The 144,179-nt window shown below is 38.2% G+C and overlaps 1 protein-coding gene across 3 annotated transcripts; it reads left to right on the forward strand.

Annotated features, from left to right (window-relative positions):
• The first annotated feature begins 5,211 nt into the window (after window positions 1–5,211).
• Window positions 5,212–90,679, forward strand: LOC150089362 (protein KRTCAP2 homolog). 3 transcript variants are annotated; one of them, XM_090368544.1, is made up of 5 exons: window positions 5,212–5,329; window positions 31,619–31,773; window positions 41,586–41,649; window positions 55,979–56,045; window positions 90,479–90,679. In XM_090368544.1, exons 1-5 carry the CDS (start codon window positions 5,326–5,328, stop codon window positions 90,600–90,602), a joined length of 414 nt encoding a protein of 137 aa, XP_090224670.1. In that variant the 5' UTR covers window positions 5,212–5,325; the 3' UTR covers window positions 90,603–90,679. The 3 variants fall into 3 exon arrangements, with proteins under 3 accessions (XP_090224670.1, XP_090224671.1, XP_090224672.1); XM_090368545.1 differs by having other exon boundaries at window positions 5,216–5,319; XM_090368546.1 differs by lacking the exon at window positions 5,212–5,329 and adding an exon at window positions 5,826–5,975.
• Window positions 90,680–144,179: the final 53,500 nt, after the last annotated feature.

Consider the following 144,179-nt stretch of genomic DNA (forward strand, 5'->3'; position numbering starts at 1 on the left):
TTTCTGAATTACCATGAGAGAGAGAGAGAGAGAGAGAGAGAGAGAGAGAGAGAGAGAGAGAGAGAGAGAGAGAGAGAGAGAGAGAGAGAGAGAGAGAAAGGGAATCACCAAGAAAAAGAAGAATGATGATATCCAGCTCGGGACCCAGGGTGTGCCAAGCCCATACTCACCAGATGTGAGCCCTTGGGGTTGCCGCTGTTGTAGGCTTCATGTTTTTCATTGCCTGAGTGGGACGAGTTCGCATCCCACCCCATCACATGTTAAAATAGCATTAGTTGAGGCATATGATGCAAGAAAGCAAGCTTATAGAGCAACAGCTAAAATAATAAAAATAATACATTAATTAAAACCCTTCCCATTTCACATATCCGGTCACTCTAAATGTTTGTCTAGTTCAACTTTAAATTTATTTAAGCTATCAACTTCCACAACAACAACAGATGGGAGTCTGTTCCAGCAATTAACTAACCACTGGCTAAAGGCAAACTTCCGCACATCTATTCTATAACTGTCTTTCCTCAATTTGAATCTATTCTCCCTCCCCCCTCAGGTTCTTAATCTGAGCAAGCGGAAGTATCCCATCAGCACTGAGCCTGCTCAAACCATTCAAGGCCTTGTACACATCAATCAGTGCATATGTTGTTTCAAATATGCACTCACATTACGGATGAAACAATAAAAATATTGGCACAGGTAAGGATATCATATTGTTCAATATGGCCTAAGTAGCCATTGCACTGGAAAAATCACAGACAAGATATCATGTTTCCCGGTCGATGCAGAAAATATATCCCCAGGGGCTCACATCTGGTGAGTATGGGCTTGGCACACCTAGGGTCCTGAGCTGGATATCGTCATTCTTCCCTTTCCTTGGTGATTCCTTTCTACTTCTCTCTCTCTCTCTCTCTCTCTCTCTCTCTCTCTCAGGGTAATAGGGAATTTTTTTTTTTTTTTTTGGCCGGTTCCGCATATGATATCTTTCAGACTTTCTAATAATAATAATAATAATAATCGGATCACCTCGCAGATGCCTAGTTTCCAGATGCTGCTTCTTATAGAATTTAAGCCTCTCCTGCTAAGAGAACCCTTTTGTTCCTCTTATGAATATTGCTGCCCTTCTCTGTATTCGTTCTAGCAACTCTACATCCTTTTTTAAAATGAGGCCTCCAGACCTGTATGCAGTACTCAAGACGTGGCCTGGCCATTGCCTAATACAAATGTATAATCACCTCCTTGTCTCTGCTGGCAAAATTCGTATATATCATCAACAAAACTCCATGACCAGCTGTGGCAGTCCGTCTGCACTGCTCAGAGAACTTTATATCCGACTGTACAATTATCTCCAGGTCTTTTTCGTTCTCCACATTCTTGAGTGTAGTACCACACAGTTGGTACGTTTCTCGTGGATTATTGCTACCTGTATGCAATACTTTGCATTTGTCATTATTAAACTTCACTAACTTTTATAGATCCCGTTGTAGTAGCATACTGTCTTTACTATCATTAACAACCCTGCCAACCCTTGTACCACCTGCAAATTTGGACATTAAGCCTGATATACCTTTATCGATATCATTAAGAAATACACAAAACAATAATGGGCTCAGCACCGAACCCTGGGGACTACACTAATAACATTAGTCCACATAGAGCAGTGTTCACTTATTACCACTCTCTGCCGTCTCCCACTCAACCATCCCTTTATCCATTGCAGCAACTTGCCCTTAGTGCCATACTACTCCAATTTGTACAGCAGTCTTTCATGTTCAACAGTATAAAAAGCTTTGCTGAAATCCAATAATATGATATTAAAATTACTTTTTGCATCCAGTTCTTTTGTGGCCACTTCCTAGTATCCAATTAAATTGGTCAGACAGGACTTCCCATTAACAAACCCATGCTGCGTCTGAACTGCAGTCTATCATCCTGCATCACTTCTTTAACCATTGATTCCAATATTTTCCCCGTAACAGAAGTTAAACTGACAGGTCTATATTGGGGATACATTTGCACATCTCCAGTCCATGGGGACTCCCCTGAATCTAAGGATGCTCTCATAATTATGGCTAGGGGTTTGCTTACTTCCCTTGCTGCGTCCTTCAATATAACTCGATAGATTCCATCTGCCCCAGGTGCCTTTTTTATGTTTACCTTCAACAATTTCCCTTCCACTTTGTTCTCCGTTACTACAAAATCATTTAGCTTCCTGTTAGAATTTAGTAAACTTAGTCCTCCCCTTTCTTTCAGAATTCCTCAAATTTATAAGGCGCTGTGAATGTAGATGCAAAATACTCATTCAGTTTGTCAGCTATCTGAGCAGGATCATTAACAGTCGAACCACCAAAATCAAGTGGACCAAACTAATTACCCCCTGTAGTTTACATAAGGAAAGAAATCTTTGTTGTTTTCCTTTGCACCCTTTGCCAATGATTTCCCGCCTTAACTTGCCTAACCTCCTTTTAATAGTTCCAATCCCAACAGATACTAGCTGCTGATTTACTGTTGTAGTGGCAGACTCAAGATTTATATTAGTTTACTCGTATGTAGTACAGTTGGTATAATTACCATCCTCCGTATACAGGGTGAAAAGATCAGTTCGAATCCGTTATTGATGAAGACACAAGTTCAGCTAGTCTATCTCAGGCGAAATGTAGTTTTTCCTCCCGGAAACTCACATTTTTTCGACGAGAAAATTGCAAATTGACCACAGATTGCACTCCATTTACAGTATATTGCATATGGCACAAAATGACATAAATAGCTGATCCGCTTAAAATAAGCATGCAGTGGGGTTCTGACACAGCATTATTCATGGAGGGGGTTCAAGTACTTTTGGTCATAGTATCGCAAAGTGTTTTTTACACTTTATCATACCAAAATGTTTTGAGACACCATTATGTTTCTTAAAAAAAGTCAAGTTTTAATGAAGCAAATTTATCAGGTGTAGGTCCGCATTTGGCCCCAGTGACAATACTTGTGTATCAAAGAATACTTTTGAGGTGATTCTAGTGCAGGAATTTGTATTTATTTTTATTCAGTGCAGTCGTTCAGCTATTGAAGACTATGCTTGTGCCCTGATCCGACATTCAAAATTGGCCCCAGAGGGGTTTAGCTAGAATTATATCTGGATTCTGAGATACCCATAGGGAAAACTCGCTAGGAATCTGCAGCCATGCTGCCTGCAAGGCTTTCCACTCTGTCGGAATAGATGGCCGTTGCGCATCCCTACACATAAATTCCCGTTCCAATTATCCCACAGGTGTTCAACTGAATCGACGTCAGGCGAATTTGGATCCCTTCCAAGCTCATCTCAAATACATCAGAACCAAAGTAAGAAACTATACTGCCATGGTTGCTAGGATCTCCCGTCGGGACTGGGGGTCTCAGCAAGCGAACCCGCTCGTTGTATTATAAGGCTATCTTCATTCCTGTGATTACGTATGCAGCCGGAGTTTGGTTTGGCAAGGCTACGATTGCAGTAAACAGACGAATCCTGGATTCCACTCAATGCACGGTCCTGCTCTCCATCTCTCATGCCTGCTGCGCTGTGAGTACTCACACCCTCCAGGTCCTGGTGGGGGCCCTCCCCCTCGACCTGGAGGTGGTGAGAACTGGAATGTTGTATCATCTTTCTGAGGGCGTGTCTCAGACCTGCTTGGGATTCGAGCCGAATCTTACCAACAGCCAAAAAATAGAGAAGAGGAGACTTCAAGCACAGATGCAGCAGGTGTGGCAGGACTGCTGGATAAATTCAACCAAGGGGGAAATCACCAGGAGATTCATCCCAGATATTAGCAGAGTCTCTCCAAAATCCCCAATATGGTTTTCTCCAGGCCTGTATGCCACGTATTTACTTACTGGCCATGGTTCAGTAAAGGCAAAACTAACAACCTTTGGCCTAGAAGAGGACCCAACAAGCTTATGTGGAGGAAATGAGGACTGGGATCACCTGATGCACGAGTTCCCTCTCTACGATGACCTCCACTGCCAGTTTATCACAAAGCTGACTTTTATACCAAAAGGCAAAGAAAACCACTTACTGGTTACTAAGGAAGAGTATCAAGCTCTCACCAACTATGCACAGCAGCTTTTCTTGAGGAGAAGACAACTAATCGCAGCAATGTGATAACCCTCTACTAAATGAACCCAGGGACCCTGTTGGTACCCAAAGGTTCTTCACTTGGTAGTTATCTTTGGTGGGTGATATCTTTGGAGAATGTATGGTAGTTCACACCCACCAAAGATAACTACCAAGTGAAGAACCTTTGAAAGAAACAACCCACAAATGAAGACAATCTAAGATAGACAAAAGGTTCGTATACTACTCTCACGGATGTGACTAATAAGACAATCTCCTAGATGAAGACTGATAACGCCACCAGCGTGCCATTAGATGTCAGCTGCTTTTCTTGGCCAACTAGCATTCTGAACTGGGTACCCTTACTTGGTTCGCTTTAACCCCCCCTCCCCTGGTAGGAGAGGAAGGGTACTTTAACCCCTCCTCCCTGCCACCTCCTTTTTCTCCTGGTGGGGCCAGTCCCCACTGGCCTTTCTGGGGTTGCCTTCCCTATCATCCCCATATTTCTATCTATTCCGTCTTTTCAGTCTTCACCCCTACTCTAACTGAATATGCATTTTATTTATTTATTTATTTATTATTTATTTTTTTTTTTTTAAGGCCGTTGCCACTGAAATCTTAGGAAATTAGGTGGCAGGGCCTGCCAGAGTACTTCTAATGCGATCCTTCTATACCTAACCTTCCTCCTGGGGGATAAGTGTGGGCAACGGGGGATCCCACTAGGGGCCCAACGGCTAAAAGGTCAGAGGAACAACACAACATAAACATGTACCTTACACTTTTTAAAATCTCTGGCCTTCACAGTGTTCTATGTTTCACAAACAGAGTACACAACACGGAGATGGGGGAAACCCCTGGGGCCGTTAGACGATGAACACTTTACACCCACACCACTACAGACTTATTTTTATCACTTTTTTTTTTTTTTTTTTAATTTCGCACAACCAAATTGAAGAATTATATTGCAACATTTGCTTTGTCATCCACTCCCTTACCTATCCTCTATTATATGATATACTGAATATCACTGAATTGTAATTTGTTTTTTATTTTATTATATTATATTATTTATTATTATTATTTTTTTTTATTTTAGTTTTTTTGTAGTTATATTATGTAGGAGCCAAATAACAGCGTGTTAAGTGCCACTTGGAAGGTCGTCGTTCTTTCCTGTGACACGCTGAATGTTTGGAGTTAAAGTAACAAGTGGTATCATCATTACCAATAATCTTGAGCGCTAAGTATAAATGGGTACCGTATTTTCTTATTTATGTTGATGATAGTATTTTTTTTTTTTTGCTTTATTGTCGTCTTCTTTTCAAACATAGAAAAAAATTAGTGTTGCGGTTTTCATTTAATCCTATAATCAAATACCTATACTCATATAGGTATTTGCTTGGTAATCTAATAATGCTGGTTTGGTATTTTGTAGTCTTAAATAAATCAACCCAACTAATAAAGCTGCACCTTTTCTCGAATTTGGTAAAGAGGGATTTGAAAAGTATGTTTGATTGTAGTCGGAATTTGCTTAATATCTGAATTTGCTACGTATTCACCGGCGCCTACATTTGATTTTTAAGCGTGGCAAATAAAGGGGGGGGGGTGAGAAAATAGAAAAAAATGTTATCAGAACCACCTTGAGGTGGGCGAGGTGAGAAACAGAAAAAAAAATCTGTGATCAGAATCACCCGGGGGGGGGGGAAGTAAAAATATAGTGCATTCACCAACCATCTTTACATAACTTCTGGGTTAAGTTTGTAAACATCGATGCAGTAAAACTTTGTATGCAATAAAGAGTTCTTACGTAAAAGATATATTTGGAACCAATGGAGTGGGGAGCACAAACTACCTACTGTACCAAAATGACTGCATAGCTACTGGAGGTTTCATTTAAAAGGCAATTGAAATCCATCTTGCCCTTTTTTTTTTAGGTTTAGGTTATTTTGTCTTCTGGCATAATTATTTTGTCATTCTTTTTTTTGTGCTATTCTTGAATTTAATATTAAAATTTGACTAAATATTACCATTTAGATTTTATGATTTCTAAATTTAAATTTTGCCTCATCAATGTGTTTTTTTTTTACTCAGTGGCGATGTTGTTCAGCATCCATGGTTTATTCATCCATTTACATCTTAAATGAATGTAAAATGATTTATTTGTAGTTAAAAAAAATTAGTGGTTGTAGTGATGCTTGCACTTCATCATGTGCATTTAATTGATTGTAGAACACATAGGCTGTGTGAAGGCAGTTTGAGTTTCATATCCTCATGCTATGATGCTATTAGTATTAATGGTGGCAAAATGTTGGAAGAAAGTAAACTTTTATAACATCAGCTATGGGGAAAAAACCTACCTACATCATCTGTCCATGCACTCTGATAGTGTAATCCTTAATTAAATTTATTCAGTGGCCACTGTATATAGTACTCAAGATGTGGCGTAACTATTACCTTATACAACACAATAATCACCTCCTTGTGCCTGTTGTCAAAATTCCTTTACATTACGGGCAGAACACCACGAGCTGGCCTAGCAGAATCTCTGCACTGAACAGAGCACCACTACCTTCAGTGTGGTACAACCCAATGGGTATGTATTATTTTGCATTTATCAGTGTTACACCTCAGTTGTCACTTCTAAACTCACCTGGCCAACCAACCAACCTTTGTATCACCTGTAAACTTAGACTAAGATTTTGATGACAATGAGATGTCTTCATCAACATATTTAATAAATATTGAAAAAAGTAATGGAAGGGCTGAGTACTGAATTCTGAGAGACTTCACTATTGAAATTATATAGTAATAATTATATATATAGTAAGCCCAGTAATTATGTAGTAAATTATAATTAATTTACTGTAAATTATATAGTAAGCCCAGTAATAAACATTGTTTTCTGCCACTCACTGAGTGGAGTACTTGCTTCAGTTTATACAATAGCTTTTCATGTAGAACAGTATCAAAAGTTTTATCGAAATCTGAGTGCAAGATATCAAAAATACTTTTTGGTTCCATTTCCTTTTGTGACTGTGTCATAGTAGCTAATCAGATTTGTCAGACACTATATCCCCTTAATAGTTCCTTTCTTTTATTGCTCTATGACTGCATTTTTGTTCAACTTGATCCAGTAATACTTCTCTTCAACCGCTGAGTCTATTACTTTTCCTGGCACCTCCATAGCCAGGTGGGAAGGAGAAGTAGTGCGTAGCACACACTTCTTGATTAGACCGGGGTTCGAGCCCATCACCACCAAATACGGAGAATACGGAAAGGTCAGGGAATGACCACCGCATATCCCGGAGCAATATGGTCTTAGTTGCTAATGCTCCTAAAAACCAAATAACAAACAAACATTACTTTTCCTGGAACAGAAGTCAAGCTTACAGGTCTGTAATTACTCACTTTGATCACTCTTTTTAAATAGGGGAGATATTTGCACATCTTCAGTCTAGGACCACCCTTGAATCCACAAGTCATCAAATAAGACCAAAACCCTGGCGGAACTACAAATGCAACCAAGCCGAACAAGAGAAAAATAATGCCTGGAATAGCTTTTGCAAAAACCCTACTGCCATAAATCTAGTGCAGTTTAAAAAAGCCAGAGGCAATGCCGGATGCATTCGACGAACAAGCAAAAGAGAGTCATGGAAATGTTTTGCTTCATCGATTGCAAGGTCCAACAAAACACAAACCATCTGGAAAAATGTCCTCCTCCTGAATGTAAATGGGAATGATGATTTGCTGGCTCGAGAACGGTTAACACTCTCAGAAAGTCTTTCTTAAACTTCTGCTGTATCCTCATACTCACCAGGCTCCCAAAAATTAAAATCCCTTGCTGTAAAACAGACCTTAAATTTTGACAATGACTACCATCAACCATACAACTGTCCCATTACCATACTTGAACTGTAGCTTGCTCTTAACAGCTCAAAATCTGGTGCTGATGGAGTTCACTATTCCATGTTAAAAGAGCTGAGCTAAGAGTCACTTCATATCTTACCACTGTATACATGGATTTTTTCAGAAAATGCTTTCCCTGATAATTGGTGACATTGATATATCATAGCATTATTAAAACCTGGCAAAGACTCAATGAATCCACATCCCTATTGGCCTATTGCATTCATCAGCTGTATGGGCAGAATAATGGAAGAAATGGTGAACTCTTGTCTTGCCTGGTTGCCAAGCAAGTACAGCCTTATCAGCTCATCGCATATAAGTAAACCAAATTTAGACCTCTTGATTCAAATAGAAACCCAGATTCACAGTGCTTTCATAAGAAAGGAACATTTTACTAGAGTTTATTTAGACATCAAGAAAGCTTTTGACACAGCTTGGCGATATGAAATTCGTTCCACAATCTACACATTAGGCTTCAGAGGCAATTTGCTAAAGTTTATACAGAACTTTCCGAAGCACCTGTCTCCAGATCCGCATTCAATCCACCCTCTCTTATAACTTCATCCAAGGAGTTCCACAGGGCTCAGTTTTAAATGCCACCCTATTCATTATAAAAATGATCTCGGTAACTAAGATCATTCCAAACACTGTTTTTACTACTTTGTATGCAGATGATTTCAGCCTATCTTGCCAATCCCAAAACATGAGAATGATTGAGAGGGAACTTCAAAGTACTCTTAACATGATTACAGTGTGGGCTGTAGATAATGATTTTCACATATTACTTGAAAAAACTGTCACAGTTCATATCTGTAGAAGACAGTTTTCATCCTGATCCAGTTCTAAAGCTGGGCGACTCTGACATATCTCTTGAGGCTTCTATCCAATTTCTTGATCTAACCTTAGATAAAAAATTGACCTTTCTTGACCATATCAAACAGCTTAGAGCTACCTGTTTCAAGAAATTACACATTTTGAGAGTGTTAACATCTAAATCATGGGGTGCTGATCATTATTATAATTCACTTATATCGTGCTATCATAAGAACAAGGTTAGATTATGAGATTATTACCTCGAGATTTTGGGCCTTGTTCATCACGGTGGCCTAAGCATTACTCATGGAGCCTATTGCACATCTGTGCAGAGCTTTTACGCTGAAGCTCATGACCCTCAGCTCTCTCTACAGTGATAAATTTTACTACTACATTATGCTATCAAAATCAAAAATTAACCTGTGCATCCAGCTTGGAAACATGTTTACTCCAGATTGGGAGAAATTGTATGCTATTTATCCATCAATAAATTGACCTGCTGGCATGTGTATTCACTCATTACTTGATAACTGGCAGCTAAAATAGCCACTAGTAGTTCTACTGTTTTTCTGCCCTGTAGCATGTGATCTGTCCCTTCAAGAATGTGGAAAACTACTCTTTCTTTACCTTTACCTATAAAACAGCTTCATAAATCGCTAAGGTCAAATCTTGTTAATATTAAGTTCAAGGGACCTAAATTTTCATGTTTTGAAGTTTGTAGTAATGAGGTCCCCCAAAAATGTCAAAATTTTACTGTTTTTTTTTTTTTTTTTTGTACATATTATATATCCAAGAATAATAATATCAAAAATAAATTAAATAAATTAATTTAAATTAATAAAATAAAATAAAAACAAAAGCCTTGTCTAACAACACAGTAACAGAAATAACACATTTTTTAAAGTTTTATTTTATTTGTAAGATAAACTAAGAGAAAAGCAATTAACAGAAAAGAAAATATTGTACACTATATATTTCGAAATATACAATATTTTAGTCATCATCATCATCATCATCAGCCATTTTCAATCCACTGCAGGATGAAGGCCTCTCCAGCAACTTTCCAGTTGCTTCTGTTTTGAGCACTGGACATCCATTTACTACCCACAAACTCATGAATTTCATCTATCCATCTCCGCCTTTGTCTTCCAGGTTTTCTTCTAGCTCCTCTTGGATACCATTCTGTTATTTTCTTAGTCCATCTGTCATCATGTCTTCGAGCTATGTGTCCTGCCCAAGACCATTTTAGTTCTTTAGTTTTGATAAGAATGTCCTTTACTTGAGTTTGTTGCCTAATCTATGTGTTTCTCTTCTTATCTAACAGTCTTATTCCCAATATGATTCGTTCCATTCTTCGCTGTGTGGTTCTCAGCTTCTCTTCCATTCTTTTGGTGAGTGCCCAAGTTTCACTTCCATAAGTCATGGTAGGGAGTATACATTGGTCCATTATTTTACGTTTCAGACAAACTGGGATATTGCTCTTCAGTATGTGACTATATTTCCTGAATGCTATCCATCCAAAATTTATTCTTCTCTTGACTTCCAGCCATTTATCATTATTACAGCTAATAACTTGTCCCAGATAAGTATATGACTCCACCTTTTCAATTACTGCTCCTTCAATCATTATTTCCCTTTCTGTGGCATACTTGTTCATCATTACTTTTGTTTTAGCCATATTCATCTTTAGTCCAAAATCCTTACTAGCTGTGCATAACTGATTAAGATTTTCCTCTAATTCTTTGGGATCATGGCTTATGACCACAATGTCATCTGCAAATCGCAAATGGTTTAGGTACTCTCCATTCACATTGACTCCTTTCTGCGACCAGTCTAATCTTCTGAAAGCTTCCTCAAGGGCAGCAGTAAACAGCTTCGGAGATATTGTGTCTCCTTGTCTAACTCCTTTCTCAATTTTAAATTTCCTACTGTCTTTGTCTAGACTAATAAAGGAGGTAGCACTCTCATATATTTTCTTCAAAATCATAATATATGGGGTATCAATGCCTTGTCTTTCCAGTGCCCGAAACATTGCCTTATGCTGTATGGAGTCAAATGCCTTTTCATAATCCACAAATGCCAGGCATAATGGTGTTTTATATTCATTTGCTTTCTCCATTAGCTGTGATATTACATGAAGGTGATCCATAGTTGAGAATCCTGTCCTAAAGCCAGCTTGCTCTTTCGGTTGATTCTCATCCAGTATTCTTTCTAATCTGTTAGTAATGACCCTTGTGAACAACTTGTAGATGTGGGATAACAAGCTAATTGGTCTATAATTTCCAATTTCTGATTTATCTCCTTTCTTATGCAGCAAAACTATGATTGCATTATTCCACTGCTTAGGCGTCACACCTTTTCTAATGCACTTTGTGAAGAGCCTTGCCAGTTTTTGTGTTATGTCTCTTCCTCCCAATTTTAACAACTCTACAGTAACTTCATCTTCCCCCGGGGCTTTCTGATTCTTCATTTTCTTCAATGCATGTTCTACCTCATCAGGAAGAATATTGGGTATGTCGTATGTGTTGCTACTTTGCAATCCATCTTCCCCACTGCTGGCATCATTCCCCTGCTCCTTGTATAATTCTCTATAGTAGTCTTCTGCTATTTGAATTATGCCTTCTCTGCTGTTTATAAGTACACCATCGCTATTCTTCAGTTTCAGTATCATTTGTCTTTCTGTATTACTGCTCATGGCTGCTGATTTAAATCCTTTGTTTTCCCTTAATGCTTGTTCTACTTTTCTTGTGTTAAATCTTCTTATGTCCTCTCTGAGTCTCTTTCTAATGGCTTTGCATAACTCAGTATACTCAATTTTCTCCCTGTCAGTGTTTTTCTTACTTTTCATTTGTCGTCTTCGGTTCATCATGACAAGTGTTTCTTGACTAATTTTTTCTTCTTTGGATTTCTTTTTCCCTATAGGTTTCTTGGGCTTTATCACTTTCAAAAAGTTGTAATATTCCTCGTCGATATCTTGGTCCTCAGCAGTCTGCAGAAGCTCAAACTTGTTCTTAAGTTCCAGTACATACTGCTTTTTCTCCTCTTCTGTTATCTCAAAGACCTTTGTATTATTTACTCGAGTCAGTTTTTTCCTTTCCTTTCCTACATCTATATCAAGTGTACATCTTACCATTCTGTGATCACTTCCAACATTTACCTTATTCAGGACGGTGACATCTTTCACAATATATCTTCTATTAGTGAGGATGAAGTCGATTTCATTAGTAGTTAATCCATTTGGACTCTTCCATGTCCACTTTCTGTTCACCCTTTTCTTGAAAAAAGTGTTCATTACTGACAGTCCTTGAGATTCTGCAAATTCCACAAGTCTTTCACCTCTTTCATTTCTTTCACCAATTCCAAAATTTCCTATAGTTCCCCTTTCTGTGCTGTTTTGTCTTTTTCCAACCTTAGCATTGAAGTCTCCCATAATAATAGTGTAGTGGGTTTTCTGCTCATCTAGAAGACTCTCAGTTTCAGTGTACATTTCTTCAACCTCTTCATCATCATGGCTCGATGTTGGTGCATAAATCATTATAATCTTTAGCTTGTATCTCTTAGAAATCTTGAGTATTAGTCTTGACACTCTTGGTGATGTACTTTTGAATTCCAAAATGTTGTTTTTAAAATCTTTATGGACCAGAAACCCAATTCCACCTTCACTCCTTTCACTGTTTCCATTGGTGTACAGCAGATTTCCACTTGATAAACTTATAAGTGATTCATTTCTTCTTCTTGTTTCAGCCAAACCGATGATATTCCAATTCACATTTTCTAATTCCTTTTCCAGCTCTAATATCCTGTCTTCACCGATGAGTGTTCTTACGTTATAACAGGCCAAGTTCAGTTTCCGTGCATGGCAGCCTGGTCGTACCCAGAGATTCTTAGCACCCTCTGCTTCCACTCTAATCCTCTCGCTGCCGTAAGAGGGAGAGTGAAAGCTGCTGGGGACTGAGGGCCATTTGTTTCGTCGTGCTTTCATATTGCTGGAGGGGTTGGTCTTTTCCTCTTCATGCTGACCAGGCATCTTGAAGAGAACCACTCTACACGTTCGTTGCCACCTAAGTGACGTAACAGGGCTTACCATCGAGAAGGTGTGCATGAGTGGATTTTAGGAAGGCAGGCCAACCGGACTTCTCCTAAATCTTCTGTAATAGAGAGATATTGGATCCATCAGTGTTTTAGGCTGAGTGTCTGATAACACACAGGATACCTGTTCCCCTCTAAGCCCCCTTAGAGGGGAACAGGTATCCTGTGAACAGGTATAACAATATTTTAGTATCACGCTAAAAAGAATTACAATCTTAATATAAAAGGAGACATACAAACCATTAACTTTTTAATAAATTAATCTAATTTAAAGAAAGAATCCAGTGTTGTTTATGCAGTGTTTGTCCTGTATGCATTTTTAACTACAGCACAGACATTATCAAATGCAATGTTGTTTCTTTATCAACATTACTGCAGGCCAACACATTCTCTATTATGCTCAATGCATTTTGGACATATTTTTTTGATGGCAGTTTGTGTGTGCTGCTTCACTTTGCTGTTGCCGGTAACAAAATCAACATCATTGTTTTGCCTTGTGCTCAGCAACTCTTCTGGTGTTGGCATTGCATGGTAGCAACTTCATCATTCACCTTCACAAACTCTTCAAATTTGCCAACAAAATTCATATACGTTTTCAAATTACCCCATTCTTTAGTGTTGCTATCACATTCATCTGCTGGACCATGTTTTTTGATGATATTCTTTCCAAACCTACTCTTTCTGAAGCAGTTGATTATTACATTTGATGCAATACTGTCCCAAGCAATAACAAGATTACGGATAGCATCCAAGACATTCCAGTTGGCTGCAAATTGTTCCCTGCTTCTATGTTGCTGATAAATTACCTTATCAGGCTGGCTCTGTATGATCTCTTGAGGTTATAAATAATGCATTGTTCCAATGGCTGCTTAAAACTGGTGTTATGGAGTGGTAAAAACAACAGCTGTATATTTGTCAACTTAAGTGTCTCGGAAGAATCTGCTGTACAGCGATCTAGAATCATCAAAATTTTCCTTTTTTCTGAAGCCATTCTTCTGTCCACTTTTGATAACCAAGACTAAAAAATTTTGACGGTAAGCCAAGCACTTCTATTGGCCTTATAATCACAGGGAAGTTGGTTAACTTCTTTAAAATGTCTTGGCTTGGAGAACTTACCAATCACAAGTGGGTGCAGTTTTGTACTGCCATCTGAATTACAGAACAGTGAGTTTTGTTTACTAATTTTACACTCTGACAAGACTCTCTTTGAACAGCAATTTTTTTTTTATTTTGGCAGCAAATTATAAAATAAACCTATCTCGTCAAGATTAGAAATATTCTTTGCCTCATATTTTTCGAGAATGGACTGTACAGAACACAACTAGTCTGTAGCCTTTTCTTTTTCTACTAATCCAGAATCCCCTCTAGCATTTTGCAAAACCAAGTTATTCCCGTTTTTAAATCTTTGGAGCCAGCCACTATTGCTTTTGAAGTTGCTAATTCCATGATTCTGAGCTAGATAATTTGCCTTTTATTTCAAAATCGGATCTGATATTGACAAATTAGATGCACGATTTGTTGGTACCACTCAAAGTTTTATTTCCAGCTTCTCGTGTTTTGCACCACAAATTTGTTACCTGTTTTTTATCGCTGCTCCAGTGGCGCACACTCCAAGTTTTTCGTATTTTCAGTATTGTAGATAAAGTAGGTGAAGGGATGTTGTATTCCTTTGCAATGTCTTTTACTTCGATCCATCCTATCAGGGATAGGGTGCTGCTCTTCTGTTGTATGGCTATGTGTCTTTGTAGCTCCGGTTAATCAGTTAAATTAACAGATGTTTATATCACGATTTTGATGTTGGTGTATTCCTAAATTGACACTGAACAAGAGGATGTCCATTGTGTGGGGACTTGGACATCCAGGTATTTATTATTTATAGTTTTCTCATACTGCAAAATTTGCTGTTTTGCTACTTACGGCTGACCAGAGCTACTACCGCTACAGGTCAAGGTCAGGCAAATGCGCTATGGGTTTGTACTTGCAGTCAGGTGACCATGGCGACACATGTCATTTACTGTCTCTTAGCAGTTAGCTATGCCTCGTACAAGCGGATTTACTACATTCAACAGAGACAAGTCTAGCCAACTAAAATAAGTTGTAATTTTTGACTTATTTTGTATGTGTTAAGTAACTTTTCACTTGCACAGACAGCACTGGGTGAAATGGTAAGCATGAGCTCAAGCGATAGTCCCAGCTCCTCCTCCTCTAGTGATTCTACTGAGGATGAATTGGAAGAATTTTCTCCCCTTCCGCAGAAAACACCACTGAAGAGTAGTGCAGCTCTTGCAAAAACCGCTCTGTTAATGAAAGAATCGATCCCCTCCCCCACCCTCTCCAGGTACCCAAGGGAAGAGTGCGTTAAGGGAAAAGAAATCAGTTAAATTAAAATGAAGGAGAAAAAGAAACAGAAAGGCAAAAGTGTCACCACCTAGCTCTGAAATCCCGAATTGCGACGATGTGAGACCGGAGGCCTTCTCTGAAGAGTCTGATGAGACTAACGATCACTCTGCATCTAAAGCAGAAGATACCACACTTTCACTAAAGAAACCACTAAAAATAAAAGTTCTCCTGGCCACAGTGGGAATAGGGGTTTTAATGGCCTTCATGGCTCACTTCTACTTTCGGACTAAAATGATAACCTTTGTCCCGCACTAATTTATGCAGAAATGACTAATCTGAAAATGACACTGCTTGACTACATGGAAATTGAAACAAACAAAAATGCAAACTCGAACAACAACTTCATCCAGGGACTTTGGGCTGAATTGGAGTCCATAACCACAGCACTCATTATCAGGAATGAAAAGTTAAAAGTGAAGACAGCAGAACTGCAAATCAGGGCTGATCATTTTGACAACCTTATGGCAGGAAGGGTGAAAGGACCCATAACATATGCAGACACTGTAAAGAAGTAGGCAAATAGGTACCACAGTACCAAATAGGTACTGTGGTACCTATTTGGTACCACAGTACCAAATAGGGTTACTAAGGATCAGGCCCAGGGCATTGCTCCATGTGCAAAACTATTGCATGCAACTTCAGATCCCCCAGGCTCACAAAAAGAATCGCAGCACATTGTAATCTTTTGTCCCACAGAAAAATCACAGCTTGAATCCAGCCAGGAAGTCAGGAAAATAGTGGAAGAAACCTTGTGAACTGAACACAAAGAAGTTAAAATAAAGAGCATCGGAACAGTCAGAAATAAAGGAGTCCTTGTTGAGGCCATCAATGGAGAGGATTTGAGCAGGATTACTAATACAACAACTCTTAACTTAGTAGGATTAACCCACGAGAAACCAAAACTTTCGAATCCTATACTAATCTACAATGTGCCAAAGGAGTACACGAAAGAGGAAATACCGGAAGACATCTACAAAAACCTGCAGGAGTTTGAATTTCCCCGGATGAAATCAGACAGAAGCTAACATTTAGATTTAGCACAGGGTCCAAGAACCAACTGACAAACTGGGTCATAGGCTTCCCCCCCAATATCCTAAAGCACATCTTAGGTAATGACAGAATATTCTTAGGGGTATCCTCACACAAATTTAGAAGATTCACAGTGGTGTCTAAATGCTTCAAGTGCTTGTCCTATGGCCACTCATTTCAATACTGCACACACAAGGTTGTGTCTTGCAGACATTGCGCAGAAGGTGGGCACGTTTTTGCAGACTGTCCAAACAAAGCGGACTCCCCCAAATGTGTAAATTGCAAACGCAGAAATAAGGATCACAACCACTCTGTCCGAGACTCCAAATGCCCCGAGTATCTCCCGTGCAGTTGAATTAGTCAGTACGAAAATCCTCCATGAATAACAACAAATTGCAGCACAAACCAGAGAAACCACAACCAAGGGCCCAGAATCAAAATCCTTCAGGTGGATGCACATCGTTCAAGAATGGTGGCGGATGAGATCAGGCTTGCTGCCCTGGAGAGGAAATGCGATATTATCTGTCTGCAGGAGCCATATTGCACCTCCAAAGCTGGTGGAAACTCTTTCAAAATCACGGGATATCCTATTGCATCCAGGATGTTTTACACTGTGGCAGTTTATCCAAAGGCCGCTATTATCGTCCTGAACAATCAGATTGTCACCACATCGATACCCAGCCTGTGTACCCAGAACTCCTCCTGTATTCATTTTGCTACCCAAGAACTATCCTTCTACCTTGTTTCTCTCTACTGCCCACTAACAGGTGATATTCAAGAAGCCCTAAACCTGATTGAGGACTTCCAAAGCAGAATGGGACATGCCAACCTTGTCTTAACAACAAATTCTAATGCCAAATCCCATCTTTGGCACAGTAACCAAACTGATTCTCGTGGCGCCCTCCTTGAGGACTGCATTCTTGCCCCCAACTGGACGATACACAATGAAGGTGGTAAACCTTACACTTTCTCCAACGTGCATGGGGAGTCCAACATCGACCTCACCCCCAGTTTCGAATCACATTGCAGAGTGGGACGTTCTAACAGTGACCACCGTGCCATCTCATTCACTATCACAGCTGCAGCACCAAAGAACAATGGCAACAATCTGGAGGACCTTAGAAGATTCTCAATACGAAACATTAATTGGGCTAAATTTAGAGCATCTCTGAACCTTGACTTTAAAGCGACAGCTCCAAATCTTAACATCCTCTCTGCAGCTGAATATGCTTTTTATGTACAGTCATCCCTCTTCAGAGCCACTAAATATGCTGCCAAGTGAAAGAAAGTGCACACTCTTCATACTCCTTGGTGTACACAGGAACTTACCGATCTCAGAAAACAAATGCATGTGGCACAGAGAGCCTTTCAACGACGCAGGCTCTGGCCTGATCCCGAAGTTAATGCTCTCAAGCAAGAGTACACTGAGAAGCGAAAAATCTACCATAAAGCCATCGTAGAGAACAAATTAAAGTCTTGGAGACAATTTGTTTCCCAAGCAGGGAGCACTGACCCCTGGGGGCTCATATACAAGATCTGTAGGAACAAAATTATCTGCCCAAATATATACAACACAGTGCAATATCAAAACAGTGAAACATGACTGGAACTCAACAGTTGAGAAAATCATTGAACACATCTTTCCTGAAGATGATCCTAATCTTGACAATATGCACCAAATTCAGATTTGAGCAGTCAATGCCACTTACGAAGGTACCCTGACATTGATCTTTTCACTGCTGTTGAACTTGGTGCTGCGGTGGCCAAGTTGAATCCCAAAAAGTGTCCAGGCCTTGATCTGGTAGAAAATGCAGTCATCACCAGATTTCATGAGCTCTACCCTAATATTTTGTTAAATCTTTACAAGTGCCTCTTCGAAGGCACATTTCCCAATTTATGGAAGCAGGCACTGCTTAAAATTATTCAAAAACCAGGAAAACCTAATACCGACCCAAGAGCGTACCGCCCAATCTCTCTGTTAGCCAACCTGGAAAAGCTGTTTGAAAGAATGATTGGTCCCAGAATCCAAACTGTTCTAAACTCACAAAACCTTTCATCCAATTCGCAGTATGGCTTCAAGAAAGGATCCTCCGCAGAAGATGCCATAGCAGCCCTTGTAAAACACTACACATTCCATAGCACTCTATGAGATGGCCATCTTTGTGGATTTTGAGGGTGCCTTTGGTGGGAGAATTCCCTCAGGTCCCTTAGACCGGCAAACTGCAATCAATATATTTACAACGTCATAAGATCCTACTTCAGTAACAGATCAATTCAGGTCACTGCCCAACACCTGTCATATTCAAAATTTATAAACAGAGGTTGCCCACAGGGGTCAGTGCTAGGACCCCTCCTTTGGAACTCCGTACTTGACCAGTGGCTCACCAGAAGCTTTGACAACTGCATCAGTTTTGCCTATGCAGACGACTTGGTTATTTGCATTGCAGGAAGATCCAGGAGAACCCTTGAGAACCGTGTAAAGATTGTCCTGGATGGCATGGTAAACTGGACTCTCACAAATAAGTTAAAAATATCAAACACAAAAACAAAGCTAATGATCTTCAAAAACAGGTTGGATTACTGCAGACCCCCTAAAGTGCTTATTCACGGGAAGCAAATTCCATATGTTGCACAAACTAAACACCTTGGCATAATATTGGACGACAGGCTCAGTTTCCAACCACACGTGAACAGTTTAGCAAACAAAACCAAAGCCTTCACTGCAGCCGTCATCAGGATCTCCCGTTCGGACTGACCAAAATAACCCTGTCTCTCTACTATAAAGCTGTGTTCTTGCCAATTGCCTCCTATGCTGCTGGTGTCTGGTTCCATAGGGTCATTGACAGTAAAATCCGGGCCAAACTTTCCATGCAAAGAACTATGCTGCTTGCGACACACCGAGTAACGAGAACAACATCAACTAATGCACTGCAGGTTCTATCTGGAGCCTTTCCTCTGGACCTGTATATAGCTTATAGAGGTTTCATCTACAAACACAAAAAAAGGCCTACCAACCTTGGGATAGACTGCAATCCTGCTACAAATATCAAACCTATAAAAAATAAACCTGTGGAGTAAACTCCTCCTTCGGCAGGTTAGATGGGATGAAAGTCCCACTGGAGTGGTCACCAGACTTTTTATCCCGGATGTCACCTTTGCAATGAATAAGCCACATTGTAATTGGTTCTACCCATCCATGACTACATCCTAACAGGACATGGCACTCTTAAAGCAGCGAAACTGTTCCAATTCGGACTGGCAACAAATCCTCATTGCTCCTGTGGGGAAGAGGAATCCTGGAACCACATCCTATTCTCCTGTCCCAACTACGAAGAACAATGGACAACACTTAAAAATAAGGTTCAGAACATCTCAGAAGTCAATCTTAAAGCCTTAATTGAAAATGAGACTAACTTTCAAGCCCTTGAAATCTTCACCAATGACATCTTCAGCAGAAGAATGCAGATGCTTTACCACACTGGTTAATTCAACAAATTCTTGCTGAGCTGTTCCCTGTGTCACCTACCAGTCATCCTGGACTTGATTTCTTTTAATGTCTGAGGTTGTTCAGTGATGTCAACCACTGGTGTTTTTTTGTTTTTTTTTTATATTTATTTATTATTATTAATTGATATATTTTATTAATTTTTTTATTTATTATTAATTTTTTTTATTTATTATTATTATTATTATTATTATTATTATATATACAGTGAAACTTCTAACGGACACCTCTCGTTAACGGACATCTCTCTCTCTACAACGGACATTTTCAAATTCCCCAACTCACCTCCATTGGTTTTAACGTGTTTGCAGCTTCTGCCTAGCGGGCATTCTCTGTAACGGACGCGGACAGGCAATCTGCACTGTTTCGTTTAGATTAGCACTTAATTTGATCTCCCCATAACGGACAGCGGGCGAGCTCACGGCCCTTTTTCTAGGAACGTTTCTTCCTCGTATTGCCTCAATCGTGTGTTTATTTTCTATTTCCGATTCTCTGAATTTTATCACGGTTTGCGTGGCGGTTCTAAACCCTTTTTCAAGAATTTTAAGGCACCTGTAAAACTTCTGATGAATTTGGTGTGTGCAGGGGGGGAAATATGGTCGGCCTTTCGTCTTTTGAGTTTCAGTTTTCAGTTTTGTTCAGTGTCGTGTGAAGTGCACAATGTCTTCTCGTAAACATTTAACTCTAAAAGATAAAGTCGAACTCATTAATGCGTATGATCGGCAAAAAAATAGTGTTCGCAATCTCGCTGCAAAATTCAAAATCGGGAAGACGCAGGTAAGCAACATCCTAAAGAAAAAAAAAATGAACTGCTCAAACAATTTTGGCAACACGGAAATGATCAGGTTCAAAAATCATTCCCGAAAACTGTTGGACTTCAAATTGACAATGTTACGTATGAGTGGTTTTGTCGCGAACATGCTAAAAAAATTTCCATTAATGGGCCTATTAAAAGGCTTTGGAGGTTGCGAAATCTATGGGAGTAAATGAGTTCAAAGCTTCTGTGGGATGGCTAGACAAAAAAGTTCAAAACCCGGCATAAAATTTCTTGGAAAACCGTAAGTGGGGAAGGTGGATCTGTTGATACTTGGGTTGTAACAGAGTGGACCATCAAATTGGAAGATTTATGTCGTGATTTTGAAGCTAAGGATATTTACAACTGTGACAAAACAGGGTTGTTTATTTAAAGCTCTTCCTGAAAAAAAAAATGAGTCTAAAAAACGAAAAGTGCCAGGGCGGAAAAATTTCTAAGGAACGTTTGACTGTACTATTGTGTACAAATATGCTGGGAGACTTTGAACAACCTCTTGTTATAGGAAAACCACAAAATCCTCGTTGTTTCAAGGGCATAAAGTTGAATCTTTTGAATGTTGACTGGAAGTCTAATAAAAAAGCGTGGATGACACGAGATATCATGAGCGAATGGATAAGTCACTTTAACCAAAACATGATTCGTCAAAACAGAAAAATTATTCTTTTCATGGATAATGCTGCATCTCACCCGCACATTGAATTGTCCAACATTCAAATCGTTTTTCTGCCACCAAACACATCTGCAGAGTGTCAGCCGTTGGATCAAGGGATAATAAAACATTTTAAACTTCACTACAGAAAACGTGTTTTAAGCATTGCAAACATGAACGATGTAACATGTGCGAGTGACCTTGCAAAGAAAACAGCATCCTAGATGCGATTCAATGGATTTCCTCTTCAGTAAATGCAATTAGAAAACAAACTGTCGTGAACTGTTTTGTAAAGTCTGGCTTCTCAAACGCAAAAATTGAAGTTGTGAACAGCAATGTGGAGCATTGCTGTTCACAACTTCATCGATACCAAGAAGAACAAGAACTTCAACATCTATTGATAATGTACGATACTTCTAATATCAACGACATTATCATCGATATTTTTCAAGAAGTTCCTCATGAGGATGAAGAAATGGAAGGAGGTCATTCTGTCGAAGAACATATTAACGATGAACCACCGATGAAAATAGAAGAAGCGCTCATACAAATCGATCGTTTAAAAATGTTTTTCGCCGCTGAAGAAGATACTGAAGGACTTTCGATGGTTTCTTCACTCCAAACAAATGTTGAAAACAAAATTATCAGCCGGAAGAAGGTGCAGAAGAAAATAAGTGATTACTGTATGTATTTTTCTTAAGATAAAGTCATAATATGCATAGCACAATTGTATGTATATTATTTACAAAAATATTGTGCAAAATCTGTATATAATTTAATTTTACATTAAACGTTTAAGGATTTTTCTTTATCTCTTGTGTATGTAATTGTATATTATTTACAAAAATATTGTTCAAAATCTGTATATATTTTAATTTAATTTTACAATAAACGTTTAACGATTTTTCTTTCTTTCTTTTTTTTTTCTCCCTCAGACTTCTTGTTAGCAGACACTTCTCTCTAACGGACACATTTTCTTTCCCCATGGCTGTCCGTTAAAGGGAAGTTTCACTGTATATATTTTTCCCTGCTGGTACTCAGGACTGGGCATCCTGAGTACGAGATTGCTGGCATCCACTGGTATTGCACTCACCTACCAGTCACCCTGTACTTGATTTCTTTTAATCTCTGAGGTTGTTCAGTGATGTCAACCACTGGTGTTTTTTTTTTTTTTTTTTTTTTATATTTATTTATTATTATTAATTGATATTTTATTTATTATTTTATTTTTATTATTATTAATTTTTTTATTTATTATTATTATTATTATAATACAGGGTGATTCACTACCAATGCGACAAACTTGCAGGAGGTGTAGGCGGCACAAAGACGAATCGGAATCACATAGCATTGCAGGGTCCGAAATGCCTTCGTCATGCGGTAGAGGACGTTGAACAGGAGGTCGCGTGAACAGCGATTCTGCTGGAAGTCAGCATTTGCAAACCGTTTCTGTTGAAGAAACCAAGTAGCAAAAGTCCTCCTGAGTGGATAATCCGCAGGCTCCAATGATTGGATGTGTTGCAGATGGTATGAACTCATTTGGTTTGTTGACAGTATCCTCCATACAATGGATTGGGAAATACACTATCGTTGGTCTATCGCTCGAGTACTCGTACTTGGATTGCCTTCTGCAAGACGTAGGACATTCTCCTCAGTGTCTGGCGTCCTCGTCGTTCGATCTCGATTCATGGTACCTCTCTTGAAACAACCAGTCTCACGTAACGTTCTGTGCACACGTGCGAAAATCGTATGATGAGGAGCACACCTGTGCAGGAAACGTTCCTGGTACAAGCGCAGAGCAATGCGCCCATTACAGTCCGCAGCTCCATATGCGAGTTGCATGTTGGCCAGTTCAACGTTTGAATACTTGTCCATCCTACTGCCTCGGGAACCGGTTCGCAAATGCTGACTTCCAGCGGGATCGCTGTTCACGCGACCTCCTGTTCAACGTCCTCTACCGCATGACGAAGGCATTTCGGACCCTGCAATGCTATGTGATTCCAATTCGTCTTTGTGCCTCCTACACCTCCTGCAAGTTTGTCGCACTGGTAGTGAATCACCCTGTATATATATTTTTTTTCCCTGCTGGTACTCAGGACTGGGCATCCTGAGTACGGGATTGCTGGCATCCACTGGTATTGCACTACCTCTAGTGGATGCAGGATTTTAGCGCACTACTGAAGCGCAGATAGTTGTTTGTCTGGCTCCATGTGCCTTGGCACATGGAGCCAGACAAACACTTGGGACAGGCATCAGGCAGCAGTTGCTCAGGTGTTGGCTGCTCACATTTCAAGCCCTGATTACACAGATTCTGTAATCAAGATAGAGACAATTTGCGGAGATGGACCCAGGTCCTGGAGCGGCTACAAACAGACCACCTACATACACGAATACATAAATGTTGTTGAGTGTGCATACATGCATTTCTTTTACTTGAGTCTTGAGAGTTTTGTTGTGTTTTACAATTTTGTAAGAGAAGCTCCACTTTCTGCTGGAGTTTCTTACACAGGTTCAAATGATTGTAAATAGAGTTTTATATATTTTTGTATTTATGTAAATAAATAAAAAAATAAAAAGATCCATCCTATCAGCCTCTTGTATAATTTTCAGTTTCATTTCCAGGCTTAATTTCCATCTGTTTACATTTTGTTGCCATAACACTGCTAGATGAGATTTAATATAAACAAACTTTAAATTAATTTAAAGACAAGTTCTAAAAAAAAAAAAAAATAAAGAAAGACATCCATCAGCTCAGATAAAATGGCACTAAAAATATATTATACTGTACTGTAGCAAAAGACTCTTTGAACTGGTGTAACAGTTGTAACTGACCTTAATCCTGTGGAGAGTGAGGGAGTGTATGTAAACAACTTAGAAAAGTGGTTTTTATTCTTTGTTAATTTAACAGCTCATTCTTCAAAATGAACTTTTTCAGAGTGCATTTAAGTTGTAGCTACATAAACTGGTATTGTTTACACAAAAGTAAACCCTAACAAATCAGTGTCATCCTGGGAAGAAGGGAATAGGTGGCCAGAAGCAATAATCAGACAGCTGTGCCAAAATTTGTATTAAACATACAAAATAACATTTATTTCTCAATGGGTGAAAACGAAATTTGTAATACGTAATAAACAAATATATTTACATAGAAAAGCCTATCCTTTTGCAGGAGAATGGTATGTGTTTCATATAAACGAGTACAGTAAACCCCCGCTATTCGCGGGGGTTACGTTCCTGAGAAATGTCGCGAATACCGAAAACGCGAATACTGAGTTATGGCTCCCATAGTAATAAAGGGGTTCTGTTCCAAAGTATGAAATATATAAGAAAAACTAGTCTAAAATTTTGTCTATGTATTATATGTACCTTCATAATATAACTATGTACATAGACAGTAGTGAAATGCAAGCATATGGCATCGAAATGAAAATAAGAAACAATTTAATATTAAATGTAATATTTATTAGAAATTTCAAACAAATCTTTCAAACCAGCACCTTTGCTGGCTAAAAAACTTATCCCGCCAGAGCTATCACCAGTTTCGCTAAAGTGTTGATAAAGGAGTTTTGCCTTTTCACGAATGATGAGTGAACTTAACGGAATTTTATTTTGAGTTCGGTCTTCTATCCACAGATTTAAAGCCTTTTCCATATTTCCTAATTTAACATCACGAGTTACAGAGCAAATTTTTGAAGCAATTAGCGCGTTTTCACGGACACTACGGCGGATTTTTCTTCCGATTTTTTGATTGATCGTAACGTTGACTCATTGATTTTATAATGTTTTGCCACTGAGGAGACGCTTTGACCATTAGAAATTTTGTGTAATAACTCAATTTTATTCGCTAATGTCATCACCTTCTTTGATATTTAGCCGACCGGGCTAGCCGAGTGGGTAAAGTACCTGCCCGGCAACCCAAAGGTCGCGGGTTCGATTCCCGCCTCGGGCTTGGATCAGAGTACTGCAAAAACCTTGGGAGGTGCAATATGGCCACAGAAGCCGATGCGCCAACAACTACCAAATCAAAAAAAAAAAAAAAATCAAAAATCTTTGATATTTTCACATTTCTCTTGTTATTCGTAGCCATATTTTTGTACGGGTTAGAAAGAACTTGTCCACAATAAAGTCACTTTCGTCTGTTAACACACTCGAAAAAGTCTGTTTTACACTGCAAAACGGTAGATTTATCACTTTTGTAAGCATATCAATTTATAAATTGATAAATTTATTTAATTTATAAGCATATAAATTAAAAGCAAACGACAAAAACTTCCATTACAAGCGCATAACACATACTGAACAAGGATTAGGTATGTTCGTGTCAGACGGCACCTGGGATTTCTCCCATCTCCGCACTGAACAAGGATTAGCGAGAAACATCCATGCTCGCGATTTTGTCACCCCTCTCCCCCCACCCACTGAGCGCTGTTTTGACCGGGAAAGATAATTGTAGCCACGCCCATGTTTTTTTATGGCGGATAATATTCACGGCGCTTTAAAATTCACATTTTTTTAGGTTTCATTTTATATTAAATCAGCGATCGCGAAACCGCGAATACAGATACCGTGAATAGCGGGGGTTTACTGTACTTTGTATAAACTGAGTTCGTATTAACGAGGTTTTACTGTAATTTAAAAATATGAATCTTGTACCAAGATGTTCAAGATGGCTCTAAAACTGACCAACATGTCATTGCTGCTATTGTTCTCCCATCCTCCTTAATCTCCAGTAAATTACTTTAGTGTGCAGCATCTTTACTGCTGAACTACTTGCCATACAAATGGCCTTAGAAACTGTAAAATTGCACCAGTTTATTCATAGTGTTATTTTCACCGACTCTCTCAATGCTATTCTTTCTTTACAGCAATCAGAGAAACATCACAAATGCCTACTTGGTCATATTCATAACTTGCCGACTGATCTAGCTAAGGATGTGAAAGTAGTAAAATTTTGTTGGGTCCCTAACCATATTGCCATACTTGGCAATGAGAGTGCTGACCATGTAGCATGTACTAGGTATAAGGTATATTCGTGTCAGACGGCACCTGGGATTTCTCCCATCTCCGCGTGTGTTTCGCTGTATCGAGGACAGTACACTGTCAAGCCAGAGACTTGAAAGTGTGTGGGTCGTGTCTGTGCAGTGTGATATGTTGTGCCCATTGTGTATCCGGCTTATTGGCCGCCAGGCCCCTAGTGGGGCCAGACGTTGCCCATACCCTGCCACGTGGAGGCTAGCCGGGTGTATCCAGTATCACAACAATTTGCTCTGGCAGGTCCTGCCACCTAGTTTCCTGGGATTTCAGTGGCTAGGGCCTATTTAAAAAAAAATAAAAAAAAAAATAAAATAAAATAAAATAAAAGTTTATGCATTTGACATTAATGCTTAATGGGATTGCTGTTAGGAAATCGCTGGTTAGGGTTGAACACTTAAGAGATGTGTTAAAGGCCAAATAGGTCGGGCAAAATTTTGATGTTATTAAATTTAGACATGTAACGCTAGATAAAAGCTGATAGTGTTAGATATCTTAGAGATTTGCACAAAACCGGTAGAATTTAGACGTTGGTTATAATTTGGCGGCATTGTTAAGGGGTGTACTCGGTCGATTTAGTGAGAGAGAGGGGGGGGAGATTGAAGACTGGGGAGGAAACAGATAGAAGAATAGGGACGGATAGAGTAGGCATCCCCAAAGAGGTCAGTGGAGACGAGCCCTACCAGGCGAAATATGGGGGGTAGGCAGGGAGGAGAGGAGACAGAGGTCCGTCCCCTCCATTCCCTGCCTGGGGATGGGGTTTTAAAGGGAACCAGGTTAGAGTACCCAGGTCGGATCGCCAATGGCGTGTTGGCAGCAAAGCCGCAGAATGTCTTCGTCGGTGTCTTGTCCAAGGAGTGTCGAATCCGGTATGAAGGTCCAGCTGCCCATCCCGCTCTGGGGTGGGATATGTTAGCTGGCAGTGGGGAACCTACCAGGTGAAGGGGGGGAGACGCATACATTTACTTCATTCGGAATGTGCATTCTCACTCTACTTGCATTCTTTTTTTTTTTTATTATTTTTTATTATTTTTTTTTTTATACTTTTTTCTTATTTTATAATTTTTTTTTTTTTTTTTTTTTTCTTTTTCACTCAACTCATTCATCTTTTTCTCACACACCAGGAGGGGATGCAATGATGGGTAGCGTAAATTTAAATACTAATTAAAACCAGGGTTAGTGTGTACTTAGCATTTGTGTTCTTTTCTCTCATGCTTGCACTTTTATTCATTCTTCTAGTTCTCATCTCATTTATTCGACTCTTTCTTTCTGCACTGCACTCTCTGGGCACCGCAACTTACTGTTATTCTTCAGTTGTGGTGCAGGCCTAGCTGCAAGGTTTTTTTTTTTTTTGCAGGCCAGGGGAGAATGCAGTGATAGTGTTTATGTGGTTTGTAAATGTTTGTTGGTACATGTACTGTGGGACCAGTTGATGCTTCTTTCAAAATCCCTTCCACTGACTGCAAAAACCAAGAAGGCAACAAATTCCTTCAGATTAAACCGAACCTCCAGTCTTGGCCATCCAGCTTCTGCTCAGATTGAAAGGAAGTCATGCTTGCAAGACTGAGAATAGGACATACACACCTTACTCACATTTATCTTCTCTCTTCCTCAGATCCCCCTTTCCGGCCGAACTATCATGCTCAAGTCACATTCCAGTATACCATAGTTGACTGCCCCCCCCCCCTATAATGGAGTATGGCAAACCACCTTATCAAGGCGTGCAGCCAAATCTCTCCCACTTTACAACAAATTTTAGACAACAGATCTGACATTAATGCAGTTTTCACTTTCGTAAAAAAAGATACAATGCTATGACCGAATATAATGCTTAAATCCCACATGCTGACCGGGCTAGCCGGGTGGGTAAAGTACCTGCCTGGCAACCCAAAGGTTGCAGGTTCGTATCCCACCTTGGGCTTAGATCAGAGTAAATGCAAAAACTTTGGGAGGTGCGTTATGGCCACAGAAGCCGATGTGCCAACAACTAACAAAAGAAAAAAAATAATCCCACATGATACACAGCTCACTTTTAATAACACCTGTTATTTCTTACTACTGTTTGGTGCATAATGGCCTTTAGCTGCCTGTGCACCATAAAACCTCCACTAACAGTAAGAACCTTGAATCCAAGGATGCTTTTGTAATTGTGGCTAAAGTTTTGTTTACTTCTTTTACTTTTTTTTTTTTTATATAATTGAATAGATTCCTTCTGCCCCAGGTGCCTTATTTACTTTTAGCCTAAACAATTTCATTTCTGCTTTTCTCATATATTACAAAATTGTTTCATTATCAGCCATTTTCAATCCACTGCAGGATGTAAAGGCCTATCCAGCAACTTTCCAGTTCCTTCTGTTTTGTGCAATGGCCATCCATTTACTACCCACAAACTCATGAATTTCATCTATCCATCTCTGTTGCTGTCTTCTAGGTTTCATCTAGCACCTCTTGGGTATTTTCTTAGTCCATCTGTCATATCTTCGAGCTATGTGTCCTGCCCAAGACCATTTTAGTTCTTTAGTTTTGTTAAGACGTCCCTTACTTGAGTTTGCTGCCTAATCCATATGTTTCTCTTATCTAGCAGTCTGATTCCCAATATAATTCGTTCCATTCTTCACTGTGTTGTTCTCAGCTTCTCTTCTATTCTTTTGGTCAGTGCCCAAGTTTCACTTCTTTAAGTCTTGGTGGGGAGTATACATTGTGTTCATTATTTTACGTTTCAGACAAATTGAGATATTGCTCCTCAGTATGTGACTATATTTCCTGAATGCTATCCATCCAAAATTTATCCTTCTCCTGACTTCCAGCCATTTATCATTATTACAGCTAATGACGTGTCCCAGATGAGTGGCTCAATGCACTGGCACTTCTTATGGGGAAGGTACAAAAATTACGTACTGTGTTATGTCCCTAAAATCAGAACTTTTTATAGGGAATTGCTCGTTAAAATTTTGACAGCTAATCACTGGATGGTATATTTTGTGGTATCCACATCCCTAAAAACATCTTTATGTGTGAATGTAGATGCAAATTAAAACAAATAGATATTTATATTTTCATTCCTTAACTAAAGTGATTATTTCTGTACTAGGGAAAGTATTGGAGTCAATAGTTGAAGGAATTCTAGACCATTTTGCTAAGAATGGGACTAGAAGACAATCACAGCATAGATTTGCTAAAGGGAGAGCATGTCTGATTAATCACTCTGAGGCTAATCAGGCAAGAACTAGATACAAAATAATTTTGAAATTTTATACAATAGATGCCACTTACTGTGATTACTTTGGGACACAGCTTAATTGATAACAGTAACCAATAAAAGAGAATGCAGCTGTTCAGCATTGTTTATTGATACAGGGTGAAAATGTGTGCATAAAAAGGCAGGTGGACAGAAAGAAAGAATTAAAATTAATATGAAATATTTGACTGTCTAGAAATATTTGACTGGCTAAAGAAACAACTACTGTTTCTTTGAGAAAGTTTTCAAAAATGAAACTGTAATAATGTTTCTGGAAATCCATGCACACCATTAAAAACAAAAATAATATTAAAATCAAGAATTAGAAAAGGGTTAATGCTCTGTAAAATAGTCAGATTAGGAATACAGATGCAGTACTTTTGTTCACAGACTAACAATTGATAACTATTAGCATTAGTAGAGGCACATGATGCAAGAAATCAAGCTTATACAGCATCAGCCAAAAAAAAAAAAAAAAACCTTCCCATTTGTTCCAAATGTTTTTCTAGTTCTGCCTTGAATTAATTGAAGCTATCAACTTCCACCACAATGAATGGAAGTTTGTTCCAGCTACCTGCTGGCTAAAGGCAAACTTCCACACATCTATTCTACAACTGCCTTTCCTCAGTTTGAATCTATGCCCACTCAGGTTTGTAATCTGAGCAAGAGGAAGAATCCCATTAGCATTGAGCCTGCTCAATCCATTCAAGGCCTTATACACCTCGATCAGATCGCCTCACAGGTGCCTAGTCTCCAGAAGCTGCAATTTGCAAAACTTAAGCCTTTCTTCAAAAGAGCATCCCTTTGTTCCATTCACTACTTTTGTTGCCCTTCTCTGTACTTGTTCTAGACTCTACATCCATCCTAAAATGAGGCTTCCAGACCTGTATGCAGTATTCAAGGTGTGGCCTGACCATTGCCTTATTACAAGGGGATAATCACCTCCTTATCCCTGCTTACAAAATTTCTGTATGTTTTTGATAAGACCCCATGACTTTCTCTGGCAGCCTGTCTGCACTACTTAGAAAACTTCATATCTGACTGCACAATAACCCCCAGGTCTCTTTCATTTTCCACTAACAAATGTAACACCACCCAGTTGGTACATTTCTCTGCGTTTACTGCTACCCATATGCAGTACTTTGCATTTGTCAATGTTAAACTTCAGTTGCCACTTCTCAGCCCAACTTTTCCAGATCCTGTTGCAACAGCATGCTGTCATTACTGTTATTAACAACCCTGCCAACTGTAAATAGCAATAGTAGTAGTTAGACATTGCAATGTGTAAGAGTTCAAGAACAAATTGGGACATTACATAATCAATTCTTCTGCACATGCATAAACTGCAATAAGGGGGGAAAGTGATAACATAAACTGAAGTGTCAATTACAATAATTACCATTTTTTTTTTTTTATGTTTTTACCTGATCGGGACTTCATAAAAGTGATAAGGTTATCCATGACCACAGTAAGTTGCATATGTTTCTACTTACGTTTCAATAAAGCTTTTATACTATACCATGTGAATGCTGGTATGAATTGAAGCAGTATGGCATTAGAGACAAGTTACTACCTATATATAAAGAGATGGTCAAATGGTAGGAAACAGTAGTTATAAATGCTCACAGCTCTTCGTGGGCAGAGTTAGGCTCCTAACTGTTTTTAATATTTATTAAAGATATTGATTTAAGTATTTCAAAATTGATGCCCAAGTTTGCTGTTGACGCAGAGGTAGGCATGGTAGTTAATGACCATTAACCAGAGTATATTACTTCAAACTAGGCAGATAAGCTAGAAAATGTCAATTGAGGTTTCACATTTAGTATGGTTTTATGTTATAGTTCTGTTAAAAGATTTATACATTTTTTCAAATTTTTTTTATTTATTCCAATGTTAAAATTTGTTAAAACTCAAAGGCCCTCTGTTGGATGAATAAGTAACATAACAGAATAATTGCTAATTGAATAACATATTTGCCTCTTTTTTAATGTTATTCATTTAAAAACAGTATTAATTTTAGTTTTGCTCACGGATAAGTCTTTCATTGAAATATCTGTGTATCATTTTAGCAATGTCAAGTAGCACATCCTGCCTCTTATCTGTATGCCTGTTTGTGTTGCTGTTTGCTGCCATGCAAGTATATAAGACCCAGTTGGCCTCAACACAGTTAATGACAATTCTTGGAGGATATCTTGGATCACTGCTCTTCATTTTAATTCTTACTGTATCCTTTATAAAGGATTTATTATATTTATCTGTTAAGTTTAATTGCATCTGATAATTTCTTAAAAGGAAAGTTCCGTTTTGTGGGAGATTCTATATAACAATAATTAATTCTTACTGAATAAGATGTCTAACTTTGCCTTGTTAAAACTGCTTTATTAATCCCAGTAGACTACTGAGCATGTTTTTGACTTTATTGTCCATGATCATATGGGTATATTGCCAAAACTATAAAACAATAATAGAAAGTATTTTATGATTAATAGAGAACTTTTAGTTTTATTCAGTGTATAATTGCATTATGTTGTACACATGACTGCATCATGTATTTAAATGGACAATTTAAACAATTTAGCATAACCTAGGCCACCTGAGTTTCTTTAGTAATTTTTTTTCGATTCTGGTTTAATTTAGATTGTAACTAAATTAGACTTGAATATCATTTGTAACCTAAGGAAGTGAAATTTTACTTAGATAATAAATTCATTTCAGTACTATATTTATCTGTACCTTGCTGTTGGGGACACTGTTTCCTCCATTAACAGGCTTAGGTTTATGCTCGCTTTAGAAATGACATTATCAATAAGTGAAACTTAAATTACAATTATTTTTAATTGAATAAACTCACCAGAGAGGTGAATCCATTATTTGTTAAAACTCAAAGACACTCTGTTGAATTAATAAGTAACATAACAGAATAATTGCTAATTGAATAAAACATTTGCCTCTTTTTTATTGTTGTTCATTTAAAAACAATATTAATTTTAGTTTTGCTCACAGATAAGTCATTTATAAATTGATCATAAACCAAAGCCAGTCACTCGGGGTAGTGGGAAAAAAGTACCCCAAATATAACAAGACTTAAAAATATGACTGTAAAATATTTAATTATTAATCCAATTAATTGATTAATAAATATTATTAATATTTATATATTCTAGGAGAAATGAAGTTAAACATAAGAAAGCCACCTGGGATGGATGGGATCTATCCAGTTATATTAAAGGAGGCAGCAAAGGAAGTAAGCAAAGCCTTAGCCATAATTATGAGAGCTTCCTTTGACTCAGGGGAGGTCCACCTGGACTGGAAATGTGCAACTATGACCCCAATTCACAAAGAAGGATCAAATGATGACACAAGTAATTACAAACCTGTTAGTTTAACTTCTGTTCTGGGGAAATTAATGGAGGCACTGGTTAAACAAGCACTGCGGGATCATCTAGACAAGACTGCAGTTATAGTTCAGACACAGCCATGGGTTTGTTAAGGGGCAGTCTTGTCTGACCAATTTGATTGGATACTATGATGTGGTCACAAAGGAACTGGATGCAAAAAATAATTTTGACTGTACAAATTGGAGCATTATGACATTAAGGGCAAATTGCTGCCATGGATAAAGGGGTAGTTGAGTGGGAGAAAGCAGAGAGTGGTAATCAATGGACACTGCTCTTCGTGGACTAAGGTTGTTAGTGGAGTCCCCCATAGTTCTGTGTTGGATCCATTGTTGTTTTCCGTATTTGTTAATGATATTCATGAAGGTATATCAGGCTTAATGTCCAAGTTTGCAGACAATACAAAGGTTGGCAAGGTTAATTACAGTAATGACGGTACACTACTGCAACAGGAGCTAGAAAAGTTGAGCAGATGGGCTGAGAGGTGGCGACTGAAGTTTAACATTGACAAATCTAAAGTACTGCATATGGGTAGCAGTAACCCCAGAGTAACATGCCAACTGAGGGGTACTACGCTCAGGGTAGTGGAGAATGAAAAGGACCTTGAGAGTAATTGTGCAATCAGATATGAAGTTTTCTGATCAGTGCAGACAGTCTGCAAGAGTAGCTCATGGTCTTGTCAATGATATACAGGAATTTTTCTAGCAGGGATAAGCATTAGCATTAGTAGAGGCATATGATGCAAGAAAGCAAGCTTATTCAGCATCAGCCAAAAAAAAAAAAAAAAAACAACCACTACTCCCATTTCACCCCTCAATTCGTTCGAAATACCTGTCCAGCTGAGCCTTAAATTTGTTTAGGCTATCAACTTCAACAACAAGCGATGGAAGTCTATTCCACAAACCAACTGCCCGCTGGCTAAAGGCGAATTTCCGCACATCTATCACATCCGTCCTTCCTCAATTTGAATTTATGCCCTCTCAGGTGATTATTCTGAGCAAGAGGAAGAATCCCATCGGCATTGAGCATGCTCAAGCCATTCAAAGCCTTGTACACCTCTATCAGATCACCTCGGCGATGCCTAGTCTCCAGGCTCTGTAATTTGCAAAACTTAAGCCTTTCTTCGTAAGAGCAACCCTTTGTTCCATTCACTAATCTTGTTGCCCTTCTCTGTACTCGTTCCATCAGCTCTACATCCTTCTTGAAATGAGGCCTCCAGACCTGTATACAGTACTCAAGGTGTGGCCTGACCAATGCCTTATACAAGGGAATAATCACATCCCTGTCCCTGCTAGAAAAATTCCTGTATATCATTGACAAGACACCATGAGCTACCCTTGCAGCTCGTCTGCACTGCTCAGAGAACTTCATATCTGCCGGCACAATTACCCCCAGGTCCTTTTCATTCTCTACCACTGTCAGCGTAGTACCACAGAGTTGATACGTTGATCTGGGGTTACTGTTTCCCATATGTAGTACTTTACATTTGTCAATGTTAAACTTCATTTGCCACCTCTCAGCCCATCTGCTCAACCTTTCCAGATCCTGTTGCAGCAGCATAGTATCAGTAGTGTCCTTAACAACCCTGCCAACCTTTGTATCGTCTGCAAACTTGGACATTAAGCCTGATACACCATCATCAATATCATTTATAAATACAGAAAACAACAATGGACCCAACACTGAACCCTGAGGAACTCCACTAATAACATTAGTCCACGTTGAGCAGTGTCCATTGATTACCACTCTCTGTCTTCTGCCACTCAACCATCCCTTTATCCATAGCAGCAATTTGCCTCGAATGCCACACTTCTCCAATTTGTGCAGCAGTCTTCCATGCGCAACAGTATCAAAAGCCTTTCTAAGATCCAAATATATAATATCAAAGTTATTCCCTGCATCCAGTTCTTTTGTGACTACATCATAGTATCCAATCAAATTGGTCAGACAAGACCTGCCCTTAACAAACCCATGCTGTGTCTGAGCTATAACTGAATTCTTGTCCAGATGATCCTGCAGTGCTTCTTTAACCAGTGCCTCCATTAATTTTCCTGGAACCGAAGTTAAACTAACAGGTCTATAATTACTTGTGTCAGCCTTTGATCCTCCTTTGTGAATTGGGGTTACATTTGCACATCTCCAGTCCATGGGTACCTCCCCTGAGTCCAAAGAAGCTCTCATAATTATGGCTAGGGGTTTGCTTACTTCCTTTGCTGCCTCCTTTAATATAACTGGATAGATCCCATCCACCCCGGGTGCCTTTTTTATGTTTATCCTCAACAATTTTTCCTCCACTTTCCTCTCAGTTATTAGAAAATCATCTAGCTCACTGCCAATGTTTACTTCACCTACGACATTCCCCTTCCTGAATAACTCCTCATGTGTGAATGTAGATGCAAAATACTCGTTTAGATTGTTAGCCACCTGAGCTGGATCCTCAACTGTTGAACCATCAACATCCAGTGGACCAATCTGATTCATCCCTTTCCTTCTTGAGTTTAAATAGGTAAAGAACTCTTTTCTGTTTTTCTTTGCATCCTTTGCCAAGGATTTCTCATAATCTGCCTTTGCCTGCCTAATCTCCTTTGTGACTTGGTTACAGACCAACTTATATCTATCATAGGCTTCCACGTCACCCATTAATTTGTATGTATCCCATGCATTTTTCTTCTCTGCCATATGTCTCATTAGTTCATCTGACAACCATTTAGGCCTGAACCTTGAACAATATTTCTTGGTTGGTATGTAAAGCCTGGTAGCTTCCAAGATTAGTTCCTTGAATGCTTCCCATTTTGAATTTGCTGTTGGTAACATCATCAGTTGGTCCCACTGTATAGAATTTAAATACTGTCTCAGACCATCATAATCGCCTTTACGAAAGCAAAAACCCTTCCCTTTACCTCTGATGGTAGTTACCTCCTTGAGTAAATCCCACTTCAGCACACTGTGATCACTACCACCCAGTGGTTCATTTATCTGCAGATTCCTAATGCATGAAGAATCACTACTGATAATCAGATCAAGAGTATTGCTCCCTCTTGTTGCCTCACGAACATGCTGGTGTAGAAAACAATCATCCAATAAATCCACAAAAGCCTTGCTAGTGTGTGAGTGACCAACCCACAAATTCCAGTCAATATCTGGGAAATTAAAATCCCCCATTATAAGACTCTCTGATTTACTGGCCCATTCTATTTCCCTGTACAGTGTCTTATTATACTCATCAGAGTCATTAGGCCTATAGCACACTCCTACTCTCAATTTTGATTTACCTATGCTTATGTCACACCAAACTGACTCAACACTGCACTGTCCAGCGATATCAACTGGCTTCACTTCCTTGGATTTTATGTGTTTTTTAACTAATAGCATAACCCCTCCTCCCTTCCTATCCTGTCTATCCTTTCTGTAGACGTTGTACTCCCCAAATTCCAGTTCTGCATTCCTTATATCTGTGTGACACCACGTCTCTGATATCCCAACAATATCTGCCTTTGATGTTTTGAGTAATACCTCAAATTCATCAAATTTATTTACTAAACTCCTAACATTAGTGTACACGCAAGTATACATGCACCTGTTTCTATTCTTAGCTACCCTAACACAACCCATGTGTTTACTTGTACCGCAATGACTTCCAGCAGTCTCTGAAATATCCTGCATCTTGTTTTTCAGGCTTCTGCTCATTCCAATAGAAGCAGTGCAAGAATCTCTTTCACCTCTGCCAGTGGCTACTGTTAATCCATTAGTCTTTGTCTCCCCCCAAGCTAGCAGTTTTCCGACCCACCTAACACTGCCTCGATAGCATCAGCAAATATTCTTGCACCCTTTCTATTTAAGTGTATCCCATCCCTGTAGAAGCAATCTCTCCTGTTAACAAGTACAGTCCAGGCTGAAAAAAATTCTACCCCTTGAGCCTTGCACAATCTTTCCAGGGCCGAATTGATCGACAAGGCTCTCATCATATACTCCCTCCTATCGTGTCTGGGCAGAATTGCAGACACTTTCAAATTCAACCCTACTTCACGGCTTTTTTTTCAACAGTGACCTGTACTTGTTAAGTAATTCCGCTGGTCTCCTACTCTTAATATCATTAGTGCCAACGTGTACAACTATATCACCTTTTGTGCCCTTAAAAGATGATATCTGCTCTACAACGTCATCAACCTTTGCCCCTGGCAGACATACCCTGGTCCTGTTCCACCTATCCTTTTTACAAAGCATGTTCCCCGTTTCCCTGACAATTGAGTCACCAACAACTACTAGTTCCTGTTGGACCAGCGCATTCTGCCTTGGGGGCTGCCTCTGTGTTGCAAGATGACCAAGTCCAAGCTCTGGTGTTGATGTGGGCAGCTGAGAGCTTGATGGGCCCCTCAATTTATTTCCTTCGAGGGCATCCACCCTGTCCTTCAAGGTCTCATATAGGCCCATAACAACGCCGAGTTGTCGCCTAATTTCCTTTCACTCCTTGCATCGTGCACACACAAAGACATCCCCCATGGCAGTATCATGTCCCGTACCCGATTGCTCCGCAAACATCAAGCAAACAGTGCATCTTAAAAGGCCGTGATTCAGGGGGCAACCGCCCCCCTCAGTTCTCCCCTGAATCACAGCACTCCCATTAGCTTGAGCCTTTTGCTTTGCTGCTCTGGTCAGAGTCATGATTTCGATTTAAATGTCAATAAAATTACAATTTCAGAACAAAATTAAAACCTTAAACTTGTATCTTAACACAGTTATAACGCTATATTTATTTTTCGGTATCGAGTGTTATCTACGAGTTCCCTTTATATAACTTCCGTATCAAGTATGTATTAATTATTTGTTACGTTTGTACTCTAAGTCGTTATATATATATAGTTAAAAGTACAATTTAATTGACAATGAAGTTTAACAAGATTAATAGATGTACTGATTAATTGACAATATTATATTATGCACTATACTATACAAAGCTAATGCTATCGAATTCCGGATATGCTGTATCGCGCTTCAGTAACGAGTGTTATCTACGAAATCCCTTTATATAACTTCTGTATCAAGTTATGTATTAATTATTTATTTTTACTAATTATTTATGTTCCGTAACCTAAGTGGTTATATGTATAGTTAAAATTACAATTTAATTGCCAATGAAGTTCGACAAGATTAATAGATTTTACTGATTAATTTTCACGTAACAATGGCGGCCGTTTATGAACGATAAACACGTGGATTTGATACCCTTTCCGATACTAAGTAATACCTACAAAATCTCTATCTAAGTTATTTTAACTTTAAGTACCGTAAATAGGAATATAAAGCTACTCTAGAAATAAGTTAATATGTCAATTTAAACTAATAAAGCAGAAAATAAATCAGAAAAAACTTCTCTATTCCAAGAGCGGCAGAAAGGCACGTCCGCACAGGAAACCCTCGACCTCAGACCAAAGGAGGTGATTATCCCCTTGTATAAGGCAATGGTTAGACCACACTTGAGTTGTGTATACAGGTCTAGAGGCTTTATTTTAGGAAGAATGTAGAGCTGCTGGAATGAGTAAGAGAAGGGCAATGAGATTGGTGAATGGAACAAAGGGTTGCTCTTACAAAAAAAGTCTTAAGTTCTGCAAATTGCTGTGCCAGGAGACTAGGCACCTGTGCAGTGATCTGATTGAAGCGTCTAAGACCTTGAATGGTTTGAGCAAACTTAATGATGATGGGATTCTTCCTCTTGCCCAGATTAGTCTCTTGAGGTGACATAAATTCAAAGTGAGGAAAGACAGTTGTAGAATAGATGTGGGGAAATTTGCCTTTTGCCAGCAGGTGGTTGATTGCTGGAACAAACTTCCATCTGTCATTGTAGAAGTTGACTGCTTAAAGAAATTCAAGGCAGAACTATACAAAAATTTGGAGTGAATGGATGGGTGAATTGCAGGGCTCAGTTATTTTTCACCTGGCCCTGAAAACCTTAGAGTTACTCTAAATAGGACATTACAACAGATGAACAGTTTTAAATATTTAGGCTACACATTAACTTTAGAAGATAAAGGCATGAATTATGACATACAAAAATTATGTTTTAATTAAAATACACCAGGGTCTATCTTGCTTATTTTTAGGCTAAGAATATTGTCTGTATTTTTTTTTTGTCATACATGGGCTGAAATTTTTGAATTTGATGTTAGTATTGCAGTACAGACAACAAGTCCACTACACGAATTCAGTCGTACACGATTTGTAAATAGGGGAATTCGGTTTGTATATGACACAAACCGAATTCGCTTATGCACACCTTTGTGTTTACAAGAAATGGCAGTTGAAACTGGGAAATACCCCAAATGAACACAACACAGTAGGAATGAAGAGAAGATTCTGAAAATGTATTTATGTTTTTTATATGATCGAAGATTTCGGTGAAGGGGAAACTCATTTCACCATAACATAAAAACCCACAGAATTGCAGCTATCAGTATTATTGCAAATGCAATTAGATCGAGTTTACTACCCGTTTATAACAGATTCCATTAGCAGGAATGCAACTGGAAATTGTTCTTATTGTTTTATGGTTAGTGACCTCCAGAAATGTGCTTTAGTAAAATGTGAACTAGTGTGAGGTGATAATAGTGTTTCTGCCTTTACGGTGTTGTTTATTCAGTTGCTACATGTACGCTGCTTTGTTTATGTGTGTATCAACCGTGCCTACTAATTTTTGTCCTTTTTATATTGTAATTGTGTTTATTCCCTAAAAATGAGTAAAATACTTGAAAAAAGTGTGAAAAGGAAGCATCCTGGTGAAGATAATACAGATTCGGATATGAAAAAAAAAAAAAAATGCAGAGAAAATAAAAGCAACTTTCATAGCAGGAACAACTCAGTGTAACAAAATCCATTAGATCAAGACACAAAAGAATTGGAAGAGATTGAACATCTGCTATCTGTTTGGATAGAAGACCAAACAAAGAACAAGTTTGCTTACAATAGAAGCAAAAGCATTAGCAGTATTTTGTTACGTAATAATTGTAATAAAATACTTAAGTACTGTATTTTATTACAATTATTTATTGTGTTTGGTAATGTTTTGGTTACAAATGTGCATTTAGTCTTCGGTGGTCGGCACCTAACCCAATTTTGTCATAAGGCCTCTTATTTATATTGCACAAGGGTTTCTAGGAACACAACTATCATGTTCTACAAGGACTGACTGTACACTCAGTGTACGCTGAAAGAACAGAATTCATGCGATACCTGGTTCCTGGGCAACACAACGCTGTTGCCCCTCTCGCTAGTGGACAAACGCGCCCCTTGGCGAGTATATAGGTACACTGCATTCACGTAGATGGTAATTCAATGTTGGTATGGATAAACGTTGTGAGTTAACTGACTTTGAAGGAGGGATGGTAGTGGGTGCCCGACGCATGGTCACTCTATCGCCGAGGTAGTACTGAAATTGCACTATCCCCATTTGACAGCATCAAGAGTGTTTCGGGAATGTGGAATTTCTGGAGCAACATCTCATCATGGACAGTGCTATGGGCGGGGAGAGGTGGTGGATGAACTTGACTGCCGATGTCTGTCTCACGTTGTTTCAGCTAGCCTGAGAGTGACAGTGGCAGAAATCACCGCCGACTTCGAGGGAGGTGCCAGAAAGTCTCCACTAAGACCATCAGATGATCATTAGCTGCAATAGGTCATGGGAGCTGGCCACCCACCAGGGTCCCATTGTTAACACCATGACACAGGACTCTACGCCTCAACTGGATTAAAGAATATTGGCACTGGACCTTGGATGATTGGAGACGTCTCCTAGTCCGATGAGTTTTGTTTCCAGTTATTTCGAGTGGACTAGAGGGTGCATAGCAGAAACCGCACAAAGCTCCTTGTCATGTCAACAAGGAACTGTTCAGGTGGGTGGACGGTCAGTAATGGTCTGGGTATGTTCAACTGGCACACATTGGAACCTCTGGTATGTCTAGATGCATCTCTGAATGGTCCAGGTTACATGTCCATCCTTGCAGACCATCTGCATTCCTTCATGGTCATCGTGCACCCACAGGGCAACGGACTCTTCCAGCAGGACAGTGTGCCTCCCCACAGAGCCATGGTGATTAGAACATGGTTCAAAAGAGCATTCCACAGATTTTACCACCATGCAATGGCCTCCCTGTTCACTGGACATGAACCCAGTGGAGCATCTTGGTGGGATGCTGTGGAAAGGTCCTTTTGAGCTTTGGATCCACCACCGAGGAATGCGATGGAATTATGGACAGCAGTGCAGCAGGCATGGATGGAAATACCTGTGGAATGCTTTTGTGAACTAGTGGACTTAGCGCCTCACTGCATGACTGCCCTTATCCGGGCGAAAGGTGGGCCTACTCGTTACTAGGTTGGTATCCCATGATTTCTGTCCACTCAGTGTACAACTTGTGGATTTGTAGTATGAGCAAATTTGGTTTAACTGTGGTTGTAATAGTGAGTACGTCCATTAAGCCATATTAACAGCTTCTGGTTTGAGTGGACCGCCAGGCACATATATACATTATTCTAAAACCTTGGTTGCATTATTCTAAAAACACTAACTTTAATATTATAGTTTCATTTTAGTTATTTGTTTTCATTTTAATGTCTTGCTTGCATAAAATTGATTTCCTTAAAAATAACCCAGGCAGTTGGTAATTTAGAAACCAGTCTTTTTGGGAAAGGATTTCATACAAAGCTCTTCCCAGAAGGTATTTTTTATTGACTTTTATGAATTATTATAATTAAGATAATTTTGAAAGATAATTTTTTATTAAAAAAAGTTTCTGATGTTTCATTATTGCCGTTTAAGTGCAAATTGAGTTAAAAATATACACTATTAGTAATTATGATTGGTATTGTTTAACTTGACCATTAGCTTTATTTGGTCACATTTTTATAAAGCTTTCAGAAACCTTTTAATTTATACTTGGTGATTTAACCATCTAAAATTATATAGATTGGTAATCCTGAATACCCAGCTTGTAAAATTCTGAGATCAGAGTTGGGGTGAATGTATGTTCTGCAGGGGAATTGAATTCCAGCATCCAGTAATACCCATACACTATTAATCATCCTCCTCATTATGCCCTCTTGGGTAGCACTGTTGGTAGAATCACCATCTTTCCCACACTGGTGGAAAAGACCTGGGTTCAAATCTCAATGATGATGAGGAATTTCTATAGGCCTTTTTCACAGCGTGGCTGAGTTAGTTGATCTCAGGTGAGGGTGGCATGGTTTTTAGTTGACGGATTGAGTTCGTTTATTGGTTGAAGTTGTAAGAAAATTGATATTGCTGAATTAAGAGAGATTACATGGAATTGTTAGCATTAAGTTAGCAACTTATGGATTGCTGTTGTGAAGAGAATTGATATTAGTGATTAAGAGAAATACGAGGAAGTGATTAAGTTTGAATTAGTTTAGTGTTTGAAGCTGTAGAGAGAGAGAGTTGAGATTGTTAATTGAAAGAAATTTTAGGAAAATGAAAATGATATTGGTATTAACAGATTAAATGAGAAAAATGAAAGATTAGATGTAAATGAACACCAGTTATGTATTGTAAGTAGATTTGTATGATAAATGACTTGTTTTATATTTGTGTCATTGCTCTTGAGAAACTGACAGCTCACGTATAATATATATTCAATATACAGGTAGTTCTTGACTTTACGAGTTAATTCGTTCCTAGTGCGCGCTCGTAAAGCGGAAATTTATTTCCCATAGACATAAGGTTAAAAATAAGGGTTACGTTCTCAACAATGAAATTAGCTAGCTAATTAGTTTGCTTAAACAATGATTGATTTATCAAAAGAAATAAAAAGGTAGTCTGTAAAATCAAGCAAATTATAATAATAGAGAAATTATTTACGACTTACAAATGTTAAAGAATATTTATTCTTCATCATCGTCAACTAAATGCGCACTCATTGGTTTGTTGCACAAGGAGTCGTCTTCTTCAGAAATGTTTCACGAGGTGTTTGTTTCCAAGATAATCTTCTCTTTTAATTATGAATTTCACGATTGCATGCATGAGCATTTTTTAACGGCACATAAATTGCAACTAACACGATTCGCATGGAGTAACAAGTTTACAAAGCTTTAAAAAAAAAAAAAAAAAAAAAAGCAATGAAGAGAAGATTCTGAAAATTTGTTTTTTATACGATTGAAGATTTCAGTAAAGGAGAAACACATTTAAGCATAATAACACAAAAAAACCACACAATTCCAGCTATCAGTATTTTCGCAAATACCAGAAGATCAAGTTTACTACCCGTTCATAATTGCTTGCGGTAACAGAAAAGCCAAATAAACCAGAAATGTGCAAATTGTTTTTATTGTTTTATGGTCGTGACCTCAAGAAACGTGCTTTAGAAAAATATCACAAAGGCATTTAAAATTGATTCTTATAACGGAACATATGATAACGATGAAAGTGTAGTGCATTTTAATGATTTGAATTGGTAACTAATAACAATTTATAAACCATGCTCATGACCTTTTATATGGCCTTAAGGTCACGCTCGTTACCTTAAAAATGACATTTTAGAGAGATAAATAGCTTAGTTATACAGCGAAAATTTCAACTTCTGAGATCTTGAAGCGAATTACCAAAACAATTTGTTATTGGGTTCATATTACGATATTTTAACGATATGATGGTGTCTCTGGAACTGATTAATATCATAAAGGGGTACACTGTATTGTATAGCTACGCACGTGGTTTGGAATGTGGTATTTATGAATGTTTAACATTCATTTTTTTGCAATTAATGTGCATATTTTTGATTTTGTTGATACTTGATACTTGTGTAAAAAAAAAACTCGTAAACCCTGGAACTCGTAAAGCGAGAACTTCCTGTACAATATATATATTTGTGGGGGGGGGGTGGAATATCCCTCAGCTCCTGGAAATTCTAATTTTTTTAACACAAGTCAGGTAGCTTGTGGGGCTTAGTGCTTGAGGGGAGCTGCTGTACGAAAATCATAACAATGGCCACTGACGGCGATACTAAAGTACAGGGAAATAAAAATTAATAAACAAATAACCCCCCCCCCACAACTTAGATTTGGTTTCCTCACAAAACTTAACCGTCAGTCCCTTTCTTTTGTTAATACGGATATAGTGCCATAAAAAGTCAAACAGAAAATATTTAATTTTTGATAAAAAGGAAATAAGATTTTTTGAAGATTAGGGAATAATCATCATCATCAGCCATTTTCAATCCACTGCAGGATGAAGGCCTCTCCAGCAACTTTCCAGTTCCTTCTGTTTTGAGCACTGGCCATCCATTTACTACCCACAAACTCATGAATTTCATCTATCCATCTCCGCCTTTGTCTTCCAGGTTTTCTTCTAGCTCCTCTTGGATACCATTCTGTTATTTTCTTAGTCCATCTGTCATCATGTCTTCGAGCTATGTGTCCTGCCCAAGACCATTTTAGTTCTTTAGTTTTGATAAGAATGTCCTTTACTTGAGTTTGCTGCCTAATCTGTGTTTCTCTTCTTATCTAACAGTCTGATTCCCAATATGATTCGTTCCATTCTTTGCTGTGTAGTTCTCAGCTTCTCTTCCATTCTTTTGGTGAGTGCCCAAGTTTCACTTCCATAAGTCATGGTGGAGAGTATACATTGGTCCATTATTTTACGTTTCAGACAAACTGGGATATTGCTCTTCAGTATGTGACTATATTTCCTGAATGCTATCCATCCAAAATTTATTCTTCTCTTGACTTCCAGCCATTTATCATTATTACAGCTAATAACTTGTCCCAGATAAGTATATGACTCCACCTTTTCAATTACTGCTCCTTCAATCATTATTTCCCTTTCTGTGGCATACTTGTTCATCATTACTTTTGTTTTAGCCATATTCATCTTTAGTCCAAAATCCTTACTAGCTGTGCATAACTGATTAAGATTTTCCTCTACTTCTTTGGGATCGTGGCGTATGACCACAATGTCATCTGCAAATCGTAAATGGTTTAGGTACTCTCCGTTCACATTGACTCCTTTCTGCGACCAGTCTAATCTTCTGAAAGCTTCCTCAAGGGCAGCAGTAAACAGCTTCGGAGATATTGTGTCTCCTTGTCGAACTCCTTTCTCAATTTTAAATTTCCTACTGTCTTTGTCTAGTCTAATAAAGGAGGTAGCACTCTCATATATTTTCTTCAAAATCAGGGAATAAGGGGGGTGGGTTAAATTGCAACTTGTCTATGACTATCTCAGTACAAAGCACCAACCAGCACAGAATCCAAAGGACGTTTTCTGCCACTAATTAAATATGTACCAAAATTAGATCCAGTTTAAATGATAACAGTATTGAGTTTCTTGAGAGCTTTATTCGAACAGGTAGTGTGGATGCTTATTTTTTTGTTTTTAGAATAAATGTATGTTTAATAATTTTTGCTAGAATATTTATTATTGTAATAAAAGTTTGATTTAAAATGCGAATTCAAGTAATTACTTGTTTTTTCCTTACCTTATTGCACTTAATTGTCATCAAAATTTATTGCGATAAATGGTATTTTTTTGGAATTCCGGTATTCTGGTTTCATGAATTAAAAATACAGAAATACCAGTATTAAGATTTTGACTGGTATTGTTGAGCCCTACATAGCATGAATTTCAATATTAGTGAATGTGCTGCATCCAGGATGCAAACTCACTTGTATGGTAGTATTTTACATGCATCCCATCAGTTCCTTAGTTAACTTGTATAGCATTTATAAATGTGAGCAGGCGTGCTATGTATAAAGTGCATCAGCATTAAAAAATGACAGTCAGACATTTCTGACCTTAACTTCTCTCCAGTTTCTTACATCTAGTGTAAAGAAAGTAGAGAAAATAATCATTCACAATTGCTTTACATTTTCCTGCTTTCCAACCTTTATTGCATATTTTATTTTTGTAGTATGGACTAGAAATTGGGGGGGGGGTTCCATTTGCCCATACTGATGCTTTTGGGAGTTGAGCCTATCTTCCTGGAACTACATAAATAAAACAGCCATTTAGTTCTGGAAAGTGTTCAGGTAGTTGAGAAAACGCATTTCTTTCCCTGCAAAAAAGAAAATTCAAATCATATTGGCAACCCAAAGGTCGCGGGTTCGAATCCTGCCTCAGGCTTGGATCAAAGTACTGCAAAAACCTTGGGAGGTGCATTATGGCCACAGAAGCCGATGCGCCAGCAACTACCAAAAAAAAAAAAAAAAAAAAAAAAAAGAACCTATAGTACTTAAGTTAAAGGTTGATGGGATGAAAGAGAAGATACTTGTTGCCAATAGACTTGAATTTCTGTAGACTAATTTTTGTGAAATATATACGAAGGGCCATTGTTGCAGGAAACCAAAGTCGTGAATGAATAAATGAGGCAAAAAGAAAAGTTGGTTCCACAAGTGTGAAGTTGAACAGTTAAAGGATGCTGACTGGTTGCTGTACATGTTTCGACTGGTTTGGAAAAGAGAGAGAGAGGGAATTATAGAAGACAATTCAGAAGAACAGTGCCCATGGAAGTATCTGTTGAAAAGGCATGAAGCACAAACAGAAGAACTACGGAGATACTTTGTTAGAGATGGGTCATTAATTAACCTGATTGCCCACTTTTGAATGGAATCTGGAAGTCAGAGGGGTTTTAGGGCCCACCCAGATGTGGGAACAGCATTCCACAGTAGGGTTGATTTGAAATTTGTACAGAGTGAAGAGCTGTTTGTATGAAAGGTAGTAGTAGTAATGGCAAATGATGCAAGAAAGCAAGCTTATATAGCATCAGCCAAAAAAAACAAAAAAAAAAAAAAAAAAAAATATATATATACAGTTCAACCATCTGTACCTTTCAAGAATTTGTCTAGTTCTTCCTTGAATTTATTCAACTCATGTGCTTCCACAAAAACAGATGGAAACTTGTTCCAATAATCAACCACCTGCTGGCTGCATTTATCCTACAACGAACCAACCTTCCTCAACTTGAATTTATGTCCCATCATGTGTGAGGTCTCAGCAAGTGGAAAAATGCCATTAACATTCAGCTTACTCAGTCCATTCAAGACTAAACACTTATATGCTGCAATCTGCTGAACTGAAACTCTTTCTAGGTAAGAGCACTCATTTGTTCCCTTCACCAGTCTGGCTGCCCTTCTCTGCACCTGTGGCCCCGAGTGTCAAGCATTAGTGTCCAAGCGATTTTTCCTGAGCGATATATTAGTGATTTTCCCAGTGATTTTGTTCTGTTTAATTTCTAGTGCTTTTAAAATTCTCAGTTTATTATAAGTGGTTCTGTACTTTACAGATTTTGAGTAAGAACCCAGAAAGGAAAATTACCTTTCTTTCTCTTAGTATATATATATAGTAATTTTTCACTAACAAACTAATTTCTCTAGCTGCTTGGTCACTAGGTGGCACCGCTCCTGCGTACACATGGTGGGGCCGGTAACCTGGGGGAAAGCTATCCTCTGGGGCAAAAAGGAGCAACCATGGATATAAATAACTATCCACCTCTAGAGCTTTTACGTTCAAGGCCAGTAACATCCAATGATAATGAGTTGAATCAACCCAAAAGACTTCGAAGAGCACAGTGTCCTACCCTACCTAAATTTCTGGTGATACACTCTCTGTCTACTCAGCCTGTGGGAAAGTTATCACCATTTATGATACAAAAATACCTGGAATCAATTGTGGGATCACCAAAAATGGTGAAGAGACTTCAATCCGGAGACCTACTTGTTGAAACAGCCACCTCCAAACATTCTGAGTGGCTATTAAAGACAACTACATTTGGTGGGCTGCCAGTATCTGTTACTCCCCACAATACCTTAAATTCATCGAAAGACATCATCACTGATTGGGACCTACTTGCAGTATCTGAGGAGGAATTAGTCCAAGAACTTAATAATCAGAAGGTAGTCAGTGCAAAGTGCACAATGATTAAAATAGATGGAAATCTCGTCCCAACTTGATCCATCATTTTAACCTTCGGCACTCCTGATTTGCCATCCTCTGTAAATGCTGGCTATTTAAACTGCCAAATTCGGCCATACATCCTGAGTCCTCTTTGCTGTTTTAAATCCCAGAAATACGGCCACTCCCAGCAGGCATGCATATGTGACGCAGTCTGTCCTATATGTGGATCAAAGGATCATACACAAGCAGATTGCTCAGCTGCAACTCTGGTTTGTCCCAACTGTGAAGGAAGCCATCCTGCCTTTTCTAAATCATGCGATATGTGGAAAACTGGAAAGAAAATTCAAAAGTACAAAATTGAACATAAAGTGACATCCTGAGACACGCAGACAAATTTTGTTGACCATGCCTAGTCTGTCTTATGCATCTCACACCCGAAACCATCTTTCAGCTGCAGTTCAAACTGATGTATCAATACTACTGAACACCTCTCTGGCAAACTGGGTTAAAGCAACCTTATCAGCCTCTGCAAAAGATTCTCCTAAAACTAACAGCAGCGAAGCAACTAACACCCAGATTAGTATCCCAACTGATACTCTAACCGAATCACATGACAGCAAAAACTCAGAAACTACCAAAAAAGAGTAAGAAAATCGAATTGCCAACCAACAATATGGAAGTAGGTGTACACTCTGATCATGAGGAACCTATATTAGAGCTTCATGCAAATGACACTATGGATACTGCACACCCCTCCTTTCCAAAAAGAGAATGGAAAAAATGCCCAGCACACAAAAAGCAGTCTGATGAATCACCCTCAGCCAAACCTAAATAATGCATAACATCATACAATGGAACTGCAGAGAACTAAGCAGTCATTCCGATGACTTAAGGGATTTATTAGCTCAATTCAATCCTATAAGCTTATGCCTCCAGGAGACATTCTTGTCATCCAAAATTTTGCTAAAATTCTCAAATTATACAAACTACAGACAAGATAGGAACTCAGTCTTCAGCACGTGGGGGAGTAGCCATTCTTGTTAATTCTAACGTACCATCCAGACCAGTCCAATTAAGAACCAATCTAGAAGCTGTGGCTGCTTGCATTGCAATGGGTATTTCAGTTACCATTGTTTCCATTTATATTCCACCATCTCTACCACTTCTGCAATCAGAACATGACAACCTCATTACTCAGCTCCAATTTGTCTTTTCGGTGACTTTAATGGACACCATCCACTGTGGGAGTCCACTACAATGGACAGAAAAGGCAAATTGATTGAGGAATTTATAAATAACAATGATCTTAATTTACTCAACTCTGGATCTCCTACCTATATATACCTACCTACAGGATCTACTTCTGCAGTTGACTTGTCAATTTGTTCACCACCCATCTTTCCAATTATGACATCAGTATTATCTGATCCCTTTAATAGTGATCACTTTCCAATCATTTACTCAATACAAACAGTGGTAACTCAAAATCCTGATCAACGATCCAATTGGAAATTTAATAAAGCGAATTGGGTGGCTATTCTTCCAAAATCTGTTTAGATAGAATTTATATTGAACAGAAACCAATTGATGATGTAACCACTTGCATAACCAACCACATTCTGACTCCGGCTAATGCTTCCATTGTAAAATCCAAGACATATCACACCCATCGAAATCACTGGTGGAATACAGAGTGCTTTAATGCCAAACAAGAGCAAAATCGTGCTTGGGATAATTTCCGCATATATCCTACGTAACTTAATTGCTTATAAGAGATTTAAAGGAAAAGCAAGACAAATTAGACATAAAGCGAAACATAACTCATGGATTGCCTTTGCCTCAACCACAACAAGAGAGACCAACATATGGCTCATTTGGAGAAGGATACAGGCCCTAAATGGCAAATTTGTTGGGCTGCCATCTCCAATACTTCATTGGAAAGGGAAAGACTTGTCAACCCCTGAAGAAGTTGCTGATGCACTAGCAGAATCTTTCTCCACAATCTCTGCTTCTGCTTCTGATGCATCCTCTTCCCAAAACATTAAAGCAAGTGTAGAACGGTGTAAAATCAACTTCATGTGCCACTCCTTCCCATACAACCAACCCTTTACGTTAACAGAACTCAAAGAATCATTAAATAGATTATCCAATAGTGCTGGAGGCCCGGATGGTATTCATTACATGCTGAAGCATTTATCTGAAAAGAACTTGTATGCCTTGTTGATCTTCTACAATCGGATGTTCTGTGAAAGTGCCTATCCTTCCTGGCGACATTCTTTCATTATTGCCATACCAAAACCAGGAAAAGATCCTTCCCTAGTTCAAAATTATAGGCCCATATCTCTCATAAGTTGCTTGGGTAAAGTTTTCGAAAGGATGGTCCACACAAGACTCACTTATATCAAGGAGTCACAGAATCTGCTGTCAGATCATCAGTACAGCTTTTGAAAAAACAGATCAACATTAGATGTGCTCATCAAAGCCGAATCTCACATCCACAATGCCTTTGTCAGGAAACATCTAGTTATGGTCAACTTAGCCATGAAAAGGCATTTGACACTACCTGGTGTCATGGTATTATGGATATTTGCCATCTGGGACTTGGGGACCATTTGCCTGAAATAATTCAAATGCATTCTTTTCAGGACCGATATAAAAACACTCTCTGCTTCTCAAATTCAGGAAGGAGTCCCGCAGGGATTGATACTTAGTCCAACACTATTTTCAGTCCGAGTTAGAAGCATGACAGACGATATCTCAAAAACTGTTGAAATATATATGTATGAAGACGACCTTACCATTTCCTGTCAGTCTCAAAGTATCAATACCATCGAACGGCAGCTCCAACTTGCCATAAACAAAATAGAATCCTGGTCTTCACTGAACGGTTATCAACTATCAGAAAAGAAATGCACCGCCACTCACTTTTGCAAGAAACGAGCTCTCCACCCTGAACCTGAACTACAAATAAACAATACTCCAATCCAGCTTGTTAATTCCATTAAATTTCTTGGACTACTATTAGACAGCAAACTAAATTTCCAAGCTCACATCACTCATTTAAGAACTATGTGTCTAAAGCATTTGAATATACTTCGATCAGTCTTATCTATGTCATGGGGAGCTCATCGCTACACTTTACTGCATCTTTATAGAAGTTTAATCTGTTCACAGCTAGATTATGGTTGTCCAATGTATGAGTCTGCCAGGAGCACTACTTTAAAACAGCTAAATGTGATCCATCACAGTGCTCTGAGGACTGCACTGGGAGTGTTCAAGACTTCTCTGATCCAAAGTCTTTATATTGAAGTGCATGATCCCCCATTACACCTGTGCACAAAAACACTACTGCTCCACTATGCTGCTAAGATCCAGAGTTTACCATCGCACCCCAGTTGGGAGTATCTTTATAATACTTGATGGGAATCCTTCTATGAGAGCAAGTCAAAAGAAAATAGACCTGCTTCACTCAGGATTAAAGAGCTTGTTCAGAGTTGAAATGTCAATTTAAAGGGAATTTTTCAGGGCACAACTACACCTGTTCCACCTTGGACTTGTGTCTGTCTCTCAAGATATACACTTTCTCCAGTGGGGAAAAATATACCACCCTGCAATATCAGACAGTTACACTCAGCTCATGCAACTATGAACAACCATGCCTATAAAATTTATACAGATGGTTCCAAAACTGATAAAATGGGAGGTACTGCTGCAGTTTTTTACTTCATGTAAGACTTCAGCCACATTACCTCTAGCTTGCAGCGTCTTCACAGCTGAATTATATGCTATTAAGTTAGTGCTTAGTAAGCTTATTGAGCTTTCCATCTCACCTGCCATAATTTACACTGACTCCCTCGGTGCTGTCTCTGCCATAAGGAAGAATTTCTCTTCTCATCATATCTTGAAACATTCATTCCCAGGTATTCTCCTGCAGTGTGTCAAATCAGTTTTTGCTGGATCCCTGGCCATTCTGGCATTCCTGGAATTGAAAGTGACTCTGCTGCTAAACATCCACAACCCGCTCTCTCACAACATCCTCAGGTTCCTTACACTGACTATAAGTTTGTCATATGTAAAGCATGCTATGATAAATGGTCACAGATCTGGAAAGGTAACATCAGCAATAAACTTTACCAGATAAAAGAAGATCCAAAGCTGTGGCTCTCTAGCTTCCAACGAAACAGACAAGAGGAAGTGGTATTGGCAAGGCTCAGAATTGGACATACTCATCTTGCCCATCTCTTCCTGCTGCTGAGAGAAAACCCACCTCAATGCTCATCCTGTCAGATGCAACTAACAGTCCGTCATTTTCGGTTGAGTGTCCCTTACATTCATGATCAAACACTTTCCGGTCAAACACTTGATCAAATACTTTCCGGTCACTCTTAACGTTGAACATCTCATATAATTTATCTCATATCTTAGGAAATGAAGCCAATATACAAGAACCTTTCATGTATTTAAAACATATTGGCCTGTACAGGAGCTTATATGGCCCTGAGTGCCAAGCGATAGTGACAAACGATTTTCTTCCTGCAAATATATAGTGCTCTCCCAAAGTGTTATAGTTTTGTTTCTTTTCTAGCGTCACCTGTTCTTTTGTTTACTTGAAGTTGTTCTGTACTTTAAAGGACAAAAGTAAGAACCGAGAGAGGAAATCTACCTTTCTTTTTTATTCTATGTATTCATTACTAACCCTTTACTTACTTCAACAACCGCTTGGTCACTGGTGGCACCGCTCCTGCCTCCACATGACGGGGGCCGGTAACCTGGGGGATAAGACAACCCCCTGGGCTAAAAGGAGCAGAGATGGAAATAAGTGATTTTCCACGCTTAGAGCCGAAGAGCGCTCAAGCAAATGACATTCACGACACTGACCATGACTTCTCTCTCTCGAAGAGAATGAAGAAAGACATTGGCAGACAGGAATTACCAACATTCCTGATAATACATTCTCTGTCAACACAACCTGTGGGCAAGCTCCCCCTTTATCATTCAGAGATACCTCGAACATGCCGCAAGTTCACCAAAAATGGTGAAACGTCTCCAATCTGGAGATTTATTAATAGAGACCACCAGTTCTCGACACTCTGAACTATTATTAAGTCTGACATCCTTGAGTGGAATCCCAGTTCAAATCACACCACATACCACCCTCAATTCTTCAAAGGGAGTGATCACTGAATGGGATCTATTGAACGTTTCTGAAGATGAAATAGCCCAGGAACTTAAAGAACAAAAATTCACTCAGGCAAAGAGGATCATGATCTGAAAAGATGGCAGTTTAGTTCTTACCCGGAGTATAATTTTAACTTTCAGTTCTCCAAACCTACCAGCTTCAGTCAAGGCAGGATATTTAAACTGTCGCATTCGGCCATATATTCCGAACCCCCTAAGATGTTTTAAATGCCAGAAATTTGGCCATTCCCAGACAGCATGCTGTGGAGACGCAATATGTGCAAACTGTGGGTGTAAAACACACACACAGAGTGTAAGGCACCAACCGCACAGTGTCCAAATTGCAAGGGAAGCCATCCAGCATACTCCAAAGACTGCGACCTCTGGAAGTCAGGGAAAAAACATACAAAAGTATAAAGTTTCCTACCAAGAGGCAAGAAAACAAGTAAGATTTAAATAATCCAAAATGCACTTATGCCTCTGCTACTTATAGTCACCAATCAGTAGCATATCAGACAGAAGTGTCCATCCCTCCAGATACATTGATCTCAGACTGGGCTTGATCAGTCCTCTCGGTCCAACATCCATCAAAGGCAGTCGATCAGTGCAGTAATACGCCACTGACAGTTCCATCCCAGAGACTTCCCCATTGTCAAGCAGCAGAAAATTTGCAAAAATTAGATCCAGTTGAGGTGAAGCAATCTCGCCCCTCAAGCATGGACACTGATACCACCAACTCAGAAGTTCTGCTTGAAATACATGCAGATGATGATATGGAAGAAGGCAATGATTCCCAAATTTTTCTTCGTTGGTATGAAAAGCTTAGTAGCTTCTTTATTTCCCTGAATACTTTGCATTTAAAATTTGCTGTTGGTAACATCATCAGTTGGTCCCACTGCACAGAATTTCAGAACTTCCTGAGACCATTGTAGTCACTCTTATGAAAGCAAAAGCTTTACCCTTGACTGTAGTTATGCCTTTAATTAAATTCCACATTAGTTCACTGTGATTGTTACCACCCAGTGGATCTTTTACCTGCAGATTCTTAATGCATAAAGAATCACTGCTGATAACCAGATGAAGATATAAAAATTGCTTGCTCTTGTTGCTTCTCTAACATGCTGCTGCTGTAGAAAACATTCATCCAAGAAATCCACCAAAGTCTTGCTAATGTGTGAGTGACCAATCCACAAATTCCAGTCAACACGTGGAAAGTTAAAATCTCCCATAATGAGACATTCAGATTTACTGGCCCACTCTCTCTCTGAGTATAGCTGTTTGGTATACTGATCGCAATCATTAGGCCTGTAACCCACTCTTACTCTCAAATTTGTTTTCCCGGTGCTTATATCACCCCAATTTCTTTTTTTTTCTTTTTTTTTTTTTTTTTATGAAAACCCCAAAGACGAAAGGTATCAAAACCTATAGTACTTAGTACCATTCATGGGTTGAAGGAGAGGTATGGGGGAGGGGGATGCCAGAAACTTTGCTCTAGAGACTAAACATTTTGACTCAACATTACGTTTGCTACCCATATAGGTCAACTGGTTGCACTGCCTTAGATGACTAGGAAAGCAAAACCAAGAGAGGTGCATTATGGCCACAGAAGCCGATGTGCCAACAACTAATAAACAACAACTGCCTTAGATTTAATATGCATCTTAACTAACAATTTGACATTGTTACTTTAATGCTATGTGATATACTGAAACTTGTTTGCATTACACATTTTTTGTTTGTCTCAAATTTATATAGTATTGTGTTATCTCTTTGTATCACACATGTTATGCATTAAGTTTGCAGGTGATACATTGCACTTACATATTAATACAAAGGTTGGCAGAATGGTTAATGACAAGAATGAAGGCAACATACTACTATAGCAAGATTTAGAAAAATTAGGCAGTTGGGCTGAGAAGTGACAATTGAGGTGTAACATTGGTAAATTCAAGGTACTGCATATAGGTAGCAATAATTCTAGATAACATACCAATTATGTGGTACTACACTCCCCATGATGAAGAACAAAATAAACCTAGGTAGGAGAAATTGTAGAGAAATTTTGTTGGTGAATGATGTTGTCTGACTAGAGCAGACTGGCTGCTTGAACAGCTCACAGGGGCTCTGTCAATGATATGCAGGAACTTTGCCAGCATGGAAAATGAGATGATTATCCCATTGTATAAGGCAGTAGTTAGATCACATTTTGAGTACTGCACATAGGTCTGGAAGTCTCATTTTAAGATGTGAATCTCTTGGAATGGTTGCACAGAAGACCAACCAGATTGGTCAAGGACACAGTCTTACCACTAAAGACTTCGGTGCTACAAATTTCAGGGCTTGGAAACTGGAGTGCTTAAGACCTTAAATGAATTGAGTAATTCTTACCCCTTCTTGGACAACAGACAGAGGGGGACATAAACTGAAAAAGGATGGCTGCAGAACAGATGTATGCAAATTTATTTTCAGGCAGAGAGTAACTGATTTTTGGAACAAAGCGTTATCAGATGTTGTGGAAGTGGGTAGTTTGAATAAATTTTAGGAAGAATGAGACATTACTTATTATTAGAGGGAATGGACAGGTGAGGCTGGTTTTTTTTTTTTGCTGATGTATAAGCTTGCATAATTTTCCAACACTAATTTTAATAATAACCTTCACTGGCATTCCATTAATCACACAACTGCAGAAACTTGGGCCTAAATCAAATACCAATGCATTAATTATAGAAGTATTCCTTTATAATAATTCATTCCAGTTTGAAAATTTAAAGATGCTGTATCTTTGCATGCCTCCAGTATACCCATTATGCTGATATTTAATAACATCCGGTTTTGAAATACAAATTCTATATTGATTCTTGACTGTATATGCTATAACTTTAGAATTTTGCGTGTTGGCCCCTTCAGTAAACCACATTCAAATTAGAAAATCTGTGTATTTGTAAATATATATATATTTTTTATTACAGTTGCAGTAAGTCTTGTACTAGCTATGTTAGCTTCTGGTTTGGTTCATAGAGTTTGTATAACTACATGGTAAGTATTTTCACTACGAATATGTATGTTAAAACAACGAAATGCTATTTTTATTGAATAGAGTAAGTTAAATTATCCATTTTTTGTTGTTGAAATATATTATAAAATCTCTTATCTGGAATGGCTGGGAAACATGATCTTAAGATTGTTCAGATATGATGATTGTCTAAATTTTGTATAATACTATATAATATGAGGTATGATCAAAAAGTTTGGGGACAACTAATATTTGAGAAATGATGAACCTTACCAACTATTTGGATGAATCTTCTATGTAGTTTCCTTGACACTATACATTGATTCCATCACTTCTATAACTTCTGGAAGCATTTCTGATAAGCTTCTTTTGGAATTGCTAACTAATAGTTGTTGGCCTGTTATAATGTACGATCACTCATCGGTGAAGACAGGATATTAGAGCTGGAAAAGGAATTAGAAAATGTGAATTGGAATATCATCGGTTTGGCTGAAACAAGAAGAAGAAATGAATCATTTATAAGTTTATCAAGTGGAAATCTGCCTGTACACCAATGGAAACAGTGAAAGGAGTGAAAGTGGAGTTGGGTTTCTGGTCCATAAAGATTTTAAAAACAACATTTTGGAATTCAAAGGTACATCACCAAGGGTGTCAAGACTAATACTCAAGATTTCTAAGAGGTACAAGCTAAAGATTATAATGATTTATGCACCAACATCGAGCCATGATGATGAAGAGGTTGAAGAAATGTACACCGAAATTGAGAGTCTTCTAGATGAGCAGAAAACCCACTACACTATTATTATGGGGGACTTAATGCTAAGGTTGGAAAAAGGCAAAACAGCGCAGAAAGAGGAACTATAGGAAATTTTGGAATTGGTGAAAGAAGTGAAAGAGGTGAAAGACTTGTGGAATTTGCAGAATCTCGAGGACTGTCAGTAATGAACACTTTTTTCAAGAAAAGGGTGAACAGAAAGTCGACATGGAAGATTCCAAATGGATTAACTAATGAAATCAACTTCATCCTCACTAACAGAAGATATATCGTGAATGATGTTACCGTCCTGAATAAGGTAAATGTTGGAAGTGATCACAGAATGGTAAGATGCACACTTGATATAGATGTAGGAAAAGAAAGGAAAAAACTGACTTCAGTAAATAATATGATGGTCTTTGAGATAACAGAAGAGGAGAAAAAGCAGTATGTACTGGAACTTAAGAACAAGTTTGAGCTTCTGAAGACTGCTTAGGACCAAGATATCGACGAGGAATATTACAACTTTCTGAAAGTGATAAAGCCCAAGAAACCTATAGGGAAAAAGAAATCCAAAGAAGAAAAAATTAGTCAAGAAACACTTGTCATGATGAACCGAAGACGACAAATGAAGAGCAAGAAAAACACTGACAGGGAGAAAATTGAGTATACTGAGTTATGCAAAGCCATTAGAAAGAGACTCAGAGAGGACATAAGAAGATTTAACACAAGAAAAGTAGAACAAGCATTAAGGAAAAACAAAGGATTTAAATCAGCAGCCATGAGCAGTAATACAGAAAGACAAATGATACTGAAACTGAAGAATAGTGATGGTGTACTTATAAACAGCAGAGAAGGCATAATTCAAATAGCAGAAGACTACTATAGAGAATTATACAAGGAGCGAGGGAATGATACCAGCATTGGGGAAGATGGATTGCAAAGTAGCAACACATACGACATATCCGATATTCTTCCTGATGAGGTAGAACATGCATTGAAGAAAATGAAGAATCGGAAAGCCCCAGGGGAAGATGAAGTTACTGTAGAGTTGTTAAAATTGGGAGGAAGAGACATAACACAAAAACTGGCAAGGCTCTTCACAAAGTGCATTAGAAAAGGTGTGACGCCTGAGCAGTGGAATAATGCAATCATAGTTTTGCTGCATAAGAAAGGAGATAAATCGGAAATTATAGACCAATTAGCTTGTTATCCCACATCTACAAGTTGTTCACAAGGGTCATTACTAACAGATTAGAAAGAATACTTGATGAGAATCAACCGAAAGAGCAAGCTTGCTTTAGGACAGGATTCTCAACTATGGATCACCTTCATGTAATATCACAGCTAATGGAGAAAGCAAATGAATATAAAACACCATTATGCCTGGCATTTGTGGATTATGAAAAGGCATTTGACTCTATACAGCATAAGGCAATGTTTTGGGCACTGGAAAGACAAGGCATAGATACCCCATATATTATGATTTTGAAGAAAATATATGAGAGTACTACCTCCTTTATTAGACTAGACAAAGACAGTAGGAAATTTAAAATCGAGAAAGGAGTTCGACAAGGAGACACAATATCTCCGAAGCTGTTCACTTCTGCCCTTGAGGAAGCTTTCAGAAGATTAGACTGGTCCCAGAAAGGATCAATGTGAACGGAGAGTACCTAAACCATTTACGATTTGCAGATGACATTGTGGTCATACGCCACGATCCCAAAGAATTAGAGGAAAATCTTAATCAGTTATGCACAGTTAGTAAGGATTTTGGACTAAAGATGAATATGGCTAAAACAAAAGTAATGATGAACAAGTATGCCACGGAAAGGGAAATAATGATTGAAGGAGCAGTAATTGAAAAGGTGGAGTCATATACTTATCTGGGACAAGTTATTAGCTGTATGTAATAATGATAAATGGCTGTAAGTCAAGAGAAGAATAAATTTTGGATGGATAGCATTCAGGAAATATAGTCACATACTGAAGAGCAATATCCCAGTTTGTCTGAAACGTAAAATAATGAACCAATGTATACTCCCCACCATGACTTATGGAAGTGAAACTTGGGCACTCACCAAAAGAATGGAAGAGAAGCTGAGAACTATACAGCGAAGAATGGAACGAATTATACTGGGAATCAGACTGTTAGATAAGAAGAGAAACACGTGGATTAGGCAGCAAACTCAAGTAAAGGACATTCTTATCAAAACTAAAGAACTAAAATGGTCTTGGGCAGGACACATAGCTCGAAGACATGATGACAGATGGACTAAGAAAATAACAGAATGGTACTCAAGAGGAGCTAGAAGAAAACCTGGAAGACAAAGGTGGAGATGGATAGATGAAATTCATGAGTTTTTGGGTAAATGGATGGCCAGTGCTCAAAACAGAAGGAACTGGAAAGTTGCTGGAGAGGCCTTCATCCTGCAGTGGATTGAAAATGCCTGATGATGATGATGATGAACTAATAGTTCCTGTGTCATGTTCTGAATAATTTCCTTAGTCATTGCAAATCTGTGACATTTCAAAGGGGCTTGTGATTTACCGCATTTCTTGTGATTTACCGCATAAGACACCATCGATTGTAAGATGCACCTTAATTTCAGAAAAAAAGCTTTGATTCTAAGAAACAAAAATAAATAAAATAAAACACTAAAATAAATCTAGCAAATATTTTTATTATAATTGAATTCAATTTACTAACAACAATAATATCGGTATTTATCAGTAAGTATGTTATTCATCACTTCCTTCTGAATCTTTTGGGCCGTCGATATCTGCATCTGAATAAATATCAGAGTCTACTTCACATTCAGAGTTAGATTCTTCTGAGCCATCGAGAGCATTGGTGATGCAGCATTTTTTAAATGAGTGCTTGACTATTCTTTCTGGGATCAGCTTCCAAACTGTTGATATCCATTCTGCTAATTTTGATGCCGGTGCTTTCTTAATTTTTCTGGAAGGTGTCAGTGGAAGGTTGTCGGTCAACAGCCGGAATTCATGTTCCTTTCTCAAGTAATCTTTAAATGGTTTGTTGACTGAAATGTTGAGTGGCTGCAGTTGGCTAGTCATGCCACCAGGAATCACAACCAAGTCACCACATTTTTGCACGATTTTATTTTTGACCCGTTCGGACAAATGTCCACGAAATGCATCAAGTACTACCATGCTGGGTGGGTTGCGAAGACTTCCGAGACGTTTATTCCACACAACATTTAGCCAACATAAGTTCTGCTGACATCCATCCATTTTTTTGTGCACGCACAATAACATCTTTGGGGAAAATTTCATTCTTCGGTATGGTTTTTCGATTTAAAATTAAATATGGTGGCAACTTTCAACCATCAGCGGTGATAAGCTGCTTTTCATAGCCCATGCTTATAATCTTGATTTCTTTAGCACCTTTAGCGTTGACGGTGTAATTTCGAGGCATATCAAAGAAGACCGGGGTTTCATCAGCATTTCCAATTTGACTAAACTCATAGTTTCTTTTTTTTTTTCTTAATTTCATCACCTGTCGCTGAAAGTTAATCAGCTTCTTATCAAAATCTTAATCATATTAATCAGCTTCTGTTGAAAGTCTGCAGGAATTTTTTGACAGATAGGTGTTCGGCGCCTTAACGATAATCCACTACGATGCATGAATCTCGCACCAGCCGCAACTGTCTTTAAAAATTATTTTCTCTATTCCGAGGGACTTGGCAATTTCACCAGCTTTCAATTGCGTGGATTGTTGAGTGATGGGTAATCCTTTTGCACGTGTCTCCATTACAAAACGTATCACAGCTTCATCGACTTGTGGAAATTCCTTTCTTAGGCTCTGTAAAGCACTTGGTTGTTTCTTTGCATGAAAATATTGAATTGCGATCATTTCTTCAACAACGAACATGTAGCATTAGCATTAGTAGAGGCATATGATGCAAGAAAGCAAGCTTATGCAGCATCAGCCAAAAAAAAAAACATTTCCACTTCACCCCTCCATACGTTCGAAATACCTGTCCAGCTGAGCCTTAAATTTATTTAGGCTATCAACTTCCACAACAAGGGATGGAAGTCTGTTCCACCAACCAACTACCCGTTGGCTAAAGGCAAATTTCCACACATCTATCCTACATCTGTCTTTCCTCAATTTGAAATTTACTTCACTAATGTCAAAATGTCGACCCGCAGCTCTATTTCCATGTTCTCTTGTATACACAATAACTTTTCGTTTCAATGCGGCTTCGTAGTGCAATCTTTTTGACATTTTAATGTGCAATAAGGGATCAAAATTAACAAAATACAGTAACTCCACTTATGTACTTTCGAAGATACAAACAAAACTTCCTAGTTTTCGCTGAGTGAGCTCTACTATAACGAAATAATGGTGACTTCACATTTCGAAAGCACGTGAAATCACCCACGCCACTTTATTCTCCATTGGAATTGGAGAATGCGATAATGGTCAAACTTGGAGATGGAGTTTCCACGTAAAAACAAAATGTGTGGTGCTGTGCAAAGCGCGGAAAAATTCAAAAAAAAAAACTGCGATTGTAAGATGCCATCGATTCTAAGATGCATCCCATTTTTAGCGATGTTTATAGGGGGAGAAAAGTGCATCTTAGAATCGAAGAAATACAGTATTACCTTTAATGATAAGAGAAAAAAATGTTGGTCAGGAGCAGCATGTTGATGAAGAACCTGAAATGCAAGATCTCTCCATGCTCTGTAATTAGTGAGGATGTAAAGAACAAACTCGGCTGAAACAGATCGCATTCCCAAATCTTGTAGTAAAATTGATTGTCTCATAAGAAGTACCAATTTCACTAGCAGCTTTGTTGGCAGTTAAACTTTAGTCACTCCTGATTATACCATGAACACAAGTAGTTGAATCATTGATGTTTGAAGTTGAACGGCAGTCAGAGCAATGATCATCTTCAATGGACAAGCAGCTCTCTTTAAACTTTGTAGACCACTGAAAACTCTCTGAATGACAAATAGCATCCCCAAAAGCCATTTTTAACAATTTGTTGGTTTATATTGCATTTTTTCCTAATTTTAAAAATTTTGTGTGAATTTGCTACTCAGTAAAATCACTTGTTTTAAAATGCATCAAGGCACATAAAATGCCTTCTTTCAACGTGCATTAATTCAGACTGACTGCAGATAAAAGGGTGATTCGTGCATTACTGTATCTAGGTGAGTCACCAAGCGTGTTGAAACAATTTGTAACTTCTACAACACTGCAATTTCAAGTTGCAAATTCAGTCCTGAACTTTTTGATAACATCTTGCAATGCTTAATAAAATATTCCATAGCAAAAGTATAAACCACTTAATGGTTTCTAATACATAATGTATTTTATGGTTTCATACATACATATGCCTTTTTCTTTTCTTTTTTTTTTTTTTGTCAGGACACTGGATTCTCCAGTGATATAAGGCTTGGACTTATGCTTGCTTCAGAGACAACAGCATTATCCAGAAGCATTGTCAACCTAATAGCTGACCAAATGCAAACGCTATTCAGCATTATCAACATAATATCACCACCAAAATAGATGAATCTACTAAATTTTAAAATTCAAGGCACCACAGTAATAGCTTTTTTGAGATTTGGTGGTTTCTTGCCAGACAGTGGTTGGCCTTTATTAGCACTTATACTGAATGGTGACTTATTTGCTGTTTGACACGTGCTAATAGAGACTACCATCTCTGAAGAGAAAGCAGTAAATCTTAAAACAGTTGTCTCTGATGTCTTGAGTTTTAAGAGAATAACAAATTCACCTATTTTTTAAAATGCTATTCAATTTAAAATAATGATATTGTCAACTCCTGGATAGTGCACTCGTCATTTCTAAAATAATCATAAGCTCAAGCCATATCACCAGAGGAACCTGGGTATCCCAAATAGAATACAATGATGTGTGCTATTTCATTCTTTTTTTTTTTTTTTTTTTTTCTTGAATGAAATAGCACACATCACTGTTTTCTATTTGGGATACCCAAGTTCCTCTAGTGATGTGTGCTATTATCAAATGAATGGCTTATATATCTAGACTATATTAATGTTACAGTATGGCCTAAGGGTGCTAATCTGCCATGAAACCAGTAATAACCTCATCAGTAAACTACAATAAGATAATGCTACATATAACATTCATATGGAAAAGACCATTCTAATTTTGGTTTATGAATGCTTTACTTTGCTTGTGCTCGATTCCTTCACTGGGCTCAGAAGTTGCAAATTTTGGAAGATGAGCTTTCTGTGCCTTGATGTCATTCAGTAAATAGTTAACAAACTGATATCAAATTCTTTAATCAATTCATACTATTCAGACAAAAAAAGTTTTAAAGAAGTTGTTTGCTGTGAGCTGCCATACAGTATATGATTATCGGATTTTCAAAACTATAAAATAATTTCTCAAATTATTAATGTAGATGAATTTGTTATAAATTATATTTTATAAAATTAAATTATATTAGTAAAATTCATAATATTATTAAATTTTATGTTATTAAAATAGCCAATTTTATTTTTACTTTGACACTAGTTAGCATTAGTATAGGCATATGATGCAAGAAAGCAAGCTTATACAGCATCAGCAAAAAAAAAAAAAAAAAAACCAACACCCTTCCCATTTCACTGATCCATTCATTACAAATGTTTGTCTAGTTCTGCCTTGAATTTATTTAAACTATCAACTTTCACAACAACAGATGGAAGTTTGTTCCAGCAATCAAGTACCTGCTGGCTAAAGGCAAACTTCTGCACATCTATTCTACAACTGTCTTTCCTCAGTTTTAATCTATGCCCCCTCAGGTTTATAATCTGAACAAGAGGAAGAATCCCATCAGCATTAAGCCTGCTCAATCCATTCAAGGCCTTATATACCTCAATCAGATCACCTCACAGGTGCCTACTCTCCAGAAGCTGCAATTTTCAGAACTTAAGCCTTTCTTCATAAGAGCACCCCTTTGTTCCCTTCACCAGTCTTGTTGCCCTTCTCTGTTCTCGTTCTAGCAACTCTACATCCTTCCTAAAATGAGACTTCGAGACCTGTACACAGTACTCAAGATGTGGCCTGACCATTGCCTTAAACAAGAGGATAATCGCCTCCTTATCCCTGCTTGCAAAATTCCTGTATATCATTGACAAGACCCCATGACCTACTCTGGCAACCTGTCTGCATTTCTCAGAAAACTTCATATCTGACTGCACAATTGTTACACTCATATCTGACTGCACAGATGTTACACTCAGGGTAGTGGAGAATGAAAGAGATCCCAAGGTCTCTTTCATTCTCCACTACCCTGAGTGTAACACCACATAGTTGGTACATTTCTCTAGGGTTACTGCTACCCATATGCAGTACTTTACATTAGTGAATGTTAAACTTCATTTGCCACTTCTCAGCCCATCTACCCAACTTTTCCAAATCCTGTTGCAGCAGCATACTGTCATTACTGTTATTAACAATCCTGCCAACCTTTGTATCATCTGCAAACTTTGACATTAAGCTTGATATACCTTCATCAATATTATTGATTAATATACAAAACAACAATGGGCCCAACACCGAACCCTGAGGGACACCACTAATAACATTGGTCTGCATAGAGCAGTACCCATTGACCACCACTCTCTGTCTTCTCCCACTCAACCATGCTTTTATCCATTGTAGCAACTTGCCCTTAATGCCATACTGCTCCAATTTGTACAGTAGTCTTCCATGTGCAACAGTATCAAAAGCTTTCCTGAAATCCAAGTATATGATATCAAAATTATTTTTTTGCATCCAGTTCCTTTGTGACTACATTGTAGTATCCAATTAAATTGGTCACACAAGATTTCCCCTTAACAAACCCATGCTGTGTCTGAATTATTGCTGCAGTCTTGTCTAAATGATCCTGCAATGCTTCTTTAACCAGTGACTCCATTATTTTCCCTGGAACAGTGTTGTTATATTATTTTCACAATATCATTAAATGTGAACTACCGTCCATTCCGCTTATTTGGGACATATCTGGACTAGTGCATTTTGGCCCGATAAAGCGGCTGCCCCAATTATCTGAAGTTTCACGTAAATAGTTAAAAATACAATGTACCCCCTCCCCCTTTTTACAATTGGTTCACTGTACAATCAAATCACGTTACAACGAACTCAACATAGTAAAGTACAATTCACTATACGATGTGCAGTAAGCGCCAGTCACTGTGATCACGTTTGTGAATTGAATTTTAATTCTATTAAACAGCAATTCTAATTAGCGAAAATAGGAGGAATATTATCCACAGGCTATAAAAGCAAAGATATATTAAGCACAAATTTACCCTTTATTACCTTGCCAATTAAAAAATTAACTGATACGTGAAAATCGGAATAATTAATACGTACTGTAATATGTACATATGAACTAGTTGACATTTCTGTTCACTGACATTTGTGGGCGGGGGAGGTTAAAATTTAAAACAGTAAACAGATAAGCAATCAATAACAAAGAACACGGCACACACAAATTGCAAGTAACACAATACGCGCAAGTGAGAACTGAGTAACGAGTTACAAAGCTTTAAAAATAGGAATGAAGACTAGATCTGAAAATTAATTTTTTTATATGATTGAAGATTTCGTGGAAGTGTAAACACATTTCACCATAATAACCCACAGAATTCCATCTGTCGGTATTATCGCAAATTCAGTAAGATCGAGTTTACTGTACGTTTATGATAGATTTCACTAACAGAAAAGCCCAATAAACAGGTGACTGCTAATTGTTTTTATTGTTTTATGGTTGTGACCTCCAGAATTTTGACTGAACCACATGGTACTGTCGGAGACAATCGTAGGGTAATCTCCAGTGCTGCGGTTTCCTGCTCCGATTAAACGGCATGCTGTCCCAATTAAGCGAAGTAAACCCTGGCTGTTTTCTCGATTGGTTTCTGTTTTTTAAGATTTGCCCCAAATAATCGGAATCCACTGTATATTCATTTTATTAAAACAATTTATTTCTTGGTGGTTTATTTTGGGCCTTGGTCATGTAAAATTTCTGCTATTGCTTTATAAAATAAGCTATCTCAATTGTACTGGAAATTTGAACAAAAATTTTTGAGATCTTGCATAAAAACAAAGCTTTCATTGAGCTTATAAGCAGTTACATAAAAGTTAAAAATCGAATTAATCTGCTAATTGGGAGAGGGGAAAATAAACCACATTGAAGCATTGTGTGTATGCACATATACAGCCACTCCCTGATTAATGTAAGAGTTACATTCTGCGGAACGCTATGTAAGTCGGATTTTACCTAAATAAGCATTTAGGGAAATTCTGCACTCGCAACTATGCGCGCTGAATTTGATAGAAGCAAAAAAGAAATGTTCGACCAACATGTAAATAGAATTATTCAATTTTTTATCTCATGCGCAGGAAAAATTACAAAATTTTGAAAATTATAAAATTACAAAAAGAGAGAGGGGCATAACGTCAGCAAGTTTTACCTTTCGAGAATTGTTGCCAGAATTAACTCTCCAGCTGATAAGCATGCTGCTGCGGAAGTTGAGGGCTGTGGAGATTTAGAAGGGGTTTTTTCCAACATATCACAAAATTTCGCTGCAGCTGCAGAATCGGCACTGGTGACTTCACTGCATACTTTAATGTTTTGGAAACCAGCACGATGCTTGAACCTATTAAACCACCCGTTGCTTGCCATGAACTTGGCTTGAAATTTGCCATACTTATCGTTATATTCGTAAATACTTCTTGCTTGAATGGCCATTAGATTCAGGGCCACTTGCTTCTGAATCTGATTTTCCATCCACATTATTAATAGCTTTTCCATCTTCTATATAGCATCTGAATGCTGTTTTGTGATCACTGTTGGGCGGACTGACCCCAGTGTGAAATACATTGATCCTTTAACATGTTCTTTTATACACGCACTGTCCCTTAAAATAGTATTCACTGTTGAAGCGGCAAGACCTAATTCCGTGCTATAGATGACAGACTTTGTCTTGCTTCATACTTCTTAATTAATCATCTTCATATCTAAATGAATTTTGTTTCGTTTCATTTCCTAGCACTGCCAGCACTTGCACTTTTCATTATTCGCTTTCTCTTCATCATTGTAATAAGTAAATAGGAATAAAGAGAAGATTCTGAAAATTTATTTGTTTTTTATATGATTGAAGATTTCAGTGAAGGGAGAACACATTTTGCCATAATAACGTAAAAACCCACACAATTCCAGTTATTGGGATTATTGCAAATGCGATAGGATCGAGTTTACTACCCGTTTATAATTAGATGCACTAACAGAAAAGACCAGTAAACTGGAAAGTGCAAATTGTTTTTATTGTTTTATGTTTGTTTGTTTGTTTGTTTTTTTGGTTTTTAGGAGCATTAGCAAGTAAGGCCATATTGCTCCGGGAATATGCGGTGGTCATTCCCTTGACCTTTCCGCATCCTCCGTATTTGGTGGTGATGGGCTCGAACCCCGGTCTAATCAAGAAGCGTGTGCTACGCACTGCTGCTCCTTCCCACCTGGCTACGGAGACGCCTTGTTTTATGTTAGTGACCTCCAGAAATGTGTTTTAGAAAAATCTCACAAAGGTGTTCAAAGTTGATTCTTATAACGGAACATATGATAACGATGAAAGTGTAGTGCAATTTCCATTATAGAAATGACCTTTTAGAGAGATAATATAGCTTAGTATGTTATTGGGTTTGCATTACAATATTTTCACGATACCTCCATTTATTCCTAAGGGATGCAAAATACGTTTCCATGATTTTTATAAGTTTGCACTGGCCGGCAAAAACTTACGTAAAGTCGAAGTTCCGTAAGTAGAGTATTACGTAAGTTGGAGAGTTCCTGTATACACTTAGTGATCACTGAATTATGACCACCCCATCCATAATGGACTGTACCACATAGCTTGCAGTATAAAAGGCTGAACAGCTTCCTACACTACAGTAGTGCAGTGGTAATTTGCATCCAGTCGTGCAAGTCAAAGTGGCGCCTCCGTAGCCAGGTGGGAAGGAGCAGCAGTGCGTAGCACATGCTTCTTGATTAGACCGGGGTTCGAGCCCGTCACCACCAAATACGGAGGATGCGGAAAGGTCAGGGAATGACCACCGCATATCCCGGAGCAATATGGCGTTAGTTGCTAATGCTCCTAAAAACCAAATAACAACAACAACAGCAAGTCAAAGTGATAAAGTAGCAGTTATGGGACATAAAGTAAAGTGCAGCCATTATCAACCCACTGCAGGGTGGAAGCCTCCTCAACAATTCATGCTGAGGGAAATGGACCATAATCTGCCACGCTGGTCCAGTGCAGGTTGGCAGATCGACCGTATTCAGCAGTCAGGGGCTTGAACCCCGGTCTACTCAAAGAGCGTGTGCTACTGCACTCCCGCTCCTGCCCACTCGGCTACGGAAGGGTTATAGTAGTAAAGACAATGGCATGTCTTGTCATTGCCCACAGCTCACTGTGGTTAAAGTGTACAAAGAATGGTGTTGAACAGGTCAAACAGTCTTGCACTGACAGAACTGTAAAGGATTATGCATGGTGGATATTTATGGTAAGCAAAGGGTGCAGCACATTGTACGGACTGAATGGCAGGTCACTGTGCAACAGTTAACATCATAGTACAATATGGGGAATGTGAATGTAAGGATAACCTAAATGATGATGTGCCACATGCTCAGAATGGGGTTCCACTGCAGACTACCCAAGAGACACCCATTTCTCCCCATATTGTCAGTGGCAAATGCTTTCGTTGGACACTGGAGGAGGGAAATGAGTGTACTGGTTGGAGAGGTCCAAATACCTGGTGCAACATGCTGACAGTACCTTTTGTGTGTAGCACAATTAACACAAGTACACGAGCCCATCAAGCACAATGCCCACTATCCAGGCAGGTGGCAGTGGTTGCTTAATAAGAGGCATGTTTTGCTGGCAAGAACTAGGATCCCTGGTGTATATGGACCAACATTTCACTTGTGAAGCCTACCTGTAGCTCTTAAGAGACCATGTGCACTTCGCCACATTGCATATTTTCCTGAAGAGAAATGGGATCTTCCAAGACAATAATATGTTGCATCATTGAGCCCACACTGTGCACAAGTGGTTTGAGGAACACAGCAAAGATATCATTCATCTTGATTGGCCTCCAAATTCACCTGACCTTAGTCCAGACATGTGGGATGTATGGAACAGGAAGTGAGGCATATATACACAACTGTCATCTATTCTGGCACTGTGGAAAGCCTTCAGGCAGCATGGCTGAAGATCCCTACAGATATCTTCGGGTATCACCAGGTAGGTGGTCATAATTCAGTGATCACTCAGTGTATATACTTTTTTCTTTCACTTGTGTGCCCAAAGGAGCACGAACACATGTGCTTTCCCCCCCCCCCTTCTTCTGAAGGTTATTTCAATATAGTATTGACATATGTCTGTATACACACTTTGCCTTGAAATTATACAGGAACATACAGCTATCTATTAATTATTGTTAGTCAGTAACTTTTTATATTTATTATAGTTTTAAAAATTGCACTTATTGCTGCTAGAAACTAATAAAACTAAAGACTTTTCACTTTTACAAGATTTTTCCCAGTCCTACTAGAAGCCACGTGGTGCAGCAGTAGGTGCATCACAGCAACAGGAGTTGTTTGAAGTCACTCAAAAAGGGAAGACAAACCGTATATACAATGCTTTACTTTCTCTATCACCAAATTATGAAGCTGCCTCCGTAGCCAGGTGGGAAGGAGCAGCAGTGCATTGCACACGCTTCTTGATTAGACCGGGGTTCGAGCCCGTCACCACCAAATACGGACGATGCAGAAAGGTCAGGGAATGACCACCGCATATTCTCAGAGCAATATGGCCTTAGTTGCTAATGCTCCTAAAAACCAAACAACAACAACCAAATTATGACAGAGTGTGGTATAGAATCTTGTAAAAGTGTAAATTGTCTTTTGTACTATTAGTTAATAGCAGCAAATAAATGCATCCATTTTTCTGCTGCTTTCTCTTTTCTTTTGAATATCTGAATGAAATGGTTCTTACTTTTACTTGGACCACTGCCACATGCTGTTTTGCTGTCAGTCACTAGACTTCCAAGTCCACTTGTTGTTAATGTTATTTCAGCTTTAGAACAATCAAATCAAAAGTGTGAATTTCATCTTACTGTTCAGCTTTACTTTTAAATTTTTATGTGAATTCACAGTGTGTGAGAGTTGTTTATGTTAAAATAAACAAAATTGATAATAACAGCTTCATTTTCTGGTAAGAAGATAAAATTTGCTGAACGGAGAGAGTTTCAGTTGAATTGGACTGATCAGTACTTTTTCATTGAAATGAAAAACAGGCCTGTTTTTTGGTATGTATTAAGTCATTTCTGTTCTGTAAGAGTTTAATGTTAAAAGATATGCTGCTAAACATGCATCTACATTTGCCAGTATTCAAGTACAATTTTGTAAAGATAAACTGTCTGCATTGAAAAGTAAGCTTCTGGATCAGCAGTCATCATTCATAATTATGAATTCCCAAGCAGAATTTGTTGTCAAAGCCAACAATGTAGTAGCAGAAATCACCATTAAAAATCCAAGCCCTCTTCTGATGGCAAATTTATCAGTATTTTGATCATGTTGCTGAGATTGTGCCCAAAGACAGAGCTCGATTTTCCAAAATCAATTTATCTTGGCAAACTGTGGCTAGACGTATTGATGAGTTAGCATCTAGTGTTGAGCACTCCCTAAAATTGAAAGCCTCTAATTTAAAGTTTTATTCATTACCACTTGACAAAAGTATGGATGCCACTGATACAGCCCAATAAGTTTTTATGTGGTGTTGAAGATTTTAGGACAACAGATGAAATGCCTGCCCTAGACCCACTGAAAGACGCAACCAAATCTGATGATTTTTATGCAGGTTTCACACCTGTGTAAAAATTAGGCTGCATTAACTCCATTGGGTCTGAACCTCAACATAAGTGGGATTACCAGTGGAGCTCCTGCTATTGAAGCTGATGCCATCAGTTGGGAATAACTCACTAATCAGGTATCACTGCATCATCCACCAGGAACCTACATGTTAAGTCACTGAAGATTGAAAGTGTCATGTCTGCTTTGTAATGAAAATAGTCAATTTCATACGATCTAAAGATCTACATGCAGATAGTGTCAAAAAATTCCCAATGCCACGGACACAGAATTTTGTGACACTGTTTACCATTCTGAGAGTCAGTGGTTAAGCCATGGAAAAGTGTTGAAGTGGTGTTTGATCTCGAAGCCAAAATTCAAACTTTCGTGAAACTGAAAGGAAAACCCATTGATTCAGTTTGAAGATGACGAATTGAATGTGTGACTTTGCCTTCTTAGTTAATGTAACTCTACATATAAATGAGTTGAATACACATCTCCAAGGGAAAGACCTGCCTGTAAATACAATGTTTGATCATATTTTTTTTTTTTTTTTTTTTATGTAAACCCCAAACACAAGAAGTATTAGAACCTATAGTACTCAGTACAGTGGTGCCTTGCAATTCGACTATAATCCGTCGCCGAATTAGAGTCGAATTGCGAATTTGTCAAATTGCGGGTCAATATTTTCCATATAAGTATATGGAAAATTGATTAATTTGTTGTCGGAGAGAAATACACAGTATTATTGACTTTACTATATTCTACCATATAACAAACGAAATTACCAAATACATAATGAGTACATACATTTCATTGAGCCTTAGATGTTGGAAGGATGTTTTATTTATCTTGTTCTACCCTTTCTCTTCTCCTCTTCGCTTGAATGGGGATGAGGAATTGATCAAGGGTGGACTGTCTCTCCCCTCCCTCTTTTTCAAGATAGCCTTGAAGTGATGCATAGTAGTGTTGTTAAACAAGTCTGTTATTCTAGTTACAACAGCAGTGCTGGGGTGCCATTTTAAACAAGCAGACTGCACCTTCTCCCAGTGGAATAAAATTTCTTTAATGGCAGCTGTTGGCATCGGCCCTTTTTCCCTGTCTTCTTCAAGTGAAATTTCCTTTTCTCTCTCTTTTGCTTCCTGTTCGCTGAGTGTTTTGAGTTCTTCCACGGTTGGTTCGTCATTGTGATCCTCCACAAGCTCTTCCACATCAGCCTCATCAACTTCTCCTATGTCGAGGTTCTCTGCTGTCGAAATGATTTCTCGCATGGCTGCAGTTGCTTCTGATTCTTCAGCGGCTTGGACTGCATTGTTGTCATCCCGAAAAAAGGAAGGAACGAGTTTCTTCCATGATGCACGAAGGGTCCTCTGTGTCACTCCCTCCCAGGCAGTTTTAATAAAGGAAATGGCGTGAAGAATATTGCACTCAGTCTTCCAGAACTCCTTCAGTGTCTTATCAGAAGAATGAGTCATGTCAAAAAGCTGTGAAAACAAAGCCTTGGTGTAAAGTTTTTTAAAACAGGCAATTACTTCTTGATCCATGGGTTGGATCAGTGATGTGATGTTTGGAGGCAAAAACTGGACTTTTATGAAATCAAAATCAATTTCAAGAATGTTTGCCAAGTCTTGGGGTGGGCACTAGCATTGTCAAGAATCAGCAGTGCTTTCAAAGGTAAATTGTTGTCAATGAGGAATTTTTTTACGCTCGGGGCAAACTCCTCAAAAATCCAATCTTTGAAGACTTTCTGGTCTACCCAGGCTTTTGCATTGGATCTCCACATCACTGGCAGTTTGGACTTGATGATTTTCTTCCCAAAGCAGCGAGGATTTTTAGAGTGGTAAATGAGAAGTGGCTTTACTTTAAAGTCTCTGCTTGCATTTGCTGCCAATAACAAGGTAAGCCTATCTTTCATAGGCTTATGTCCTGGGAGCATCACTTCTTCTTGCGTGATGTATGTTCGATTTGGTAAGCGCTTCCAAAATAACCCAGTTTCATCCCCGTTAAAAATTTGCTGTGGCAGTAGCCTTCCTTCATGATTAAATCTTCAAATTTTTTCACAAACTCTTCTGCAGCATTTTTATCTGCACTAGCTGCTTCCCCATGTCTGAGAACACTATGGATACCTGTTCTACCTTTGAATCTGCGAAACCACCCACGACTTGCCTTGAATTCATCAGTTTGATCTGAGATACGTCCTGGAATTTTCTTCTGCAATTCTTCAAAAATTAACCTAGCCTTCTCACAGATCATTGCCTGAGTTACTGGATCTCCTTTCATATATCTTTCTCTAATCCAGGTAAGAAGCAGCTTTTCCAATTCTTCATTGATTAAAGATCTGTTTCTGTCAGAAATTTTCATTGCTCCAGTGAACACCCTAGCACCCATAACCTTGTCTCTTTGTTGCCAAAAGGTTGCCACGGTTGACCTAGGGACGCCATACTCTTGAGCTCATCTGTAATTGTTCTACCTTTCTGCACTTTTTCTATAATTTCTTTCTTCTTTTCTATGCTCAACCAAGTGTTTCTTTCCTGAATTATTCTACTGTTCACTTCTCTTTGGACCCATTATCAAATTTCACTCAAAAAATAAATAACTGCCAAAGCACAAAATTTTTTACTTTATGCGAAATGCAGAATTATAAATTAGCACAAACAACTAGAGCTAACGTGAACTCAGACTATGATTATTAACGAAATAATGTTGTATCATAACTGAGGAAGAACTGACGGCATACCTGTAGCTATCTTTGAGGGCGGCTAACGTAGCTGAACGATTGAGGGATCTATTCCCGCTTTATCTATCATTGGTTAAATGTTACTCTCGCTCTTTAATACCATTGGTTAAAATGTACGAAGCAGCCGTAACTATTTAGTGCTATTTAGCAACGTTAAACACAGTTACGTAGTCCAGCAAAGAATTCTATCGTGCAATATCATGTAGCGTTTTCACTGGCCCGCGAAATCCGACTGTCAAATAGTGGTACGTTGAATTGCGAGACTGTCGAATTGTGGTACATCGAATTGCGAGGCACCACCTGTACCGTGCTTGGGCTGGAAGTTGAGAAGACGAAAGAAGATATTTGTTGACATTGGACTTGAACTTCTGTAGATTGCAATTTTCAGGAAATACGTATGAAGGAAGGTTGTTCCAGAAAACGGCAGTTGAATGAATAAATGAGGAATATGAATTGGTTCTGTGAGTTTGGAGTTGGACAGTAAATGGATGTTGGGTGGTAGCGGCACATGTTCGGACTGTTTTGAAAGAGAGAGAGCAGGAATTATAGAAGCCAATTCAGAAGAACAGTGCCCATGGAAGTATCTGGAGAAGAGGCATGCAGCAGAAACAGTACGTCTATGAGACAGCGAGTGGAGAGACTCTGTTAGAGATGAATCATTAATTAATCTAACTGCCCTCTTCTGAATGGAATCAAGAAGCCTGAGAGAGGTTTTGGGGGCACCACCCCAGATGTGGGAACAATATTCCATGGCAGGACGGATTTGCAATTTATACAGAGTGAGCAGCTGTTTGGAAGAAAAGTAATGCTGAGAGCGAACGAGAAAACCAAGTTTTTAGATGCAGAGGAAGCAATATTTGTAATATGCTTGTGCCAAGAGAGATTAGAAGTCAGGGTAATTCCCAAAAGAGATATATCATTTTGCCTAGAAATCGGAGTGTCACTAAAGATAAGCATAGGAGCAGAAGAATCCTTTTTGCGAGATATAAGACAAGACTGAGTTTTAGAAGGGTTGAAATCAACTAAGTTGTCTTTGCCCCTCTGGAGAATTACCTGAAGATCGGCATTTAAGGAATTGGTAGCAGATTTTCGAGAAGTTGAAGCTGATTGAGCAGGACAAGGTCTCTCAAAATGGGAAGTGGAATGCAATGTGCTATCATCGGCAAAACTATGGATAGGATTTCCAGTCAATGGAAGAAGGTCATTAATATACAAGAGGAAAAGAGTGGGGGAAAGAACTGAACCTTGGGGGACACCGGCTTTTCTTTTTTTTTTTTTTTTTGTTAATTGTTGGCGCATCGGCTTCTGTGGCCATAATGCACCTCCCAAAGTTTTTTGCACTACCCTGATCCAAGCCCGAGGCAGGATTCGAACCCGCGACCTTTGGGTTGCCAGGCAGGTACTTTACCCACCCGGCTAGCCCGATCGGCAACACCAGCATTAGTGCAGAAGTTACAAGACAGAGAGCCATCTACCATCACCCTCAGTGAGCGATCAGAGAGAAAACTGGATAACCAATTACTAAAAACAGTCGGAAACCATAAGATGGAAGCTTGTTTAGAAGACCTTTAGGCCAAACATGATCGAAAGCATTTTAGATATCAAGAGCAACTACTTGTGTTTCACTGAACCTTTCCATTGAATTAGTCCATAAATGGGTAACATAAGCCAGAATATCACCAGTGGATCGACACTGACGGAATCCATACTGGCGATCGTTGATCAGATGGAAGGTTTCTAGGTAGTTTAAGAGTTGGCGGTTAATTGATTTCTCCATTACTTTAGAAAGAGTAGAAGTAATTGCAATCGGACGATAATTGGATGGGAGGGATTTGTCACCCTTTTTAGGAACTGGCTGGATATGAGCAAATTTCCAAGCAGAAGGAAAAACACCTTTGGAATAAGAAAGTGAAAAAAAGGCGGCAAAGAATAGGAGTAAGTTCAGGAGCACAGGTTTTGTGAGAATAAGTGGAGAAATACCATCGGGACCTGGAGCTTTCTTAGCATCAAGATTCATCAAAATCCTTCTGACATCCTTTTGATGGAAGACCACAGGGGGGCATTGAATGGAGCATGTTGGGAATGGTGGGAGGTGTTTTACCAAGATCATTAATACATGAGTTGGAAGAAAAATGGGATGCTAGCAGGTCAACTTTATCCTTGGCTGAAGTGACAACAGAACCATTTGGTTTGGACAGAGGTGGGAGCAGAGATGGGCAAAAGTTGCGGCCAATAGCTTTGGCAAGAGACCAAAATGCTCGGTTACCATTAGGGCAAGAAGCAAGTTTTCTAATCTTAGCCTGTTCAAACTCTAGTTTGGACTGATTAACAACTACTTTACAATTGTTGCGAGCTTTGGTGAACGCAGAAAATGAAACTGAAGAATTAGAAACAAGCCAATTACGATATGCAACATTCTTTTCTTGAACAGCCTTTGCACATTTATTAGAAAACCAAGGTTTAGATAAAAGACGAGATTTTAAAGTGGAGTGTGGGATAAAGGATTCCATTCCTGCAAAAATAATTTCACTGACACGATCTGAGCAAATGTTGACATCAGAAGTTTTGAAGCAATAATGCGACCAAGGAAAAGAAGAAAAGAAGTCTCGCAGGTCATCCCATTTTGCATTCTTGTAATGCCAAACAACACGAGGTTGGGAATAGCCATGAGATAAAGGTTCCATTGGAGAAGAGACAGTCACCAAGTTGTGATCTGAAGTGCCTAAAGGACCTCTCACTTCGACCGTGTACTTAGAAGGGTTGTTTGTGAGAAAAAGATCAAGCGTATTGGCTGTATGATTGGGATTGTCCGGTATTCTTGTAGGTAAATGAACAGTCTGTGCAAGGTCATTAGTAATTGCAAAAGCCTCAGCATCTCGACCAGCTGGGTCAGTGTGACTAGAAAATGGAAGCCAGCTGGAGTTGTGAACATTAAAATCACCAAGGAAAATTACCTCACTGTTAGGAAAGTTGGACTGGAGAAAGGAAGTCAAAGAGCTCCAAGTGATTAGTGGAGTTGGGAGAACGGTAGAGACAACAGATGAATTTGACACAATGAGGTAGAGAGATTTTAAGCCAGAGAAGATCAAAGAGAGGAGATTCCAAATTGCCAACTCTCTGACAGGGAATATCAGAACGGACATATGCACAAGTACCACCTTTGAGGCAAAAGGAATCATACAGCGAATAATTTGGGCATCTGAGATGAGCAGTAGTTGAATCAACCGATAACTGAGATTCTGTCAGAAAAAGTACATGGGGTTTGGCAGACTACAAGTGGAAATGACATCGTTGCAATTAGAATTGAGACCACATATAATTGTGAAATGAATTAAGAAGTTCTTGGGAGGTTTAGATCTTTTTGCAGGTAAGCTTGCTCTATTAGTTTGACAATTCATGGTGTATTCAATAGTAAGAAAAAGTGGGTGGGACATGCTGTATGAAGTAATGAAATTTTTGGATATGGCGTACACACATGGTAAGAATATACCCAGATCCTTGACATAACGTGGCGTCGAAAATGCTCACCGCATACACACTACTCGGACTCCCTCCAGTCACTATCTGGCAGAGTAGAGGTAGCAAGATTATACACTAGCTGATCCGAAAGCCTCCTAGAGAGTTACCAATAGGTTCGGTCCGGTGTACTAACTAGCGGCCGGCCTGTGAACACGTTTTAGAGCTGTACCCTCGAAATGTAAGGAATATTGGATCTTGCCACGATGTTTATCATAACCTCAAAAATCATCAATCATACTGCATGATGGAAGAGATAGGGAAGAGTTGACCGGAACTTAGCTCTAGAGACTAAACATGGGTTCCACCACTTCAAGACTCCATTAAGCAAAGTGGTGGTATTTCACCGATTGATGAGAGTCATCTACCACCTAGTACTGCCTGGTAACATAGAGGGGCGGCATTCCTCCATGTGGTGTGGGCACCACACCTTGACCCCTGCTTACGTTGGTTCACACCTGGGTTGTCACCCACCATGTACTTGTGCATGGAGGTTATACCCAGGATTACTAACAGTCCCACCATCATGAAGGTGCAAGCAGAGGATTTGGCTGTCACAGACCGTCCGGACTTCACCGAAATTGGGTCCACTTGACTTGAGCGTTTTAGACTCCCAGGTAGCAAGTACAGCTTGTCTGGCATATCTGAGAGAATGTCTGTGACAACCTCAAAGACCATGCCTTTTTTGGTGCATCATATCATGGCTTTTGAAATTAAACTTCATTTGTGGGGGTCTCAGTTAAGAGCCTGAAATTATTCTCAGTTTCTAGCACCAGCAAACTGAAACATACATGAATCTGCTAAATTCATCAGCATGATTTCAGCATTAAAGGAATAATTACATTCAATATTTCATGACAAAAACAGGCTGATTTTGGTGCCTCATTTTTTCTGCTCCATTTTGAGTTGAAGTCCAAGTACCTGAGAAATGGAGTGTATTGACATTCAATGTGATTTAAGATTGAAAGAAAAGTTTCAAGTTATTTTGACAGCCTTTTATAAGAAGTATGTATTAGAAGAAAGATGTCGCAGTAACAATATTATTAACAATATATAATAGTTCTGAAAGATTTTTAATTTGATTATTAAATATACAATGTTTAAACTATAGATAAAAATGATCAATAAAAATAAAAACCTATTTTGAAAAGTGCATACATTAGTAATAGGGAACTTGATTTATTTTTTTTATTTTCTTTTTTGCTTTTGTAGCACTTGATCATTTTATCTGTTTTGGCTCCTAGCCAAAAACGGTTTCTCGTCCCTGATTTACAGTATGTAATGTGTAAATTATAAATACAAATTACTGTAATTTTCTCTTGTGTACTTGGAATGATACAGGACTTCATGATGAAAGACATGAAGAAATTAACAAAGTAACTCAGGTTCATCTAAAAAGGATGTATGCTCCTTGAGCAGTTATTGGTTGGGTAGTACCTGTGGTCAGCATTGGCAACATGATACAAGGAAGCAAAACTCATGCATCATCAAAAAAAAAAAAAAAAAAGAATTATCCATCTCATTTTGCCATAACAGGTTAGTTGATTGAATTTCTGAGCACGAGGAGGGACTATACTACAAGCTGATTTTGATGCCTCAGCTGTTGCTGATCACTATTGGAGTGAGCAGCATTTGCACTTCCACTATGACCCATGGTCCAGTATTGACATTCTGGATTATGCTTGTAGTACACACCATCTCCCATGGTTAGAGGCTTTCCATATAGCAATGGCACGCCACACCATTAATCGTTAATGCTGGGACCTGCATTCACCCTATTATGAAGGTCACTGTTTTTCATCACGATGGGAGGTGGCAAGTTAACAATAGAGTTACTAGGCATTACAACAGCAATACAGAGTCAGTGATTAACATCATCAGTTTCTCTTACTTCTCCCTCTTCCTGTCCCAGCGCCTCCATAGCCAGGTGGGCAGGAGCAGCAGTGCGTAGCACACACTTCTTGATTAGACCGGGGTTCGTGACCACCAAATACGGAGAATGCGGAAAGGTCAGGGAATGACCACCGCATATCCCCAGAGCAATATGACCTTAGTTGCTAATGCTCCTAAAAACCAAATAACAAACAAACATCTTCCTGTCCCTCTTTTTTCTTTTCCTTTTGTCCCACTACACTTGATGCACAGGAATTGATTGTTTGAGCATGCGTGGAATTTTCCTTTACAATATATATCTGGTTCGCTGTCATTGAGCTTATCAAGCTGAAGAAGAGGCCCACTGCCTCAATCTTCTTGTTGTGTTATATATACAATGCATGTATGTTTTAGCCCTTTTATTTGGTTGTCTTATTTTATATTTTAATTGCATATTTTATATGCATTAAATATAAAATTATATTTAAATTCTTGTATATATCTATACTTTTAATTTCTAATTTTGTATCATTGTTTATTTTAATAAACCATTTGAAGTCAGTCAAGATAATATTTCATTATCATGTCTAATCCTGATGCCTGAGGACTATATTCTAATAGCCAAAATTGTGGCAGCCTGGTTTGATGCCTAGTCTGAAGTAATTATTAATATATATATTTTTTTCTGAAGGATTAAAACATTTTGCAGATTAAATACAATAAGCATCGAGCTTTGGAGTGAATATGTTAAAATATAAAAAACAGAATTCTGTACCTATATCGTTTATACTCAGTTTACAGAACTCTACCCCCTCATAGGTTTTGTTTCATTGGTGAGAGATTGTATAGCCTCCAACACTAACTTAATGTGGTGTAAGGAGGAGCTGTAGAATCTGTTTAATCTTCCTGTTGTTCAGGAATACAGTGGATCCAGTTATTTGGGCCACCGGTTAATCGGGGGAAAGTTTATTTGGGACAAATCTTAAAAACCAGAACCCAATCGAGAAAATAGCCAGGGCTTACTTCGCTTAATTGGGACAAAATGCTGTTTAATCAGGGCAGGAGACTACAGCACTGGAGATTACCATACGATTGTCTCCGACCGTACCACGTAGTTCGGTCGGATTTATGGAGGTCACAACCATAAAACAATAAAAACAATTAGCAGTCACCTGTTTATTGGGTGCTTTTCTGTTAGTGAAATCTATCATAAACGGATAGTAAACTCGATCTTATTGAATTTGCAATAATACTGACAGCTGGAATTATGCCGGTTATTATGGTAAAATGTGTTTACACTTCCATGGAATCTTCAATCATATAAAAAAAATAATTTTCAGAATCTTCATTCCTATTTTTAAAGCTTTGTAACTCGTTACTCTGTTCCCACTTTTGCGTATTGCGTTACTTGCAATTTGTGTGCCATGTTTTTTGTTAATGATTGCTTATCTTTTTACTGTTTTAAATTTTAACCCCCACCCACAAATGTCAACTAGTTTAGTTAGTATGTATTAATTATTCCGATTATCACGTATATTCTTCCGGATTTCACGTATCATTTAATTTTTTAATTGTTAAGGTAATAAAGGGTAAATTTGTGCTTAATATATCTTTACTTTTATAGCCTGTGGATAATATTCCTCCTATTTTCACTAATTAGGATCACTTTAATAGAATTAAAATTGAATTCACAAACGTGATCACAATGACCAACGCTTACTACACATCGTATATATTGTTGAACGGTACTTTACTATGGTGAGTTTGTCGTAACGTGATTTGATTGTACAGTGAACTAATTGTAAAGGGGGGGTACATTGTATTTTTAACTATTTACGTGAAACTTCGGATATTTGGGGCAGCCGCTTAATCGGGTCAAAATGCACTTGTTCCGATGTGTCCCAAATAACCGGAATCGACTGTATTATATAATTGTACTCTTCTATTATTTGTTTGCTCATCTCATGCATTTCTTTCCCATTTTCTCTTTTAGCATTAGTGCCATATGATACAACAAAGCAAGCTTGTACAGCGTTAGCCAAAAAAAAAAAAAAAAAAAAATTTCCAATTTCACCTATCTTTCACCTTTCCCATTTCACCTATATTCATTCCAAAAGTTTGTCCAGTTCATAATTGAATCTATTTAAGCTATCAACTTCCACAGATGAAAGTTTGTTCCAGCAATCAACCACTTGCTGGCTAAAGTCAAATTTCTGCAATTTGAATTTATGCTCCCTCAAGTGCGTATCTGAGAAAGTGGAAGAATCCCATCAGCATTAAGCTTGCTCAAAACCATTCAAAGCCTTGTACATCTCAATCAGATCACCTCGCAGGTGCCTAGCCTCTACATGCTGCAATTTGCAGAACTTAAGATCTTTTTTGTAAGAGCACCCTTTGTTCCTCTCAACAATATCCCTGCCCTTCTCTGTACTCGTAGCAGCAGTTCTACCTCCTTCCTTAAATCAGAGCTGTAGACCTGTGTGCGTTAGTCAAGGTGTAGTCTGACCACTTCCTTATACAAAGGGGCCGACCGGGCTAGCCGGGTGGGTAAAGTGCCTGCCTGGCAACTCAAAGGTCGCGGGTTCGATTCCCGCCTCGGGCTTGGATCAAAGTACTACAAAAAACCTTGGGAGGTGCATTATGGCCACAGAAGCCTATGCGCCAACAACTACCTTATACAAAGGGATAATCACCTCCTTATCCCTGCTAGCAAAGTTCCTATATATCATTGACCTTGTGAGCTGCTCTGCCAGCCTTTCTGCACAACTATGAAAACTTCAAATCTGACTGCACAATTACTCCCAGGTCTTTTGTATTCTTTACCCTGAGTGAAGTACCATACAACTGATATGTTACTCTGGAATTGCTGTACTCTTCTATTATTTATTATACTACCCACATGCAGTAGTTTGCATTTGTGAATGTTAAACTTTAGTTACCACCTCTCAGCCCATCTACAAAACATTTCTAGATCCTGTTGCAGCAGTGTACCATCATTAATGTATTAACAACCTTGCCAACCTTGGTGTATCATCTGCAAATTTGGACATTAAGTCTGATATACCTTCATCAGTATCATTGATAAATATAGAAAACAGCAATGGTCCCAACACTGAACCTTGGGGAACTCCACTTATAACATTAGTCCATGAAGAGCAGTGTCCATTGATTGCCATTCTGTGTCGTCTCCCACTCAACCATCCCTTTATGCATAGCAGCAACTTGCCTTAATGCCATACTGCTCCAATTTGTACAGCAGTGTTTTATCTTCTCTGTATTCAAGTATATGATATCAAAATTATTTTTTGCATCCAGTTAATTTGTGACTACATCGTAGTATCCAGTCAGATTGGTCTGGCAAGATTTCCCCATAACAAACCCGTGCTGTGTCTGAACTATAACTGTAGTCTTGTCTAGATGACCTTGCACTGCTTCTATAACCAGTGATTACTCTTGTCACTCTTGTTGAATTGGGAATACATTTGCACATCTCCAGTCCATGGGGACCTCCCCTGAATCCAAGGATGCTCTCATAATTATAGCTAAGGGTTTGCTTACTTTCTTTGCTGCCACCTTTAATATAACTGGATAGATCCTACCCACCCCAGGTGCCTTTGTTATGTTTAACTCCCACAATTTCTCCTCCACTTTGCTCTCAGTTATTACAAAATCATTTAGCTGACTGTAGAGTTTGTTAAACTTCTTGCTTCCACTTCCCTACAGAAATCCTCAAGTGTGAATGTAATTGCAAATTCTCATTCAGTTTGTCAGCTACCTGAGTTTACATAAGTAAAGAAGTCTGCTGTTTTTCTTTTTTGTATCCTTTGCCAAAGATTTCTTTTAATCTGCCTTTGCTTGCCTAACTTTCTTTGTGACTTGATTACAGACTAGATGATATCTACTATAGGCTTCTGTGTCGCCTGATAAATTATATGCATTTCATGCATTTTTTTTTGCCACGAGTCTCATTAGTTCATCTGACATCCATTTAGGCCTAAACCTTGAACAGTATTTCTTAGTTGGTATGAAAAGCCTAGTAGCTTCCAAGATTAATTCCTTGAATGCTTGCTATTTAGAATTTGCAGTTGGTTTCACTGTATAGAATATAAAAATTATCTGAGACCACTGTAGTCACCTTTACAAAAGCAAAAATTCTTTCCTTTACCCATAATGCTAGTTACAACTTTAAATAAATTCAACATCAGTACATTGTGATGATCACTGCCACTTAGTGGTTGCTTTATCTGCAGATTCTTAATGCATGAATAATCACTGCTGATAATCAGATCATGAGTATTTTTCCCTTTGGATTGCCTCTTGAACATGTTGCTGTAGAAAACAGCAACATGTTCAATTAAATATTATTCAATGAATACCCAAAAGTGTTGCTAGTGTGTGAGTGACTAACCCACAAGTTCCAGTCAATATCTGGAAACTTAAAATCCCTCATTATAAGACATTCTGATTTACTGGCTCATTCTCTCACTCTGTACAGTTCATTGTACTCCTCAATCATTTTTGCTTTCCTAATGCTTAATCACACCAAACTGACTCAACATTGTACTTGGCCACACATGTCAGCTGGATGCACTTTCTTTGATTTTATGTGTTTCCTGACTAATAGTATAACCTCTTCTCCCTTCCAGTCTGTCTGTCCTTTTTGTAATAACAGGAAAATTGCTTATTAAGTATGAGATGATCTTTAATTATTTACAATATCACATAAGAAAGGAATTACCTGTTGCATTTCATCATTATTCTGTAAACTTTGAATACATACATACTTAGAATAGGAATCCAGTTCATAAATGACTGGCAGGACAAATGGGACGTTATAACAGGTAGGAGTACGAGTAAGTTTTTAACTTGAGTGGCAGAATTTAATAAATATCATTTGGGCTGGTTTAACCCTGACTTACATATTACCTTTTTGATATCAGGACATGGTAGTTTAAACTCCAAATTCTTAATGTTAGGATTGGTTGCTTCTCCATTGCGTAGTCGTGGCATACTGGAGATGGTGCAACATCTGATATTCATATGTCATTGTTTCAGTGACTATAGATCTGAACTGCAAATGTTAACAAATATGTATGATGAATGTGACTTGTACAAATTTCTTGAAAACAAGGATAACTACCTTGCTCTAGCAAAGTATGCAGAGACAAGGTTTTCAAGTGAAGGAAAAGGTTTATTGGAAGTGACATATAGGTTTGTGGGAGACTTCATCTTGTGCCTTGAAGTTTTCATGTCCTAGTGGCATTTCTGAATTGTGATAGAATTAATTAATTCTATCACAATTCAGTGATAGAATTAATTAATTCTTCACTGAATTTTTACATAAGAGTTATTTTCTGGAGTTTGTGTCATGGAATATTGACATTGGACCTGAACTTTCGTTTGTTCTTAGTACTTGTTTTGAAACACCTGATTTTGTTTTGTTCAGACAAACTGCTGTTTTGAATATGTTATAAACTGTAAATATGTATATTCTTACAGACTGTTGTTTTGAACATGTATAAATTGTAAATATTGATAACCAGCTTCAGAGCTTTGCTCTTTGTTTTAATGCAGTTGGATCTAGATCAGTTTACTTTCCTGATGATTAATTGTTAATGAAATTTGTTTGTGATTTTGCCATGAGCTCAGTTATTTAATTGCTTGGAATTAACAAATTATACTCTATATGCTGTTTTATGATAATATGGAATTGTTATCATGCAGATTTAATCTGCATTTATCTGCATGTGTGGCAGATTGTTGTAGTCTAATTTAAACTTTGAGATCTTATAATTCTCCTACCCATCCCTTTATCCATAGACGTAACTTGCCCTTAATGCCAGACTGCTGCAATTTGTAAAGCAGTCTTTTATGTGTAACAGTATCAAAAGCATTTCCTGAAATGCAAGTATCTCAAATCAAAATTATTTTTTGATCCAGTTTGTCACTGCATCATATTATCTAATCAGATTGGTAATACAAGGTCTCCCTTTAATGAACCCATACTGTTGCTGAAGTATAACTGCACTCCTGTCTAGATTATCCTGCATAATTTCTTTAACCAGTGATTCCATTATTTTCCCAGGAACAGCTGTTTAGCTAGCAGGTCTGTAATTACTCATGTCACCCTTTGTGAATTGGGAATATTTGCACATCTTCAGTCCACAGGGACCTGCCCTGGATCCAAAGATGCTCTTATAATATCTAGTATCTAATCAGATTGGTAATACAAGGTCTCCCCTTAATGAACCCATACTGTTGCTGAAGTATAACTGCACTCCTGTCTAGATTATCCTGCATAATTTCTTTAACCAGTGATTCCATTATTTTTCCAGGAACAGCTGTTTAGCTAGCAGGTCTGTAATTACTCATGTCACCCTTTGTGAATTGGGGATATTTGCACATCTTCAGTCCTGCCCTGAATCCAAAGATGCTCTCATAATTATGACTTAGGGTTTGCTGCCTACCTTAATATAATTGGATAGGTCCCATACACCCCCAGGTACCTTTTTTTTTTTTTGTTTAACTTCAACAGTTTCTCTTCCATTTTCCTCTCAGTTACAAAATCATTTAGCTCCCTCTTAGAATTTTATAAACTTCTGGTATGCACTTCCCTAAAGAATTCCTCACGTGTGAATATAAATGAAACATTCTTCTTCAGTTTTTCGGCAACCTGAGCAGGATTATCAACAATTAAACCAAGGATATCATTGAGTGGGCCAACGTGATTTATCCTCTTCCTTCTAGTGTTTCTTGGCAAAGGATGCAAAGAAATCTTTGCATCCTTTGCCAAATATTTCTTGAAATTTGTTTTGGCCTGCCTAACCTGTGACTTGATTACAGTCTAGTTTATATCTATTCTGATATAAATTGCCAAGATGCATATCATGATTGATATCCTGATAATTTATGTTTCCCATGCATTTTTCTTCTCTGCCACATGTCTCATTTATAAATTCAGTTATCATAATATTATAAAATAATCCATTGAATGCATACAATATAACTTCATAACACATTATGGTGACTCCGTAGCCAGGTGGGAAGGAGCAGCAGTGCATAGCACACGTTTCTTGATTAGACCGGGGTTCGAGCCCGTCACCACCAAATGCGGAGGATGCGGAAAGGTCAGGGAATGACCACCGCATATCCCGGAGCAATATGGCCTTAGTTGCTAATGCTCCTAAAAACCAAATAACAAACAAACATAACACATTATGAAATGTTTTCTTCAAGTGATTTTATACTTGTGTATAATCATTCCCTTTTCAGACTGCAATTTTATATGCATTTTCAAATATGGGCCTGCCAAATACATTGGCATAAACTTCAAATCTGCTATAAGTATCCTACAAATCTTTAGCACAAAGTAGAGAATATGATCTAATGGTATGGTTTAGATTTAGTGTATTGATGCCCCCTGCTTTCTGTGATTTGTACAAATGTATGCATGCCCAATTTTTCTGAAATTATTTTAGAAAATTAGCTTTTTAATTACTTTAATTTTTAGTTTAATTCTTAGTTAAAAAAAATACTAATTGGATTGGGTAGTTTTGAAAATTGATTTGTTTTCTGCAAATATATCATGTGTTGGCCTTTATTTCCTCTTTGCCTCTAGGTAAGCGACGAAGATACAGATCTTTTCACCTGACCCACCCTTACCTTTTTTTTTGTTTCCCCATTGCCATATTATATCCATCCTCAACTTCATTCTAGCCATTTTCTCTTACCTTCCAAATTAATATCCTTTTTCACTACTCAGTCCATTTTGACACATTCATCTTGATTCTTTCTAAATCACTAAGAAAGAAAATCATTGTTTAATAGCTTTTTCCATGTACTTACTATTTATTAATCTGCTAATTGTGTAAACACTGACATATGATGCATAATTATTTTCCAAAAGTATGTCAATTGATTACAAGGGATAGCTTGAGCATTATTCACTTAATAATTCACTTTACTTCATTCAAACTTGCAGCCCAGTTGCAAATAGCAGTTTTTGTTATAATTTTTAATTTAGTGCCACTGTATTTTCCCTGCTGCCTCTCAGAAATAAAAAAATAAATAAAAAAAACACTACTTGTTATTTTCCTTTGATACATACATTTACAACTGAGTATGACTTGACTCTGTGAACTAAGTCGTGCTGAGGGTAATGAGGGTATTTGGCAGTAAGAAAAAGCACCTGGCTCCAGCAGAAGGATGTGGAGGTTCATTTTCTAACAATAACAGTGCCAAAGCCCATAACGATTTTATTTGTACTTAATTTTCCTTTTGAATGATTTTAGTTCTTTTAAAAAGAGTTTGCAATTTTAATTTTCATTTAGGAAAACTACATAAATAAAATGTTTTACATAAAAAGATTATTCAAAAAAGTAAGGTTTACTCTACTAAAAAAAAAAAAAAAATAATCTATATAAATCTATCATGCTGTACAATTACAAATATATGTACACATGTTAAATTTAAATCCATCCTAACACTCTTTCATGTCTTAAGTAGGGCTGCTATTTCATGTAGAGATGAATGAATGTTTCCAAAACTGTCATATAAATGATGTAACTATATTTGGTGTAATATAAATATTCATAATTTTAGGTAATTTGTCTGTTAATTACTTGATTTCTGGTGCCGCCCAAAATCTCGACATACCGATTGTATTTTTAAAAAAAAAAGTTAGTCTATATTTCAGAAACTATTTTTGCAATAAAAAATGTTTTTCATGTAATCAAAATGGCCACGAAAACATTAAAATTGTATTTGAATACATTGCAGTTATGCTATTTATTTGGTTTTTTTTTAGGAGCATTAGCAACTAAGGCCATATTGCTCCGGGGATATGCAGTGGTCATTCCCTGACCTTTCCACATCCTCCGTATTTGGTGGTCACGGGCTTGAACCCCGGTTTAATCAAGAAGCGTGTGCTACACACTGCTGCTCCTGCCCACCGGGCTATGGAGGTGCCACCAGTTATGCAAACAGTATATGATAATGTTAATGTTTTATGTCATAACAATAAATAAACAACACACACATACACACACATATATATATATGCACACACACACACACTAATAGTATACAATCAGTTCATAAAAACCATATTACTGACAATAATTACAGTTTAATGATATTAAAATTTGCAAAAAATCAACATTTAAGTATTATAATAATATTAATATAATTCAGTAAACTTAATAATAATAATACTTAAATAATCTTAAGTATTATAATAATAAGAAAATTAGGTATTTTTTCCAGGGGATATTGATATTAATCAGGGAAATAATCTTAAGTATTATAATAATAAGAAGAAAATGGGATATTTTTTCCTATTACTCCTTTCAAAATATCCTACAGGTGCCATGATCATGCCTAATGTACTTGTCGAAGAAATTTGTGAAAGTGCAGCTAATAACAAATACCCGTATAATTACAGTTTTGGTTATGCTAATGATTTTTACGACAAATGTTATTCACCTGCCAAAATACATTCCTCTAAATATTCCAAAGTATTCTTATTTCAAGTTTTTTATCTTTAGCATTTCAATGCTATACCTATAATTATTGCTCAAACGCCCTATACAAATACTAAAATTTGACTTGAAAAATTAACAATTAAATGCAATATAATAAAGTAAAATTAAGTTGTTTTATTAGCTGATCGTATTTTAAAACTGTTTGTTTCTGTAACAGTAAACATCTTCAAATTGAGAGAGGTATTTGTCATTAAAAAAATTTTTTTTTTTTTATCTTTCTACAAAATTAATCTAATAAGGTAAATTTTTACTTACTAAAAAATTAATAAATATATAGAATTATATTAATATATTTTTACAATATAGTAGATACTGTTGGGATTTTGGGCCAGACCCTTGATTTCAATAGGGTTTTGGATCGTAAATTAGTTTGAAAACTGAGTAGTGTACATGGATCACTTTCTTGTTGTTATTCCTGAAATTTTGCATTTTTAAGGTGAATATAAATCCTAATTGAAATGTATTAAATATGTAACCAGATAAAATTCCAATTTACTTGACCTCTCTTGGTTAACACTGTGTCAGTCTCTAGTTGTATGTTTTTGGACCTCAGTTCATGTCAGTTTTTTTTTTTTTATTACTTTCTCTGAAAAGCTCATAACTTACGTTCTTCCTCCATTTTTGCTGTTACTTTACGGTAGAAATCTGCGCGGGCTCAGCTTTGATCTGACTCTCAGGCCGTGTAACAAGAACGATGTTTCAAGCATGGATCGGGTACAAATAATCATAATGTATTTAGAATTTTAAAGGTTTTTTAGAAAAAATGTGTATTATTTGTCTGTTGACACTTTTAATTGACCAGTAAAGATCTCCAAAATTCACCGAAATTTGTACTCTTTCGTGGTAATGACCTGCCAGCAGTGCAAGCTTTGAAAGAAATTTTAGTGCAGCCAGATTAGCAGTGCAAGAACGTTGAACCAATTTAATTAGCGACAGTGTTGATTCTATATTATTTCTGCACAACAGTTTGCAATAAAACGCATGCGAAGAGAAGGTGGCTGGTACAGGTGGACATCGATATTCGTTTTGGAATTATATTAATATGGTAAATTGAAAATTAAATTTTTTTATAATTAATATGGATAATTATTATTGTTAATTATTAATATTGAACTTGGAATCTGAAAGTTTATTTTTTTATTATTATGAAACTTCAGAAACTAATGCTAATGACTTTATTTATATAAAAAGTTTCAGTGAGCTGAGATAAAAATCTGATCGGGTGTGGATAATGAATTTGAAAAACAAATTCGGGCTCAGGTTGGGCCGGGTAAAAATAAAAAATGTAAGCCTGTGCAGACCTCTACTTTATAGTCTCTGTAATTAGAAAGAGAACAAATAAACTTATTTATTACAGAATAATGATTTATTGCAATGAATGGACTTTCTAGCTGATTACCTGGGAAGGGGAGAAAGAAAGTTTTCTACTTTTCAAAAGTGTTCCAAAACACTGAATGAAGAAACATCTCATATTTTCCATATTTTTACAGACATGTAACATTAATTATTTTGACCTTTTTTTGTAATGATTTTTTCCTCCTCCCTCATTAGGGAGGGGAAAAGGGGAAAAAAGTTCTGGAACAGAAAAGTTTTCATAATTACATACTATATAATTGAACAAATGGGAAATAACTTAAAAAATATAGTTTATTTCATAATGACAGAATTTGTGTTATGTTGTATGATACTCATTAATTACTTATTAATTTAGAAGAAGTACAATGCTGTTCCAGCTGAGAAACAGATGTACTCTAAAGGTTCTGGATTCTGATTTCTAAAGTTGATAGGTATGCTTCCTCAGCTACAAAATGTATTCTCTAGACTGAGTAGATTCCTAATTAGAGGGAGCAGTTTTACACACACACACGGATAGTCTTAAACTCAATTCATTATTTAAATTACACACAAAATAGATTCTGCTTCAGAATTCAGACATTTGAATAATTTGCTGTATATAAAATTTGTGGTAATAAAAAGTGATATGGTAATTTGATAGAATTTAATTAGCTGTATAGATGTTTTTATAAACATCAGTATCAATATTAACATTACATAATAATATTTGTAGTTCCATTAAATTATTCATATAATTTAATTAGTAAAGAATTTTTTTTCCTAGTTTTTTGTTTTCGGTGGTGGCACTCTACTATGTTAATAAGATATCTGCAAGGATTCATGGGCAGGCAGTATCTGTAGCAGTAACAGTTGCAGCTCCTGGAGAAAAGAGAGGAAAAAGAAAGTGACCATTAAAGATTAGTAATTAGGTGCACAAAATATATTCAATTTACATTTTGTTTAATAAAATGGTTACAATATCTGATGGAGTATTGCCTGTATTTTTGTACACACACTAAATAATTGATACATTTTTCACATTATTTTTGCTTGTTTGTAAAAGTTTAAGCTAAAATCCTTTTAAAAACTGAAGGAATTGCTTAAAAGCCTTTTCGTCCAGGGTTTTTTATCATGTAGAATTTGAACATACTGATCAGTATTTAAACTTGTATCATTGTTTTTGAATGTATAATTAATAATAATGGGTTGAGCACGCTGAAATCTGATGGGATCCTTCCACTTGTTCAGATTACGAACCTAAGGGGACATAAATTCAAATTAAGAAAGGACAGATGTAGAATAGATGTGCGGAAATTTGCCTTTAGCCAGCGGGTGGTTAATTGCTGGAAAAACTTCCATCTGTAATTGTGGATGTTGATAGGTTGAATAAATTTAAGGAGGAACTGGACAGGCATTTGGAGGGAATGGTGTGATTTTTTTTTTTTTTTTTTTGGCTGATGCTGCATAAGCTCATACACTTGCTTTCTTGCATCACATGCCACTACTACTACTATAACCATAAGTATAATCAATTAAAACAACTTTTAAGCAAAACTAAATGATTTAGGGTAAGACTCTAAATAAAATTAGATTACGTCCTAATTTTTAAATAAAAATTTATTATTAATTAGTTTTTCACTATTTTGACTCTGCAATTCTCAAATTTTAATTCCTTTATATCAGCAGAATTTAATGTAGGCTGCAGTGAACAGTTAAAAAAATTCATTTAACTCACTAGCAGTTATTTTGATTGCTGTTCAGTAGTCTTTCTCAGATTTATAGCAGAGAAACTGTGCCAACATATTACCTTAGATAGCACTGTGAGTTACTCCTGAATGAACGGAATGGCTGAATTGTGTTACCAATGGCAAAAAACGTGTATTAAACAACAATAGGTTAAATTTATTTCATGAAGGAAAAAAAAAAAATGTATTATTGTGTTTCCTTAAAGCTTCTTGTCTGCAAAAGATGGCCTTATAGATTTTATTCATTAACATTCATGTTTGTATGCATTCCTGGAGCATATGCATCATTAAAATAAAATGCACCTGTTGGTGGAATTCTTATTTTCTTAAAGAAGGTAGAATTAGTTGCCATAATTTTGTTTTTGGTGCTTCCAGATTGTTGCTATAGGGATTGTATCTCAGATCATTGAAATATGAGCCTACAACTACCAGTATAGTGGAAAATGAACTTTCCAAATGAGCTGAGTCACTTGTGAACTAGTAATTATACAAAACTTGGAAATCTCTCTCTCTGCTGATTAGATATTGACTGACAAACTGGCAGCAAAACAACTATTCATGATTGTGGCAAAACACTTAAAGTGGCTGTATATGGTGGAAGAGAAATAACAATATTATCAAAAGAATATACAACTTCATTAGGCCCATAAATAACATGTGTGGACATGTGTTTTTGTAAAGGATGGCTCCTGGAACTTCGGTTCAGCTCTGCCTCGTATCTCTGAAGAAGAGTATCACTACCAATGGGCCAGTTATGTGTGTGATGTAGGTTTGTGTGTTCTGTTCTTGTCTGGCCACTTGGCTACTCAGAAGCATCAGTCACCTGGACAGATGATTCTGGGTACTTATCTACACCACAGGAAGGTGGGCCAGTCCCAATTGTACTCGTAGTGTCAGTTCGAGACTCTGACCCACCTGATGTTGCCAAAAGGTGGGCAGATTCCTCCGGGGGCCCACTCCAGAGGAAGAAAAAATAAAAAATTAAAAAAAAAAAAAAAAAAAAAAGTTCCCATGCTGTATTTATAATAAATAAATAAATAAAATAAAAATTTTGGAAAAAAAAGGAAGAGGAAAAAATAAAATAATGAAGAGAAAAAAAAAAGAAGGGAAAAAAATTATCTATATTATAATATATAAATAAGAAAAGAGGGAAAAACTTTCCCATAGTGCATTTATATATATATAAAAGAAAGAGGTTTAGTTGCAGTTAGTTTGTTGATGGTTTGCAATCAAAGACGACTGCAGCGAAGGCTTGGAAGGCAGTGAGGTTAGCTGAAGTGCTGATAAGTTGATGGACCTGGTCTTGGGAGAAATCAGGGTTCTTGCTCTTGAGGTGGACTCTATTCTTGATACTGGACATGTTAAAATATTAAGTGGTGCTTTTTTTCTGTCTACAGTAGCATAAGTTAGTATTTATAAGCCCAAATTGATGAAGTTTTTCATTAACTGATCCATGCCCAGTTATAAGGAACAAGGATTCAAGACTGAGGGAGAACCAGATCCTATTCTTTTTGGGCATCACAAAGGTCACATCTGGTAGAAAATTTCTGGTCACCACCCCCACAGCTGAGGTGTCCCATCTAGTCTGCCACACGCTAATAAGCTCATTTAAGCATCACGCTTTCTCTCTTTTAACATCTGTATTTAAGGAGAGTTCTCTGTCAAGGATAAAGGCAGGAAAGCCTTTTCTGAGTCGGTAGCAAAGACCTCTATAGATTATGTATAAGTCTAATGAAAGGGTGCCTGTTATTACTTGAATTGCAGCTGTGGGAGGCGCCTCCGTAGCTAGGTGGGAAGGAGCAGCAGTGCGTAGCACAGGCTTCTTGATTAGACCGGGGTTCGAGCCCATGACCACCGCATATCCCAGAGCAATGTGGCTTTAGTTGTTAATGCTCCTAAAAACCAAACAACGAACAAACAAACAGCAGCTGTGGAGACTGTACGGCAGACCCGATGGGCTGCCAAAAGCATTCCTCTCTGAATTGAGTTTCTCTCTCATTTTGACGATAGGAACTCGATGAAACCAAGTTCCGGCTGCAAAGGAGACAATTGGGAGAAAAATGGCCTTGTAGTAGAGCAGCAGGGTACACCTTGATAGTCCCCACTCTCACCTGGATATTCTTACAATGGAGGCTGTGAACTTCTTGGTCTTTGTACTGAGATGCCGGAGATGTGGGAGGAATGATAGCCAGTGGTCGATTACCACTCCAAGGACTTTGGTTTGGTCAACAAAAGGTATTTGAATTCTGTTGATTTTGACCTGAGGGAGCCTTCGCAGATCAAGCCTGGTTTTAAAAAACATTTTGGATTTATCTGAAGTTTGTTAAGCACTGTCCAGGAGGTGAGTTTATTGAGAACCTGCTGTGCTGTTGATTCTAGTGCTCAGTGTCCAGTGACGACGATAGTAAAATCGTCAGCGAATGCAATGATTTTAGTTTTTTCAAAGGTGTTGTTAAGCCAGCTTTGCAATACCATATTCCAAACCAGGGGCCCCAAAAATGAGCCCCGGGGGCAACCCCAGTGGATTGGTCTTTGGACTTGGAGGTACTTTGATTTTACTAGTATAGATTGTTCAGAAAAATAATTCCTGAAGAACCAGTAGAGGTAATGTGGACATTCAGCTGCTCGAAGGCGTTCCAAGGCACTTTCCCACCAAACGTCAAAGGCCTCCTCAAAGTCGATGAAAAGGGCTAGTTCATACTTTGATTGTGATGTTTCCAGGTGCAGGATCAGGTCAGTGAGGGCATCTTCACATGACCTTCCCTGGGTAAAGCCATATAAGAGATCAGATTATTAGAAAGAAATAGATTGATGATACGGAGGGCCATAAGTTGCTCCAAAGTTTTCCCCAGGTTTGCCAACAGGGCAATAGGCCTGTAAGATCTAGGATCAGTTGTTGGTTTGTTAGGCTTGGAAATGAGGCGTAGAAGTGCTACCTTCCAAGGTTGAGGGAACCTCGACTGGTGTAGGCATTTGTTGTATAGTAAGAGCAGATGTTCAGGCTTTAGCTTGTGGTACAAAGGCATACTCAATCAGGTCCAATCCAGGGCATTTTTTGACATTTACCTTTTTAAGGGCAGCACCCAGTTGACTTGTAAATGGTTCAGCTTGCATACACAGCTGAATATACATTCTCTTTACAAATGTTTTTGTGTGCAGGGAGATCATCTAGGGGGTTGTCATCAGGGAAAAGCTTATTCATTATTGCATTTACTGATTCAGTCCAATTAGTAGTTTCGATCTGATCCATCTGTATAGTTCCAAAGACGTCTGATGTAAAGGTTTTATCCCATGCAATTTTATATAAAGTAGTCCCCATGAGTTTGAGTTACCCGTTTCAAGCACAAAACTGACCAAGTTTCCCTTTTCCTGGTGGCGATTGCCTTAATATTTATATTTTTCTTATGTACTCTATGGAGCTGGGCTACATCTCGGGCAGCGCAGGCCAGGCCAGTCTTGGTGGTTGTGGCAGTTTTTATGTGCTTGGTGAACTTCCTTTCTGAGCTTTAAGAGATCAGCAGACGACCATGCACAAGTTCTGTGACAAGGAACTTTCTTGCGGATCTATAGGAAGCTTTAATGATTGATCTTTGGATGATATTGCAATATTCTTCTAAGGTTGTGACATCATATTGGGAGTGGTCCTGGGTAGGAAAGTCATTTGATGAACTCATCAAATGTTTCATGACAAATGACAGTCCTCAGGGAAAACCTCACCAACTCTGGCACTCGGAAATCAGGCACTGCTAGAGTCCATTTGTGTGCAGTTTGAAAGTGAATAACCCGATGGTCGCTGAGAGTCCAGTCTGGTATTGTAGTCCAATTCAGAATGTGTCTGGAGGTCATTGGGGGTTATGGTAACATCGACATTCAATTGTCCGATGGTGCTGCAGTAGGTAGGAAGTTGATTGGGAAGATTATGGATAGCCAGATTTCTGCTGAGGATGTCTTCGAGAAGCTGTCCTCGTGTATCCGTAGCTGAGGAGTGCCAAAGGTGGGATTTTGCATTAACATCTGCCGAGATGAGGATGTTACTCGAACCCAGGAAGTCTATTGCAAACTCTAAATAATTAAAGAAGAAGTCAATATCCCTTGCAGGTGGGCAGTAAAGGGATATTAAATAAAACGACATGGAGAAGTACCTGACCGGTATGCAAGTTGCGAATTTCGTACAGAATCCATGGACGATTAGTGCATTGATATGTCTGTTTAGAATCACAATACAAGACTTTGGTTCAGTGCTGCTGGGCTGTATAAGTCTTGTCTGGATAGAATAGCCCAATATTTTGTGTGTGTTACCCATTGGAACCTTGATGGCGTAGGGCTCCTGGATTGCTATAATATTGGTCCGATGGGTTTCAGCTGCTTGTCTGATTTCATCTGCCAGTGTTCGGGAGCATTGACCATTAATCTGCATGATGCTGAGGCTTAGGATGGGGTTATTGCTGTCGTAATTGTCCTGTGTATGAGATGTAGCTGCTGGAGCTTGACTGGTGCAATACTGATATGGAGATGTTGAAGGCTTAGCCATTGGCAGTCCTCAGTCATACCATATCTAGTGCATGTTGATATTCTGGGCAAGTAACCTCTCTAACTGAATGTTGGTCTTCTTCCTATGCCTGCAATTTATACAGCTGGGAGATTCATCTCGGTTCGGGCACTCTGCATGCACGTGCCCACTCCGGGCACAGTGGCTGCACGTCGGTGAAGTGTGGGTGCAGTGGAGCGATGTATGCCCGTATCCCAGGCAAAGAAAAACACTTTGTGATGACTGTAAAGGGCCCAGAAAGATTCTGTCCAGAGCCATAACTTTTTTAAACAGGCTAGGACTGAGTGTTATTACTCAGTGTGCTGTTGTGTTGCTTTTTGCCTTTATGGAAAATCTAAATGTAACTTCCTTCTTGACATCGTTTATGGTAACTCCATAGTCTTAAGTTCTTGTGGAACAAATCTTCTAGGAGATTGTCATTGGATGCAGAGTTGGGGACATCGTAAATAAGAACTGAGGGGTTATTAAGCTTAGGAGGGCCGACCGATACCCCATCTGAGTGAAGGGAGCTGGCTGTAGAAATATATCTAGGTCCTGTTTGGAGGCAGCTTTTAGTAAAACCCCTTTATTACATATGGGGTGCAGTGATTTCACTTTAGATTTGAACTCATTTTTAAGGGTACTCTGAACAAATTCCTTGACTGCATTGCTAGTTTTCAGCTTGGCGTCATCAGTGGCTCTAAGGATGAGAATATGTTGAGGTCTCTGAAGCTCTGGCTTGTTGGTTAGGAGGCTAGGAATAGGATCTGGATTTGTTGAGAGTGAATTGGGTCTTGCAACATTGGCGTATGAGCGAGCTGGAGGAACACAAGAGACAGTTTTGGTCCTGATCTGAATTCTCCAGTGGGTTGAGTGAGAACTTGGAGAAAGTATCAGTGATTTTTTTCTAGAAGCATGGCTTTTGACCTAAGTTCTCCACTGACTGCCTTCAGCTTCTCGTTGTCCATGATGAATGCTGTGGAGATGGTTCCCAGGCTGTTCTTGTACATAGTTACCAGCTGACTTCATAAATCTTTTAGCATCATGGTTTAAGAACGCGACCGGGTTTTTATGGAGTATTGCAGCAACCTGATGCAGGAGTATAGAGGCGTCAACATTAACTCTTCCAGCAAGGGCACAGGGATCTGGGATAGCAAGTCTACCAGAAGGCTGGATATCAGAGGCAATAGCTTGGTCAAGGGCTGATTGGGAAAGTAGGGTGGTTGGAGTAGCAGGAGCTGAAGAGATAGTACGAAAAGTGCTGGATGGTGTTGAAGAAGCTGCTGGAGCAGAGGCAGTGATGCTAGCTGAAGGAACTGGGGTGGCAGAGGTTTCTGAAGCTTCCTGTGCCAGAAGTGATGCAGGAAGCAGTGGAGCAGCTGGGGAAGACATGGGAGCTTCTGTGGCCAGCTTAGAGAGCGATGATGAGGGAGAGCAAGGAGCAGTTGGATCTCGAGAGAGGCTGAGGCAGGGGATTTGGAGGCAGCTGCAGTAACCAGAGGCGATATGTTGAATTCAAATTTGGATGACAAAAGTGGGTCCAGATCAGAATCTTGGACATCGACACATGATAATTTATTTTTCTCACCCATCAGGGATGGCCCAGGAGAACGGAGTTGTTGACTTCTTTCTGCTTTTCTTTTTTATTTTTTTTTGCCCAATAACAAAGCTTGGTAATTAAAATTCACAAAGAGAATGGGCACCTCCGTAGCCAGGTGAGAAGGAGCAGCAGTGCGTAGCACATGCTTCTTGATTAGACCGGAGTTCGAGCCCGTCATCCACCAAATACGGAGGATGCGGAAAGGTCAGGGAATGACCACCGCATATTCCCGGAGCAATATGGCCTTAGTTGCTAATGCTCCTAAAAAAAAAACCAAATAACCAAAATAACAAAGAGGATAAAGCCCATTGTAGGTAGTAAATTTGGCACAACGTAGAATTCAGCCATATGACGTAAAAATTTATCTCCACTTCAGAACATAATCATTAATTCAGAGAAATTCAAAGTTATTAAACAGGAATGCATAAAAAAAGGAGGGTTACTTTAGCAAGTCTCATTGTTAGTAATGTTTACTACTATCCGAGTTGATCAAGCTATTGAAATCATAAAGAAAATTGCAGGTTGGGAAATAAAAGTTCCACAAAACTAATTAGATATTACCTATTAGAACCCTTATATGTTTAATCATATTAGCCTTAGAACCAAGTTATTTTAAGTTTTAAGATAAAATATGCATAAAAAGCACAGTCTCATTATGGGAAACCCATTATCACTGATTATTGCAGATCTGTTCATGGAGAACTTTGAGCAGGCAGCCATCCAACATGCCAATTTAAGGCCTTCCCTATGGGTCTATTTCATGGATGATGAATTTTGTGGAATATACATACAAAAGACAGGGGGTCTCACTATGGGAAACCCATTATCACTAATTGCTATAGACTTGGAACTTTGAACGGGCACTCATCCAATGTATCAGTTTAAATAACAAGTACATAAGTAATTTAATGAAAAAGACCATAGAAAAACATCTGAACATCATAACCAATAATGCAATATGGACTACAAAAAGCAGTAGGAATTCCATACATAAAAGGTTTGCAGAGGAAATCAGCACTATTACAGGAGAACTATTAAATAACAAGTACATAAGTAATTTAATGAAAAAGACCATAGAAAAATCTCTAAACATCATAAACAATAACACAATATGGACTACAAAAGGTGTAATAATTCCATACAAAAAAGGTATTGGCAAAAAAACAAATTCTAAAAAATAGGCTTGAAGTGATCCAATTAATTAAGCCAATTAATAAGATGGAAAGCTGGTTTAAAGATTCAACATCAGAGCATAACAAAATACTCCTCCAGGAACTAGTAGTTGTTGGTGACTATTATCAGGGAAACAGGGAACATGCTATGTAAAAAGGATAGGTGGAACAGGACCGGGGTATGTCTGCCAGGGGCAAAGGTTGATGACGTTGTAGAGCGGATATCTTTTAAGGGCACAAAAGCTGATATTGTTGTACATGTTGGCACTAATGATATTAAGAGTAGGAGACCGGCTGATTACTTAACAAGTACAGGTCACTGTTGAAAAAAAAAGCCATGAATTAGGGTTGAATTTGAAAGTGTCTGCGATTCTGCCCAGACACAGGAGGGAGTATATGATGAGAGCCTTGTCAATCAATTCGACCCTGGAAAGACTGTGCAAGGTTCAAGGGGTAGAATGTTTTTCAGCCTGGTCTACTTGTTCACAGGAGAGACTGCTTCTACAGGGATGGGATACACTTAAATAGAAAGGGTGCAAGAATATTTGCTGATGCTATCGAGGCAGTGTTAGGTGGGTTGGAAAACTGCTAGTTTGGGGGGATACAAGGACTAACAGAAGCCACTGGCAGAGGTGAAAGTGGTGATTCTTCCACTGCTTCTATTGGAATGAGCAGCAGCCTGGAAAACAAGATGCAGCATATTTCAGAGACTGCTGGGAGTCATTGTGGTACAAGTAAACACATAGGTTGTGTTAGGATAGCTAAGAATAGGAACATGTACACCAATGCTAGGAGTTTGGTAAATAAATTTGATGAATTTGAGGTATTGCTCAAAACATCAAAGGCAGATATTGTTGGGATATCAGAGACGTGTCACACATAAGGAATGTAGAACTGGAATTTCTGTACATGCACATACAGAAAGCATAGGAAGGGAGGAAGAGTTGTCATATTAGTTAAGCACATAAAATCCAAGGAAGTGAAGCCAGTTGACATCGCTGGACAATGTAGTGTGGAGTCAGTTTGGTGTGACATAAGCATTGGGAGATCAAAATTGAGAGTAGGAGTGTATTATAGGCCTAATGAGTATAATAATAATTAATAGACTGGGCCAGTAAATCAGAGAGACTTATAATGGGGGATTTTAATTTCCCAGATATTGAATGGAATTTGTAGGTTGGTCACTCACACACTAGCAAGGCTTTTGTGGATTTATTATTATTATTTTATTATTAATATCCATATGATGCAAGGAAGCCTGAGGCTTATGCTGCACCAGTAAAGAAAAAGTTCCCCAGTAACCAGCCCCCGGGGTTAGATGATTGTTTTCTACAGCAGCATGTTCGAGAGGCAACTAGAGGGAGTAATTCTCTCGATGTGATTATTAGTAGTGATTCTTCGTGCATCAAGAATCTGCAGATAAAAGAACAACTAGGTGGAAGTGATCACAGTGTGCTGATGTGGGATTTACTCCAAGAGGTAACTACCATCAAGGGTAAAGGGAACAGTTTTTGTTTTCGTAAAGGTGACTATGGTGGTCTGAGACAGTATTTAGATTCTGTACAGTGGAACCAACTGATGATGTTACCAACAACAAATTCAAAATGGGAAGCATTCGTGGTCCTTGAGGTTGTCGCTCTCTCAGATATGCCAGACAATCTGTACTTGCTACCTGGGAGTCTAAACCGCTGATGGAACTGATATTCAGGTGACACTCAAGTCAAGTGGACCCAATTTCGGCGAAGTCCGGATGGTCTGTGACAACCAGATCCTCTGCTTGCACCTTCACGATGGTGTGACTGTTAGTAATCCTGGGTATAACCTCCATGCACAAGTACATGGTGGGTGACAACCCAGTTACAAACCAACGTAAGCAGGGGTCAAGGTGTGGCACCCACACTACATGGAGGAACGCCGCCCCTCTATGTTACCAGGCAGTACTAGGTGGTAGATGACTCTCATCAACCAGTGAAATACCACCACTTTGCTTATTGGAGGCTTGAAGTGGTGGAACCCATGTTTAGTCTCTAGAGCTAAGTTCCAGTCAACCCTTCCCTATCTCTTCCATCATGCAGTATGATTGATGACTTTTGAGGTTATGATGAACGTCGTGGCGAGATCCAATATTCCTTACATTTCGAGGGTACAGCTCTAAAACGGTGTTTGCAGGCCTGCTGCTAGTTAGTACACCGGACCGAACCTATTGGTAACTCTCTAGGAGGCTTCCGGATCAGCTAGTGTATAATCTTGCTACCTCTACTCTGCCAGATAGTGACTGGAGGGAGTCCGAGTAGTGTGTATGCAGAGAGCATTGCCGAGGCCACGTTATGTCAAGGATCTGGGTATATTCTTACCATGTGTACGCTATATCCAAAAATTTCATTACTTCATACAGCATGTCCCACCCACTTTTTGTTACTATTGAATATACCATGAATTGTCAAACTAATAGAGCAAGCTTATCTGCAAAAAGATCTAAACCTCCCAAGCACTTCCTAATTCATTTCACAAATATACGTGGTCTCAATTCTAATCTCAACGATGTCAATTTCCACTTGCAGTCTGCCAAACCACATGTACTTTTTCTGACAGTCTCAGTTATCGGTTGATTCAACTACTGCCCATCTCAGATGCCCAGATTATTCGCTGTATGATTCCTTTTGCCTCAAAGGTGGTACTTGTGCATATGTCCGTTCTGATATTCCCCGTCAGAGAGTTGGCAATTTGGAATCTCCTCTCTTTGATCTTCTCTGGCTTAAAATCTCTCTACCTCATTGTGTCAAATTCATCTGTTGTCTCTACTGTTCTCTCAACTCCACTAATCACTTGGAGCTCTTTGACTTCCTCTCTTTGCAACTTGACTTTCTCCAGTCCAACTTTCCTAACAGTGAGGTAATTTTCCTTGGTGATTTTAATGTTCACAACTCCAGCTGGCTTCCGTTTTCTAGTCACGCCGACCCAGCAGGTCGAGATTCCGAGGATTTTGCAATTACTAATGAACTAGCACAGATTGTTCATTTACCTACAAGAATACCGGACAATCCTAATCATACAGCCAATACGCTTGATCTTTTTCTCACAAACAACCCTTCTAAGTACACAGTCGAAGTGAGAGGTCCTTTAGGCACTTCAGATCACAACTTGATGATTGTCTCTTCTCCAATGGAACCTTTATCTCATAGCTATTCCCAACCTCGTGCTGTTTGGCATTACAAGAATGCAAAATGGGATGACCTGCGAGACTTCTTTTCCTTGGTCGGATTACTGTTTCAACACTTCTGATGTCAACATTTGCTCAGATCGTGTCAGTGAAATTATTCTTGCAGGAATGGAATCCGTATCCCACACTCCACTTTAAAATCTCGTCCTTTATCTAAACCTTGGTTTTCCAATAAATGTGCTAAGGCTGTTCAAGAGAAGAATGTTGCATATCGTAATTGGCTTGTTTCTATTTCTTCAGTTTCATTTTCTGCCTACACCAAAGCTCGCAACAATTGTAAAGCAGTTATTAATCAGTCCAAACTAGAGTTTGAACAGGCTAAGAGTAGAAAACTTGCTTCTTGCCCTAATGGTAGCCGAGCATTCTGGTCTCTTGCCAAAGCTATTGGCCGCAACTTTTGCCCATCTCTGCTCCCACCCCTGTCCAAATCAGATGGTTCTGTTGTCACTTCAGCCAAGGATAAAGCTGACCTGCTAGCATCCCATTTTTCTTCCAGCTCTGTATTAATCATCTTGGTAAAACACCTCCCACCATTCCCAACACGCTCCATTCAATGCCTCCTGTGGTCTTCTGTCAAAAGGATATCAGAAGGATTTTGATGAATCTTGATGCTAAGTCCTGATGGAGAAATACCATCAGGAACCTCCAGGTCCTGATGGTATTTCTCCACTTTTTCTCAAAACTTGTGCTCCTGAACTTACTCCTATTCTTTGTCGCCTTTTTTCACTTTCTTATTCCAAAGGTGTTTTTCCTTCTGCTTGGAAATTTGCTCATATCCAGCCAGTTCCTAAAAAGGGCAATAATCCCTCCCATCCAATTATTGTCCCATTGCAGTTACTTCTACTCTTTCTAAAGTAATGAAAAAATCAATTAACCGCCAACTCTTAAACTACCTAGAAACCTTCCGTCTGATCAAAGTCGATCCACTGGTGATATTCTGGCTTATGTTACCCATTTATGGACTAATTCAGTGGAAAGGTTCGGTGAAACACAAGTAGTTGCTCTTGACATCTCAAAGGCTTTTGATCGTGTTTGGCATAAAGGTCTTCTAAACAAGCTTCCATCTTATGGTTTGCCAACTGTTTTTAGTAATTGGTTATCCAGTTTTCTTTCTGATCGCTCACTGAATGTGATGGTAGATGGCTCTCTGTCTTCTAACTTCTCCACTAATGCCGGTGTCCCCCAAGGTTCAGTTCTTTCCCCCACTCTTTTCCTCTTGTATATTAATGACCTTCTTCCATTGACTGGAAATCCTATCCATAGTTTTGCCGATGATAGCACATTGCATTCTACTTTCCATTTTGAGAAACCTTGTTCTGCTCAATCAGCTTCAACTTCTCGAAAATCTGCTACCAATTCCTTAAATGCCGATCTTCAGGTAATTCTCCAGTGGGGCAATGACAACTTAGTTGATTTCAACTCTTCTAAAACTCAGTCTTGTCTTATATCTCGCAAAAAGGATTCTTCTGCTCCTATGCTTATCTTTAGTGACACTCCGATTTCTAGGCAAAATGATATACCTCTTTTGGGGATTACCCTGACTTCTAATCTCTCTTGCACAAGCATATTACAAATATTGCTTCCTCTGCATCTAAAAAACTTGGTTTTCTCTTTTGCTCTCAGCATTACTTTTCTTCCAAACAGCTGCTCACTCTGTATAAATTGCAAATCCGCCCTGCCTTGGAATATTGTTCCCACATCTGGGGTGGTGCCCCCAAAACCTCTCTCAGGCTTCGAGTCCATTCAGATGGCAGTTAGGTTAATTAATGATTGATTCATTTCTTACAGAGTCTCTCCACTTGCTTTCTCATAGACGTACTGTTTCTGCTGCATGCCTCTTCTACAGATACTTCCATGGGCACTGTTCTTCTGAATTGGCTTCTATAATTCCCGCTCTCTCTTTCAAAACAGTCCGAACACATGCCGCCGCCAGCCAACATCCATTTACTGGCCAACTTCAAACCCACAGAACCAACTTTTCATCTTCCTCATTTATTCATTCAACTGCCGATTTCTGGAACAACCTTCCTTCATACGTATTTCCTGAAAATTGCAATCTACAGAATTTCAAGTCCAATGTCAACAAATATCTTCTTTCGTCTTCTCAACCTCCAACCCAAGCATGGTACTAAGTACTATAGGTTCTAATACCTCTCCTGTTTGGGATTCACATAAAAAAAAAAAAAAAAAAAAATTAATCTTGGAAGCCACTAGGCTTTTCATACCAACAGAGAAATATTGTTCAGGATTTAGGCCTAATAGGATGTCAGATGAACTAATTAGACATGTGACAGAGAAGAAAAATGCATGGGATACATATAAATTAACATGTGACACAGAAGCCTATGATAGATATAAGCTGGTCTGTAACCAAGTTACAAAGGAGGTTAGGCAGGCGAAGACAGATTACGAGAAATCTGGCAAAGGATACAAAGAGTTCTTTACTTATGTAAACTCTAGAAGGAAGGGGATGAATCAGATTGGTCCACTTGATATCAATGGTTCAACTGTTGATCCTGCTCAGGTAGCTAACAAACTGAATGAATATTTTGCATCGACATTCACACATGAGTTATTCAGGAAGGAGAATGCCAGATGTGTATTAAACTCTGGCAGTAATCTAGATAATCTTATAATAACTGAGAGTAAAGTGGAGGAGAAACTGTTGAAAATAAACATAAGAAAGGCACCTGGGGTGGATAGAATCTATCCAGTTATATTAAAGGAGGCAGCAAAGGAAGTAAGCAAACCCTTAGCCATAATTATGAGAGCTTACTTGGACTCAGAGGAGGAACCCATAGACTGGAGATGTGCAAATGTGACTCCAATCCATAAAGGAGGATCAAAGAGAGAGACAGGTAATTACAGACTTGTTAGTTTAACTTCTGTTCCAGAGAAATTAATGGAGGCACTGGTTAAAGAAGCATTGCAGGATCATCTAGACAGGATTTCAGTTATAGCTCGCACACAGCATTGGTTTGTTAAGGGGAAGTCTTGTCTGACTAATTTGATTGGATACTATGATGTAGTCACAAAGGAACTGGATGCAAAGAATAACTTTGATATCATATATTTGGAACTTTGATACTGTTGTACATGGAAGACTGCTGCACAAATTGGAGCAGTGTGGCATTGGAGGCAAATTGCTGCTATGGTTAACCCGAGAGGCTCTCATCTGGTGAGTATGGGCCTGACACACCCAGGGTTCTGAGCTGGATATCATCATTCTTCTCTTTCTTGGTGATTCCCTTCCCTTCTACTTCTGACTTTCATTCTCTCTCTCTCTCTCTCTCTCTCTCTCTCTCTCCCTCTCCATCAGGGTAATTCAGAATTTTTTTTTTTTTTTTGCTGTGCAGCATAAGTCTGGCTTTCTTTGCACTATATTTCTAATAATAATAATAATAAAGGGATGGTTGAGTGGGAGAAGACAGAGTGGTAATCAGTGGACACTGCTCTTTGTGGACTAATGTTATTAGTCCATTGTTCTTTTCTGTATTTATAAATGATATTGATGATGGTATATCATGCTTAATGTCCAAGTTTGCAGATGATACAAAGGTTGGCAGGGTTGTTAATGACAGTACACTGTTGCAACAGGATCTAGAAAAGTTGAGCAGATGGGCTGAGAGGTGGCAAATGGAGTTTAACATTGACAAATGTAAAGTACTATATATGGGAAGCAGTAATCCCAGAGTAACGTATCAACTCTGTGGTACCACACTGACAGTGGCAGAAAATGAAAAGGACCTGGGGGTAATTGTGCAGGCAGATATGAAGTTTTCTGAGCAGTGCAGACAGTCTGCAAGCGTAGCTCATGGTGTCTTGTCAATGATATACAGGAATGTTTCTAGCAGGGATAAGGAGGTGATTATCCCCTTGTATAAGGCAATGGTCAGGCCACACCTTGAGTACTGTATACAGGTCTGGAGGCCTCATTTTAAGAAGGATGTAGAGCTGTTGGAATTAAGAAGGGCAACAAGATTAGTAAATGGAACAGAGGGTTGCTCTTACAAAGAAAAGCTTAAGTTTTGCAAATTACAGTGTCTGGAGACTAGGCACCTGCGAGGAGATCTGATTGAGGTGTATAAAGCCTTGAATGGTTTGAGCATGCTCAATGCTGATGAGATTCTTCCTCTTGCTCAGAATAATCACCTGAGAGGGCATAAATTCAAATTGAGGAAAAACGGTTGTAGGATAGATGTGCCGAAGTTTCCCTTTAGCCAGCGGGTGGTTGATTGCTGGAACAAACTTCCATCTGTCATAGAAGTTGATAGCTTAAACAGATTCAAGGCAGAACTTGACAGACATTTGGAGCGAGTGAATGGGTGAAATAAGGATGTGTGTTTTTTTTTTTTTTTGGCTGATGCTATATAAGCTTGCTTTCTTGCATCATGTGCCTTTGCTAATGCTAAGTGGACCACTCCCCAAGGGCTCATATCTGGTGAGTATGGGCTTGGCACACCCAGGGTCCTTAGCTGGATATCATCATTCTTCTCTTTCTTGGCGATTCTCTTCCCCTCTCTCAAGGTAACTCAGTTTTTTTTTTTATTTAGTACAGCATAAGCCCAGGCTTCCTTGTACCATATGGCTAATAATAATAAAGTCATTACTGTTTTTCTGTGCATTGTTTGCCATGAGTCTCATTAGGTCATCTGACATCCATTTAGGCCCAAACCTTGAACAATATTTCTTAGTTGTTATGAAAAGCCTAGTAGCTTCCAAGATTAATTCCTTGAATGCTTCCCATTTATAATTTGCTGTTGGTAACATTATCAGTTGTTCCCACTGTATAGAATTTAAAAAATCTCTGAAACCACTGTAGTCACCTTTACAGAAGCAAAAACCCTTCCCTTTACCCCTGATGGTAGTTACATCTTTAAATTAATCCCACATCAGTACACTGTGATCATTGCCACCTAGTGGTTCCTTTATCTGCAGATTCTTAATGCATGAAGAATCATTGCTGATAATCAGATCAAGAGTATTACTCCCTCTGGTTGCCTCTCGAACATTGAGTGACCAATCCACAAGTTCTAGTCTATATCTCGGAAGTTAAAATCCCCCTTCATAAGACAATATAGGGGTGCTCTTACAAAGAAAGGCTTAAGTTTTGCAAATTACAGTGTCTGGAGACTAGGCACCAGCGAGTTGATCTGATAGAGGTGTATAAAGCCTTGAATGGTTTGAGCATGCTCAATGCTGATCGGATTCTTCCTCTTGCTCGGAATAATCACCTGAGAGGGCATAAATTCAAATTGAGGAAAGACAGATATAGGATAGACGTGAGGAAATTTGCCTTTAGCCAGCGGGTGGTTGGAACAGACTTCCATCCCTTGTCGTGGAAGTTGATAGCCTAAATAAGTTTAAGACTCAGCTGGACAGGTATTTCGAACGAACAGAGGGGTGAAGTGGATATTTTTTATTTATTTATTATTTTTTTTTTTTGGCTGATGCTGCATAAGCTTGCTTTCTTGCATCAAATGCCTCTACTAATGCTAATGCTAACAATGTGGTTTACTGGCCCACTATTTCCCTGTACAGCTGTTAATTGTACTCATCAGAGTCATTAGGCCTATAACGCAATGCTAGTCTCAACTTGGTTTTCCTAGTGCTTATATCACACCAAACTGACTGAACACTGCACTGTCCACCCGTCAACAGGATGCACTTCCTTAGATTTTACATTTCTTAACAGCACAACCCCTCTTCCCCTTCTGTCCTTCCTGTACACATTGTACTCCTCAAATTCTAATTCTGCATTCCTTATTTCTTATTCATTCCATGATGACTCCCATCAGCCCTTGAAATCCCCAGTACCTCGCTTTCCGGGCTTCTGCTCATTCCAATAGAAGCAATGCAAGAATCACTTTCACTTCTGCCTGTGGCTACCCAACACTGGCAACCTGCCAGTGAATCCCTCCAAGCTAGTAGTTTTCCGACCCACCTAACACTGCCTCGATAGTATTAGCAAATATTCTTGAACCCTTTCTATTTAAGTGTATCTCATCCCTGTAGAAACAATCTCTCCTATTAACAAGCACAGACCATGCTGTGAAAAATTCTACTCCAGAGCCTTGACGCCTCCGTAGCCAGGTGGGAAGGAGCAGCAGCAGTGCGTAGTACACGCTTCTTGATTAGACCGGGGTTCGAGCCCGTCACCACCAAATACGGAGGATGTGGAAAGGTCAGGGAATGACCACTGCATATTCCGGAGCAATATGGCCTTAGTTGCTAATGCTCCTAAAAACCAAATAACAAACAAACAAACATCCAGGGCCGAATTGATTGACAAGGCTGTCATTATATACAGTGGATTCCGGTTATTTGGGCCACCGGTTAATCGGGGCAGCCGTTTATTTGGGGCAAATCTTAAAAAACAAAAACCAATCGAGAAAATAGCCAGGGTTTACTTCGCTTAATTGGGACAAAATGCCGTTTAATCGGGGCAGGAGACCTCAGCACTGGAGATTACCCTACGATTGTCTCCGACCGTACCACGTAGTTCGGTCGGATTTCTGGAGGTCACAACCATAAAACAATAAAAACAATTAGCAGTCACCTGTTTATTGGGCTTTTCTGTTAGTGCAATCTATCATAAACGGACAGTAAACTCGATCTTATTGAATTTGCGATAATACCGGCAGCTGGAATCTTCAATCATATAAAAAAAATAATTTTCAGAATCTTCTCTTCATTCCTATTTTTAAAGCTTCCTAATTTGTTACTCCGTTCTCACTTGCGCGTGTTGTGTTACTTGCAATTTGTGTGTGCCCTGTTCTTTGTTATTGATTGCTTATCTTTTTACTGTTTTAAATTTCAGTCCCCACCAACAAATGTCAGTGAACAGAAATGTCAACTAGTTTAGTTAGTATGTACATATTACAGTACGTATTAATTATTCCGATTATCACGTATATTCTTCCGATTTTCACGTATCATTTAATTTTTTAATTGGTAAGGTAATAAAGGGTAAATTTGTGCTTAATATATCTTTACTTTTATAGCCTGTGGATAATATTCCTCCTATTTTCGATAATTAGAATCGCTGTTTAATAGAATTAAAATTCAATTCACAAACGTGATCATAATGACCGGCGCTTACTGCATATCGTATAGTGACGGTACTTTACTATTTTGAGTTCGTCGTAACGTGATTTGATTGTACAGTGAACTAATTGTAAAGGTGGGGGGGGGGTAAATTGTATTTTTAACTATTTACGTGAAACTTCGGATAATTGGGGCAGCCGCTTAATCGGGCCAAAATGTACAGTCCCGATGTGTCCCAAATAACCGGAATCGACTGTACTTCCTCCTATCGTGTCCAGGCAGAATCGCAGACACTTTCAATTTTAACTCCAACTCACGACTTTTTTTTTCAACATTGACCTGTACTTGTTAAGTGAGTCCATAGATCTCCTACTCTTTATGCCGTTAGTGCCAACGTGTACAACAATATCACCCTTTGGGCCCTTAAAAGATGATATCTGCTCTACAATGTCATCAACTTTTGCCCCTGGCAAACATACCCTGGTCCTATTCCATCTATCCTTTTTTGCCTAATAGATTTCCCATCTCCCTGACAATAGAGTCACCAACAGTAACTAGCTCAAGATGCAGTTTAATGATGACCTTGTACAAAGGGATAAACACCTCCATATCCCTGCTGGTAAAGTTCCTGTATATCATTGACAAAACCCCAATGAGCTGTCCTGCTAGCCTGTCTGAACCACTCAGGGAACTTCATATCTGACTACAGTTACCCCCAGGTCTTTTCTTTTTCATTTTCCACTGTGCTGAGTGTAGTATCATACAGTTGATATTATTAATCTGAGATTACTGTTACCCATATGCAGTACTTTGCATTTATCAACATTAATATTCAACTGGCATTTCTCAACCCATCAGCCTAATTTTTCTAGAATTTGTTGCAGTAGCTTACCTTGATTACTGTCATTAATCACCCTATCAACTTTTGTATCATTGCAAACTTGGACAATAAGCCAGATAAACCTTCATGATTATTATTAATAAATATTGAAAACAACAACGAGCCCGGCAGTAAACCATTGTGGACTCCACTAATTGCATTAGTGCACCAAGAGCAGTTCCCATTGATAACCACTCTCTGTCTTCACCCACTCAACCATCCTTTTAGCCATGGTCATAACTTGTCCTTAATGCTACATTGCTCCTGTGCAGTAGTATCAAATGCATTCCTGAAATCAAAGTATATTAGCCCCAGGGGCTCAACATCTGGTGAGCATGGGCTTGGCACATACAGGGTCCTGAGCTGGATATCATCATTCTTCTCTTTCTTGGTGATTCCTTTTTTTTCCTTACCCCCCCCCCCTCTCCTTCTCTCTCTGAGGGTAACTCGGAAATTTTTTTTGGCCAGTTCATTCTGTCTAGTTTGTCCTGTATCACTTCTTTAACCAGTGACTCCGTTATTTTCCCTCGAACAGACATTAAGCTAAAAGGTCTGTAATTATTCATGTCACCGTTTGCTCCCCCTTTCTGAATTGGGGATACACATCTCCAGTCCATAGGGACATCTCCTGAATTCAATGATGCTCTTATAATTATGGCTAAGTGCTTGCTTACCTACTTTTCTGCCTCCCTTAATATGAATGGATAGGTCCCATCTACCTCAGGCACATTTTTTGTTTAACCTCAACATTTTTATGCACATTATTATAGCATTAGCAAAGGCACATGATACAAGAAAGGCTGAAACTTATATAGCATCAGCCAAAAAAAACCCCTTATTTCACCCATCCACTTGCTCCAAATGTTTGTCAAGTTTTGCCTTGAATCTATTTAAGCTATCAACTTCTACAACAGACGGAAGTTTGTTCCAGCAATCAACCACCCGCTGGCTAAAGGCAAACTTCCGCACATCTATCCTACAACCGTCTTTCCTCAATTTGAATTTATGCCCTCTCAGGCGATTATTCTGAACAAGAGGAAGTATTCCACCATCCACATTGAGCATGCTCAAACCATTCAAAGCATTATACACCTCAATAAGATCACCTCACAGGTGCCTAGTCTCCAGACACTAATTTGCAAAATTTAAGCCTTTCTTCGTAAGAGCAACCCTTTGTTCCCTTCACTAATCTTGTTGCCCTTCTCTGTACTCGTTCCAACAGCTCTACATCCTTCTTAAAATGAGGCCTCCAGACCTGTATACAGTACTCACGGTGTAGCCTGACCATTGCCTTATACAAGGGGTTAATCACCACCTTATCCCTGCTAGAAAAATTCCTGTATATCATTGACAAGACACCATGAGCTACTCTTGCAGACCGTCTGCACTGCTCAGAAAACTTCATATCTGCCTGCACAATTACCCCCAGGTCCTTTTCATTCTCTACCACTGTCAGTGTGGTACCACAGAGTTGATACGTTACTCTGGGATTACTGCTTCTCATATGTAGTACTTTATATTTGTCAATGATAAATTTCATTTGCCACCTCTCAGCCCATCTCAACTTTTATAGATCTTGTTGCAGCAGTGTAGTGTCATTAACAACCCTGCCAACCTTTGTATCGTCCACAAAACTTGGACATTAAGCCTGATATACCATCATCAATATCATTTATTGACCCAACACTGAACCCTGAGGGACTCCACTAATAACATTAGTCCACTAAGAGCAGTGTCCATTGATTACCACTCTCTGTCTTCTCCCACTCAACCATCCCTTTATCCATAGCAGCAATTTGCCTCCAGTGCCACACTGCTCCAATTTGTGCAGCAGTCTTCCATGTGCAACAGTATCAAAAGCTTTTCTAAGATCCAAATATATGATATCAAAGTTATTCTTTGCATATCATATATTTGGATCATTTTGAATTTGCTATTGGTAACATCATCAGTTGGTTCCACCGTATAGAATTTAAATACTGTTTCAGACCACCATAGTCACCTTTATGAAAGCAAAAACCCTTCCCTTTACCCTTGATGGTAATTACCTCTTTGAGTAAATCCCACTTCAGCACACTGATCAGTACTAACTAGTGGTTCCTTTATCTGCAGATTCTTGATGCATGAAGAATCACTACTGATAATGAGATCAAGAGTCTTACTCCCTCTAGTTGCCTCCCGAACATGCTGCTGTAGAAAGCAATCATCCAATACCCACAAAAGCCATGCTAGTGTGTGTGACTAACCCACAAATTCCAGTCAATATCCGGGAAATTAAAATCGCACATTATGAGACACTCTAATTTACTGGCTCACTCTGTTTCTCTGTACAATTGCTCATTATACTCATCAGATTAATTAGGCCTATAACACACACCTACTCTCATTTTTCCTTTCCCCAATGCTTATGTCACACCAAACAGACTCAACATTGCATTGTCCACCCACATCAATTGGATGCATTTCCTTAGATTTTGTGTTTCTTAACTAACAGCATAACCGCTCCTCTCTTCCTGTCCTGTCCTGTCTCTCATTTCTGTACACATTGTACTCCCCAAATTCCAGTTCTGCACTGATTATGTCTGTGTGACACCATGTCTCTGATATCCCAACAATATCTGCCTTTGCTGTCTTGACTAGCACTTCAAGCTCATCAAATTTATTAACTATACTCCTAGCATCATTGTACATGCAAGTATACATGCACCTGTTTCTACTCTTAGTTACCCTTACACAGCCCATGTATTTACTTGTTCCACTATGCCTCCCAGCAGTCCTGGAAATTTCCATTGCCTTGCTTTCCAGGCTGCTGCTCAATTGAATTTCAATAGATGTAGTGCAAGAATCACTTTTACCTCTGCCAGCAGCTACTGTTAATCTATTAGTCCTTTACCCTCCCCCCCCCCCAAGCTAGCAGTTTTCTGACCCACCTAACTCTGCCTCGATAGCATCAGCAAATATTCTTGCACCCTTTCTATTTAAATGTATCCCATCCCTGTAGAAGTAGTCTCTCCTGCTAACAAGCACAGACCAGGCTGAGAAAAATTCTACCCCTTGAGCCTTGTACAATCTCTCCAGGGCCGAATTGATTGACAAGGCTCTCATCATATACTCCCTCCTATCGTATCTGGGCAGAATTGCAGACACTTTCAATTTCAACTCTAATTCATGGCTTTTTTTCAGCATTGTCTTGTACTTGTTAAGTAATTTTGCCAGTCTCCTACTCGTAATATCATTACTGCTAACATGTACAACAGTATCACCCTTTGTGCCCTTAAAGGATGATATCTGCCCTACAACGTCATCAACCTTTGCCCCTGGTCCTGTTCCATCTATAGAAAAGTATTATACCAATATATTTGTATATATCTACTTCACACACACACACACACACGCACACATTATTATTATAGAAAAGGGTACGAAATAATTACTATTGATTTGAGAATGGCAATAACTATTGCCTTGTATTGATTAAATTAACAAGTTAACTGCCATGAAACATGTTAGTTGTGTCTTTCCCCTTGTGTTGTAAAGTGATGCCTAGAAACTCATTTACTGTGTCGTACACTGTTTATTTGTTTCAGCTCTGCAAGGCAGTAGATACTTCTCATTATGCATTAAATCATATTGATGTTTCAAGTAGGTGGCCTAGGAAACCTGAATATGCAGTTACACGAATTTATCCAAGAGACATTGGGCTGCTTTATTGAACATCCCTTTATGTTTCCTTAATTATATTCTAGAGTGAGAACTATATAACAGTTGGAAAAAATACAGTAAATCAAAAATAATAAGAATATTTCCAATTGATAAAAAAAATATGCTTGTATAACAAATAAATTTTTAAAATAAATCTTTATGCTTCCAAATGAATACTGAAAGTATTGTTGTATTCATATAAAGTTTTGCATTATAAAGTTTTTAAAATAGTAATGGTTTGATCCCAAAGTGCTTGTAAAAACTTGTTCCCACATATTACTACTTTTCTGGTTTATATTTTTCATAGAAGTCCATCAGACAAAATGTTTCACTTGGCATTTGTGGTTTGTGCTCCTCAAAAGGGCTTATGGTTCTCCCTTCCATTGTATCATATGGACATTTCTAGTGAGGTGGTCAGGGAGCTGGAACTGACACTGCAATTATGTTGTATAACAGTGCAAATAAATATAATTACTATTTGTGTCATACCATTTAACATATAAAACATTCATAAGTAAACATAACTATTATTTATATTTTATCAGCAGCTTCACAAGCTTATATCAGTTGAAGAAATACATGGTATAAATATAATCAGTACAAAACTCATGATCTCATGCAGTACATATCTCATGATCAGAAGTGACATTTTTTAAATATTAGGCCTTGTGACACATGAGCATGTTTCTCTCTCTCTCTTCTCTCTCTCTCTCTCTCTTCTCTCACACACACACAAATTGTGAAAATAAGAAATTGACTTTTCCATTTTTGTCATATAAGTGGTTAAGTATGTAGGTTAGGCACCATAACAGCAAAAAAAAAAATTTGATAGCCTTTGTATCAATTTTTCTTTAACATTAAAGTGGTAATAACTTTAAAAGTGATAGCCGATTCTAAAAATGAGGTATAAAAAATGTTAAAAAGAACAAAAATCAAAAAAATTTTCAGATGTAGCAACCATTAAATATAGAAACGTTTCTCAAAAGTTAAATGCCATTCTGATGCCAATGTGAGTACAGATGAAAATTTAAGATAACTTTAGTGGAAGCTATTTTATATACCAAAAATTTTGTTATATTTTATTTTTTCTGTTTCTAACTTCTTGGGTCCATAAAGCTAGAAACAGAAAAAATAAAATGTAGCAAATTTTTGGTAAATAAAATTACTAAATCTTTACTAGAATAAGGAAACTGCAAGAAGACTAAGATATCTGTGAAAGAAGCTAATGAAGAATTATGCAAAGATTTTGGGAAAGACATGGAAGAAAACAAGTATCAGGAAGGTAGAGATACAAATAACTAAGGTAATCAATAATTATAAGAGACAAGGTAAAACAGAAAAGAATAAATACTTTGATTTGATAAAGAAAGGAGTGAAAGACATCACTGAAGAAGAGGAAAAGCTGGAAAAAGGGTAAAATTTTGGATATTGTCTATTATTTAGGTCGAAAAGTCTTGAAAAATATGAAGGATGGAAAGGCACATGTAGTTGAAATTAATAGTGAAATGCCGAAAGCCGGTGAGAAAAATTGTGTCATGGTAGCTATGTCATTATCCAGACGTTTTCAAAAGGACGAGTTATAGAGGAATGGATCAAGGCAGTTACCAGTATACACTGCTCGACAAAATTAACAGAACAAAATGTTTTTCGTGAATATTTTATTGTGAACAGTATCTCCGAAAGCAAATATTTGATATAATAGGCATCTGGCAGGCAAATTCCAAGTATCCAATAGAAATTGACATACCACCTTACAGAGCCACACAGTATGCAATTTATTCATGCCTATAAAAACACAGGTTGCAACCACATCATTTCATTCTCATTTTTTGGCTTGCTCAGTAGGACATTTGTCAAGCTCTACCATGGCCTCCTAGGCTCTCGCCTATATGCCACTTTATCATAATTGTTAATCTTTTACAAAAATCTTTGTAAGGTACAAATTTATCACAAAAAACAATTGTAATAGCCTTATCTTGACTAATAACAGAGGACATGAATAGAACAACCTTTAGCCTCGCGGTGGAGTCGGCATCTCTGCCTCCCACCACGAGGAGGTAGGTTGCTCTATCCAGGAAACCATCCAGACACCTACTGGACAAACAATAATATAAAATTGATCAAACAATAGTTAAACACTAACAGCTTCCACCACTCTTTATCACCGGTCCGGCCCGGCCCCTACGAACCCAACAACAGCGTTATTGTGACCCAGTGACTCCCGGCACCAGCCAGGAAGTACCACTCAGTTTAGCTGTTAGAGGAGCCCACTCCGGCACAGCACAAAATTAATTCAATCGAGTTCTGTCCTTCGTTTCACTATGTCTACTGCACGGATATAACTTAGACATATCCTATCATTTGCAGCATGGGCCGAAGGACACTGCTCAGTAGGACAGCCATATCTCAGTACTCTCAATGGCGAGTCATCGTCGTTTGGATGATTCTTTGAAGTGGCAGGGTGTTGGATGACTTGAACCCAGCCAGTTGTAAATGGAGGCGTCAACCAGTGTCGTCTCGGCATTATGGAAGCAGTTTCAGGAGACAGGAACCATTACAAGAAGAGCTGGACAAGGTTGCCCGAGGGCTACATCAACCAGAATCGCTATCTGGCGCTAACAGCAAGACAGAACCCTATGATGTTCTGTCATAGATTATCTCTTGAGGTTGCTGCGACCACAGGTAAAAACATTTTCAACCGGACTATGTTAAGAAAGCTCAATTCAATTGGACTCTATGCAGGGAAGCCATAGGTTTGTATCCCATTAACCCCACACCACTGCAGAGCTCACTGAAACTGGTACCAAGAACATGTGACTTGTAGTCCTGATAAATGGGAAAATTTTCTGTTCTCTGATGAGACCTGTTCTAGCCTACAGATTCTAGGTGTTATTTCATCTAGACACAACGAGAAATGTGGTACCATCCCTCCAAAATCAGAGAAGAGGACACTTAGGGTGAGGACTGTGTTCTTGTGTGGGGCGGAATAATGATCAACAGTCACACCTCTTCATGTTTTTGATAGGGGTACCGTAACTGCCAAAGGTACTGAGAGCAGATCCTCAAACCCTATTTGTGACTTTTTAGGGGTGTGGTTGGCCCAGATTTTCTTTTTATGCAGAACAATGCCACTGCACATAGAGCCCAAGTGGTGGATGAATTTCTTGAAACTGAAGATACCCAATGACTGCTGTGGCTAGCATGACTTAAATCCCATTGATCATGTGTGGGATGACCTTGGGCATCACATTGCATGCCAATGTGATACCACTTTGTTTTGCCATTGGCAGGCCTGTTCAGCCGTTGGAGGGGGATCATACGGTGTACTGATGTAATGTGACCATATTTTCAAGCATCTCATATCGGCTTTTATAATGTGACTTTTGGTAATTCTTATGCAACCCCCTATAAATGCCCCTTATACTTGCCTGAATTTCCTTGCTGTCTCCACATTTCATCATTATTCTGTGGTACACCATCATACGCAATTTTATCCTGCTTCATCGCAAGCTGCACTAGAAATACAGCTGAATTTTGAAATTTCAAACTTTAATGTAATAGGTAAAATCTGTGCAAGTACTTTCAGAGAAAAGGGTAAGAAGTATTGTTGTCAGGTTTTAGACCAACCATGGGATGCCAGAATCAAATATTAGCAAGGTTTAGAATAAGACAATTGACAGAAGTCTACTCCAGATAAAGTAAGTCATGGGGAATGTAATGTGAACCTGCATTTGTTGTTCTTAAAAAAACATGCAACCAAAGTACCTTTCAAATTTTAGAAAAATAATGAACCAAAGAAAATCTTTTAAGAGGAATAAAAAGATTGTATAAAAATATCAAACCTGAAGTGAGATTGAAGGAATCACTGGAAAGTGGTCTAAGGTGTTTAACTTGGAGCTAGGCAGGGCTACATCTTATAACCACAATTGTTATAATTTTCATGAACCATCTATATATAAAAGAATATTTCGGAAAATAGTGCTTTTTTCACGTGCACACCTTTTTTGCTTTCCGGCAAGGCGGGGCTAACTGTTATTGCATCATGCTACACAAAGTGATTAACAGGTTTGTCTCAAAGACCGCGCCTAGGCAAGTCACTCTTAAAACTGTTGTCAAAAATTAAATGAATGTTTTTTTTTTTTTTTTTTTTCCAATCACAACAAAAACTTTAAAAAATAAACAATTTCTTTGTTATGCACTAATATCTTATATATCTATGTATGTGTCACTTGATTTAATTTTATCAACTTCCAGATTCAAAAAGCTTGAGAATTTATTTAATTTTGGATTTTATAAGCTTACATGGGATAACTAAAGCTGATGGATGTTAGCTTTTCTTATTAGCATTAGCATTAGTAGAGGCATATGATGCAAGAAAGCAAGCTTATGCAGCATCAGCCAAAAAAAAAAAAAAAAAAACCCTTCCACTTCACCCCTCCATTCGTTCGAAATACCTGTCCAGCTGAGCCTTAAATTTATTTAGGCTATCAACTTCCACAACACGGGATGGAAGTCTGTTCCACTAACCAACTACCCGCTGGCTAAAGGCAAATTTCCGCACATCTATTCTACATCTGTCTTTCCTCAATTTGAATTTATGCCCTCTCAGGTGACTATTCTGAGCAAGAGGCAGTATCCCATCAGCATTGAGCATGCTCAAACCATTCAAGGCTTTGTACACTTCTATCAGATCACCTCGCCGGTGCCTAGTCTCCAGACACTGTAATTTGCAAAACTTAAGCCTTTCTTCGTAAGAGCAACCCTTCTTTCCGTTCACTAACCTTGTTGCCCTTCTCTGTAATCGTTCCAGCAGCTCTACATCTTTCATGAAATGAGGCCTCCAGACCTGTATACAGTACTCAAGATGCGGCCTGACCATTGCCGTGCAAGGGAATAATCACCTCCCCATCCCTGCTAGAAAAATTCCTGTATATCATTGATAAGACACCATGAGCTACTCTTTCAGCCCGTCTGCACTGCTCAGAGAACTTCATATCTGCCTGCACAATTACCCCCATGTCCTTTTCATTTTCTGCCACTGTCAATGTAGTACCACAGAGTTGATAAGTTGCTCTGGGGTTGCTGTTTCCCATATGTAGTACTTTACATTTGTCAATGTTAAACTTCATTTGCCACCTCTCAACCCATCTGCTCAACCTTTCCAGATCCTGTTGCAGCAGCATAGCGTCAGTAGTGTCCTTAACAACCCTGCCAACCTCTGTATCGTCTGCAAACTTGGACATTAAGCTTGATATACCATCATCAATATTATTTATAAATACAGAAAACAACAATGGACCCAACACTGAACCCTGAGGGACTCCACTAATAACATTAGTCCATGATGAGCAGTGTCCATTAATTACCACTCTCTGTCTTCTGCCACTCAACCATCCCTTTATCCATAGCAAAAATTTGCCACCAATGCCACACTGCTCCAATCTGTGCAGCAGTCTTCCATGTGCAACAGTATCAAAAGCCTTTCTAAGATCCAAATATATAATATCAAAGTTATTCCCTGCATCCAATTCTTTTGTGACTACGTCATAGTATCCAATCAAATTGGTCAGGCAAGACCTTCCCTTAATAAAACCATGCTGTGTCTGAGCTATAACTGAATTCTTGTCAAGATGATCCTGCAGTGCTTCTTTAACCAGTGCTTCCATTAATTTTCCTGGAACAGAAGTTAAACTCGCAGGTCTATAATTACTTGTGTCAGCCTTTGATCCTCCTTTGTGAATTGGGGGTTACATTTGCACATCTCCAGTCTGTGGGTACCTCCCCTGAGTCCAAGGAAGCTCTCATAATTATGGCTAATGGATTGCTTACTTCCTTTGCTGCCTCCTTTAATATAACTGGATAGATCCTATCCACCCCAGGTGCCTTTCTTGTATTTATCTTCAACAATTTCTCCTCGACTTTACTCTCAATTACTACAAGATCATCTAGCTCACTGCCAGTGTTTACTTCATCTATGGCATTCCCCTTCCTGAATAAATCCTCATGCAAAATGTTGATTTAGTTTGTTAGCTACCTGAGCAGGATCATGAACAGTTGAACCATCGATATCAAGTGGACCAATCTGATTCATCCCCTTCCTTCTAGAGTTTACATAAGTAAAGAACTCCTTGCTGTTTTTCTTTGCATCCCTTGCCAAAGATTTCTCGTTATCTGCCTTCACCTGCCTAACCTCCTTTGTAACTTGGTTACAGATCAACTTATATCTATCATAGGCTTCTGTGTCACATGTTAATTTAGATGTATCCCATGCATTTTTCTTTTCTGCCATATGTCTCATTAGTTCATCTGACATCCATTTAGGCCTGAACCTTGAACAATATTTCTTAGTTGGTATGTAAAGCCTAGTAGCTTCCAAGATAAGTTCTTTGAATGCTTCCCATTTTGAGTTTGCTGTTGGTAACATCATCAGTTGGTCCACTGTATAGAATTTAAATACTATCTCAGACCATCGTAGTCGCCTTTACGAAAGCAATAACCCTTCCCTTTACTCCTGATGGTAGTTACCTCCTTGAGTAAATCCCACTTCAGCACACTGTGATCACTGCCACTTAGTGGTTCCTGTATCTGCAGATTCTTAATGCATGAAGAATCACTACCGATAATCAAATCAAGAGTATTGCTCCCTCTAGTTGCCTCCCGAACATGCTGATTTAGAAAACAATCATCCAATAAATCCACAAAAGCCTTGCTAGTGTGTGAGTGACCAACCCACAAATTCCAGTCAATATCTGGGAAATTAAAATCCCCCATTATAAGACTCTCTGATTTACTGGCCCACTCTATTTTCCTGTACAGTTTCTTATTATACTCATCAGAGTCATTAGGCCTATAGCGCACTCCTACTCTCAATTATGATCTCCCAATGCTTATGTCACACCAAACTGACTCGACACTGCACTGTCCAGCGATGTCGACTGGCTTCACTTCCTTGGATTTTATGTGTTTATTAACTAATAGCATAACCCCTCCTCCCTTCCTATCCTGTCTATCCTTTCTGTAGACGTTGTACTCCACAAATTCCAGTTCTGCATTACTTATATCTGTGTGACACCACGTCTCTGATATCCCAACAATATCTGCCTTTGATGCTTTGAGCAATATCTCAAATTCATCAAATTTATTTACCAAACTCCTAGCATTGGTGTACACACAAGTATACATGCACCTGTTCTTTTTCTTAGCTACCCTAACACAACCCATGTGTTTACTTGTACCCCAATGACTCCCAGCAGTCTCTGAAATATCCTGCATCTTATTTTCCAAGCTGCTGCTCATTCCAATAGAAGCAGTGCAAGAATCACTTTCACCTCTGCCAGTGGCTACTGTTAATCTATTAGTCCTTGTATCCCCCAATCTAGCAGTTTTCTGACCCACCTAACACTGCCTCGATAGCATCAGCAAACATTCTTGCACCCTTTCTATTTAAGTGTATCCCATCCCTGTAGAAGCAGTCTCTCCTGTTAACAAGTACAGACCAGGCTGAAAAAAATTCTACCCCTTGAGCCTTGCACAATCTTTCCTGGGCCGAATTGATCGACAGGGCTCTCATCATATACTCCCTCCTATCGTGTCTGGGCAGAATTCCAGACACTTTCAAATTCAACTCTAATTCACGGCTTTTTTTCAACAGTGACCTCTACTTATGGTTTTCAAAGCTGTTTTCTTATAGCTATCTGTCATAAACTGGGCAGGCAGTTCATATTTAAATGGATGCATTATTTAAAATGACATTCAAAACATATGTATGCATGTACTGCATGAAGCCCACACATGAAAAGCACATACAATAGAATCCCATTACAACAAATTCTTAGGATGCATGAATCATTTCATTGTACTGAAATTTTGTTCTAATGAACATCACTGAAAGTTATTTCAATATAATTATTTGCTACCATAAACAAATTCAGCTGCACATTTGTAATATACAGAAATATCAGTTTCTTCTTATATCTGTAAAATCAATAATAAATAAAATGAAGAAATGTACATACTAAAAACTTAAAAAGATTTTGTTTCTATCATCATTTTGAAAGCGTATTTTGTTTATAAGAAATAACAAACATTGAGAAATATCGTTCAGTAAATACAACTTGTTTCTTTTCACATCAATCAATTTTGTTTGTAATGTTTAACTTTTGCTCCCCAACAGTAATACGAAAATTCAACTTTGGTATAACTGAAACTATGAGTACTGTTGGAGATTTAAAAAAAAAAAAGTGCAGCATATCCAGAAAGATGAAAAACATATAAGGTGTGAAAATGAAATCTTTGGCCTCATCTTTTATTTAAAACTTTGATTTTTTGATTCAAGAAAAGCTTCTATAGCTGCAGGCAGTTATATATTTACAACATTACTACACAATGCCACTCATAATTTTCCAATAAAATTATTCTTTCATTATAGGCTAGTACATTTTATACATAGGCAAACTTTGAAAATAATTCACTGAACTGAATTTTTCATCAAAACTGTTTCTTCAAATGAGACTTATAAAGACTAATAATAAGGGAGCTGGCTAAGACCCAGAAATATTTTTGTTATAATGAAATTTTCATTAAAGCAGTATTCATTATAACAGGATTTTACTGTATATACAAGAATACTCCAAAAGGCACACAGAAAATGTGTGTGCAGGCATACTCACTAAAGTGTTAATAATGTAGTAACAAATTAAACACTTGTGCATTTTTTGACATTTATAATTGGCATCTAGAGTTTAAAGGATCAGCATCCAACAACAGTTGGCCAGGATATTTGGATTCTGCCTTCCCTTATAGTGCTGTTGCATGTCAGATATTTCTCGATGAAACCTTTTACCATGTTCATCACTGACAGCACACCCAGAAATCTATATATGGACAGGAAATATCTTTCAGGACCAAAGATATATTTTACTTATTGCAGTCAATTTTTTTAATGGTATCCAGCATTTATTTAATGATATCACCAGAATTTTTTGTTCATACTTGGCCTAGAATATTGGTAGTGGTTGTATTAAAGAGTTCCATGCTGCTTTTAAGTTAGGTTTGATCTGATGTTGAATGTTCTGCTCTGGTTTTATTTTTCTAATTGGGCTAACAGAAATGCTCTCATTAATTTTTGGTTTACTGCTTCTTGAAAATTTATTTTTTGAATGTAAAATTGAGCACACTCCACGTTCATGGCTTTTACATATATATATTTTTTTCATTAGGTGCAATTTGACAAGCAGGGCAGACAAAAAAGAAACAAAAAAAAAAAAAAAAAAAAACACTTTCTCCAATCTAAATCTTTGTGAGAATGTAATATTTTCTTAATTTATTTTTAACTAAATTGCAAATTTATTTCACATTTCCAAACATACCATGGGTATTTTTGGAAATGTGAAATAAATTTGCTTGGATAAATAAATAAATATGAAATAAATAAATGCCTGGATTTCTCCAGGCTTTGTGAGAATATAACATTTTCTCATTTTATTTTTAACTAGATTGCAAATTTATTTCACAATTCTAAAAATACCATGGATGATGGAATACTTTTGATAGTAATCAGGGCATGAAAATACAATAAAATCACCCAAGGGAAAATAAGTGTTGTACAGGATGTTGTGCTGTTTAATTGTACTTTTATACAGTCAAAGCTCTTTATAGCAACCCTCTTTTTAACATCCCAACACATTATAACATCCTATGTGGTTGGTCCCAGCCAATTTCTCATTAATCTAATGCTATTTTACATTCAGTATAGAGACCTTGAAAAGAAAAGGATTTCCCTATAACAATCATAAATTTCTACCTCTTAATCTGAATTTTTACTTTTTTATTACAATATTCATGTTTAACAATGACAGAAGCTTCAAATATATTGAAGTAACTGATGAACTTGCAGTCTGACTGTGAGAAATCATTTGTTAAGATTTCCCACACTCCTTTTTCCCAGTATGGTAATGAAATGAACATCGGCTGAATTCTCTGTGCATTAAATGGATTTTGCTGTTTGTGGATAACTACACCTCTCATTGTCGAGTACATGTACCACCAAATATGACATCAGTTCTTCAGCCATTTGATCAAGATGTAATCCAGTGTTTTAAGGAAAGCTACCAAAGAATGCTATTAAACAAATTGTACTATGTCTTGAAAGCAAAATTCAATATGAGATTGACATCCTGCAGGAAATGTATTTGTGTGTTTCAGCATGAGATAAAGTTGACGAAAAAGTGATCGCCAACTGGATTTACCGCCTTGAATGATGCAATGTGTGAAGTTTTGCATGCTTCTTCCTCTATTAATTGTGAAGAACAGTCCAATAACAGGGAAGAAATATTTGAGCATGTGCGTCATCACCTAAACTTACAGAAAAGCGTAACTAACAACATAACCCCCCCCTCCCTTCCTGTCCTTTCTATACATATTGTATTCCCCAATTTCCAATTCTACTCTTCTTATATCTATGACTACATCTCCGATATCCCAACACTATCCACTTTGATGTCTTGATCAGCACTTCGAACTCATCAAATTTATTAACTATACTTCTAGCATTGGTGTACATGCAAGTATACATACACCTGTTCCTACTCTTATTTACTCTAACACAGCCCATGTATTTACTTGTTCCACTGTGACTCCCATCAGTCCTATGGAAATCCCCAGCACCTTGCTGTCCAGGCTGCTGCTCATTCTAATAGAAGCAGCACAAGAATCACTTTTACCTCTGCCTCTGGCCACTGTTAATCTTTTAGTCTGTGTATCTCCCCAAGCTAGCAGTTTTCCAACCCACCTAACACTGCCTCAATAACATCAGCAAATATTCTTGCACTCTTTCTATTTAAGTGTACCTCATCCCTGTAGAAGCAGTCTCTCCTGTTAACAAGCACAAACCACAGGAAAAAAATTCCACCCCACGAGCCTTGCACAATCTCTCTAGGGCTGAATTGATTGACAAGGCTCTCATCATATACTCCCTCCTATCATGTCTGGACAGAATTGCAGACACTTTCAAATTCAACCCTAACTCATGACTTTTTTTCAATATTGACCTGTACTTGTTAAGTATATCTGCAGATCTCTTACGCTTAATGTGATTAGTGCCAACGTATACAACAGTATCACCTTTTGTGCCCTTAAAAGATGATACCTGCTCTACAATGTTATTAACTTTTGCTCCTGGCAGACATACCCTGGTCCTGTTCCATCTATTGTTTTTGCATAATATATTCCCCATCTCTCTGACAATAGAGTCACCAACAATAACTAGTTCCTGTGAGACCAGTGCATTCTGCCTTGGAGATTGCCGCTATGTTGCCTGATGATTGTATAAGGCAATGGTTAGGCCACATCTTGAGTACTGTATACAGGTCTGGAGGCCTCATTTCAAGAAGGATGTAGAGCTGCTGGAACGGGTACAGAGAAGGGCAACAAGATTAGTGAATGGAACAAAGGGTTGCTCTTACGAAGAAAGGCTTAAGTTTTGCAAATTACAGAGTCTGGAGACTAGGCACCGGCGAGGTGATCTGATAGAGGTGTATAAGGCTTTGAATGGTTTGAGCATGCTCACTGCCAATGGGATTCTTCATCTTGCTCAGAATAATCACCTCAGAGGGCATAAATTCAAATTGAGGAAGGACGGATGTCGGATAGATGTGCGGAAATTTGCCTTTGGCCAGCGGGTGGTTGGTTGGTGGAACCGACTTCCATCACTTGTTGTTGAAGTTGATAGCCTAAACAAATTTAAGGCTCAACTGGACAGGTACTTCGAACGAACGGAGGGGTGAAATGGGAGTGGGTTTTTTTTTTTTTTTTTGGCTGATGCTGAATAAGCTTGCTTTCTTGCATCATATGCCTCTACTAATGCTAATTCTAATGAACAGGAGTGAGCTCTAACGTTGAGTTGGGCAGCTGAGAGCTTGGTGGTCCTCTCATATTAATTTCTTCGAGGGCATCTACCCTAAATTAAAAGCACTATAAATATTCTTTTATATATAGAAAAATTTAAAGACTGTAAAAAATTAAGAGTTAGTAAAAGCATCTTTGAGACAGACCTGTTGATCATTTTGTTGTAGTATGACGCATTAGCAGTTAGCCCCTCTTTGCGGAAAGCAAAAAGTGTGTACGTGAAAAAGCAAAATATTCTTTTATATATAAATATCAAAGAAATCAATGAATGAATATTGAAATCAATGAATTAATGCAGTTGAACCTTCCAAATCTGGAAGTCCATTATGTTACTAAATCTGATAAACCACTCAAGAATTAGCAAATTTAATTCTTGGGTTGGCCACATTAAATTGGTTGTGCAGAGTAAGGAATTACCTCAGGTTTGGAAGTTTTTACCCCACTCCGACCACACTGGAAAATTTTTTACAAGGTTGTATATTGTCTACTACTGTTTGCGAACAAGATTTGCAAGTCTCTTATAATTATGATGGATTACACAAATAGTTTCTTGGACTCAGAATTTGTATGTCAGGTTGAGTTAATGCATTCACTAAATACTAAACAACCTTTGGATTGTCTTGTTTGCTGACATTGACACAAATAACTTGCATCCATTTGTATCAGCTTACGTATTGCCTAAAAGAAAAGCAAGTCGCCCAAATGATGTGATGGTTCAAACTGCAATAGAGGTCACTATCTCTTATGAAAACGATTGCATTATTAAATGAAAATTGAGAATGAGACTTCAATGAAGCAAATGTGAAATAGTTGGCATTAGTTTATTAATTGTGTAAAGCTTTGAAAGGACAGTGTTTTTAAGTTTCCTATTTTAAATTATTTCTTGCTTTTTTTCCCCAAAAAACTGATCGGTGAAGCAAAGAAACCACGTACTTTTGGTGGTTAGGATTTTTGTATGCTACCTTTTACAGTTAAGCATTAGCTACAACATGTAAAATAAATCTGTACCACCTCCTTGAGATGGTGTACTCAAGGAGGTCTCATTTTAGGAAGGATGTAGAGTTGATAAATGAGTACAGAGAAGGGCAACAAGATTGGTGAGAGGAACAAAGGGGGGTGTGCTTACGAAGAAAAGCTTAAGTTCTGCAAGTTGCAGCATCTGGAGACTAGGCACCTGCAAGGTTATCTGATCGAAAGGCCTTATATAAGGCATTGAATGGTTTGAGCAGGCTCAATGTTGACAGGATACTTCTGCTTGCTCAGATTAAGAACCTGAGGTGGCATAGATTCAAATTGAGGAAAGCAGTTGTAGAATAGATGTGCGGAAGTTTGTCTTTAGCCAGCGGGTAGTTGATTGCTGGAACAGACATCAGTTGGTGTGGAATTTGATAGCTTAAATAAATTTAAGGCTGAACTAGACAAATGTTTGGAGTAACCGGATGGGTGAAATGGGAGGTTTTTTTTTTTTTTTTTGGCTGATGCTGTATAAGCTTGCTTCCTTGCATCATATGCCTCAACTAATGCTAATGATAGAGAAAAAATAACTTTACAATCCATTTTGAGGAATATGATGTTGTATGTTATGGATTTTTTCTTTATTAGAATGTATATATAGCTTACAAAACTATTTAATTACTTGTGTTGTATAGAACAATGCTTTAACCAGTAGCCTACAGCCTTTCCCACTCTGATCTACTATAAATAAGTCATGAGAATGATCTTTCAGAGTCTTTACTAGTGTACATTTAATTAAATAAATCACAAATACACTTGTAACTTGTTTACACTAGTTGAAGAATTATAATTTTTTTATTACAAAAGCATATTAAGTATCAAGGCACATAAAGATTTGAAATAAACTTAAACAAAATCAGGTAAGTATTTAATGAGATTTTTGGCATTGATAAATAAAATAAATAAATTTTCTTTTTATACCCCAGGATGAACACTCAGTCTCACCAGAAAGTTATTTCTGTACACAGTATCAACCATTTGCCTTAATAGGTCAACTAGAAATTACAAATCTGTACAAGTAAATAGTTATCACAAAAAGCCTCTGTAGTGTTATTTCCATTATAATCTTTTGTTATTGAATACAGGACAGAGTTTATTTTTGCATCCTAGGTGACCGATGTTTGATTTGATTTGATTTTTGTTGTAGTGCAAAAACTTGATTTGATAATGTCATGCATATTCCACTCATTTAGGTTGGAATGGCAGTGCTCACCTACTCTTATATGTGCTCTGGAAGGTTGTTTGGAATTTAGGAAGCCCAAACTGGGCTTCCTAAATTCCAATAGAATATGCAGTTCTTCATTTGGACTTGTGTCAGATGGCTGTCAGATTATTACCAATATTTCAGAGATATTTGTTATAACTTTTGTGGTATAAAGGGCCAGTGTCACTTAGTTGCCTATTTTAGCAATGTGATTAGCTCAATAACTGTTTCAGATGAAGGAAAGCGTACGGAAATATTCAATATTATCCAATAAAAATTACACGCATTTGAGTGTTAACCATAGGAAGTACTTAAAAGACCCTTTAAAGACTTTCAAAGATTTTGAAAAGATGGCAAATTTAATTAATGAATTCAGTGAGTGCTGGTTATAGCTGGTAATAAATTAAGCAAAATTTGTCTAAGACAGCAGTTCCCTTATTCATAGATAAATTAACTGAATACATGTTGAGTTATCTAAACGATCCTTTGCTTACTTGCCATTTCAAACCAGTTTTATACTTGGTAGGGGAACTGATGGCAGGCAAAGTTGACAAAAGCCAGCACAGCCTTGTCAATTTAACCATTACACTGCAGAGGCTGTTGAAATAAAAACATGTACAATTTGGGTATTATGATATCAGTGCTGAAATTAGATCTGGACCGCCTACCACCTGATTGAACAATTCCACGTGATCATTAATAATCATACAAAACCAACCATCCCTCCTTCCCCAACTGCTGGCACTTTGGTATTTATGCCACAGTTATGATATCGTATTTTACTTGGATTGATACAGATTTACATTAGTGGAAGATCATCTGAATGATTATGCAGTATTATTTATTAAAACAAATTTAACTCGCACTTTAAATTTTGGCTAATTTATTGAACAATTAACACAACCAAAAGTTTGAATAAATTGAATTTTACTAGCTGCTAATTTTTTATTTTAATATGTTCATTAGTCATTAGAGGAGAGAGGTATTAAAATTGAGAGGTATTAAAATCTATAGTACTTAGTACCGTGCTTGGGTTGGAAGTAGAGAAGACGAAAGAAGATATTTGTTGACATTGAACTTGAACTTCTGTAGACTGTAATTTTCAGGAAATACATACGAAGGAAGGAAGGAAGGTTGTTCCAGAAAATGGCAGTTGAATGAATAAACAAGGAAGATGAAAAGTTGGTTCTGTGAATTTGAAGTTGGACAGTAAATGGATGTTGGCTGGTGGCGGCACATGTTCGGACTGTTTTGAAAGAGAGCAGGAATTATAGAAGCCAATTCAGGAGAACTGCCCATGGAAGTATCTGTAGAAAAGGCATGCAGCAGAAATGGTACGTCTATGAGACAGCGAATGGAGACTGTTAGAGAGGAGTAAATAATTAACCTAATTGTCCTCTTCTGAATGGAATCTAGAAGCCCAATAGAGGTTTTGGGGGCACTGCCCCAGATGTGGGAACAATATTGCATGGTAGGGCGGATTTGCAATTTGTACAGAGTGAACAGCTGTTTGGAAGAAAAGTAACACCGAGAGAGAAAGAGAAAACCAAGTTTTTTAGATGCAGAGGAAGCAATATTTGTAATGTGCTGTGCGAAGAGAGATTAGAAGTCATGGTAATCCCCAAAAGAGACATCATTTTGCCTAGAAATCGGAGTGGCACCAAAGATAAGCATAGGAGCAGAAGAATCCATTTTTGGATTCTTCCGCTCTAAGGACTGAGTTTTAGAAGGGTTGAAATCAACTAAGTTGTCTTTGCCCCACTGGAGAATTACCTGGAGATCGGCATTTAAGGAATTGGTAGCAGATTTTCGAGAAGTTTAAGCAGATTGAGCTGGTCAAGGTTTCTCAAAATGGAAAGTGGAATACAATATGTTGTCATCGGCAAAACTATGGATAGGATTTCTGGTCAATGGAAGAAAGTCATTAATATACAAGAAGAAAAGAGTGGGGGAAAGAACTGAACCTTGGGGGACACTGGCATTAGTGGAGAAGTTAGAAGACAGAGAGCCAACTACCATAACCCTCAGTGAGTGATCAGAGAGAAAACTGGATAACCAATTACCAAAAACGGTTGGAAAACCATAAGATGGAAGTTTGTTAGAAGACCTTAATGCAAAACACTATCGAAAGACTTTGAGATGTCAAGAGCAACTGCTTGTGTTTGACCGAACTTTTCCATTGAATTGGTCCATAAATGGGTAACATAAGCCAGAATATCACCAGCGAATCGATACTGACGGAATCCACACTGGCAATCGTTGATCAGACTGATGGTTTCTAGGTAGTTTAACAGTTAGTGGTTAATTGATTTCTCCTTTACTTTAGAAAGAGTAGAAGTAATTGCAATGTGACGATAATTGGATAGGAGGGATTTGTCACCCATTTTAGGAACTGGCTAGATATGAGCAAATTTCCAAGCAGAAGGAAAAACACCTTTGGAATAAGAAAGTGAAAAAAGGCAGCAAAGAACAGGAGTAATTTCAGGAGCACAGGTTTTGAGAACAAGTGGAGAAATACCATCGGGACCTGGAGCTTTCTTAGCATCAAGATTCGTCAAAATCCTTTTCACGGAAGATCACAGGAGGCATTGAATCGAGCATGGTGGGAGGTGTTTTACCAAGATCATTAACACATGAGTTGGAAGAAAAATGGGATGCTAGCAGGTCAGCTTTATCCTTGGCTGAAGTGACAACAGAACCATCTGATTTGGACAGGGGTGGGAGCAGAGATGGGCAAAAGTTGCGGCCAGTAGCTTTGGCAAGAGACCAGAATGCTCGGTTACCATTAGGGCAAGAAGCAAGTTTTCTACACTGAGCCTGTTCAAATTCTAGTTTGGACTGATTAATAACTGCTTTACAATTGTTGCGAGCTTTGGTGTAGGCAGAAAATTAAACTGAAGAATTAGAAACAGGCCAATTACGATATGCAATGTTCTTCTTTTGAACAGCCTTAGCACATTTATTGGAAAACCAAGGTTTAGATAAAGGACGAGATTTTAAAGTGGAGTGTGGGATAAAGAATTCCATTTACTGACACGATCTGAACAAACGTTGACATCAGACGTTTTGAAACAATAATCCGACCAAGGAAATGAAGAAAAGATATCTCGCAGGTCATCGCATTTTGCATTCTTGTAATGCCAAACAATACGAGCTTGGGAATAGCCATGAGATAAAGGCTCCATTGGAGAAGAGGCAATTACCAAGTTGTCATCTGAAGTGCCTAAAGGACCTCTCACTTTAACCGTGTGCTTAGAAGGGTTGTTTGTGAGAAAACGATCAAGTGTGTTGGCTGTATGGTTAGGATTGTCCGGTATTCTTGTAGGTAAATGAACAATCTGTGCAAGGTCATTAGTAATTGCAAAAGTCTCAACATCTCGACCAGCTGGGTCGGTGTGACTAGAAAACGGAAGCTAGCTGGAGTTGTGAACATTAAAATCACCAAGGAAAATTACCTCACTGTTAGGAAAGTTGGACCGGAGAAAGTCAAGTTGCAAAGAGAGGAAGTCAAAGAGCTCCAAGTGATTAGTGGAGTTTGGAGAACGGTAGAGACAACAGATGAATTTGACACAATGAGGTAGAGAGATTTTAAGCCAGAGAAGATCGAAAAGAGGAGATTCCAAATTACCAAATCTCTGACAGGGAATATCGGAATGTACATATGCACAAGTACCACCTTTGAGGCGAAAGGAATCATACAGCGAATAATTTGGGCAACTTAGATGAGCGGTAGTTGAATCAACCGATAACTGACATTCCGTCAGAAAAAGCACATGGAGTTTGGCAGATTGCAAGTGGAAATGGACATCGTTAAGTTTAGAATTCAAACCACGTATATTTGTGAAATGAATTAGGAAGTTTTGTTTCTTATATAATAGCATAACCCCTCCTCCCTTCCTATCCTTCCTGCTAGCCATAATCATGAGATCTTCCTTGGACTCAGGGGAGGTATTCATGGGCTGGAGATGTGCAAATGTGACTCCAATTCACAAAGGTGGATTAAAGGGCGACACAAGTAATTATAGACCTGTTAGAATAATCACCTGAGAGGGCATAAATTCAAATTGAGGAAAGTCAGTTGTAGGATAGATCTGCGGAAGTTTCCCTTTAGCCAGCAGGTAGTTGTTTGGTGGAACAGACTTCCATCTTTTGTTGTGGAAGCTGAGCTGGACAGGTATTTGGAATGAACGGAGGGGTGAAATGGGAACGGTTTTTTTTTTTTTTTTTTTTTTTTGGCTGATGCTGCATAAGCTTTCTTTCTTGCATCGTAGGCCTCTACTAATGCTAATGCCAATATTGTCTATGTGAGCATATAAATAAATGCAGCATTATGTCCATGTCTTGTTTATATTTTAGGAAACTCGTTAAAATTATTTAATGCAATACATCTTACTTTTTTATTATTTTAATAAATGTAAACATTTTTACATTTAAAATATAAATATAGTTGCTAGTTTATATAATATATATAATAGTTTATATAAGTTGCTAGTCTTTGATGTGTTGACAATTTTAACGATCACTATAATGTATCCTAACATAAACTATGGGCTTGGTACTCCATACCGAACATTGCCTCCTATTTTGGTTTGCCGAGTGGACCGGGTTTCTTAGATCCACCACTACCAGTGCTATTTCTTAAGGTTATAATGCATTATCACTTATGAGACTTCTGACACACCGGTGCTTAAGCACCGGTTTTACTGGATGTGAAGTAATCAAACTATGACAGAGAACGATTATTATATGGTTACAGGAAACTCTGTAAAATCTGCCACTTTACAATCTGGGATTCTTTAAATTCCATATTTTACAAGAAAATCATTTTAAAATAGGATTGAGCTGTATAAGGCTTTGAATAGTTTGAGCAAGCTCAGTGCTGATGGAATTCATCTTGCTCAGATTATGCACATGAGGGGCCATAAATTCAAATTGAGGAAATACAATTGCCGAATAGATGTGCGGAAATTTGCCTTTTGCCAGTGGGTGGTTGATTGCTGGAACAAACTTCCAATTATCGTTCTGGAAGTCGATAGCTTAAATAAATTCAAGTAAGAACTGGACAAACTTTTGGAGCAAACGGATGGATGAAATGGGATTTTTTTGATTTATTTTATTTTATTTATTTATTTTTATTTTTTTGCTGACTCTGTATAAGCTTGCTTTCTTGTATCATATGCTTCTACTAATGCTAATAAACATCGACTTACTGACGTGCACCAACAGTATCTTTAATTCCACAAGAACTAAGGATTTTCAACAATTATAACTAATCTAGCTGGCTCAACATCTATTTAATGGTATGGTAAAAACGAAACTGTGATCCTTGTTATTATGTGCAAGAAATTGATTGAATTTATCTTCAAAATACAATACATCAAAATGTTATATAAATTGATAAAGATTATTGTTTAATAGTCATCGAAAACAAAAAGAGGAAGTGGATGGCAAAACATGCCTTGATTTGTCTGGATAAAGTATAGTACTAACACCTTTCATTTGGCTGGTAATTCGGTCTTTATTATTACCACATAATCGTACAGGAAATGGCATAATAAAACATCATATCCAGAGATTTGCAAAAAATAATATTTAAAGAAGACTGAAATACTGATTGAAAAAATCCATCTGGGCTGTATGCTTTGCTACTTACCTTGGTATATCATCGTTTGGTGCAGATACGTACACTGCCTTGGGATCGTAGTGGCCCAAAAGATAGACTGAGAAAGTTAAAAAATAAATAAATTACGTTGAACCCCCGCTACAGCTAGTAATGATATGTCATTGGAGTACTCGATTAAATGCCCTGGTCATGAAGAGAGTTACTGCTAAAAAAAAAAAAAAAAAAATGTATATATATTTATATATAACTGAACATACATATGAATGTGACAGATGATGAAATCGCAAATGATTGTGTTAAAAAAAGGCAAATGTAAGCTGGTTTGGAATATTTAGAATAAGGCGGTGGCCTGTGAAGTATCAATGAATTGCCTGTAATTTGTAGATAGTCCTTCGCCTGTTTTTTTTTGTTTTTTTTTTTTTTCGAATGAAAAACATTTTTCCAGAGACAAACTCTTGCGAACCTCAGCAGTGGCTGACAAGAATGGGAAATAACTAAAAAAAAAAAAAAAACCTATGTTAGTTGCAGTGAACATCTTAGTGGTTGCTAATTTTAGAAGTAGTCAATTTTTTTTTTTTCCCCAATCAGCAGACCTGCAACATGCTGCTCTCATAATCCACCAAAATTTTTGAATCGCAATAGTTTTTGACTAGAATCCTCACCAGTTCACACACACACACACACACACACACACACACACACACACAGAGAGAGTCTTTTGGAATGTAAGTTCCAAAAATAAGTGATATACATTTAATGCACTGTTTTTGAGCCACTTTATATCGCAGCAATATATCTGGTTCAACAATATATCTGTCTGACTCTCTCTCTCTCTCTCTCTCTCTCTCTGCCTCCTTATTCATCACTGCTTGCTGTTACAGTCTGAACAAACAATTCATAATATCACATCAGGGTGCTACATTCTCCTGTGGATGACCCGTGTTATACAGAAAGGCATAGACAACAAAGCCTCCAATTACTGCTGCCAGAAGAGCAAACATGACATAAAGCTTCATCGTATATTTGTGAAACATTTCGTCTTCTTCTGACTCCGTCATCAGGGAGCGAGTTGTTGATACCGCATGATCATCATCCTGAGTGAATGAAAGCGACCTACTTTTTAGTTTTTTTCTTCTTTCTGCAGGATCAGGATTGAACAGAAGTGACATTGATCGTGAGCGAAGTGTGGGATTGACACGACCACGACCTGCAGGAGAGGGTCCGACATGACTTGGTGAACCTGTAGTCATGTTTCGTAATCTGGATGCTGGGGTGCCATCAGACCCTACTAAGCCGAGACTAGTAGCTTGTCGATCACGAGAAGTTAAAACTTTTCGATGAAAGAATCTCCGCATAGTTTATTCTCTCTCTGTTTTACCTTATCGATGCTTCCTGGATCTGAAATAACAAATAAAATTATTACACAAAAAAGTGACGGTTATAGAAAGACAAATACAAATAAGAATTGATTTCTTACAATTCCCCCCCCCCATCAATTGGTGGTATATCAATAGACTTAACAGGCCATTTCAAAAGTCTACCGAAGACCCAGGCATCGGCAACCCTAGGCACGCATGTCAGCTGGTAGCATGTGGAAGATTTTTCTGTGGCATGCTGATAGTATGATATTTATTCGAATTGTGTTCTTATATCTCTGTTCATACACCTGCCCAAGTAGCATGGGTGTAGATTTTTATACTTGTAAGTAACAAAAGTGGCACTCAAGAATAAAAGTTGTCAACCCTTGCTCCAGACATTCATTTCCATCATTATAATACCATCTCGAAATCCATTCTCCTAGTCAACCTAAGCATGACCTCCTGAAAGCTCACTGTCCTCAAAAAAAATCTGTCAACACTCACCAAAAATTAAAAATTTGAATTTTTAAATGCAAGTCTGCATTGACTTTATTAGCAGGAGACAAACACGTCTTCTTCCGATGGTTGATGGAACACACCAAGGCGGGCAGCAGGCAAACGTTTGTTTATTGACCGTACGACTCGCGGTAAGATTAACGCGCGATTCAAATCTTTTTCAACTATCGCATAAAAAAAAAAGATCGCGTTAACTGGAAATTTTCATCGTGTAAAGTGAAAAGTGGTATCATTTTTCAAATAACGTTAACTGAATATCGCGTTAATCGAACTCGCGTTATGCGAGGCCTAGCTGTACAGTATATCTATTTTATAATCATTACTATAGAATAATTATATTCTAAAGATCTGAAAATTTGTACAAAAGTGTATAATGTATATTTCAAAATTTCTATACACCCTCCGAGCCCACTAGTTGTACAGGGGATAAACCTTGTGTTAATAAACTCATAGTAATAATAAAAAAAAAATAATAATAATAAAAGACTTTTTTGGCTAGAGCCTTAGACTATGAAGGAGTTTACTGGCATATGGGTTAGTGCAATTACATCATTTTTATACGTAGTAAACTACCAAGGTAGAGGAATTGGCATCATATTAATTATATCTCATATTGTGAATACCTTCACAAGCGTTGCCATGATATTGTACTACCTCGAATAAGTTATACTTCATAACTGGGTTGTCACTATTGCCACACCAGGGTACCTGCCCACCCCTCTCTCTCTCTCTCTCTCTCTCTCTCTCTCTCTCTCTCTCTCTCTCTCTCTCTCTCAGGATAACTCGGGAATTTTTATTTTTGGCTGGTGCAGCCTAAGCTTCAGGTTTCCTTGCACCATATTGCAAATAATAATAATAACAATAGTTTTCTCCATTGGTGAAGCGTTACTTATTCATGGTAGTGCGATATCATGGCAACTCATTGTGAAGGTATTCACAATGTGAGATATAATTAATAATGCCAATTCATCTACCTTCATAGTTGACTACGTATAAAAACGATGCGATTGCCCTAAACCATATATCATTATAATGAAAAGGCTTAAAAATAGGCGATATTTAGCCTACTTTTAGGTTTAAACTATTTGTCTATTGAACTTTTTTATTGTATTTCAGCTGTAATTTTTGAATAATTCTCAATAAATTTTCAATTTAGAAAACGATCTTTCCCTGCTGGCCACAGTCACGGTAAGAGTTACTAAAATTCTGAAGGAAACAAAAGTGTTGGCGAAAATATGAAATGAATTATTCTTGATAATGAAATTCAAAACTTCCAAAGAGGAGGTCAGTTCCTCTGATAGTAACTTGCACTGGTTTAAAAGCTCTCTGTATACTGAAATTGATTTACAGTCAAACAGATTGCCTCTTTTTACCACAAGAAGACAAGTATTCAAGTATTTGTGTTTGTTAGGCGGGATCCAGGGTTTCCCCTATACACCGCAGTGTACTCTAAAAGCATATCGCTGAGCCGGCAGAAAAAAAAAAAAAAAAAAAACTTTTCAAGGAAAGAACAACTAATAAAATGTTTGAACCCGTTACTGTGTGTAAGTGTGTGTTCTGTTGTATGTTGTGTGCCGGCTCCTGGCATTTCGCAGTCTGGGGGCAGAAGCAATTTCCTTCTACCCCCAGACTCCCGTCCCTAGCCACGTGGAGGCAGCCAGGAACAACTATACTTCATACTGATGCAAAACATCAAGAATAAATGGGAAGGACTTAGTAGGAAAATAGTTAGAAGAAAGAAACGGAAGAAATAGGTTAGAAAAGGAAACAGAAGAGGAAAAAAGAATTTCCTCAACACTAGTGGCAAATAATTAAAAACATTTCAACAAATATTGCTTTAAAACTCTTACTATTACAAAATATTATTTATATTTTGTTATATAAAATCTTCCAATTGAAAGCAAAAATAAGTAAGTATATTCAACTACAGTTAAGTTAAATTTGATTCAATAACACCAATTAACTTATTACAACAAAATTCAGCAACTATTGGAACAACACTTAAGTAAATAATTACATTTACCATTTAACTTAATGAATCAACCACCAGCCCGAATGGGGCTGAAATTTACAAAATCTCAATTTCTCAGAAGAGATATACATATATACAAAACTAGAAAACAAACACAGAACAGACTCAAAAACCCAAAAACAAAACCAGGTAATAACTGTAAGTTACAATATAATACAAAAGTTCTAGAAGAGTTAAAACTTTGTTACATATTTACATTTAACTACGAGCTAAGACATCTCATTTACAACAGAAGTACAAGAAGAAAGACTCCACCCTAACCAGGGCAAAACAAAAACTGTGCATTATTATACCTAAAACACAAGAGTTAGATTCCTAATGGTGTCGATGTTATCTAAGAACTATCTGACATTAAGATTTTCCGACGTTTGAAAACCTTATCCGCAAAAGTTGAAAAAGCCCCAAACAATTCCAAAGAGGAAACCAAAAGAGGAAACTCAGAAACATCAAACACGTTTGTTATTAATTGAAAAGGAAGCCGTAAATCAACATATAAAGGACAGTCTAATATTATGTGTGGAACTGTTTCCAATTCACCACACAAACAGTTTGGAGAGTTAGCAAGACCGAAATGAAAAAGCTTAAAATTAATGCTACCGTGCCCAGAAAGAAGAAAGGTGAGATATAGACCTGGCGTAAACCAGGGAAAGTTATCCCTAGTAAAAATTTCTACTGTAGGTTTAAAACTATAAGTTACTCTTCCTTTTGTATTAAGATTCCAATCCTGTTGCCAGGAATCTTTAAAGAGTGCTGTCAACCTTTTACATTCCTCCTTATAGGTAAGATCCAAATTGTTAGAATACTGGTTCAATTGGACAAGAATACCTCGACTTTTATGGAACATAAGAAAATTTTGAATAACCTCATATTGAATTGGTAATTTCCCAGTTAAAACTAACAGGGCTGGGGTAGAAATGGTTCTGCAAGCACGTGATGTTGCTAAAAGGAAAAAACGTTGCGCTTGTATAAGATACTTTGCAACCATAGTTGTAGTACATTTACGGCCCCAAGCACCAGCAGCATAGACAATAATCGGGATAAAGATGCATCTGTAATATGTTCGAAGCACACTGGATTTTAAACCAGAAGTACATCTTGCTATATGAAGTATTTTGCCAGTGAGGATTGTAATTTTCTTTAGCAAGTATTTCGCATGCTGGACGAAATTTAGCTTATTATCCAGCATGACTCCTAAATATTTGAAAGAAGTTACAAGGCCAATAGAATTATCATTAAGTTTTACGGTTGGTGGTCTGTTAACAGCTAGCCGCCCCTTCAACAGCATCTGCTTTGTCTTTGAGACTGAGACCTCGAGCTTATGCAGTTGGCACCAGCAGTCAAGATCAAGGAGTGCCTCATTGGCACGTTCCTCCAATTCCAACCTGGAATTACCAAGGATGAGAACGACCAAATCATCGGCGTAAGCAACTTTATGTGTATATGGTAGATTTTGAGTGAGCCACCCATCCAGAACAACGGACCAACAAATTGGTCCCAGAACAGAGCCCTGGGGGCAGCCACGAGTAACCTGTCTCTTTACAACTTCAAAGCCAGAGGAGACAACAATGTTACGGTTTGAGAAATAACTTGATATTAACCTGTATAAAGGAATGGAAACCTCGGCCTCCCGAAACCTCGCGAGGACACTTTGCCACCATAAGGTGTCAAAGGCCCCCTTGAAGTCTACAAAGAGACCAAGGACATATTTGCTATTAGAGGTAGCTGTCAAATCAAGGGTGGCATTAATGGCATCCACCGTTGAGTACCCTTTCCGAAAGCCAAATTGATTACGTGCCGAAAGAGAATGATTGTTATAATAAATCTGAAAACGAAGTGAGATTAATTTTTCTAGTACTTTGCTTAAAGCAGGAAGTAAAGCAATAGGCCTATATGAAGTAACCATATTTGCCGGTTTGTCTTGATGTTTTAATAATATTTTCAAATTTGCTACCTTCCAAGAATCAGGAAAACAACCACCAGCCAAACAAGAATTCAATAAGTCACTAATGCAAGTCGGGCAAAGCTTCCAGATTCGCTTCAGTATGGACACCTCCATCAAGTCCAGACCGGGACATTTGCCCGAATTAAGTGAACTGATGGAGTTGTCGATTTCAAAAATGGAAAAAGGTTCCTCAACACTTGAAGCAGAGTAACAAAGATGATTCAATCTTAAGGAAGTCTGCAAAGGACTCTCAGGAACGGTGATATCATCCTTTATTATTTCTTGTAAAATGAGAGTGATGGATTCCTTCCAAGAAAGAGTTTCCGTGAGATCTGGTTTTAGGATTGAAGAATGGATCAGACCAGGGTGAATCTTCTCAGTAACCAGTTTGAACACAAAACCCCAAGGGTCAGAATTTAAGTTTTTTGAAATTAGATCATCCCAAGCTTTTCTCTTACATTTATATATAGTATTGAAATAAGTTCTCCTTGATGTTTTATACTGTTCGTAAAAAGTCTGTATTTCCGCCTGGGGTCTGTGTGAACGCTTAGCCCTTTGAAATTTTCGCCTTGCAGAGCTAAAAGCTTTTCTCAGGTTCGAGAGCTCAGACGTCCACCAAGGGACGGAAGAAGGGGAACGAGAACATTTCTGCAATGTAGAGTCACAAACAAAAGAGAATAACTTCATAAATTCTTCAAGATGGGAATTAGTGTCCAGAGAATTCAGAAAAGCAATACAGGTAGGAGTAAAAGTATCCAAAAATTTTGCATCAAAAAGTGACCAATCTATATTAACTGTTCTATATCTGGGAAAATCAGCTGTGTGTCTGGAAGGGCCCAAGGAAACGTTAAATTTAATGTGGAATACAATGGCATTATGGTCACTACCGGACCACGTGGGCTGAACCGACCAAGAATGAATGTTACTGCCAAAGGCTCTGTTGGTAAGAGTTACATCAACACTGGACTGTCCGGAAGCAGAAACAAAAGTTGGAGGTGAATACGGAATGTTCCAAACCGTTAAACCTTTAGAAAAAATTAACTCCTCAAACAACTCACCCTTAAGATTTGGAGGAAAAGAAGACCAGAGCGACGAAGAAGAATTAGAATCTGTCATAATTAGTAGTTTTTCACCAGCTAAATGCGATAATACGTGGTCCAGATAGATTAAAAAAGGCTCAATTGGCTGTACACCTTGTGAACAACGCATGTACAATGATATAGCATAAAACTTTTCAAACGGACCCTCTATGCAGGCGCAGGCAGCAAAATTAGAACACAAGGTATTAATTTTAGTAACAACCAATGAGGGGTCAGCCACCACCAGGGCTGCCCAAACCATAGCCCTGGCATTCCCCCCAGTACCAATATGCTGTATAAAGAAGAGACTATTCGAAACGAAAAAGGAAAGCCTTTAACCAAACCCTTTACTGAATATAATTCTTGTAAACCCATAAACGAAATCTTTTTATCAATTGCAATTTTTGCTAAGTCATTAGTAACCGAAGCTGACCTCTGACAATTGAGTTGTATAACTTTTAGCGAAGGACTAAAAGAAGAATGGAGGATTCTATTGAAAATTAGTTTTTGAGCGAATCAGCTCCTGTGCTCGAATAAATTCCGGGCAGCTAAGATCCCTATAAGAGTGTTTACTATCCTTTCTCCTCACCTTACAGTTAACGCAGCAAGGGGGGGAGTCTTTCTTAGTACAATTGTCAAATTGGTGACCTTGATCACCGCAGTGACCACATACATTAGCAGTTTGTTGACAAGTTTTTGCGGAATGACCATATCCTAAACAACGAAAACAGCGCGAAACAATGGTAAAGTCCTTTACACTGTGGGCTGTCCAGCCCAAGAAAACTCTACAATCCGAACTCAATAAGCAGTGTCTCATTTTCGGGGAAACCTCGAAAACTAAATGACAAGTATTTTTATTTTTCGAGCCAAACCTGAATCTTACTTTAGTATTTGTTTCAAAATCCTTTTTATCAATTTTATTACAGAGATTTTTCTCAAACAAGTCATCCAAAAAGTCCTCATCTGAGGAATCCCCAGGGATGTCAAAAACTACCAAGGTTGGGTTTAACTTCTTAGGATGTTCTATGTGAAGATCGCAGTCCGCAAATTTACCACAATTCTCCAAAGTACGGAGATCATTCTCAGTAGCAGTCTCTATTACTATCCCTTTCTCCCTTAGCTTTCGCACTGATTTAATCTTAACCTTCTTTAACTCTTGCTTAAAATCCGAAGAAAGGAGTTGTTTTACATCTTCGCTTGACGTTACCGTACTGTTTACGCCAGCTTTGACGAAGAGAACGTGTTTCGATTGAGCACCCGAAGGTGGAGGGGCTAGAGCTGGACCAGTTTGAGGTCTTAAATTAGTAGTAGTTACTGTAGCAAACGTGGATGCTGTCGAGGGGTCTGAGGAAACAGACAAGGGTTTGGAGATTTCATCCAATTGCTGCGTCAGCGTATCCAATTTTATTTGGATATCCTTCAATTGGTTATCTTTAGCCAGCAAGCTGGCAGAAACATCCTCAAATTTAGTCAAAAAGTCTTCCACAGTTGCAAGTTTTGTACGAAGTTCTGTGATTTGGAAATCCTTTGATGTTAATAGTTCCTTCAAATAAATATTATCTGTAGCTGCAACCTGCAAAGAAGCAATCTCCTCCTTAAGCTTTGAAGTCGTCTCAACGTCTTTGGCAGCGAAGTCGTTGAAAAATTTCTTCTGTTCCTCCAAAGCAAAGGCCAACTTCTGAATTATCTCCTCCACACCATTCCAAAGTTGCCAAGATGATGTAATAAACTTAGATGGAATGCCCTTATACGAATGTGAAACTTCAGAAAACTGATTCTTATAAAAGTTAAAGGCTGAAATCAATTCAGAAGGATTACTAATGTCCACAATCAAGTTCTTGAGACTCTTAGACTGAGACTCATTCAAAGCCAGAGGGCCTTCAACTTTGGAAGGAGTACTGGTAAGAATCGAACCAATGGGTCCAAACTTCTGTGTAAGAGAACTGTCCAACACTGAAATGTTCAATAGTTGGGGACACTTACCTGCATTATCATCACGAGAAGTACTTGAGCTGGTGGAGCTATCCATTTGGAATGTAATTGTACCTAAAGTTTGATAATGAATAGTTCTGTTTCTACTCACCAGGGGCGTTCAAAAAATTCACAAAAATAAGTATTTTTAATCTGAATTACCACACCAAAAATGAGCAGGATCCGCCCAATAGGTATCGAGAAAAGGGCGATTTAAGTTTAAAAAAATAACAGCCCAAACCAGCCCAAAAATAATATTGAAGGCAGGTTTGAGCAAACAAGACAATTATGCTTATATCTGAGTCCCTAATAAGCCAAAACCCCCAAAACTTTATGGAGGGGGTCTATAGGGCATGAGAAGAAAGTATACTAAAGGGCAAAATATTAGGAGCACCCAAACAAAAGTTACAAAATTTAAAAGACATAGTGATAAAAATGGCAATTCAAGTATACACAATATTTTCAAGGTAACTATTGGTTACCAAAACAAATATATTATAGTCAATGATAATGTTTATATAACAGTGCAGCCAATAATCTGCACCAAAGATAGTATAACAAGCTAAAATGGTATTACCAACAGTCTGTAATAACTCAATATACAAAAACGCTATAGGTTATAGCTACACCACAAAATGGCGACTCCCATATGGAGGCAGCCATGCAAACACAAAATGGTGACTTAACAAAAGTCCGCCAAAACTCAATGACCTTTAAGCCTATTGGTCAAAGAGAATGGGGAAGACAGTATGGCTGCCAGTATTATTCCAATTTATTTGGTAGGCAAGAGCTGAAAAAATATAAATCATGGTAATGGCTGGCTATTTGCACAAAACAAATTAATCTTCAGTACCCCAGTGCAACAATCAGCCACCCTAGAGTTCCAGAATGGTGTCAAGACCTTTAACAACCCCAAGCTTGAGGGTCAAAGGCCAAAGCAGAAAAAAAAAAAAAAAAAAAAAAAAAAAATTCTGTAAGTGAAGGGAAACAACAACGTTAAGTGTCAGCCATTGTTCAATGTTATCAATAGCGATAATTTCAATAAAAAATGCAAACTAAGGATGAGGAGCAGAGCGCTATCCCTTCACTCACAGAGCCAAGAAAGTTATGAGTACACTCACCATAATTTCTTTGTTATGGGGACATACTTTTACAAAGGTGGGGTGGCCTAGAAAACACTGAAAAAGATAAATCCTGGGAGACTAAGAAAAACACGTCTGAGCGTATATAGAGACCTCATGCGTTGTTATGAATAGGGACAGAGGTATGCGTATGCATCCTCTGTTTGAAACTATTATCCTAAGTACGGATGACCACAAGAAGACAGATCTTAAAACTTATTTGGTTTCTGTAAAAATCTTACCCGAAGTATTTCTAAAGGGGCCTGAAAATGCATACCATTTAGCTACCCGCGAGCGCGTTGCATCAACGCGCTCGCGGGTAGCTAAATTGGTATAATCACTGTCCTTCCCACACCGAATGAAAAAGATGCGCTTCGAATCCCATCATTGACGCGAGGAATTTTTATTATTGCGCGTGTAGCACAGTGGTATCGTCACCATCCTCCCCACACCGGATGGAAAAGGCCCGGGTTCGAATCCCGTCGATGACGCGAGGAACTTTAATGGGGGTTTTTCACTCCGTGGCTGAGTTAGTCGGTCTCAGGCGTAGGTAGCATGGTTTTTCCTCCAGAAACTGGGGTTTTTTGTCCAGCGAACAGACAAATCGACCATAGAACACACGTAATAAACAGACATATGATACACAGCACGGCAGATGAATTTTATTATTCGGGTGGCCTAAAAAAATAATAGTAGTTTATTATTATCTCTTTATACATTAAAAAGGTTTTCCTCCTAGTGATATTTACTTGAGCCAATGGGAGATGAGGACGAGGCAATGACGTCACTTCAAATGCAATTAATTGTTGACAACTGCCTCCATAGCG

Source organism: Mastigoproctus giganteus, chromosome 2, assembly GCF_048544385.1.
Source record: "Mastigoproctus giganteus isolate SK-2022 chromosome 2, ASM4854438v1, whole genome shotgun sequence".
NCBI lineage: Eukaryota > Metazoa > Arthropoda > Arachnida > Uropygi > Thelyphonidae > Mastigoproctus > Mastigoproctus giganteus.

Excerpts from the sequence above, each read along its gene's own strand:
- LOC150089362 (XM_090368544.1), top strand. Across the intron at positions 41,650-55,978 it reads TACAAAGCTCTTCCCAGAAG|TTGCAGTAAGTCTTGTACTA; the intron begins GTATTTTTTATT and ends TTTTTATTACAG. Across the intron at positions 56,046-90,478 it reads AGAGTTTGTATAACTACATG|TTTTTTGTTTTCGGTGGTGG; the intron begins GTAAGTATTTTC and ends TTTTTTTCCTAG.